The sequence below is a fragment of the Lissotriton vulgaris genome, chromosome 7, assembly GCF_964263255.1.
Source record: "Lissotriton vulgaris chromosome 7, aLisVul1.2, whole genome shotgun sequence".
Classification (NCBI taxonomy): domain Eukaryota; kingdom Metazoa; phylum Chordata; class Amphibia; order Caudata; family Salamandridae; genus Lissotriton; species Lissotriton vulgaris.
In genome coordinates, this window is record NC_141695.1 from 1,739,441,038 (window position 1) to 1,739,585,216 (window position 144,179).

Below are 144,179 nucleotides of genomic sequence, written 5' to 3' on the forward strand. Positions count from 1 at the left end.
AGGGAGTTCGCGACACGGACAGTAGTTGCCGCAATAGTTGAGACTTTCTTTCTTATTGTGTCGAGGCGCCTTCCCTCCCTACCCGGGGGAGCAGTGACCTGTGTAGACGGATTTTTGGCTCTCCTCTGAGCCGCCTGGGCAACCACAGAATCCGTTTTTGCCTGACCAACAAGGCATGCCGGTGACTTGTTAGGCGCCCTATACTTTTTATCTACCCGAGGTAGAACTGCAGGTAGAGACCTTCCTTCCAGATAAAATCAATAATAGGGATGGACCAACTTTGTTTTTGCGGTAAGTCTTTAAAATCATATAAAAAACACTCATCCTGCTTAGCTTCCATTGTGATGAGGAACCTCTTTGTTGCCCTGCCCATTATTTGGTGGAAGATTGCGATGTCCACCGGCGGAGAATCCGCCGTAGGTTGGCCAACTGGAGATGGAGTTTGTGCCTGATACTCATCCCACTCCGACGATACTGACTTGTCGTCTACTTCGCCTTCTTCTCATTCTTCTTCCGAAGAATTATCATTCTGCGTATGATGAGATGGCCCTAGCGAAGAAGCTATTGTAGGCCGTATCTCCGTAGCTGGCAGCGGAGAAGCTGATCTTGGAGGCCTCAGTTTTGCCGTAGATGTTTTCTTGGTACCGGCGTAGAGAAGTGAGAATCACCTGATTCTGATGGTGGAAAACAGCGATAATAATTGCTTAACATATATTGAAGATTATACAACAGGTCCAGCGGCATTTGTGTGGTAGGCGCAGACACAGGAGCCCGACCAGAAGCCTCAAGGAATTGTTCCTCCTCATCTTGTTCCTCATCCCGAAGTTTTATAAGCAGCTCAGATGGGCTTCTGGCTGCACGGAAAGTGTCATCTTCATAGGATTCCTCTTCCTCAGAATCTAGTAATTTTTCTGGCAATTTCAATGGAGACAGAGTTGTCAAAGATGAACCACGCTTTTCCAAGAGTGAAGCTGTGGTAGACGGTGAAAACAGAAGTATTGCGGATGGCTTGGATGACCAAACTTGCATTTCCGTACAAGTTGACAGTGGCGGCGTCGACGGTGCCACAGTCGACGGTAAAAAACCTGTATCTGACTGAGAAACAAGAATCTTGGTTGACGGTGTGTCCGTCGACGGTAACATTGTCGTCTACGATGACTTCGTTGACGAGGGTGTCTTCTTCGTCGACGATGACGTCGTCGACGGAAGCGCCTTGTTCGTCGACGAGGATGTCGTCGACGGGGGTATTTTCTTAGTCGACGAGGATGTCGTCGACGGTATCTTCGTCGACGAGGCAAGATGTTCGTCGACGTTCGAGTCGACGACGGAGTACCTGTCGACAGTACCTTCAAGATTCTCGTCGACAGTGGGATGTCGACGGTAGATTGCACTATCTTCGACGACGAGATAGGTCGAATTTGGACCTGAACCAGCGTCGACGGTGAGGAGGCTGTAGACATCACCATAGCTGGTTTTGGTGAGGAGAAAGTCACCGTAGATGTTGAAGAGGTGGCCACATGAAGAGATGGCGACTGTGAAGCTGTATTTGATGCAGAAGTGGTCAAAGGAGCAGCCTGAGGTAAAATTTTATGAGAAGCTGTCTTGGAAGATGTAGATTTTCCAGTTTTCTTTGAGGGCGTACTAGGACCAGATTTAATAGGTGGAAAAGCCTTTTTAGAAGTAGAAGGCACGCCAGAATCCTGAGAGGATTGGGCTTTTTTCAACACCTTCGCCCCATGAGAAGCTAACTCAACCTCAGGTTTCCTCTTCCTAGAGGATATTGAAGACCCCGAGGTGATGCTCCCTACCTCAGAAGCGGGGTTATCTTGGTCCTTTATCCTCTGGAGCCACAGGAGAAAATGACCCTCTCTGTCCCTGAGGGTTTTCTGAGGAAAAGTCCTGCAGATTTTACACTCCTTTGCCTCATGATGTGGATACAGACAATATATACATTTCTTGTGAGGATCCTCCTTGAACAGCCTTAGCTTTCCACAGGAATCACAAGCCCTAAAAAGAGATTTAGAAGTAGACATCTTTAGAAGGTAAAAAACCAACCAAAGTAAGAAGAAACTGAGCAGAGCTCAGGGAGACTCCCTTCACACGACGAGCGGTAGAAAATCTGAGAGGCTGAGCCTCTGGGGAGAACATTCTGGTGGGTGCTGTCACCCAATTGGCTGCAATTTGGTCTATACAAAATGACTAGGATAGTCATGAATGTGGGAACTTTTGCTCCTGTAGCTTAGGGCTACTTTATTCCTGGTTGGTTATTACCAAGGTTTTTTGGCTATTACAGGCACATCATTGCTTTTTTATATACTGTGGGAGTCCCACTCCGACGACGATTAGAGCGGCAGACCCTGATGCAGAGGTCTAGCCCGGGACCAGGGTTCAATTCCCCGCCTTGGCGGGTCTTGGGCTCAAAATTCCACGGACCTGATAATTCTCGCCTCGGTGCCTATTCCAATCATGGAGTCCCACTCTGCAACTCTGGGCAATAGCTTGCTTAATCTCCACAACGGCCCCCACAACGCTAAGGATGCCTGGCCTCCACCCTGGGGGTGCCCAGGAGTGGACGCCTCACAGGGAAAGCCAGAATGGGTTCCACAGCGGTATTCGTACAAGCGCCTTGAGACCCTTGCAGGTGAGTAGTGCGCTATACAAGTATTAATTTACAATTTTACATTCAGGCATGTGAATCTATGAAAGACACCCCAATACTGGAGAATCCTGAAAATCCCAGAATTATGGACAAAAGGCATCAATAAAAAGAATTATAACAGAATAGACATCGAAATAACGGACCGACCGTGAAATATACGAATGTGGTCACCCTACCTCCAACACATGCTGTCTCTCTTTTACCCCATCCTCTGAGTTCTTGGAAATAAGTCCTGCTGCTGGTGTAGTGACACTTCTCACTGTCCAATCACTGCGAACTTACTGAAATATTCAAGAAGGTCTCTCCATTGGCAATGACCCAAGAGAATGGTACAACATTGACTCCTAACCTGTTTTACAGTCTTGTGAATGTGGATATAAATACTCAGCCGCTGGGAGGTGGCTTCATTAATGAGACATACGTTTTGGTGCGTTTGTTTGAGCTGGTCCTCTTCATTGTAGACAGTGCTTAATTTGTAAAAAAAAAAAAAAAGGGCCCAAGCCACTGCAGCTTGCACCACCATTGCCCCTACCAGCCATGCCAGTGACAGTACCAACACACCTACTAACCATCACACTCCTACAAGAGGGATAATTCAGACTATTCTTGGCCCCCACAGCTGTGAGAAGGGTTTGGTCGGCAGGTGTAAGTACTTTTAAACGTTTATTTAATTAATAAACACCTGTTAGGTGTTCATCTTGAATTTAGACAAACATCGCCCTCATATGACAGACTGTCTTTAGTACCGGTATTGGCAATTAAGTGCTGGTGCAGAGTACCGGAAAACACTGGCTAAAATTAAGCACTGATTGTGGAGGACTTACTATCACTTGATGTGAAGCCCATGGGCAGGAAATGCAGAGATCTGATACTGTAACATTTCATGTGCTTAGTGCACCTTTCCAACTGGTGTTGTCTTGCAGCACAATGGCCTTGGCAATGAGCTGCTGAAGACAGCACGTCTTGTCACTTTGATTATAATGTGAGGTCTACGGTCTAGGAACACGCAAGAGGTGCAGTGAGACGAAGGTCCATGGACAGGAGGCACCAGATGATCAGATAAGGCCAAGACACAGAGGCTAATTTGTCCTCATGGAGTAAAGTCTCGGGGAGATGGTGTATACTTCGACAACAGTCATAACTCAACTTGCACATGTTTCAACCCGCCTTGTAAGAAAACAGAGCGATCACCAATTCAGACCTGCCATCTCACACAGTGCTGCCAAATGGCACATAGATACATGTCTGATCATATGGCCACACAATGAAGAGGTACACTCACACGGTGAGCTGGAAACCCTTGCACAGAGGTTTCCAGCACAAGCGTGAACGCTCGGCACACCTGAGTCCAGTTAAAAACATCCTCAGGACAAGGGAGGTGTTGCCAGATGAGTTGCTTATTGGTGCACAGGAGGGTAGCTGGAGCTCGTTTGGCACAGTAGGGGGGGGAAGACCCACTCGCCAAAGCCATGCCACCCACTCACACAGTGAAACATATTCTTAGGGTGGCAGGTCTGCCAGGTTTTGTAGAGGTCACAGACCAGCACCTGTCAGTAACTGGTAGGGTTCCACAGATGCACAGCCTTATACCACTGCTCCAGCAACACCAAAGTTAGTGAATAGTAGTTCCACAAGGCAAACCGAATCACTTATAACGCATGGTACTGTGTCACAAGCCTGGACGTCTAGACAACCACAAAAACATAGCAGGTTACTGCAATGAAAACATACATACATAGCTGTATCATTGATGAAATATTAATGTGGAACAGGCAGCAACAGGGAAATACAGGAAACCTCTGCGCCCTTCAGTCTGTTATGCTGTGAGGAAGCATTTAGAACAGTGTTTCCAAAACTGTGGGCTGTGACCCGCTGGAGGGTTGTGAGCCGATTTTTGGTAGGCCGTGAAAGTCCAAGCAATAAAGAAAGATGCCTGCAAATTCTGCATTTATCTTATCACATTTGCTGCGTCTCAATTCTGACAATTTGCTCATTGTTTTTTAGGTCGAGCCTAGCACAGCGGGCATGCGCTGCTCTAGGAAAACAACCTCTTGGAATCAATCTAGACTTTTTACACGCTCATGCGTGAGTTTTATTTGTGCTTTTTTTCTATTAGCCTTTGCGTGCGAAGACAGCACGCAATTGGGCAAAGGCGGACGCATGTCCCACCTTTCCCAGGAATTGTATCCGCCCACGGCCCACGGCTTGCGGTTACGAGCAATGAATGTCTGACAAAATATCGAGAGACAGAATATCGACATGCAAAAATATCGGAGCAAAAATATCGACAGCAAAAATATCGGAATCCTATCTTCATTAAGGTAAGTACAAAAATATCGAAAAAATAATATCGAAGTACAAAAATATCGGAATCAAAAATATCGTTTTTTTAAATGTATTAATAATAATGTAAAAATAATATTTAAATACATATAATTTTACAAGTATTAAATAAAAATATGAAAACAAAATTAAAACTAATACATATACATTTAAAATTAATAAAACACTTAAAAATTTTAAGTAATTTTAATTTTTTTCATCTAATTTATTTGATGTAATGTAATATTTTTTTGTTTTTACCCTGTACGCCTGTACCCCAAAAACCCAAAACTGACCCTGAACCCTAAAAATATCCCTGTACCCCAAAAACCCAAAACTGACCCTAAACCCTAAAAATACCCCTTTACCCAAAAACTGAAAACTGACCCTGAACCCTAAAAATACCCCTTTACCCAAAAACTGAAAACTGACCCTAAACCCTAAAAATACCCCTTTACCCAAAAACTGAAAACTGACCCTGAACCCTAAAAATACCCCTTTACCCAAAAACTGAAAACTGACCCTAAACCCTAAAAATACCCCTTTACCCAAAAACTGAAAACTGACCCTGAACCCTAAAAATACCCCTTTACCCATGAACTGAAAACTGACCCTGAACCCTAAAAATACCCCTTTACCCAAAAACTGAAAACTGACCCTGAACCCTAAAAATACCCCTTTACCCATGAACTGAAAAGTGACCCTGAACCCTAAAAATACCCCTGTACCCATGAACTGAAAACTGACCCTGAACCCTAAAAATACCCCTGTACCCAAAATAAATTAATATTATTTAATTACCAATTAATTATTAATTAACAATAACAATAAAGTAAATATATTAGCACATTTGCTGTAATTAATTTAATTTAATAATTAATATTATTTTTCCCAATTAATTAATTAAGAATAACAATAAATTATATATAAAAAAAATTACTATAATTAATGTAATAAAATAAATAAAAATAATTAATTACCAACGAATTAATAATTATAAATATGTAAAAAATTATAATAATTAATTAACTAATTAATAGAAATTAATTACCAATTAATTATTAATTAAAATATGTACACATATATCAATTAATTAATTATTATTAAATTACTTCCCACCCTATTCCCCTATAAACCCATAACCCGCTACAGAACATATTTATCAATTAATCAATTAATTAAAAATAATTAAAAATTAATTCTCAATTAATTAATAATTCCTACTAATTAATAATTAATTTAACATAATTAAATTACTTCCCACCCTATTCCCCTATAAACCCACAACCCGCTACAGTAGTAAAAGACAATATTTAATTAAATTACATTAAAAAGAAATAATAAAACATAATAAATACAATATAATATACACTAAATTTATTTAAAAATTGATATTAGTAACATCAAAGTTATTAATTTCGATATTGTTAACATCGATATTTACAACTTCGATATTACTGATATCATACCAATACAATATAATATACACTAAATTTATTTAAAAATTGATATTAGTAACATCAAAGTTATTAATTTCGATATTGTTAACATCGATATTTACAACTTCGATATTACTGATATCATACCAATATCGATATTTAGACTGTCGATATTACTTACCTTCGATATTTTTGTATATCGATATTTAAACTTCGATATTTTGGTATATCGATATTTAAAACTCGATATTTTGTCTGTGTACCACGAGCAATGGCGTGGAGTGTGCCATCTGTTATTCGCGTGCAGCGGTGGGCAAAAGCTTGTGTGCGCACCACTGCCGGGATTGTTTACCTCGCTAGAGTAACACTTATCCCACAATGTACTGCGCTTGTGCCTTTACTCGTGTGCTGGAGGCACACGGTCCATGTCCACCAAGGGCTCTCTCCGCCTTTCATCTCACATCTGTGGCCCAGCGATAACGTCAGCTCGGACCCGAGAGCCCCAGATGGAAAAATATGTTTCATCGTCAGATTGCGCTGCACTGCTCTGAGTCACACATATGGCTTGCTTTTTGAAAACAATGTTGATAAAGTCCTGGCGCCATGTGGAGGAACACAGGGATATTACTGGGAAAGTATATATCTGATATCAGCCTCTTAATACACTGATGGCACTCACGGTCCCAACTTTGTTTCAATTATCGTTTCACTGCCTTACTTGTCTCCTCTCATGTCTCCGCTGCCCCACCCTCATCCTTCACCCCTCCTAACCTCCTGTCATCTCGCTCCATTCTCGGAAATAATCATCAACGTCTCTCCATCCTGCCATCCCCTCCACCCTCCGAATGAGTCATCTCTGCCCCCCTCCCCCTCTCATTCCCTTTCCCAACTTCCTGCTCCGTTACCAATCCCTGGCTCCCCCTTCACTCGCATGGGTAACCAGGGTACGCCCTAAGCTACTTTCAGGTCTAGAGGAGGGAGTGGCCAACCAACAACAAGAATAAGGGGAGCGTCTATTATGACCTATATTTCTTTACACTTGAGCATTAAAGTCTCTTCAAAATTACATACAGGATGCTACAAGAAACATGAAATCATTCACTTAGACTTAGTATTTGTATCTTATTTCTTTCATTTATTTTCTATCATTTTTATAACAGTTTTATTTTTCTCATTTTTTAGTAATTATTTTATCAAAATAACCATACAGTGACATGGTAACATATGTACAAATGAGTTTAAAATGCAGGATTAAATCATGTCTTGACAGAAACCCCTCAACAATACATATAAGATTACTCTACACTCATACCATCATTCATACGTATTCAATCTTTCATACTGACTGTCCTGACATTACTAATACAACAAACAACAGTGAACAAAGTGAAAAACATATAAGGTGTCCTATTGTAGACTCCTCAAGGTATAAATGAACCCGTAGTTTTAAGTCTTCCTTTTTATTGTGAGGATTAATAGTCTTTTGTAATCCTTTCCTTTCTTTGTTCGGGGTTTGATTTTATTGTGTATGAGGGTCTCTGGTGCGTACTCGCCCCCTCATGACCGACCCGCTCTCTTCCTACAAAAAGGAAGCAATAAAAAGAATTCAGACTACACCCTTCACGGCCTAAGATTCCCACATCCCAGTCTCCAGAACCAGACAAACTAAGACTTCTCCTCGCTCACTCGCTTTGGTCTTTTGGTTCTCGATATCGCCACTGGATATACTAAAAAATATCTTCTTCGCTGTCCACAGGAAGTGGTTCGCCAGCAATTCCAGTGACTCCTATTGGGCGGATGATGTACTCGTTCAGGGTAAACCCCTTCTCCAGGGCATGAGTTCTCATGTTCTTATTAAAAATATTGCTGCCAGTGAAGTAAAGTACTCCGCAGTAGTACTGATCCTTAGGAATTAACCTGATGTCCAACCTGCAATATGGATTCTTCACTCCATTTTCTGCTTCTAGCTGGCACACCCCCATGAACTTAGTGTCTCCTTTAGACAAGGTGTCTGTGATGAAGCCACACTTCTTCAGCTGGTCAACATCTCTATGTAGAAGTTTTGGCTGTTTAATGGTTTCAGAAGTGAAACGTCTATATCCCCACTCGACTCTGCACCTATTCTGAAACTGCCGCACACAGTCGCTGCGTACTCAGAATCCAATTTTCTCACTTGTTCCAACACAATCTCCTGCATCTGTAACATCTCAATCCTTGGAATCCGCTTCTCAAAGTCTTCAAAATATTTTAGACCAATCCGCTGGTGATGGTTCAGCTTGTGCTCGTTCTTTTTCAAATCTTCCAAGGTTCGGATTCCCTCATCGAATAGCTTGCGGGCAGCTGCAGGGTCAATTCCAGTCACTCGAGTCAAGAAATTGATTGAAGAACTGGTATCATCATTTCGAATCTTTTCCAGCTTCCGCAATTAAATACTCATCAATCTTTTCAGCAATTTTGGCACCAACCCCTTCCAGTTTCTTTGCTTCACTTCCATTTTTAACCTTAGTTGGATATTTGGAAATAACAGATGCTGCTTTCCTGTAGGCGTTGTACTTGTGGATTGCTCAATTAACATTCCTCTCGTAGTTAGCAAGTTCAGTCAGAAAGTCGGTGATGCCCTCGTTGGGAATCTGCTCGGGTGTCTTCCTCTTGCTCATGGATACGTTCTGATACCGCAAAAACCACAGCTGAGCCGAAATGTGTCTACGGTAGGCTAAACAGGGGGTTAACTGTAAATAGGGTTAAAGCTGCAGTCAATTATCCTCCAAGCTTTGTAGATGAGTATTCGTTTATGTCATATACAGCTTAAGAGCACGTATTTCATCCAGGAGCAGTTCTATTGAGAGAGGAGGAAGAGAGACAGTAGGTGTGGCAGGATCCTTTTTGACTCTATTAATGGAGGATAGTGACAATGAAGTATTTGGTTTAGGTGCAGTTTTAACATTGACTTGAGAGGAAGGAGGTTCGGATGTTGGTATATGAGAGGGCATGGTAGACATAGCTTCAGTAAGGTGAGGTATATTTGTTTGCCTAGGGTCTTCCATGTCATCTTGAAGAACGGAAAAGGAATTAGAGGTAGGCAATATTGAGGGTTTTGAGCGGGAGGCAGATAAATTGGGTGAAATGTTACCTTGCCCCACTCTGGTTCTCCCCATAGACATGAGAGAAACAAGTAGGCAAGTATTTATAGAACAGGAAGTTGATAGCTCTTAATTGGAAAGCACTGATATTTAAGAATGACCACAACGTAAGCAATGATACTGCTGAGAATTAGTGATCAGATTATAGGATGACTTCCAGCAATGGAGAGATAGTTATTGTAGATCACAAGGTAGAAGGAATGACGCAGAGATGAGTTTGTTATTAAGTAGTCAGCAAATAGAAGGAAAGATCCTCTTCCAAGAAATTAAAAACAAAAACTTTGGTATTAATGTGAAAAGAGAATGTAGTAATAAGCGCCAGAGAGAACCACAAGATGACAGTCACTTTCTTTCAAGATATAGAAAAAAAATGTTCTCATGAAAAATGGTATTTGTGTTTAAAAGTAATTGCAGCAGCAGATAAATACTAGAAAGAACCACCAGATGGAAGTCTCTAATCAACTAGAAAACTTACTGCAAGCTAGAGCAATTTTCTAAAAAGTAAAAAGAATACTTGCTATAAAACAGAGTATGTGGTTCCATGTTGCACACATTCAACATAGTAGCACACTGTGAGGAGGAAAACTGTTCTGAGAGGAATGTGAAAAAATATCAGCTGCATTCCAGTTCACGGAGGGTGTCACACACAATAGGACAAGAAATACGATGAGAGTGGTTTCCTCGTTGTAAAGAAAGTGGTGACTTTTAAGAATTAACGCTTTTAAATAACTTGAAGGGTTGTGTAGAGAACGGCATTCTCACAGGAATGTTGACCGCTATGTGAGGTAAAGTCACGGCGAGCCCAAAATGGCGGTCGCAGGCTTTTCACTCAGGGCACCGCATATCCAGGACAGAGTTTAAGGGGAATTATGGCTTACCGTGGCACAACGAACGTATCTTGAGATGCCTTAGAGGTTCCGACGTTCAATTTCTCAAGCACAGTTTCCCGCAGAGCTCCTCCATAGGTGAATGTTTCCGTCTTCCTTGATATCGGCCTGGAGCTAAATCAGCTGGCCGCCATTATCGTTGGCACTCAAGCCACGCACCCCCAATTGAGAGCTCTCATCACTAAGGCGGAAGAATCTGAATAGAACATCAGCAATGGTGTGGTCCTACCCAGGACGGTGTTCCACTGTAAAGCCCATTCCTTGTAGGGAGATGGGTCACCTCACCAGCTTGGAATTTTCAAACCTCATTTACATGAGCTATATGAGGGGCCCATGGTCTGCTGAACCCGTAAATGAGAAACAAACATGTATGGTCTCTGCTTCTTCTGTGCCCACACCACAGCAAAGGCCTCCCTTTTAATCGCACCCCACCTCTATTACAGTGAAAGAAACCTACTGGTTGTTTTTGGCCTTCCTGATTCAAATGTGCTAAGACAGCCTCTATGCCATGCTCTGAAGCGTCTGTCAATACTATGACTCCTTAGAGAAGTCAGGAGCCTTGAGTGCGGGTGCTGTACACATGGCCTCCTTGAGGGTATCAAAGGCTTTCTGTAACTCTCCATCCATATTACCTGTCTGGGCTGCTTCTTTGAAGTCAGTTCTGTTAAGGGTGCAACAATGGTGCCATATCTCTTAACAAACCTCCTATAGTATTCTGTAAGGCCCAGAAATCCCAGCACCTTGGTCTGTGTTTAGGGGGTTGCCAGGACAGATTTGTCTCAATCTTGGCCTGGAGAAAAAGCTGCACCTTGCCCCCACCCACCATGTGGCCCAGATACACCATGGAACCCTCACTTATCTGGTACCTACAAGCCTTGATAGTCAGGCCCGCCTGCTGCATGGTCAGAAGCAACTCCTGGAGGTGGTGCAGGTATTCCTCTTAGCTGGAGTTGTAGAAAGCTATGTTGTCCAGGTAGGCGACACCGAATGCCTCCTTCCCAGCCAGGACCCTGCTCACCAACCTCTGAAAGGTGGCAGTGTCATTCTTTAAAGCAAAGGCCATCACCCTTAACTAAACGTGGCCCTCTGGGTTGGAGAATGCGGATCTCTCGTGCCTCCTCAGTCAGAGCAATCTGCGCCAATGTCAGATAAAAAAGTGCTGAGGAACTTGGCAGCACCCAGCCTGTCTATGAGCTCATCAAATCGGGGGAATGGGGTGTGCATCAGTCTTCATGACAGAATTGGGGCCCCTGTAGTCCACACAGAACTGAAGTTCTGGAGTAGCACCGGGTGGGGTAGCCTTGGGTACCAGCAGCGCAGGGCTGGACCAGGGACCTTTGGAGGGCTTGATCACCCGTAACACCAGTATCTTGGGGACCTCCTCCTGGATACTGGCCCTCACCTTGTCTGACAACCTGTAGATCTTATTTTTAAGAAGCTGACTGTCCCATATGTCTGTCATGGATGCACAGGTGTGTGAGTCCAGGGGTGAGGGAGAAGAGAGGGGTGAGGGAGAAGATTGAGGCAAAGTCCCTCAGCAACTAGTGACAGTCACTCTGCTGCTCTGGGGTCAGGGTAGAGGAAAGGTTGACACCCTCCACTGACCCATTGTGCTCTTGGGCATAGGGGGTCTGGGAGAGGCCCATTCTCCTCTACCACTACTTCATCCATCACCAGGAGCATGCTAACTGCGGACCTCTCAAAGTGTGATTTGAGGTGGTGCATGCGGAGCCCCCTTAAGGGATTTTGTAAGGGTCTTGAGATCCACTAAGCAGGTGGACTCCCCCTTCTGCTATGTCACCTTACATGGGCCTGTCCAGTAACCTGGAGATCTCTGGGCTCTACAGGTTCCATAACCCACACCTTCTGGCCAAGTTCAAACTCTACCAGAGGGGTCTTCTGCTCATACCAAGTGCTTCATAACTTCTTGACTGGCCTCAAAGTTGTTTTTTGCCTTCTTGCAGAAGCAGTGCATCTGTTGCGGACGGACAGCATGCAGCTCACTACATCCTGAGGGGATTTCCTGAGAGCTTACTCCCACCCCTCTCTCACAAGACTAAGAGATCCCCTAGCATGGTGACCATAGAGGAGTTCAAAGGGACTAACTCCAACTCCCTTCGCTGGCACCTCCTTGTAGGGAAAGTGGTGGCATGGCAGGAGAACGTCCCACTTACGCCTCATGGGCTCAGATAGGCCTATTAGCATGCCCTTCGTGGTCTGGTTTAACTTATCCACAAGAATGTTGGTTTGGGAGTGATGGGTGTAGAGAACTTATAGGTTACCCCACACTCATCCCACATGGACTTCAAGTATCCTTGCATGAAGTTAGTGCCCATGTCAGACATTAACTCTTTGGGGAACCCCACATGGGTAAAAAAAAAACAGCAGGACCCTGGCCACCGCAGGTGCCGTCACCAACCTTAGAGGAATGGCCTCTGGGTAGCGAGGGGCAAGGTCCACCAAGACCAGGATGAACCTGTTACCCAAGACTGTCTTGGGATCCAAGGTTCCAACTATGTTGAAGCCTACCCTCTCAAAGGGTGTGCCAATGGGGTCAGGGGAGCTCTGAGCTTTTCCCCTGACTTCCCACTGGCCTGTCAGGTTTTCCAGGACCTACAGAATACATCTGAGGTCATCTTCATCTGAGGCAAACAGAAGTGGGCAACACGCTTTGCAAATGTATTGTCTTGCCCCAGATGTCCTGTCAAACATTTTCAATGATCCTAACTTAGAAGGTAGGTCCTGTAATATTGGGGGACCACCAGCACAAAGGGCTGCCCCAGGAAAGTTATGCTTGCAATATAGGTCCAATAGATCAGGTGATCTCCAGAGGTGTCACCTGCTTTCTGGGCCTCAGCTTGTCGCCTCAAACACTTTAAAGTGGGGCACTCTTGCTGTGCCTTGCAGAAATGCTCCCTGGTGGACCCACCCTCAAGTTACCAACCAGCAAGCTCAGGCAAGTCATCCTCAGGTGCCATGTCAACCTGGACCAGGAGAACTTCAGGGGCTGGTTTCCAGTGCCCCTTGCTCCCATGCTTCTTGAGAGCTGCCTGGGCCATTGTTCCAGGCACCCAGGACTCCCTTCCCAGGCAGTCGTGACTGTGTGGTCATACAGACCCATTCAAGCAATCCCAACAACTCCAAGTGTGACTTGAGCTCCACCTCCCTCCACATAGTGTGCTACAGGTTGTTGCCTAACAGGCAATATACAGGCATGGCAGGGATCACAGCTACTTTAGAGAACCTAAGATCTATTGCTGCTCACTCAAGGAGAACCTGAGCCACCAATAGATAACTCTCAGGATTGTATGCGACTATGACTTAGTGGAGTGTGTTAGGGAGGGTCTGCTCTGAGGACACCAGCTGACGCCTTACAGTAGTCATCCTGGTTACTGTGTCTCTCAGAGCCTTCACCCATTACAGATTGGCTGTAGTTAGATGTGTTGGCAGGCATATGGGCTTTTGGAACCATCTCCTTATCCCCCAGAGAAATAAGGGTCACCTCTGTCTGTTCCCCAATGCTAAGTGGGACCACCTCCTCCCGGAGTGCTACACTCGCAAAACCAGAGTCTACCCGCCGATGGGGGGGGAGGGGGGAGCGGCGGGGGGGCAGGTGCGTCCTGTTGGAGCATTTGGAGTTTCATTGGAGTGCCCATACTTGTAGCACTCTATGCATTGTGGGACAAAACTCCATATCTGTTTATCAAAGAAGCAAACACAAGTAGATGATGGAGAGAACGCTGAAACTTTTCAGACATTCACCCCCAGTCACAGATCTGGATTGATCCATCATCGTTCTCTACCTCACTTCGGCACCCCAGTTCAGACCCAGCTGTGTGCAGATCAGTCTTGACCCTGTGTCTCATGGGAAGAGTCCAGCCAGAACTGCCAAGCAATGTCTTCCCTGGACAGGAAACAAGCATCCTGGGACCATTTTCGGGCGAACACCCCCTCATCAGCCAGCTAGCTTGAATCCAGTGGCAAAGTGAGCAAGGGACCCACGTCTGGGCATAGACTGACAACTTAGGGAGAATAAAGCAAACACAAGGAGATGATGGATGGAGCACTGAAACTTTTTAGACACTCACCCCATGTCACATATCTGGGTTGAATTCATCATCATTCTTTAGCTCACTTCGCCACCCTAGTTCAGGCCCACCCATATGTGTCAGGTACCCCACAAGACTTACCCCTGCTTGTGAAGCAATTCCGCAGAGACGACAAGAGCACCCGTCCCTGTACCCACCTGACCCTCGTGGAAGGTAAGACCCAGCAGGTATGAGATGGACGCAGGGAAGGGAGCCAGGGTGTAGAGGCTTAAGGAGAGTGTGGAGCTTGCGGGTTATCCGGTGCCAGCTGGAAACCAGAAAAGAACCAGATCAGAAACAGAGCTAGATCAGAAAGGAACCACCCCACATAACACACACAGAACTAGTGTCCTTCCGGGAACTCACCAGTGCTTCTGGAGACCGCGGTACCCAAACATCAGTTCAGCTCCTGATAAGGACAGCTAAAGTGAGGCGCTCCTGCGCGGGACACCCAAGCTTAAACCAAAGGAAAGCGCTCCTGCGCAGGTACAAATAAACAAATGTCAAACTAGAAGGCAAAGCGCTCCTGCGCGTGTAGCATGTATTGGAACTTAGTCACGAAACTTGTGGCATCCCTGGTACTCAAAACAAGCTACATACAATGCTCCTGCTTAGCGGAGCTATTCCCCCAAACAGCGCTCCTGCGCGATGGGGAAACCAACTGTCTATGAAAACAAACCCAAAGTAAAGCACTCCTGTGCAAAAGACCCTTAACCCAAGGGTTAAGGGAGGCAAAACAGGTACCGCCCTGAATAGCGCTTCAGCGCGGAGAACCACGAGGAAAACAAGCAAGCGCTCCTGCGCGAGTTCATGTGATGCAAAATATTAAGCGCTCCGGCGCGGCGTAGACCTGGCAACAAACAGCGCTCCAGTGCGGCTTGAACAAACAACAGACAGCGCTCCAGCATGGCGTAGGCCAGCAGGTAACTGACGCGTCTCAGCTCCGGCAATCACATCCGCGTCTCAGGAGCATCCAGTAAGGATTCGAAGCACTGATCCGGCGGGAAACGCGATGTTTAAGCGTTCCCCCCGAAAGTGCTTCAGTGCTCCCAGGTCAGCTGCCCAGGACTAGACCAGGACTCAACTTCCGCCCGGAAGTGAGTATCCCGGCAATTCTGTGTGTGCGTTAGCGAGGATGGCCGGGAGCGGCAATCGCCGTGAACCGTGACAGCATGCAAATCAGTCTTGATGCTGTTCCTCATGGGCACAGTCCTGCCCGAACTGCCAAGCCAGGTCTTCCCTTGAACAGAAACAAGTATCCTGAGACCGGTTTCGGGGTAACACCACTTATCAACCAGGCTAGCTTGAATCCAGTGGCAAAGTGAGCAAGGGATCCACGTCTGGGCATACCTTGATAACTTAGGGCAGACAAAGCAAACACAAGGAGCTGATGGACGGAGTGCTGAACCTTTTCAGACACTCACCCTCAGGCACAGATCTGGGTTGAATCCATCATCATTCTTTAGCTTACTTTGCCACCCAGTTCAGACCCATCCATATACAAATCAGTCTTGACCCTGTTCCTGATGGGAACCGTCCAGCCCAAACTGACAAGGCAGGTCTTCCCTGGACCAGAAACAAGCATCCTGACACAGATTTCAGTCCATAGACTGAGCCGCGAGGAGTGGAACCTGAGTTGTGACAGCGTCCCAGATCGTGTAAGTACGGCATAGCCGACACATAGATAACAAGCATTTACAATGCAATGGTTTCGCCTTTGGAAAAGTTAGAGCTATTGGCATTGTAAATGACAACATTTGTATTTATGTGTTGGTTTTTAAAACAGATAAATAAATGGCATTGTCATTTACATTGCCATTAGCTTAATCTCTCACAAATGTGAGACCTATTGTACCCTACGGACGAGCTCAGAAGACAGCAATTACTACCACACACACACACCCAGAGCCAGCCACACACACCCAGAGCGCCAGCCACACACACCCAGAGCCACACACACACACACACACCCCCAGAGCCACACACACACACCCCCAGAGCCACACACACACACCCTCAGAGCCACATCCAGAGCCACACACACACCCCCAGAGCCACACACACACACCCCCAGAGACACACACATACACACACACACACCCAGAGCCACACACACACACACACACACACCCAGAGCCACACACACACACACACACACCCCCAGAGCCACACACACACACACACAGAGCCGCACACACACACACACACACACACCCAGAGCCACACATACACACACAGCCACACAGAGCAACATACACACAGAGCCCCCCCCCACACACACAGAGCCACACACACACACACACAGAGCCACACATACATACACAGAGAGCCACACATACATACACAGAGAGCCACACACACACAGCCATACACACAGCCACAGAGAGCCACACACACACAGCCACACACACACACAGATCCACACACACACACAGAGCCACACACACACACAAACACACAGCCACAAAGAGCCACACACACACACACACACACACACACACAGAGCCTTGCAGCCCCCGCAGTACAGAGCTGGGGGCTCTTTGGATTTAGCTAGTAGTTTAGCCACCTACAGGAGCTACGCCAGGCCCCCGCTAAAACAGCAAACCCCAAAGACGAGTGTGTTTGGGGCATGTGGCGTCCCAGGTGCCCACCTGCAATCGGCGCCCAGGGCACCCGGGCCAAGGGGTCAAGCAAGGGCCGGAAAGCATAGCCATCACTGAATTGTATAGATTGTTTTTTTTGCAATACAACACCAGCCATTCAAGTGGAAAATGGTGATTATAAAAGGCTTCATGCTAATTATTTAATCCCACATGTGCAAGCCAGGTAGTGGTACAATGCAAATGAGTGCCGGCCCAATTGCTCTGTGTGTTGCTGGCGGAAGTAACACGCATTGAAATGTGAAGATCGAAGCCCAGGACACCTAGCCTGAGCGTGAACAATAGGGGGCGAGGTTCAAGAGTTGCAACCTTGACCCGCGCGCTGGCACCAAATGCCGCACTGAGTTTTAATGGTGAATACCGGTGCCACAAGAGGCCCCCCGCAGCTTGAGGACACATTGCGCATCACCAGTCAGTGTCGCTGCAGGGGGGAGAAGGAGAGCCACGTGCTCGCCACCCTCCCCCTCACATGCCCCACTCGTCCTCCAACCCAGCACAACTCCCAGGTGGTGGCTGCGTCCTGGAGGGGCCGAGCCATTGTAATGCTGCACCCCCCCTCCCGCTACATGCTGTGTATGAGCAGCGGCGTGGACAGGCACCGCTCATAGGGCCTCGCCGATCTGGTGCGTGTCACCTGTGCGATTGGAGGGGACATGTTGGGTTAATTTAAGATTGAATTACCATGGCCTGTCAAAATTCAACAAAATGTAACATTGGCCCGTACGGGGATCGAACCCAAGACGTGTGTGTAATCGGCACCAAGCTCCAACCAACGGAGCTAACCGGCCTCTAGTACAGGCCGGCACTGTCGGGAAACTTTTCCACCCCCTCCTTGAGCAGCTGCTCTGAACGGGCGCTCTAGAAACATAGTGCCTCAGTCTGCTTCTGTCACCAAAGCCCGCTGTTTCCCATCCGCCTTGAGCCAATAGAAGGCCCAGAGGTCACTCTACGGACTATGTTTGGGACCCCGCTGCCGCGACTCCGAGCTGCACTGTGTGTGTGCAGATTGACGAGCGCCTGGCCTCTGAAGAAACACCCAAACCACTTCATTATCGCTGGCAGGCGAGGTGTGGTTACTCCCTGTGCACGGCTAGAGAAATACATGCTGACACCTACTATTGAGACAGTCTTTCCCACATGTGATATGCTTTAGTCACCTTGCAAGCAAAGGATAACAGGGGAAGGGCCATTTGTAGCAAACTTGGACATCACATCAGTAGGGACACTATCCCGTCGCAGCATAGCTCGATAGCAGTGAAAACAAAGCAAATTCTTCGACAAAACCTGATGCAAGACAATCCTTCAGCTGCAGGGATCTAGCCTAGTGGCAACTTCAAATATATCAGGTAATGTGTAGGATATATGGAAATATATGTTCTTCCTGGATGATTTGGAGTCACCTCCCAAAAACAAGCAACGGAGAGTGAAAGGGTAGGGGGGGCGGGAACGGGCACACGGGGAGGGGGGCGGAACGGACACACGGACAGCGGGAGGGGGGGTCGGGAACGGGATAAATATTAAAAAATGCTGCTTACCTGATCAGCGGCCTCAGTGCACAGCCCACCCCTGCAAAAGACACAGTGGAAATGGAGAAAACATGACGAGACCAAAAAAAAAAAAATGCACAAACCCACCGCCGCAATGACGATCGGAAAGGGGTGGAGAGGGAAAAAATCGCGAGAACGCCCACGAATCTGGTCCGGCCTTGACTGACAGATCCGGCTTCCAATGGCTAGCCTCCATTTATGTAGCTAGCCAATGGGAGCCGGGGGACGTTCCTATATCCCATATAGTAAACATTAGATTTGGCCTGCGCGAACTGCTTGCGCAGTAAAACCAGGCGAAACCTAAAAAGGGCCTGGAACTCTTCCTTTTTTGCACCGACTAGATCCTGACCAAATCATTTTTATTCACAGAGTCCGATACTGGCACATGATCCCCCCTGGTTCCAAGGCTCGTGGGGCATTATTATATCCTCAAAGAAGTATGTGCTGTATTATCCCTTTATATCTTTTGACCTCCGCCTTTAAGATTTTGATAGCGTGTGTCATAATAGATCTAATGACCTCTATTACCTCACAGACTCATGATTTTTTCCCTATAGAGTGTATGATTTATGTTGTATGTGTTTTTTATGTCATGTATTGTCCATTTATTTTACAGGGCACAACACAAGTAGATAATCCTCACGTTTAGGACATAGTGGAATAATACCAACCACTGTTTACATAAGCCATCACGGCTGCATTTTGCATGCATCTCATACCTACGTTTTTTTACTGCTGTGTTTCTCTTACAGATGACCTACTCGGAAGTACCTTGGGTATTGTATATATAACGAAAGACGATTGGGTAGTAATATCTACTCATGCATTAATTTAATTTCTTCAACATCATTGTTGTGATCAGAAGGGATCAGAAACTTTTCCTGAAGAAGAAGCAGCACGCGTCGAAACAAGTTGACACACACAGGAGTCATTGCACATTAAAGCAACATACCTCTGACTCACCTTTTAAATAATACCGGCTCGACGGAATATTAAAATTTTCTAATTCTCAAGAGCTAGCTATTTTTTAAAACTCACTTTCCTATTCACTCCTGGCCCTTTTTTCACCCACTCCTACACCACACATAGTTGTAACGTCAGTGCTCCCACGTAGTCGTAGGTCGTAGCACGCGCCGTCCCGCAGCAGGACCGGAAGACCCCGATGATGAAGCATGACACCAAGGGCCCTTTTGGTGTGTGAGGGATATTTAAGAAATATTATGTGCTTCCCACCATTGTAGGCAATGCACATGACCCACTAATTGTGATCCTCCTTTTTCCTGTAAAGACTCCCCGAAGGTGAATCCCATTGTTTATTACACATTACCAGAGGAGGACGTATCCACCTCCAATGTCCATTTGTTGGCTCTTCACTCCCCATTTTGTTAAAAAGTGATATATGCTGTAACACTCTAGAAGGGACTTATAAGTAAATTAGATAAGCTAATCAGATATTAGCCAATTTTGCCATGTTTAAAGGAGAAAGCACATTCACTTTAGCACTGGTTAGCAGTAGCAAAGTGCACAGAGTCTAACAAAAATGAATTCAGCAAAAATAGGAGGTGTGAAGGCAAAAGGTTTGGGGGAAGATCACACTAAGGCTGACAGGGCTAACACAACCTAATAGGCAAAGCACAGTGGTCCTGGTCACATTTTGATCCAGTCTCAGATTCAGAGCTACTGAATACCATAACCAAGGTTAAACTATCAAACCCTCATGTTGAGGCTATACCTGGCTTCATCAGCAAAAATCTTACCAAACAACTTCTACTATACTGGTCCACCTTAGTAAACTCCTCTCTTGAGGAACACATTTTCCACAACTGTTTAAAAACTTGTCAAATCTGTCCACTCTTAAGAAACAATCCTTAGATGTCAATGACTTGAACAGCTTCACACATGCATCTACCTCTTCGATTCTTACTAAAGGTGATAAAAAACTGTGGAGCTACTCAACTTTTGATTGAGATCAATACAAGAAATATATTTGATATCTTCCGTATAGACTTACAGCACAGAGACCACCCTTCTTCAAATAGTTGAAGGCTCGCGGCTCATCCTCAACTCATTCAACTCCTGTCTACTTGTGCTCCTTAAACACTTGGCTGGTGTTTAAACAACACCTTGAAAGAACAGATGGACATTGAATGGTCGCCATTGACTGGTTCGCCTCCTATATCACAAACCATTCACAAGTAGTCATAATTAGAAGCTGTTATTTCTACAAAGTTAGCTTACAAGACAGGGTTTCACATGGCGCAATCCTCTCACCAAGCCCTGTTCAACATATATCTACGTGACATTCCCAGTTGTTCTAGGATTCTTTACCACCAGCATTCTGATGATATTCAGACCTCTCTGAAGATCTCATTCCCAGACATTCTCCTTCTCTCAAAGGTCATGGAAGGAATACAAAAGTGGATGTCTAAGCGCCACTTCAAACTTAACTCCGCTAAGATATAATTTTTGGCAATGTCTCCGAATGGAACCAACCTTCCACAACTGGATGGGATCCTGCTATTCCTGAACTGCAAATGAGCAACTGAAGTGAATGTGAGGTCTACGGCCTTCATCTTCCATAGCCGGCTTAACTTTTAGAGGCAAATCTCTGCTATGTCCAAGCGCGTTCAGTTCCAATTAAGGCTTCTCTGGGGCATCAGACAATTAATTCCAGAACAAGACTGAAATTTTAAAAGTCCAGGTGCTGGTTCCTTCTGGACTGTACTTTGGATACTTGCTTCTCGCCATACTTAAGTTCATTTGGCCGCACTCAGAATAGTTCTACGTGCAGTGGCTCGTTTTGTTAAAGGCCCCAAGACATTTGACCACATCACTCCACCTTGCGAATCCATCAATGGCTCCCCATTGAAGCAAGTGCTCAGTTCAAAATCGTTACCATCATGCACAAGGCCCTGCATAATTCTTCTCCCACCCACCTTACTGAAAATCTCTGGCGCTCAACAGTCTTTGAGAAAAACAGAATCCCTTTTCCTTAAGCCCCCCACTGCCAAGCAAAAATGGCACATGAATCAAGGTTTTTCAGCAGGTGCAACACGGATTTGGAACTCTCTTCCTTCTGCCCTTTGTATGACCACCTATCATGCCATATTTAAGCAGCAATGCTAGTGGCGTAACACAAATTGATGCAGCCCCCCGAAGAATGTGAAGAAGGGCCCCTCAGTCTCCCATATATCACAGATATTGATTGATTTTCGGCTATAAGGATCCCCCGATGGTTAAGGGGGTCCTGAAGGGTTGGTGGCCAGCAGTAGCAAAAGCAATATGCCGCGCCTATGTGAGAGCTTTTGGCTTTCACCAATGTCTTTTAGGTATACTGTTCTGCCTGGTGGGCAGCATGGCTAAAAGCAAAGACAGAAAAAAGCGCTGTGAAGTGGACAGCGTTGGCTCTGTCTCATCGCTTTTTTGGGGGGCAGGTAGGCAAGACAGACAATGGGAGGGTGAATGTGGGAGAAAGGGCAAGATAGATAACATGAGAGAGAACAGGATGGTAATACAAAAAGCGCTATGATGTGCCCAGCCCTGAAAGCAACACAACAGGTAGAGGTAAGATGGGAGGAAGCAAGGGGGTCAGAGGGGCAGAGGGGGAACAATAAATAAACAGTACCTGAAGTCCAGCCATTAATGGATGGACAGTAGAAGCGCACTAACAAAAGTAAATCAACCAGTACTTGGTCGCTGCTCCAAACTGTTGAACAGGAAGTTACATCAGCAAGTGCTGGCTGATTAGGAGCCTGAAAATAAGAGTGACAACGAAGCCAATGAATGGCAAGAAACGGAAGGGCTAATAGTAAAAACTACCCCTTGCAGTGACAGCGAATGAGCTATCTGCAGACAAGACCCAAAAAGGAATTGCAAAGTCTTCCTTTTGAAAGACACTTGGCTAAGATTAAGTTCGCTGTCATACTTAAAAGCCTCTTGGATTACTGCTGTCACGCTTTTTTTCAATGTAATTTGCTTTTGGTGATTGTTCGAACCTATTTCCTTGTAAAGTGCTCCAATGCCCCTATAACATGTTCGAGCTGTGAAAAACTGGAAATAAATACATAAGCGTCAAGATGAGGCTTTTCCACCGTTGCCCACAAGTTCCATACTTAAAGGTCAGTCCTTGCTCGCGTGCTGGCTGACAGTGAAAGGGGCCAAAGGTCGGTCGACTCGACTAGTTCCGCGGTAGTTTAAGGCTGGAAGGGGAGGAGAGGTTGTCGGCAGGCGGGCAGGTGCGATGGCGGGTCCCGGGGGTAGCAACAGAACCCTGGTGGAAGTCTTCTATGACGTGGTGTCGCCCTACGCCTGGCTGGGGTTCGAGGTAAGTCAGGGTGGACCCTCGAGGGGTTTATCTCAGGTAACCGGTCACGGCGCGGGTTCCTGTTAGTTTGTCAAATCAGATATTATTTCGCTAAATGTAAAATGCACTCTATCAGTTGCCTCGCGCCGTAAAAGTAGACACTCTCCCTGAAATGTAACTCATTGTATACGCGCTTCTGAATGTTTACATTATTAACAAAAGGTGCCACTGAGATAAAACATGAACGCACAGCTGGAGCGAGGCGCCTGCCTGCTGATGCTCTATCCGGCCACTGGGTGGCAGCAGATGCCGCCAGATAGCCCCTCCGGGGGCGGTGTTGAAGGTCGCTGGCCTACCAGCCCCTGAACTCTCTGCAGGCGGCATTTCCTGTTTCCAGCGAAGCCTGAACAGGGCGCAGAAGGACCAGGGCCCCCCGAACTGCCCTACAGCCATGTCCGGAGCCGGCAAGCGCGTGTTGGAGCTCTTCTACGACGTGGTGTCGCCCTACTCCTGGCTGGGGTTCGAGGTGAGGGGGCGGGGTTTCTACGACGTGGTGTCCCCTCTACTCCTGCCTCTGGGTGGAGGTGAGGGGAAGTCGTAATATGTGCATTGGCCTCCGTGTACCCCTTGGACACGGATGTAGAAAACAGTGCGGAATTGTTTACTTTTTGCAGTGTTTGAGGGGTGGCGGGGTGTTATCTCTTCTGCAGGAACGAATTCTCTGTGGTGAAGGCTACAACAAGTCTATCAACTCTCCTCACGTCAGGGCCTAGGATTTCGGGGCCTTGGGCAGAAAAGAATGTGCGAGGCCCCTGAAATTTACATGTGACACCCTCTGATGGGGGGGGGGGGGGAGGGGGGGAGGCGGGGGCTGCTTTGTGCACACTCCACCTGGGCCGCCTCTCCTCCTCTTAGCCACCTCAAGCACCTCTTGTACAGCCCATTTTGTACTTGAGGTGTGAGAATCAAAAATTTGCTAACATTCGTGCCAAGAATTTTCAATTCTATTAAGGACATGGAGGCGAGGATTATGCTTCTCATTCTTTTACTGAAAACTCACAGCAGCCAATGAAAATACGTATTTTTCATTCAATAACAGTAAATAAACTACATATCCCATCATGACATGTACTTAGGCACGCCCCCATAGTCCATAAGAACTCCTTGTGTGCAGCCATCTTCCTCTTTCTTTGAGGCGAACAAGTCCAAAATAACTTGAAACTTCATAACTCCTCCAACATGGAAGAAATAACCAGACATCTCAGGTTGAATATCCTGGCAATCTTCTACGTTCAGTCAGCTTTCTTGTCTGAACCTGAAATAAAGAAGATGAGACCGTAACCACCGAAACAACTGGGTGGGCAAGCAGGTATACAAAGTAACCATGCTGGGTGGGATAATCCTCGCCTCCGTGTCCTTAATAGAATTGAAAATTCTTGGCACGAATGTTAGCAAATTTTTGATTCTATTACAGGACCGGAGGCTTCAGATTATGCTAGTTTAACGCTTATTGAAAACAACAGAGGTAATATCCCCCACCGGCTTATAGTAATACGTCCTAAAAGTGGACTCTGCGGACCAATCTGCACTATGCATAATGTCCTGGATGCTGGAACCCAACATGAATGATTTTGAGGCCATAGCGCCTCTCACAAAATGAGCACCAAATATGGTAATGTCAATGCCAGCTTCTTTCATGATATAACGAAGCCATCTGGCAATGGTGGCCGCCGCCACAGCTTTAAAAGGTTTCTGCAAAGCAATTAACAATTGTGAACAGCCCTGAGGCCTAATGGCCCTTGTGCATTCCTCATACGTTTTTAAACATTGAACTACACACAACTTCTCATTATCAGGAAATGCATTGTAATTAATATGATGTGACATTGTCTTTGTGCGTCCTGTAATGGTAAAGGAAACTCCTTCCGGAGTGAATACTCTACCTGTTACGTTGAGAGCTCGCACGTCCGACGATCGCCTACACGCTGAAAGGCAAAGTAACATGGCTAACTTGGCCGATAGCTGTTTCCTATTTAATAGTGAATTGACAGGCCAATTGTTAAATAATGCTAAAACTAAAGAAACGTCCCACAAACCTGTGTATTTGGGTTTTGGTGGATTGGAGACCCGAATACCTTTGAGCAACTTGCAAACTACTGGGTGCATGCCTACAGGTTTCCCGTCTACCTGTACATGCCCCGCTGAGATGGCGGACTGGAAGTTATTCACCGATCTGTAAGCCAATCCGTCCGCTGCCTTATCCGATAAAAATCCGATAAAATTTAACACGTGGGGAAGTTCTTCCCACACGGGATCCAGGTGTCGTTCCATGCACCAATCCACCCAGCTTTTCCAGGCTGAGGAATATTGTTTCCTTGTGGATGGCGCCCAGGCCTGTCTGATAAAATCGGAAGTCCTGCTCGAAACGCCTGGCAACTGCCACTGTTCCCTGAAAACCTCCAAGCCATCAGCTGGAGTCTACCCTCCATTATCAATGGATGCCGCTCCTGATGAGGGCCCAGCAATAACAGTTTCGACTCCGGAAGTAGTCTGGGGAGATCGCAACTCCATTGTAATAACTTGGGGACCCACGACTGGGACGTCCACCACGGCGTCACCATGACTATCTCCGCCCGTTGTCTGATCACCTGTGACATTACTCTGGGGATCAACATGAAGGGGGGAAAGGCATATTGAATTTCCTTCGACCAGTCCTGGAGAATGGCATCGGTCGCCCTTGCTAATGGGTCCGGTCTCCAACTGAAAAACTGAGGTATTTGATATGTCAGTCGGGAGGCAAAGAGATCCTTCTGGAATGGACCCCAAATGGTCTGTAGCCATTGAAAGACCTCCGGGAGCAACTTCCAGTCGCTGTAGTCCCTGAGGTATCTCGAGTTCCAATCTGCCACTTGATTGGACTGGCCCGGCAGATACTCCGCTACTATGGATATTTGGTTCGCCAGGCAATAATGCCAAAAATCTTTGGCTATCTGTACAAGCAGTAATGACCTCGTGCCGCCCAACTTGTTGATGTACCTCACCGCTGACACGTTGTCCATGCGAAGGAGGATACAACAAGATATCTGCCGCGGTGATAACGTCCGCACGGCGAACGACCCTGCGAGCAGTTCCAAGCAATTTATATGTAGCGCAAGCTCCTGTGGAGACCATCTGCCGCCTGTAGAAATGTCTCTGCAGCGCGCCCCCCAGCCCCAGCGGCTGGCGTCGGACTCGATTATGACCTCCGGCTGGGAGCCGAATATTGCCCGGCCGTTCCAGGCGTCTACATGGCCTAGCCACCATTGCAGTTCGGTCCGTACCTCCTGCGAGAGAGGGACGACGTCCAAATAGGACAGTCCCTTCTGCAGGTGCCTGATCTTAAGCTGTTGCAGGGCCCTGTAGTGAAGAGGGCCCGGGAATATCGTTTAGACCGATGAGGCCAAAAATCCCACTACTCTGGCGATTGCTCTGAGGGTGACTGTCTGATTGCTCAGCAACTTCCGGATCTCCTTCTGTAGATCCCTCCGTTTCTCCTTTGGAAGACACAATCGTGCTGCCATTGAATCTATCGTGAATCCCAGGAAATCTATTACCTGAGTTGGAACCATCACAGATTTCTTTGAATTGATGACAAACCCCAAGTTTTGAAGCAGCGTCGTCGTAAGCGTGAGATGCTGCTGAAGGATTCTCTGATCCTGTGCCATGATCAGGATGTCGTCCAGATAGATTATGAGGCGTATCCCCCTCTCTCTGAGATAAGCCACAACCGGCTTCATTATCTTGGTGAAACACCAAGGACCTGAGGAGAGCCCGAAAGGCAGAGCCAAATATTCGTACCATTGGCCCTTCCACCTGAACTGGAGATACCTGCGATGTGGGGGGAAGATTGGGACGGAGAGGTAGGCGTCCTTGAGGTCCAATCGGACCATCCAATCCCCTTCCTGCAGCAAGTCTGTCAAGAGATGGGTGCCCTCCATCTTGAAGTGATTGTAAGTGATAAACTGATTGAAATCCTTGAGATTCAGAACCAACCTGTTTCCACCTCCTCCTCCTGAACAATGAATATATTGCTGCAAAAGCCGTGAGGCCCCTGGTCGGCCGGTGCGATCGCGCTCTTTTGCAGCAACCCCGCGACCTCCTCTTCTATAAAACTGAGATCTAGTTGGGAAAAATGGAAACTTGCAGGGATACCTGATTGAACAGGACGAGAATAAAACTCCAAGTGAAAGCCCTGTACTGTCTGTAACACCCAGGAGTCCTGTGTAAGCTCTTGCCACTGTCTGAGGCAGTGTCGCGTCTGACCCCCCAAAGGAAGAGAAAAATCTGCAACTCTCACCTGTGCTCTGCTGACTTTTGAAGTTTCCTCTATTGTTGTTCGACTGGAAACGATTCCTGTTGAACCTCCTGCGTGAGGGATAGAAGGTCCCTCCTCTGGTTAAATCGTAGTCGCTCCTGCCACGACCAAAGTCGCCTCTCTGGGAGCTTTGGGGACCTCCACGGCCCGACGAGTGACCCCGCCTCGTCCGGCCCTGTTAAAAACACCCTGGCTTAGCGCTCTTTTGATGCCTGACTGCGCCTTGTTCAGCGCCGTGAAAGTCCAAACGTACTTTGATACGTCCTTTACAAATTTATCCCTGAAGAGCTGACCTGCTGCTAGGGGTCCCGGTTCCGTGTCTGCCAACTCGGTCAGATTGCCGTCCATTTTAATCAAGAGAGATTTGCGCCGTTCCGAAGATATTTTACAGAACAGGGGACCCTAGTAATTTAGGGATCAACGGAATGATAGACATATACTAGATAGTATATATGACTACTGTCCAGCCGGACAGAGTTTTTTATTTTTCAATTCTTCAGTTTAAGAGTGTAAATATAATATTTATACAAAAGTGGGCACAGCCTGTGACCCACAAAGGACAAGACAAAACATATGACAAAACACTTATGTAAAAGCGCACAAAAGCGGTCTGTACTGTTAATCTGTTTTACAGACTAAGATTAAATCGTAGCAACCCATTGTTTTACACAGTTGGTGAATTCCAGCAAACATATGGTGCAATAAGGTCGACGGCGTTTCGATGCAATTACCAAATACATGCATCATCATCAGGACAAAAACTTTTGTGTCAAGTTTGTCTTGAGAGTTTTCAATATCATTACCCCTTAAGAAGGCATAATAGCCATCCTGGGGGGTACTGTAATAGCGGAGAGCCGGGGGCTGTCTGTCAGTTTATGCCGAGGTGTGAGAGATTATGGTAATGTCTGCTCACATCGACTTCGCCGGTAATGTTATTAAAAATTGGGGAATTGGAGCGGTGCTCGTATTCTCGGCGAGTCTTTAATCCATAATAGGATTTGGTTCAGGCTAAGCTTGATAGCAGGACAGATGTCTCATTCCTTTCAGCCCTGTCCTACCTAATACACAAAATCCTGTCTGGGGTGGTGTTAGCACCTCCCAAGGCAGGAAACCCTTTGTCCAGGCCTCCCTCGCTGGAAGGACTCCCAGCAGCAGGAGGTCAGACTTGTGTCTGTGGTGGCAGCATCCATTTTGTGATGCTGAGGCTCGAGTTAACTTTAACCGGGGTTCACAGTTACATACATGTAGTGTCCCTCTAGAAGGGTGGAATGCTACCCACGTTGCCAGAACTGGCGAGGGGGTAGTATTCCAATTCGTATGACACCTTACTCGACATGTTTTGATAATGCTATGCCAAAGTTAGCAATAACCGCAAGGTTATAATGCACATAAGAGTATATGGTACAGCGGTATCATGGAAACAGCTAAAGGACTTGGTTCCGAAAGCTGCAGACAGGCTCAGCTCATGCCAGAGCACTATCTCACATAATTCCAAGCACTCTGCCTCCAGGATTGTTAAGGCCTGCCATAGGAGTGACTTATAGGAGTATATGTGTCCATTTTAGGTTTAGATATAGGTATACTATATCTAAAGCAAAGGGTGATTACACCACCTTGCCCCAGCTGATTGATCAGCCAGTTGTGTCAGATTTGGAGGGCCAGCCTGGGGTGGCATAATATATGCTGCAGCCCATGGTATGCCTTGGGTTCACTCATGCCCTGGGTACCTATGGTACACTGTACAAGGAATTACAAGAGTGACCCCATACCAATTGGTAAATGCACCTAAAGTACATGGATGTCAATTTAGAGAGAGAACAGCTAGGCTGTGGGTCTGATTAGCAGGCCCACAGCTAGGGAAAGTCGTAAACCAGTGAAGCAAAAAAGCAAAAATCAGGGGTGACCATAGGATTGCAGACCCTACTCTCCTACACGCTCGGCACCGGGAATCAATGCCTAGGGGTACAGGCACCAAGACTGTGTTGCTGAGGTGGGGTGCTGACTAATACATGTCACAGTGAATGCTGGACCTGGAGGGGAGTGGGTCCTGAAGGCGGCGAGCCTGCTGTGATTCCGACTAATCAGCTTTATCACTCTCAAGGTACTACATTGTAAGGAGGAACACCTGATGCCCCTACACAGGCGGGTACATTGCGCAGCGCAGGAGTGCGACCAGCTGCTTGGGATGAAACCTAAAAATAAGAAAGAGGAGACCGTGGGACAAGATGACACACATGGTGCAAGTGGAGATGCTGAGGGGGCGATGTCAGAAATGGGGCTGCGACAACATCTGGATAAAATACTGGAAGCATAGCCTCAACAAAGTACGCCCTACAGCAAGATATTGCGCAGGTTGCGACTGGGTTAGGGCTCCTGCGATCAGACCACTCAAAACTAGCCGATAGGGTGAAAGAACACGAACTAGCCATCCAAGAACTGACGCCGGCACAGAAAGCTATGGAAGTTAAGATGGGAGACGCGCTGAGTCGCTTAGAGATGTTAGAAAAGAGGGCAGAAGATTCCGAAAGTAGGAACAGGCGCAACAACATACGGGTAGTAGGCTTGCCCGAAAATACAGAAGGGACGGACATGATTGCTTACCTGGAGGGCTGGCTCAAAACCATGGTTGCACCAGAGGGTCTTTCCCCCTTCACACTTGAGAGGGCACACAGGGTCCCGGCTCGACGCCCACTGCCTGGCCGGCCTCCGCGACCAGTAGTGGCCAAATTGCTTCACTACAAAGATAGGGATACACTGATCCAAAAAGCCAGCGCGGCGGGACCCTTCCAGGTCGGCAATAGCACGGTGACCATATTCCCGGATTACACCCAGGAGACACAAAGGCGCAGGGCCTCCTATCTTGCTGTTAAAAAAGAGCTGAGGGAAGAGGGGATTCAGTACTCCCTGATTTTCCCAGCAAAATTGAGATTGGTAGTGGATGGCACGACTCAGTTCTTCATGACGCCTGATGACGCATGGACATGGCTTGAGACATATAGAGCGTGCACAGATCATAAAGGCCGGGAAAGCTCTGACCCACCCAAATCGTCTCAGATGCGCAAATCCCAGCGACCCCGGAAACGAAATAAAAACCTGCAGAAACAACAGTTATCCCGAATGGCGGAGGATAAGCAAAAAGTGTTGGCAGCGCCGACGGAGATCACGGGGTCGCGGAGGGCTGAATCAGCAGTGGGTACGGAATCTGAGGAAGACAAGAGGAAGTCGGACACTGAAATCTCGGAAACGGATAGCACCAGGGGCCCTGTGGTTACACCTAGAACTGCGGATGGAATGATGGATGAATAACCGACATATGTGGCCCATGGCGGTTGGATAACTGACGAGGGATGATACGAACTGTTGACGCGCCTGGAGGCGCCAGTGAACTTATTAATTGAGACTTGTTGCCATTTGGGATCCAGGGCGGTGGGGCCTAGGCAACGGCTGTTGCCTGTTGGGGCCGAGTCACCCTTCCACTGCCATTAAGGCACCCTGTAGCGGCTGCTGCAGGATAGTCTTGTGTGTCTTGTTGTGACGTTTGGATGGGAGCTGATAGCTTGTTATTGCGTCCTGTTCTGGGGGAGGGTTAGGAATGTTAAGCTGGATGTTGTTGTTTGGGGACATACTGGTGGTGTGGGCAGACGCACTGTGAGCGAATGGAAGTATGCAATGGGGGAGTTACCTGATCTCAGATGTATCACATGGAAAGTAAGAGGTCTGAACTCGAGACTAGGCGCGACAAGGTTCATGCGTATCTGGTGCGAAGGGGAATCCACATAGCCCTGCTGCAGGAGACACATCTTACCAAAGCGGAGGGACATGCGCAGCAGCGAAGGTGGAGGGGGGCAGGTATACAGCACAGCATATTCGGCTTTTGCTAGGGGGGTGCTTATTTGGGTGAGGGCAGGTGTCCCTTTCCAGGCCACGAGACAGGTGTTGGATCCGGAGGGCAGATATGTAGCAGTGGAGGGGAGACTCTATGGTAAGGACGTTGTGCTGTGTAGTGTGTATGCTCCGAATGTGGGCCAAGCCTGCTTCTTGAACAGCCTATCAGGCGCGCTGGCGCTCTACCTAGTGGGTCCTGCGATAATTGGTGGGGACTTTAACGCCATCACAGACGTAGAACTGGACAGGTCCCATCCCCCCTTGGCAGCGGTGCCGGTTCGGAAACTGGCGGCCAAAGACCGATCTGATTGGCAAGAAAGGTGGGAGATGCTAGACATCTGGCGCGTGCAGCATCCTCAAGACGGAGATTACTCTTTCTTTTCCTCCATACACGAGCTTCATGTTAGAATAGATACGATCCTCTGCTCTAGTTCGATTGCCCATACAGTGGTGCATTCGGAATACCTTGCACGTACTATATCCGATCACAACCCGCTCCTGATGTCCATTAGGTGGCAAAGGGCACGGTCCGCGATCCAGACATGGCGTCTGCGCCCAGAGACGCTGGAAGATCAGGTCTTTCGGACGGAAATAAGAGAGGCCATTGAACATTATTTCCAGGAGAACCAAGGTATGGCTTCCACCAGAGCAGTTGAGTGGGACGCCTTCAAGGTCGTTGTCCGGGGGGTATGTATTTGTAAGTATTCAGGCGCCAGGAAGACAGTGCTAGGGGATGTGGCAAAAGCTGAGGAGAACCTGAGGGACTTAGAGCGGCGGCGACCAGGACAGCCGTCGCTACAAGCGCAGCTCCTGGAGGTGACGGAAACGCTAGCGGTGGAGGTCGACCGGCTGCGTAGCTTTGACTATAAGGCTTACCTGACGAAATTACACACAGAAGGGGACAAGGTTGGTACCCTGTTGGCAAGACTGGCAAAACCGGTACCGAGAAGTGGTCCGGTCATGCGAATAGAGTCGGAGGCAGGCCTACTGGTCCACTCACAGGCACAAGTGCTCTCGCGGTTTCGGACTTATTATGAGACTCTATATCAGAGCAAGCTAGAGGCCAAGGAAACAGACATAGAGAGATATCTAGCGGAGATCCCGCTTCCACAATTGAACGCAGACCAGGCGAAAATATTAGACCGGGACATCACCCTAGCTGAGATAAAGGGGGTTATTAAACATATGGCCAGGAACAAGACGCCGGGGCTAGATGGTCTACCCGTTGAATTCTATTCACACTATATTGACATACTGGCGCCTCGGTTACAGGAGGTATACAAGGAAGCGGGGGAGGTCGGCCACCTACCTCAGTCGTTGCGGGAGGCACTGATTATCCGACTATTGAAGCCTGGACGGCCGGATGCAGATGTGGCCTCTTATAGACCCCTCTCCATGCTGACGGTGGATTATAAGATTCTAAGCCGCATACTGGCGACCCGACTTTTGCCTCACATTACTGTGCTGGTGCACGCCGACCAGTCGGGCTTCATCCCAACTAGAAATACTGCCTCGAATATAAGACGGTTCCTACTGGTTCTTGCGGGAGACTTTGATGACTTGGACTCACCGGCAGTCCTCTCTGTCGATATAGAGAAGGCGTTTGACAGCCTGGAATGGGGTTTCCTCCACAAGGTGTTGGGACGGTTCGGACTGGGTGAATGATTTGGTACTTGGACAAGAGTGCTGTATTCCTCGGCTACTGCCAGGGTTCACCTGGGGTAGGTGAACTCCGACCAATATCCGGTGATGAGGGGGAGAAGACAGGGGTGCCTGTTGTCGCCCCTGTTATTTGCGCTGGCAATGGAACCCCTTGCGATCCAGGCTCGCTCGGGACGGGCATACCAGGGACTGCAGCTTCATGGGGTGACACATTATGTCTCCCTGTATGCAGATGACTTGCTCCTCTTTTTGAAGGATGCTGGAGAAGCGCTGCGGGGAGCAACTTCATTGCTATCGCAGTATGGGGCAGTATTGGGACTTCAGGCAAACTGGAGCAAAAGAAGTCTTTTTCCGGTCCAACAGGGTTTGCCGCCACCGATGTCAATTGGTGCGATTGCCTGGGAACCGTCATGCCTCACCTATTTGGGGGTTTGTGTCTATCATGACTCCATGGATTTGCTAGAAGGGAATGTGGGACGCTGTATTAAAGCTCTGAAGGGATGTATGGCGTTCTGGTCGACACTCCCTCTGTCGGTGGTAGGACGGATAGCTCTGCTCAAGATGGTAGCGCTCCCCAGATTGCTTTACTATTTTCGTACGTTGCCGATCTGGATCCCACCACGCATATTTAAAGACTTACGGTCGTTGACCACAGTCTTCCTATGGGGCAAAGGTAGGAGGACAGTAGCGCTGACGACCCTGATGAGGCCTAAGCCGGATGGCGGACTGGCTGTAACGGACTTCGAGCTCTATTATCTGGCGGCACAGCTGCAAGTACTGACACAATATATAGCGCTGGAATTCAGAGGACCTGAACACACACACGGGCAAGGAATACAGCGACATGTCCTCTCTTACATTATCCTGCAGCAGAAACTTGCTATGCGGGATTTGACAGGGGAGGAACGAACCTTGAGGCTCTGCTGGAATAGAACCCAGCGCATGGCAGGGGTAACTCGCCCGTATGCGCCGGAAATCTCTCTGGGTATGTAGACGGCGCTTCCACACGGAGGGGATTGGAACCCCCTGGAGGACTGGGAACAGTTGGGCATCCACATGGTAGGGGATCTGTACATGAATGGGGAACTGATGCCTTTTCGGGCGCTGCGGGATATGTATGGCCTCCCGGAGGGCGGCTTCCTGCTACATGCGGCAGTGGCTGCGGCGATTCGGGATCACTGGAAAGGTGGACAGACTGAACCACTCACCGCATTGGCTTGTCAATATGTAGTAATGGCAGCAGGGACTGTTAAGGCGGTCACATGCCTCCAATCTCGGATGTTGCAAGACGGTTTGCAGCCACTGGGGGTACTGAAGGCAAAATGGGAAGCGAGCATAGGGCACCAGATCCCGGACACGGCATGGGGACATATTCTAAAGAGGGCATGGAAGGGGAGCAGAAATGCCCGGTTCCAGCAAATACAGTTTTTCATTCTACATCGCGCTTACCTGACCCCGGGCAAGATGCGTGCCCCAGATGTTTGGAACAAGAGGTGGAAATAGAACATATGCTGTGGCTTTGTCCGTCTATTGGGGAATATTGGGCAGATCTGGGGGACCCTCTAGACGCCATAACTGATCGACACCTAGACTACGACATGGCTACCTGCTTGTTACACTGGTTTCCGCACACGGCCAAAATGAAAATAACCAGCAAATTTATTGGTTTAGGCTTATTGTTGGCCAAATCTGTCAGTTTATTCAAGTGCAGGACCTTCTCGCCGATCTCCTGTTGCAGTGGGTCGAGAGTCTGCATAGCATATCGGGTGTTCCGTTGATATCTGGCTCCCCAGATACTTAAAGTGTGCATTCATTTTTCAGGGATACAGGGAGCCTCTGTTTGACTTAGATTTTTTACTATGAACTCCAGTGGACCTTCCATAGGTATTAGATATTAACATCAACATTTCCAGTGATTTGTGTGATGTTCTATGTATAGTAATGTGTCATCCACAAAAAGAGTGAACGTTTTATTACAGACCCACTCCCAACTCATACTTAGCACATCCTTGAGCATCTATTTTGCAAAAGGGCCCAGCTTCCCTGTTTGACAGTAATGAGTGATCTTAAGCACTTACGTTATTTGACTGTGCCTCCTTTTCCCACCATCATCACATTTGAAAGCTGAGTGCATGACAACTGACTTGCCTATTGGTTCCAGCATTGCCATTAGGGTGATGAGGAGCACGAATAGTCTAGTAAATGTCACTAAACGAGAGGATAAAATCTAATGCAGTACGGTAAAACACCTTCACATACTTTATTTTTTTAATTATGAAGAGTTACCTCCTTAACCTATGTGTTCATTGTGTGCACAATTTAGATGCCACATGTGTTATGGCTTTTAGAGCAAGGTCAGCCTGTGGGTCCCAGGAAAACTGTATGTTAGATCTGACGGCCTTACAGTGGTCTTTCTCCAAACCTTTTCCAGCTTGCCTCCAATTTTGCTGAATTTGTTTTTGTTGGCCCTAGGACTCGTCACTTTATCACTGCCAACCAGTGCTAATATTCACCCCTAAACATGGTTTGATTGGCATATTTAATTTAATTGTAAGTCACTTGTAGAGTGATATACAATATACCCAGGGCTTGTAAATGAAATGCTAACAATGGGCGTGCATCACTTATTGTGCCACCCACCTAAGTAGCTCTCTAAATCATGTTGCAGGCCTGCTATTGCAGCCTGAATGCAGCTTTACACTCCCATGTAAACTTGGCATTTAATACCCCTTGCCAATCCTTAAACGCCCCTTTTTATTAAATACATTTATATATTTATTACTTTACACTTCCCTCTAATATCCCTCCAATATCCTTTTTCAATCCAACTAACAGACTCGCATATCCACAGCTTAAATTACCTCCTATTTCCTTATACTAATCCACGACTAATTATTTTTGGATTCCGGAGTAGCGTGCTATTAGCCATAAAGCACTTCAACATCTTGTTAGGGGTAGTGAGTGCTATATAAATACAATTACAATATAATTCACCCCTAAGGTAGGCCCTGGGTAGCTCACATGGCGTCTTTTTCTGCTCTTAGCTCTGTGTGCCTGGAGCCCGTCTCTGATCTTCGTCTTGGGAGGGTGACTGCTGGACTTTGTGTATTCCCACTAGACAGCCACACACAATGGGAGCTTAGTTTGAAGGGCCATCATGGGAGGGAGGAGGTTGGAACAGCCTCACCCTTACACCTGAATAGGCTGTGTCCTATCACTACACAAAGGGCTGCATACCCCCCTGTAATGTCTGAAGACAGGGCATAAAGAGAGGACCCTTCTTTGAAGTCTCCCCCACCTCAAAGGCACCACTGGGTATACGAAGTGGACCTCAGATTCGACAACCTCAACACACTTCTAGAAATGTGGATACTTTGCCAGGAAGAAGGATTGCTGTATTGCTGAGTGATTGCCACTTTGCTGTTCTGCTGCTCTGGAAGAACTGCTTTCTTTCTTTCTGTGATGACCCATAGTCTTCTCCCCTGAGAAGGACTTGATTTGTATCATTTGACTCCCAGAACCTAGAGTGGTTCCAAGGGCTAGTGGGCTAGCATCCTGATCTGAAGCCTCCGGGCAATAACAGACTTCCAGCTCTCCTGCTTCTGCACCTAGACTCTTCCCTCTGTGAGTCTACCCTGCCAAGTGATGCCAGCCTAGTCCTGGACCCTTGTAAGTGGGCCTAAGGTGGCTTGCTGGAAACTTCATCGCAGATGCAGATACGGAACCGGCGCATTGCCACTACTGCATGGTCAGCACCCATGCATCATCGCCACTAGGCAGACCGGAACCGGCTCATCTCCCCTACTGTGTGAACCATACCCGGCAAATCAGTGCCTTTGCTTGGCTCGGAGACACTGCTCTGCCTTCGGAAGCAACACTGTGCGACTGGAAACAGCCACTACAAGGCAGCTGTTTACATGCATTACAGCGCCTCATCCTTTACCATGCATGCCTTTACAACAAATTAGGAATAAGGAACTTAGATTGGAAAGCTATCCAGTTAAGTGCATGGGGCTGACTTAGAACCCACTCTTAAGTTTATGTTGACATGTTGGTTAACACTGCCTTCTGTAGCAAGACCTAAAACATTAGTACTCAATGCCAGAAAGAGGGAAGAGTAATGAAAACAAAGTTTTCATCAAAAAATGAAAAACCACAGAAGAAAAGAAGTGAAAGTAACCAGAGGTTGCAATGGGGTCAGGGGGGTTGAGGAGTGCAGAACATTTTTGAAAACTGTTAAAACTTTCGACAGCAAAGCCGATTAATTCTTGGCTGTGGAAGGTATTTACTCAGCCAATTCTTGTTATTATTCTAGATAGCCGATGTTAATGCTCGTACGTCTGTGGTGGCCATCTTGGCACAGCATTTTGTGAAAATGAAACAAAATCCATGAAACTTTCTCTTTTCAGTTTGTTATGCTTGTGGGAGCTCCAGTAAGAGTGAACCCAGCACTTGCAAAACAGAGGATTTCGAACCCAAAGGTGCTCAATCATAAACCAGTAGCAGCTGTTGCCTTCCCAACTCACCATAGCACAGCAACCCTCGGTCAGCACTCTGTCTTTTCCATCATTAGGGACAAATTGGAGAGCGACCACAGTCTGCAATTAATTGATCTTAGCCTTCAATATGTAAGGTCACCAGCAAGTAATGTCTTGACGGAAAACCCTAGCCCATATAACCTCAAACGATTCGCATAGAACTGAAAAAATGTCAAAGAAATTATGACCCACGTAGAAAAGGTACAGGAAAAGGGTGAAGAAAAAAGATCGATAGAGCATCGGGCCAATTGGGAAAAGATGATCATAAGTTTGTCAGACAAATTTGGTTCCAGCAGAATAGCCACAGAATAAAACCAATGAGAGCATCTTTGGAACATCTTGGCTCCATAGTGCGTAAAAAAATGATCCTAAACCAGGAAATCAGACAGTTACAACGAAAAGATCAGATCACGGGCGAAGACACAAAGCGACAAATCCACAAATTAAGGCAAAAATATAAAAAAGAGGTTTGGATAGCAAACAAAAATCAACAAACAGAAACTTGGCAAAAACTATTGGAAACAAGTAAATCAAACAATAGCAGGAAATTTTGGGCAGAAATTAACAAAATAGCAAACGGAGGATTCCTTGAACACAACACAAACATACTAGAGGCCGACTGGAGACGCCACCTAGAGCAAAATCAAGGGAACAACTGCAATCCCCAAGTAATGACATTAGACCACACTTCTTATCATCGCCAACATAAAAGGGAAGAAGCCGAACAAAACTTGGGTGAAAATTGGATTAGACCACATCAAGTATAAATGGTTATAAAAAATCTGAGGTCCACCGGTGCACCTGGCCCAAATGGCTTGCCAAATGGGCTCTTTAAACACGATCAAGCGTTCTGGGCAGAATACCTCACCCCAGTGTTCAATCATGCCTTCCAAACGGGAAATATACCACCTTCATAGAGAGGGAGCATTTTGCACCCAATTTTTAAAGCAGGTGCTAGATCAGACCCGGCAATCTACAGGCTGATCGCTCTCATTGACGTAGAGGCCAAAATCTACGCATCAAACCTTCTGATAGCACTGGAAGAATGGGTCGCCAAGAACCAGATCCTCCCAATCACACAGACCGGGTTCAAACACGTTGTGCAACTTGTTCGCCTTAAATCTTCTTGTCCAAAAAGCGAAGGACAAATCAACAAAATTGTACACCTGTTTAGTTGATTTAAAAGCAGCCTTCGACACAGTACCAATGGAGATAAGATGGCAAACTGGGGTATTCCACCAAGGTTCTGGTGTGGGAGCACACTGCTTCACCTCCTGGCAGAGTCGCCCCTAGGCATCATGGTAGATGCAGTTCAGTTCGTCAAGCGAGTACACTTGGAAAGTCTCTTGAGTGTTTCACCAGGTGGGTGCAGATTAGTGCTGGCCATCTCTGGACACGTGTTTCTAGATTATTATCCGTCATCAGCAGAGATTAGGCAAAATTATTTGGGGTTGCTAGGCAGGCTTCCGTATTTTTGGATCGCAGTATCTGTCCAGGCGAGCAGGTGCCTCTCCACGAGCTCGTCAGCTCAAAGCAGCTCGAGGGAGCCTTTAAACAAGAAACTGGTGTGGGAGCACACTGCTTCACCTCCCAGCAGAGTCGACCCTAGGCATCATGGTAGATGCAGTTCAGTTCCCCAAGCGAGTACACTTGGAAAGTCTCTTGAGTGTTTCACCAGGTGGGTGCAGATTAGTGCTGGCCATCTCTGGACACGTGTTTCTGGATTATTATCCGTCATCAGCAGAGATTAGGCAAAATTATTTGGGGTTGCTAGGCAGGCTTCCGTATTTTTGGATCGCAGTATCTGTCCAGGCGAGCAGGTGCCTCTCCACGAGCTCGTCAGCTCAAAGCAGCTCGAGGGAGCCTTTAAACAAGAAACTGGTGTGGGAGCACACTGCTTCACCTCCCAGCAGAGTCGCCAATAGGCATCATGGTAGATGCAGTTCAGTTCGCCAAGCGAGTACACTTGGAAAGTCTCTTGAGTGTTTCACCAGGTGGGTGCAGATTAGTGCTGGCCATCTCTGGACACGTGTTTCTGGATTATTATCCATCATCAGCAAAGATTAGGCAAAATGATTTGGGGTTGCTGAGTAGGCTGCCGTATTTTTGGATCGCAGTATCTGTCCAGGCGCGCAGGTGCCTCTCCACGAGCTCGTCAGCTCAAAGCAGCTCGAGGGAGCCTTTAAACAAGAAACTGGTGTGGCAGATATTGGCAGCCATCGGCAACCCCAGTACACGGCCTATCCCTGCTGACGAGGGGTGATACCCCGAAATACGTGTCCAGGGACGGCGAAGACAGCAGAAGATCGAAAGATGATGCATCACGAACACTTTACTACATTGACCAGAGTCCTTAGGGGCGACACAGCCGGTGTGTGAGTAATGTGCGACCCCACCCCCATTTATTCCGCCAAGGTTACTGCAGGATATCATCAACCTATACACATTCACCTGGGTCGAGATAAAATTAGGCTAATGGCGAAAGGACAACAGCAAAGATTCCAACCCACATTGGCCTAAAGCAGGGATGTGTACTGGCCCCACCCTTTTTAACATTTTCACTGCAGACCTGGACAAGAGCATATCGGAAATTCAAAGCGATTTCCCCCCCCCCCCCCCCCCCCCCCCCGAAGCTAGCCCACCGCAAAATAAGTAGCATGCAGTATGCAGATGACATCGCCCTATGCAGTAAGACTCCAATGGGCCTACAGCGTTCCATTACAAGGTAGCACAAATACACCATGGAGCATGGTTTGCTCATCAAACACAAAAAAACGAAAGTAATCTGTTTTTCATCACATACAGGGCGGCAACAATTCAAATGGCACGCAGCAGGAAAACCCATAGAGCAAAGTGTAACCTACAAGTATCTAGGAGTAGTGGTAGACTCAAGGTTGTCTCTAAAAGATCATTTACTCTATAGAAAATCCCAGGCTAACAAACTACGCTTCCCCCTAAATTTATTAAAAACAAAATTGAAGTGCCCATCCAATTCATACTTGCTAAAAGTAATCACAGCCAAATTTCTTCCAACCCTCACGTACGGCTCGGAACTATTCAGAGGGCTAGACACAAACTCCCTGAATCTTCAACAATCAAAGTTACTCAAATAAATTTTTCAGATCCCGAAGTTTGCTTCACAAGCTCAAGTACGCCTGGAATTGGGGTTATCAAACTAACACCCAGTAAGACAAGCAGCAATACTAAAAATGTGTTGGAGACTAAAAGCAGCACAAGAAGATTCTCTGATGGGGCATTGTTGGTGTGAAATAAAGAATCCAACAAAAGGAAAAAACACTTGGAATACAGTCCTGGAAGAAGCCTTAACAAACCTCAAAATGCAAGAAGCATGGAACACTAATTATACCTTTGCAGCTTTAAAAAAATAGCCAATAATGCGGCAAAACAAAAAGCCTCGATTACAGATAAGGCGGCATTAGCAAAGAAAAAACATGGTTGGACGGTATTAGCTACATACGAGAGATGCTCTCCTCAACCGTGACCCAACAACTGCTACTTCGAACCCGGATGGGGGCCTTTATCTCAAAAGATCAGGTTCCAGCTTGGAAACAAACATGGTCAACATCACTCTGCAAACTCTGTGGTCAAGCAGAAGAGACTCTGACCCACATACTGTGTATTTGCCCATCATTGAACAATTTTCGTTTTTATCTATTACATGCATTTTGTACATTTCAAATTAGAGCATGTCGCCCAGCAGTCATGTTAGTATTGAACAGCCAACTGTTACAGGTAGCATGCAGGGCCACTAGATTTTTGCAGAAAGTTAGCTTCTTAATATGGAAAAATGAAAAATAGTGTATAAGAGCCAATGTTTAAAAACAACAGTTAGAACCTAAGATGACTCCAATTTCTTTTTTAATATGACAATATAGATTGCCTGTGTATCTTTTTTTACCTTTTTAATGCCAATTGGAAGATTTTAGCACAAAAAAATTGCAACGGTTTTAATTAACTATATACAATAAAATTGACTTACTTACTTGTTAGGGTCGTGGATCTATTCATTGAAATTGTGACACCTCTTATTCTGAACTACAACCTGAATGACTGAAGTAGCCTATACCTATGACATTCTAGCAGTTTCCCATGAAGTGTATTTACAATAGGTACAGCTCCCTGCTGAGTTAGCAAGCATTTGACTATCCCTCTCTTTAACCTATTACCCAGATGTACATTAAGGAAATCTTGCTATATGGTATTAGAACCTTATGCAGCATCATATTCCATTGCAGCTAGTCTCTTTGCCCCATTCCTACATATTGCAAGGTCATTTCTACAACATGTCTCCATTTAAAGCGGCAGCCTTGACCAACCCAAATTTCCATCCACCTCACTTATTTGAACTGCGGGCTCTAATCTGCCCACTTCCCAAATGCATGATGTGTCTGCAACATTCAATAAATAACAGTTCTAGTTACTAAAAGTACAGACGGCTCATATTTCATCTTTTTGTTAGCTGCTGCATTGAAATGTGCATATCTCGGAGAAACCAGGTTATTCAGACTGTTTGATCTGTATCCTCCTCGTTTCCCCTCAAAAAGCTAATCTGGTGACTAATTATGAGTTTCATTTACAGTGAATGGGTTCTTGCTCAATCTAGATAGAGACTTCTGGGATTTGTAAGATGTCTGGGCTGTGGACCTAGTTAATTGGTTTTTCACCAGTCCACATTGCATGGGCACTCCCATGAGCCTTGTCCACTCCATGCTTCAGGATTTCATCATTGGGTCTTGCCCACTCCGTGTTGCATGGTTTTGTCGTTAGGCTGGTTTCGCTGCCTCCTTTGTGTGTTCTGGCTAGTCTTATCTGTGAGCCTCCTCTGACTGGGCAAATTTTCTTTTGCAGGTGATGTGCCGGTACCGCAGTGCATGGAATGTGGACATCCGCCTACGCCCCGGTTTCCTTGGCGGCATCATGAAAGAGTCAGGTATGCTCCACAGATAAGAGCCTGTGGTAGTTCCCCTGGGTATTAAGTGGGACCGGTGAGTGGGTGTACACTGGCAAGGTTGTGTTCTACCAGATTACATCAGTGATAATTTGTTTGAGATAAAGACCACCCCAACTTTGACTTCCTATTCTCTTCTTTTGCGAGCAGGAAACCAGCCCCCAGCCATGGTCCCTAAGAAAGGTGTCTACATGGGCAAGGACCTTAAGCGACTCGCCAAGTACTTCCAGGTCCCACTACAAAGTCCCAAGGACTTCTTTGGAACTATAATTCAGAAAGGTAATTTTGACTATTTGCCGGTTGGTTTCTTTGTTGCTGTGTGTTCCCTGTTTCATCTGAGAGCAGTAGTATGATGGTGTTCCTGCCATGTTGTCCCTTTAAATTCTCCACCATGCTGTTTCTCCTTTGTTTCTGTTCATTCTTTAACCCCTGTCCCACTGTAATCGTGAGTTCTTACTCACCCCTAAAGATGTGCAGCATCAGGAACTATGATTAAAGAATTATTTTCAGCAGAATCTACACTTTTTGCATTGCTCTTTCCAAATAGAAGTGCCTTGCATGCACACCTTCAACTGCTTGACTCCTTCCTGCTCCACAGGTAAGCACATGGCAATACAGATTCTAGGCAAGGCCTCAACCGAAATCTTAAGCGAAAGAATCCATAAGAATGAAGTAGAGGGTTGTACCAAGATAGATGTCTGCTGCTCTGGATGCCTAAAGGCCCTAGGCCGCGTCCCCCACACACTGCCAGCACCCTTCCTCAGTGGGGCCCCCATGCATGCTGACACCAGATCCAGTAGAGACAAACCTTTTGTGTGGCAAGTAGGTGGCCTCTGCCCATTGCTGTCCCATGGCTCTCTTGGACTTGGGATCGTATTCTACAATATCCATGCTCCGGCCATTGGTGTGGGCCTCTTTTTGACTTTGCAGCCTGCAGTGCATGCATGGGGCATCCTTTATTAGTGCTGGCCTGGGAAGCTGACAACTTGAATTACATCCTTTGCGGTAACACATGACCACACTGCCCTCGACAGCCCTGTTCAGAAGTTTTTCAGAGTGGGCTCAACACAGCTACTGTTTTGAAGCATTGCTTTATATTCCCTTTTAACATGTCTGCCAGAGATACAGCATCCTACCTCTTTCTCATTTTAAACCTGAATGAGGTACATTTCCCAAACCGCTATGCCCCGTATTTGACTGGAATTTACAGAGAAGCACATTTTTTCAGAAGGCTTTTCCCGCTAGGTCGAAGCCTTGACAGTAGACACTTACCCCAACAAAAATGTTAGAGGTAATCTGGGGCTTGTGATGCTGGATCTTACCTTTTATTAAATCAACTATCTCCTCTTTAAAAGACTGCACCTTGTGGCTTAATTGTACACTAAGATGCTCATGTTAGAGTCACAATTAGATCAGAGACTTGAAACTCTAGAAACCAACTAAGATATGTACCAGACATGGGCCAAGAGAAAAGATGGAAATGGTCGACATGTCCTTTACACCTGAACAACTACACAAGAATTCCTCCCTCATCTCGAGTTCCAAAGGCTGCACAAGATGCACTCCTGTGGAAGACGCCCCAACTGGTCAACACTTGCTTTCTTCACCACCATCTGGCTAGCTTTCTTCACCACCATCTGGCTATGCGGGTCATCATTTCATATAAAAAGGAAGCTCTGTTTCTTCTTTAACATTCACAAGATATACTTGTTGGTTAACTTCTCCCATGAAACCAGCATTGATCAGAAAAGGTTTTGTCACTTCGTCCATTGCTGTGTAAATGGAATATTCATGTTTAGGCTGCTGGCTTTTAGCTTCATTCTTGTCATGTTGAATGGAAAATCAAACCATTTCATGCCCCTGAGGACCTGGAAAGTTTCATGGAGACTGAAGTACCAAAAAAATAATATAAAGGGCCATACCTACCAATAGCCCCAATCCCATTACCAAATAATCAGTCAGTTGGCAGTGAAGAAAGTTCAATCATTTATTAAGCAAAAATACTCTATAGAGGAGCCTCTCCACCCCTCACCCATCAGGTGCGCGGAGAAGACTGTTGGCTGGTATTCAAACCGGAGGTTATATAGTTTTCAGTTCAACACATATAATCACAGTAAAGGAAAAACACCAGTTGGCCCTCTGGCTCCAGGGAAGGACCATATATGGCACACATGATTAGTTCAAAGCTTAACTATTTATTACTGGGAAGGTCAGGAGGGGTGACTCCCTTTCGTCTTGGTGCCCCGGAGTGTAGGCATGGCGCCTCCAGGAATGCGCTTATCGCACCCAAAGCAAGATGCGACCTTGAGTCTCAGGACAGTCGAGTAGACAGCCTACGTTCAGCTGCTCCCAGTAATTCAGATGAGCTGGGGCTTGACAACTGCCGGAGACTAACACGTGATCACAGCCCGTGTTCGAGCGTAGGTTTGGAAAATGGGGTCTGTATGGTTCTCAGCCTACTCTGTTAGCAATAGATACGCAAAGAGCGAATAAACGTTTCCCCCCTGCAAGCACATATAAAATATATACATGTCGTTTTAGCAAAAGAGGGTACGTATAGATGCATCATGCTAACATAATATAGGTCCGATACTCCTTATGCATGGGAAATCTATTTTTTATCCCTCAAGCCCTTACAATCATCAACAGTATGCATTGCCCCGTCTGTTGATGGACCTACAGATGGCAATACTTTGGTGAGTTCTACCTTTGAGAAGGACTAAGTTGAAAGGAAGTGGCTGGAGAGAGTCACTAGGCGATGGGTGGGGAGAGGAAAGCCAAAAAATTGGATGACAGTTTAGGGACATATAAAAGCCTGGACTTGGGCACATGATTGAGGGGATAGATTGGTGTATGGCCCCAAAGAAATCGGTGTACAAAGAATTGGGTGAAAAAAGGGAATGTATTTTGCCCATTGGAGAGCGGTTTGATTTAATGCATGGTATAATGGGTGTTAGTGTGGATTATTAATTGGATGTCTATATGGGTGAGGTGGCACATGGGACTTGGGAATTTACAATATCCCGAGAAGTGTTTTGTATACTCTCCTTTTCATATCCTAATCTTCATAACATAGAAGCAGCCAGAATACAACAGTATCTGAGGCCCAGGCTGACTGGCTTTGAGCTTTCCTGAGACATCTGCAACTTTTCTCTTCTGCAGGGCACTCTCTGAGAGTGCAGCTCTCGCCTTTCATGATAAACGCGACTGCTGGCTTTTGAGAACAACCTTCGCCCAGTCCCATTGAGGCTCAAGGACCATTATACGGGTTTCTTGAAAGTTCGCTCTTCTCTTTGATAATTTCACCTGTTCCACTGCAGTAATGGTTTTAGCACATTTGCCACAGAATCCACCACTGGCTGAGTAATCTGACAACAATGGAACTGGAAGACCCTTTGCAAAGACTAGCCGGTCTCCTTTCACATGATGGTTGCTGTAGTCAAGTGTTACACTGACATTAATGAGGTGAAACTTGAGCCCAGTTATAATGTGTCAAAAATTACAAACAATACTGAGGCAGAATGCACTGCAGAATTTCCCTTTTCTTTCCTAATGTTTTCAATCCTGTTCTATAATTTCTCCCTTCATTACCGCAAACTTCTGCTGGCTTGGGCTACAGTGCAGCAGTGATTTGTTTGAAAAACATTCATAATAGATATCAGCTGAAACCCAATCAAAGCCCCCGATCCTCCTTTTGAAGAACAAAATTACATACATAAATTTTTCTTTCATTCTTTCTTTCTCTTTCTTTATTTCTGCCGAATATGTTGCCTAGAAGCAGAAAGCGCTTGGTCAAATCTATTGGATCAGTCTGCCATTCAGTTAAAACAATGGCCGCAAGAAGGTGTCCTGCTCTTTCTGGTAGTAGGCCGAAGGCAGTCCTTTACAAAGATGATGCTCGTGCACCATTGAATAAGCAGTATAATTAAACACTGTAGATAAACACTTTATAGAGAGTTACATTTAAGAAGTGGAAAGTAAAAAAGAATACACCTGCGGCCCACTACAAAGCTGCCCATATGAATGGCGAGCATTGTGCCCTAGCATACTACAGCCGTAAAGCGGACTGTGCAATGAAGGGCAGCTATAAATGCCCCAATTACAAAAAGTCTGAATAATACCCAAGTAAGTGTTTCATGGAACCGGGGAAGTTTAATCCAGAGCAGACCGCACTGGGGTTACCTAGTACAGCAGCTTTCCTGTTGCAGATTTATCTTAACTAGCCATTGCAAAATAGCACCTTTTTTAAAACTAAACTATAATTGACACTTCTGTTGGTTACAACTCCTATTCATGTCCCTGGAAGACCTTGTAAGACATGCAGGGGCTGCAGTTTGCTCCTCATTCAAATGTGAAAGGGGAAAAAATGTGTTTTTATTTAGTTTGCTACTGTTCCGGCTTCTGCAGCCACAGCTCCTGAGAACAGCTGCCAAGGTCCTTTCTCTATAACACAAGGCTTTGCAAGTCTTCTGGAAAGAGTGAAAGATATGGAAAATGAGCGCACCAACCAGAACAAGTTCCTTGAGTGGGGAATAGATGAGTAATAATCACATTACTGTCTCCAGGACCCCTATACTATTACGTAGTCCAACACACTGTCTAAATACACTGATATACCAAAAAGTCATGGAGACAACATGGAGGTCTGTTGGATGGATCATATTTTCTTTTTCGCCCTTCCAGCTGCCTCTTTTTGTCCAATATGTTGTTGCATGATCTGCTTTCTCTCTTCCAGGCAGTCTCCCGGCGATGCGCTTTGTCACAGCGGTGGATATGGAGCAGCCACATTTCGTAGAGCCGGTGTCTCGAGAGCTTTGGATGAGGATCTGGTCCAGGGTCAGTGTGTTACAATCAATATAATCAATCCAATCAATATAATATACTATACAATACAGTCAATACCTTCACCTAAAAATGATCTTGCTTGTAGTCACTCTTCTCTCTGCATGCAGTCTATTCTATCTCAGTTGGCTTTTAATTAAAATAGTAAACATTTTCTCGATGCCCTAGAAATGCGCCAGGCGCCCCTATCTTCCCAATTCAGTGCCGATTCCTGCCCCATCATTCCCCACAATTTAGTCCTCGCACAGCAAGAACTGCGGCAATATCTGCTGGGCGAAGCCAAAGAGATCTGGGAGGCATCGGATATATCAGTGGGGGTGATAAGTCCAGTAAAAGGCTTCACAGATTGTGCCAAGCAGACGGCGCCCCGGCCGTCACTCCCACTATTCGTGGCTCAGACGGGTCCTTGCACATGTTGCCGGCGGGGGTAGCGGAAGAATTTGCGAAACACTTTACATCCCTATACGCTCGGAAGGAGCAGATCTCTTCCGAACTTATAGCAGAGTTCCTTGTGAACATTCCACCTCGCAGACTCCCTGACTCTGTGCGGGAGAGTCTGGAGACTCCAATAACACTAGAAGAATTGACTAGCGCCTTCAGTGCGATCCAGAAAGGTCGCGCCCCGGGTCCCAACGCGTTCCCCATGGAATTCCTCCGATCCCATATGCTTCTCTTGGGGTCTCATTTATTGGCAACCATTGTGGACGCATCTGAGCAGGCAAGGCTACCAAGTGACTGGCGTCAGGCGGAGATAGTGCTTTTTCGCAAACCTGGCCGACCCCCTGAGGACCCATTTACCTTATAAATTTTGAACCCAAATTAATAGGGAAAGTCCTGGCCGACCGTCTTCGGGGGTGCATTACCGATTTGATCCATCCTGATCAGTGGAGCTTCATGCCACAGAGGGCAACAAGACATAACATCAGGAGAGTCCATAACGCCGTCGCTGCGACCCCCGCTTTATTCCGTCCTGCTGCCCTTTTGTTAGCCGATATCGACAAAGCATTCGACTCACTAATCTGGGTCTACCTTTTTCAACTGCTCAAGGCAATCTACTTTGGATCCCGTTTCTTGGCATATATACGCCAGCTGCATACGGACTTGATGGCATCAGTTCGAATTGCGGGACACCGCTCTTGTGCCTTTCCGATCCAGAGGGGTACCCGCCAGGGTTGCCCACTGTCTCCATTGTTGTCCGCCCTGGCGAATGAGCCTCTGGCGGCCTGGGTCAGAAGTGACCTGGTGCTTAGGGGATTCGATTGGTCCCGCTCAAGATCGGATCGCATAGCATTATATGCTGATGACGTTCTCTTTTTTTATGACAGACCCGTGGTATTCCGGACCCCGTATATTAGAAATTCTTAGGGTATTTGGTGGCACTACCGGCCTCCACTCAAATCCAGCTAAATCCATCCTCTTTCCAGTGTGTGGACATCAAGGCTGTGAATCGTGAGCCACGCAGCTGTCCCGGGCCTCAGATGGTTTGAAATGTCTGGGGATCTTCATTTCCCTGTGCCCCAAGATTTCATGGACACATCACCCCACTGTTGATCCGCCCAAAAATATTCTGCAATTAGCATTGCTTTTCGTTCCAGTTTCACTCTAGCTCTGTAGCAGTGCAACAAGTTACATTTACACACTCATAAACATGCTCACTCTCTCTTTAAAATGTAATTTCCTCTCTCACAATTGATGACAAATGGGTGTCGAATAGATAATGAATATGGTTGTGCATGTATGTGTGTGCGTGTATATACAAATGTGTGTGTGCGTGTGTGTGTATATATATATATATATATATATATATATATATATATATATATATATATATATATATATATATATATATATATATATATATATATATATATATATATATATATATATATATATATATATTTTACTTACCGTTGGGAAATGTGTGGGTGGGGTGTTGAGGGACATAAGTCTCTGATGAGAGTAGAAAGATTTCTGAATTTAAGTTGCTGAAAATATTCCGCTACTGTGCAAGGTGTGATTGTTCCTGGTACGTCTCTGTCTAGAAATATGTGATAACATGAATACTCTTATAGAGAAGGTAACAAGATGTGATTTGTGGAAGAAGAGGGGGGTCTTAGAAGATAATCAAGACTGCACTGGTATATCTTTCTAGGCGGTACTTCTTTATTTCAGTAGTACAATAGCCAGTCAAAATATGATCATCCTCCTTATATAACAGAGCAGGTGGTAGTGTAGGTCTTGGTAAACTGGGGGTGGAAGTCCTTCCTGCTGCGTTCCTTGTCTTTATGGTCCTTTCCGTCAGGGGTCCGTAGGAGCACTCCCGTTAGGACAAAAAAAAGAAAAGAAAAAGACCCTGGGTTACTACTTTCACCTGAGTTCCGGGTCTGGAAGAAGGGGGGCGTGGAGTCAGGGGATCACCAGGGACTTTCACCAAAAACACAGCTCTGTGTGTGCTAGGGGAGGGGTAGCGACTTACGATACCAAACACAGCCCCGTCCTGTGATCTCCCTCAACCACCCCTACCCGCTCCCTCCCCGTGAAAAGACTAGTCCCCTTATTCGGGCACGTACTTTGTTTAGCCACACTTCTCCAGAAGTGCGGCGGGCGGCTCGTGTTCTCGGTGGCCTCCTGGCGTTCTGGTTTCCGTGGGTTGAGCGTCTTCTGACTCTTCGTTCTCCTTATTCCCGGGCACCTCAGTAGCAACGCTAGTCGACACCGTCTCTACTCCCGCTCCGGCTTCTACTCTCGCGCCATCTCCTTCCGGGTAGAACGCTATGAACTCCTCTTTGGTTCCGGGTTGAATGAAGGGCGATGACGTCGCCGCGGTAGTTCCCACCTCTGGGAAAGCCCAGGCAGCATTAAAGGGGCCGTGGCCGTCCTGCACTCTGGGCGGAAAGGAACAGGTATTAAAGTCTTCGCCCTGCCCCGGGCAGACAGGAACCCCCTGACACAAGACTACAAAGATGTAAATCTCTGCCAAACAAGGGTCCTTACTTCAAAGTATATAAAGTAAGTACTTCCTTTTTTGGCGGAGATGTCCTCATATTCCTCTGCTTCAAAAACTCCTCACCAAAATCAGCCGGTAATGCGCTGGGGAGGCCGCTTCTTAAGCTGTCCATCATCCTGGCAAAAGGCAGGAAGACCTTTTAAATACTACTAAGGTGGGCGGGGTCAAACGTAAACATCCCAGTGATGGCTACATTTGCATACTGTTACAAAGATGATCTGCGGCGGAAGAAGCACAAGATCCAGATGGGTCCAAGTATGTTTATTCACCGACTCCACTGCTCCACTCCTGTCACAGCCTCAAGGTGCCTCACAACTACATTCTAAGGTAGCCTTCAGAACCCCACATTGGGAACATTCTATTTAACAATGGAGAGGAGGGGGAAAGGAAGGTACCAAGTGGGAGGAGTGAAATTACAACACATACTCCTAGCAATTTAAAGGGAGAACCACAGACTCTGCTCTCAACAGGTGAGGACAAGAAAAAACCCACTCATCTCAGTCCCATACAGATTGCGCTCCAATAGATTAATGATGCAGTCAACTCCACAAAGGATTTCAGATCCTTTTTCAATCTGGCATTGCTGAGAAAACACTTGCTTTGCCTTCGCCAAGCCTAAGAGATAGGATAATACGTCTTTTACAGAAGTGGAGTGTCATGGGCATCACATTTCAACGGCGGCACCTGCTATGTTTATATTTGTAAGTGGTATCTATTGAGGTTTAATTACTGGGAAATGAGCATCAGGGCCAGAACGGCCACGGGGACCCCCATCCCTGGAGCTCGTCTGTTAAAGAGGGTAGGGGTGTCCTGGTCTGATTTCAGCCTTGGGACCCAATCCCCCAGAGCCCAGCCAAAATGCAGTCGGAAAGGGGACCCCATCCCCTGGGGCCTGGCCATAACTCAATGGGGGAGGGGAGCTGCGTGGCCTCCCTCCCCAACTGATTTCAGCCCGGGGTCCCCTATACCCTGGGGACCCTGAGATCATGTATTCCTGGAAGCCCTGGTCCCAGGGGCACCCAATGTTCATAATGGGGACCGTGAGCGGAGCCTTAAGGCCCCCGTAGTCCCAGCCGGCTCTCTGCCTCCTGTGGGATTTAGCATTCCTATTGCACGCAGGGATGGTGGAACGATTGCACACAGGGAGTCGCTTGGAAGTTAGCATGAGCCGGCCCTACATAGCAGGAGCCGGACCTAGGGAATGGTGGTCCCCTGGGCCATTAATGGCTCAAGGAGGCGGGTGGCACACTGCCCACCTCACTACGCGTAAGGACCGGATATGGGGGCTCCTCAGCCCCCCTCCTTGATATTTATTTTAGCCCTATGGACAAGGTAGTCCTCGTACCCGGGTTGTGGGGGTCTGCGCTGCCCCCAATATAATTTTTTTTATTTGTAGCCCTGGGAAGGTGGTGATCCCCGGTGCCTAGGGTGTCCACGAGGACCCCTCCCTATGCATCCTCTCCATTTTTCAGTAATACCTGCATGCCCTCGGAACCTGGCTAACCAGTGGGCTACAATTAAAAAGAGCGTGGGAGACCGAACTTGTGCTTTATTTTATTTTATTTTTTTAATGTATTTAACGGCGATACTTGTGAATAATTCACATAAATCACTGTGGATAAAACTAAAAAGGCTTTTTTTGCCCTGCCAGAGTATGCCTACCCTGCCCCTTTTTCCTTTTTTTTTCTTTCATGTTTTTTGAGGTGGGGGGGACTTGTCTGATGGAGAGACCCAAGATGGCTGCCCACACTTCCTTGTTGAAGTGTTGGTAGCCAATCGGAGCCCTGCAGATCTCTGCACAAGCTCATCATTATTCGCGATCGTAGATATACACATTTAGATTTCTTTTAATATCTTGCAAACTACTGAACGGATTTCCACCAATGGTCCCTGCTTTTTCCCGGCCCCCGCTGTACAGATCACCCCGAATCTCTCCATGCACAACAAGACTCAACATGACACTTTTTGTGGGGAAATTTAATGGTGCCAAAGATATAGGTAAGTCAAAAACACTTTCCTTATGGTAACCTGGTCCTAACTATAACTACCTACTGGAGACCGCCAGTAGGATATATATATATTCTCTTCCACTCCTGCTGCCCACAGGTACCAACACTGCTGAAGTCTTTTCTCAAGCGATTTATTGCTGCAATGTCCGACACGTTTCTTCTGCCTTCTTCACACATATATGTATGAGTAATTTTTTATCTTTGGGTCCGTTAAATATGACTTAAATTTAAGATTGAGGTAGCTTTGTTCGCCAGAAGCAGTGTATTGGTGTGGAGTTTATTTACTTGTGTAGATACGTATTGTTTTACAAAGTGCTGACAACTAAACATCCCATCTCTGTCCTCTCTTTCTCAGGATGAAGACATCACACAGCCGGATAGCATCCTGTCTGTAAGTTCTATGTTCTTCATGTCTTACCCCACCTGTGCTTTGAGCTAGTAGTTGTAGGTGGGGTCCACCTGCACTTAGTTTTGGGAGGCACATAAGGGGATAGAAAAAAAGAGAAAACGGTGACAAAGGGATAAAGTAGGGATGAAAAAGAACCTGTGTGAGGGAGATAAAGAAGCAAAGAGAATCTGGCAGTGGAGTAAAGAAGCATGAGGAGGAAATAATACAGCACAGCCTTGGCAATTGGCACCCAAACCTTCTATGGCACCTTCTGCAGACTTCTTAGCAAACCCTTGGACCCAACACTTATCTTACAAATTTAGCACTGTACTCCACCGCATTATGGTGGTTGCTCTGTTTCTTTGGTTTGGGATACTTTATCCACTTGTGCCATAACTGCTAAATTCACCCCAAAATAGAACCCCAGCAGCAGGTGTCAATATGTAATTTGCTACAAGATGACATCTTGGTTTCAGAACTAACTTCAGAAATCTGCCTCCCTCCTCCTGCAACTCAGACACTGTCATATGGTCTGTACACAACTGCAGCTCTTTATATTTCATTTGAATTTATTTGGAAGGAAAGCCCAGAAAGGGACCTGCTTAAAAGCCCCCTAAATTTAAAGCCCTTTTCAAGGTCTGCCAATGTAAACATATAAAAGCAAATTGAAAGATTAAGACTAATTCCTAAGTGAAACCTAAAAAAACCCTTGATTTTTTTAATTCATAAAATAACTAGAGAAATTAAATAAATCGCAAGCACATGTTTTTACGATGTATACAATAACTGAGTTCCTCCATCAGCAGTTAACAATTGAAAAAGAAAATTGTGATAAGTAATAACTGCTAAAAAGTAAAAGTTTAGAAACTCCTGGGTTCAATTATTTGATTGCTTCTATCAGTTAAAATAGTGGCTTCAAAGAATCCTACCACATCTTCCGTAATTCTGGTCTTCAAAGTGAAATTGATTTAGTTCACTGCAAGATAACCCCCAATACTGACATGAGAAGTGTTAGAACTGGCTATTTCTGGTAGGCTAAGGCTGACGCCAAAGCCAGGCAGAAACCACCATTCTAGTCAGGGCAAGGAAGTCACACGCCAAGATAACCTCTGCTCACCCACTTGGTAGCTTGGCTCAAGCAGTAAGGCTAAACTCGGAGGCAATGTGTAAAGCATTTGCGCCAGCGCACAACAGCAACAACATACTAGGCACACCACAAAAGAGACTCCACACAAGGGTATTATAAAAATAACTTTTGTATTGTAAAAACACCTCAGATAAAATCGCACATATACATTGTGCCAACTGGCACGGGCAATATTCACAGGGATTATGTACATCAGACAGGGCCACATGGGCGCCTGTCAGAATCAGATATAGTACTTCTAGATAAAATGTAGAATATAAAATCACTTCTATAATAAATGTAACATAAAATAATAATCAAAGATAACAACCAGTAACCACTGGTAACAGGAACCAGGACCTTACTAGGACCACCTGTACTAAGAAAGAAGAACCACCTAAGTATCACACAGCATTTAGGGGTCTAAGAAAGAATACATTACTCATGATGCAATAAACCTACATTCAGAGGAGTAGAAAAGGCAACCACCTAAGTATCACTCAGCATTTAGGGGTCTAAGCAAGAAGACATTACTCATGATGCAATAAACCTACATTCAGAGGAGTAATAAGGGAAGAACACATGATGCCATAAAATACATTCAGAGGTGTTAAGAATAGAGCACATGATGCAATAAAATACATTCAGGGGTGCAGCGCAAGAAGACACATGATGACTAAGCATTCAGAGGTGCAGCGCATGGAAAGAAAGACACATAATGCATAAACCTACACATTCAGAGGTGCATAATAAATCAATAGCGCAAAAACTCACATTAGCAATAACTATTAAAAAGCATAGAAATCACATTGCGCCAACACTACATAAGCCACTACCTGTGGCAGTCCCTTGGCCAACTGGCCTTGTGGGGCAAAGATGCCCTGAGTCCAAAGTCAGGGTGCGCTGCCATGCAGCGCCAGTTTCAAAAGTACAAAAAGCCTAAACGTGGCAGCTGCCCACAAAGTGCTGGGCAACTGGAGAACAACAAAACTGCGCCAGGGCCCTCACTGGCCCTTAGGCGCCAACTGCGCCACTGCTGGAGCCACACAGGCTCTGGGCATATCACACATGCCCCAGACGTTGGAGTTCTCAGGCTCTAAAAAAACAAGGGTGCCCCCATGAGCCTCACCGGACTCTAACCCTCACACTCTGAGGCAGGAGGGGGCGGGCACCGGCAATATGCCCCGACGCCCCCTCTATCTAATGTGGCCCTTTCTGGAGCCAAACGGGCTCTCAAACAAATTAGGGCCCCTCTGAGCCTTTCTGGGCTCATACATGTTGGGGCGACCCACTGCCAGCTGGGGCCGCCCTTGAAGCCTTCGTGGCTTCCCACGAACAAGGAGCGCGAGCTCGCGCTGCTGGAGGGGCGGACACCGACAACGTGTCCTGGCGCCCCTCCTCTCTTTTGCCCCACTCGCGGTGGAGTCCCCTACGGGAGACTCTAACTTCTTAAAAATGCCCCCAGATGCTGGAGCGGCCCGCTGCCAAGTGGGGCCGCTCTTCGCCGTCACTGTGCCTTCAGCAGGCACCCACAGTGGCCCACACGGAGCCCCCCAGCCCTTCAACTCACCGGGCTCTCCTGTGCGGGGCTTCTCCGGGCGGCGCTTCTGGCGAGCAGCGCGGAGGGGCAGGCACCGGCATTGTGCCTCCCGCCCCCTCCGCCAGACACAGGCTGCAAGGCTTCTCCTGCTTCACCCGGGCCCCCTCCTGGGACCCGGGGCTCTCAGCCACAACTCCGTTCCTCCTTCCCTCGCGCCGCCAGCATCTCCTTTCTTCCTCGGCCGGCAGCGGGCGGGACTTCCGGCCGGCTTAGGCAGGCAGGCGGGGGCTGAGTTTACCGAGGAGTGGGCTCCCTCGAGTAAAAATCAAGATTAGCGGCATGGCCGCGGGGCAAATGCCGGGTGGGCACCGGCCTAAGAACAATCACGCCATTGAGGTGGGCACTCGTAATTAATTAAATAAATACGGGCATAACGCAGGGTGGCACCTGCAACATCTCACGCAAAATGCGTGATAGCGACACGCTCGCTACGGGTGAAAAATAAAGCGCTCCCAAGCGCTAGGGGGCAGAAATAAAGAGCTTCCATCGCGCTGGGGGCACTGACAGCCTCACAAGCCCCCAGAGATGACCCCTACATCAAGAAGGGTACCAAAGGTCTTGAGGCATCCAGGAGGCAGCACAGCAGCTCCTATTAAGGGAAATCCTCCAGCAAAGTTCTTCAGGAGTCCAGGACCAGTCCATCAGGAATCCAGGGCAAAGCAGAGTCCCCCCCCCCTTAGCCCAGCAAGGCAGAGGGGTCCCCCAGAGTCCTCCAGGCATCCAGGGGCTGGGCAGCGCCCGCCCCTGGTAGATTCAAGTCAGAAACAAGAACATTTTGGAAGGGGACACAGCCCCTTCTTATACAGTGAAAAGTCTTTGAAGCCTTTGAAGTCTCAGTGTGAGAACCAGCTGGACTGGTTTAGAGGGAAGTCCCCTTCAGTATCAGGGCCAGAGGTGACAGTCGCCCAGCGGGAGGTGGAGCCAGCTTTGTAGTCAGGCAGGCACAGCCCTTCACTATCAGGTGCCATCTCCTCCCACTTCCCTGGCAGCAGATGCTGCCTTTCATCCATGGGCTGACTCAAGACAACCTCCTGGGCTCTCCAGCCCCTGTCATCCTCAAACCAGACAGTCAATCCACAAGCTGGCCCAGGCACTCTGGGCCAGGCTCACCAGCCAATCACACGCTAGCACCAACTTACACAAATATGCCAACTTTCAAAAGTAGTACTTCCAGACTAGATAAAGTCATGCCGCATACATCATTTTGCAGCATTCACTCTCACGAGTTCATACATACCAAACTCGCCCCTGCACTCCCCACACATCAGGAACTACCATGGGCATACATATTCCCCATTCATTCCTATGGGAGAGCAGGTCACTCACCACACATACAGAGAGCTCAAGCACTTTACACTGTACCACAGTGAAAAAGTGCGCAGAGGCCTAAAATCACCAACACCAGGTTCCATAAACAGGCTAGGAAAAAGCAAAAAAAAGTCTAGGGGTGAACCTGCCCAACGGGCCGGGTCCAGCAAGAAGCAGTTACTGAGCAGCAAACAACCACAACTGTTACTAAGTTGAAAAGGCAGGCCTAACCGCAGCATGTGTCATACCAAGCAACAGTAGAAAAAGCATAAGGGTCAGGGGTAGCTGGTAACCTTTGAAAGTGGTGGGACGACCCACTGCTTCCCAAAAAGCAACATTTAAAAAACCCTACTTGCAAAAGCCCAAAATAAAACAACCCCTCCCTCCAGAAGCCCAAAATAAAAACAAGCATCATGCAACATAAACACAAACAAAATCACTACACTGACATGCATTACACTAACGTTTGTAATAAATAAAAATTAAACGTATCCACGGTCTGAGCATCCTCCTTAGACTTCTTTTGCAATCCGTGGCATGAAGAGCTCCCTGAGCGAATGCAGATGCTGCTCTCATTCTATTGACCAGCAAGAGAGAAGTGCCAGGATTGGAGGTAGTGGGCTGGCTAGATGCTGTATGAAGGTGGCTCTTTTAACAGTGGACCATAACGAGGTACACATGTGTAAGGAGTCCAAGCAACCCTTATTGGTTTGCAGAGGCAAACATGATCACTCTGAATTTTCTCTTTTGTGGTTATGCAGGTGAGCAATTTAGCGTATCGGAGAATAGTGCTAAGCATTTGTTGTACTCAGAAAGTCAATAAATGACACAAACTTAAGAATAAATCTGAGATCAATTTAGAAAAAGTAGTCATATTTTTATGTAAATGTTGATATACAGCACTTCATTACAAGTGAGTACTTTTTTAGTTATGAATTTTTTAATTAAATAGTTAACTTTAATGTGTCTTTACGCAGCAATGCTTTCCTATGTGAGATAAGGCATATCAGATTTTTTTTTTTTTTTTTTTTATTTCTGTAATTTTTCATTGAAAAAAAAAGATATATTTACATGGAGCACAACATATACATGGGAGGAAGAAAAGAAAAAGAGGGGGGAAGAAAGGAGGAAAAAAAAAAGAAACGCCCCAGGGGGACCACCTCGCTTTCAGCTTTTCAGTCTTATTGGTGTTAGTCCGGCCGCCAGTCGTTCGAAATCGGCCTTGTCGTTTGGGTCCTCCTTCCCCATGTCTTGCATCGATTGTCACTCTTAAACCCTCGCCCCGGCAGTGGATAGGAAAGATAGGGAGAGAAAAGGAGTGGCGCAGGTTTTTGGTGTTAGCACTATCAAGTGGGCTGGGTATTTTGGCACATGTCGGCTTAGGTATCTGGCTGTACGGCCTACCTACGGGGGTTTATGCGATGATAGGTAGTTGTCTAGGGACTCCCACATATTTGACTGCCTGTGTGTTTTTGGTGAGTGTCCGCCCCTCTTAGGAATGTGACCCAGTTGAGCCATGCTTTAGACGTGGCTTTCCCTGTGTCTTTCCAGTTATTCAAAACTGTTTTGACTGCCGCTGTGAGCAGTAAGTCAATGAGGTCTCTGTCTTCTTTGGTTGTGATTGAGGGAGACATGAACCCCAGTGCTAGGCTGTGAAAGTCCAGTTGTATGGCGGCCCCTATGATGTCGTTTAGCAGTGTCTCGATTATGTTCCAGAACTTTCTAACCTTGGAGCAATGAAAAAGTAGGTGTGCGAGATCCCCCCCCTTTGTTTGTTGCAGTTCCAGCAGGAATCACTGTCGCGGATTCCCACAGAGGCTAAGCGGGCGGGGGTCCAGTATGCCTTGTGTATGAGCCAGAATTTAGTCGCCGTAACCTTTTTCCTAGATGTGGATCTCCATAACTCAGCCTTCTCCTCCTCACTTAGCACCCTTCCCACTAGTGTTCCCCAAAAGCTTGTGACTTTGTCGTTGAGTTTGGTGGATTTTGGGCATAGGGCCTTGTAGAGGTGCGCCACTTGGTGCCCTAGTTTATTAAGGTTAGTGGCGTATTGTAGGATTGATGGTGTTAGTCCGTTCAGGCCTGCTTTCCTTATTGCTACCTTAATCTTCAGGAAGTTGTACAATTCTATGCTATCTAGATTGTGTTCTTCTTTGAGTGTGTCGAAGGTTATGTTTGCGCCTTGCTTCTGTAGATTGCTTGCTGTGGAAATGCCGTGCTTGTACCATGAGTGCATGGTCAAAGTCTTGTCCCTGTATTTTATTCTAGGGTTGTGCCATATGGACTTAAACTGTGTTTTTCTTTATGCTTGTCCCCAGTAGCTTATCAACACTTAGGAGTGCCATCTTGGTGTTCCTTAGGATGGGGTTGTTTTTGATTGCTGGGTTTCGGGTGGCGGTAAGCAGGGCAATGGGGTTCATCCCTTTCAGTAGTCCTCTCTCTAGTATGAGCCATGCCGGGGTATAATCTTGCCCCGGTGTGAGCCAGTATAGTCCCTGTCTTGCTATGCATGCTTTTTGAAATGTTTAGAAGTTTGTTATGTTTAGGCCACCTAGGTCTTTCGTCAGTCTAAGCTTATGTAGGCTGATTCTAGGCTTCTTTCCCCTCCACAGAAAGGTGTTAGCATTTTATCTAATTTCTTATGGAAGTCTTCTGTGTTTATCAATGGCAGCATGTTAAGCATGTAATTCACCATTGGTGTGAGCATCATTTTAATCGCCTCCACTCTCCCCCACCACGTGGTGAATGTGGGAGACCATCCCTCCACTCTTTCCTTTATTTTGTGTAGTATGGCTTGTTCATTATGTTCTAGTGTGAATCTAAGGTCCCTCTTGAAAAGGAGGCCCAGGTATTTGATTGGTTTCTTTTGCCATGTCAGGCCAGATGAGCCTAGTACTGTCTTAGTGGTGGGGACGTTGAAGGGTTTGCACTCGGATTTTTCCAGGTTTAATTTGTATCCCGAGACCTGGGCATATTGTTCTATCGTTTCCATCAGGGCCTTGATTGATTTCTCTGGGTTTTCGGTGATTATTAGGACGTCGTCCGCATATGCCGCTAGCTTAAAGGTTTCCCCTTCTACCGGTATCCCTGCTATGTCTGTATTGGTTCTGATCATGTTTAGTAGCGGTTCTATCGCTAGCAGGAACAGGGCTGGGGAGAGCGGGCACCCTTGCCGGGTCCCACGTCCAAGGTGGAGTAGTTCTGATGTCCCCCCGTTTACTAAAACTCGTGCTTTGGGATCGTTGTAAAGGGCTAATACCATCTTCCTATAGTTGGGGCCAAGCCCGAATTTCTGCATGCACTGGTCTAGGAATGGCCAGGACACTCTGTCGAAAGCCTTCTCAGCGTCTAGGGCTTTCATGACAGCTGCATTGCTGCTCTTGGAGGAGTGGTTTATTATGTGACAGAGCAGCCTTGTGTTGTAGTGGGACATTCGGTTTTTAAGATAGCCTACTTGTGAACAGTGTATGAGCTTAGGTAGATGTGCGTTGAGTCGGGCTGCTAGCACTTTGGCATAAATTTTACAATCTACGTTTATAAGTGAGATTGGTCTGTAATTTTTTGCCTGGTGTGTGTCCTTGCCTTCCTTTGGTATTACTATTATGTTGGCCTCCGCCATTGACAGTGTCATGCGTCCATTCTGGACGCAGTTCGTGAAGACTTCCGTCATTGTGGGCCTTAGTATGTGGAGGTACTGCTTGTAGAAGCCGGCCGTAAAGCAGTCTTGCCCTGGTGCCTTGTTATCTTTGAGACTAGCTGTGGCTCTCCCAATCTCGTCCTCTGTTATGTTTAGGTCAAGCATGTCCCGCTCTTTGTCTGTTAGTGTCGGTGTGGATATGTGTTCTAGGAGTTCCTTGCCTCCATCTTCTCGTAAGGTTTCGTCCCTCGTGTAGAGTTTTTCGTAGAAATCCCTGAAGACCTCAAGTATCTCCTTGTTTGCAGTCTGGGATCTATTATTTCTGTCTTTGATGGCCTCTATTGAGTGTTATTTCTGTTTCCCCTTAAGGTAGGATGCCAGATTTTTCCCTGCTTTGTTTGCGGTGCACAGGTTGATGGCTTTGTACTTGTTTATCCAAGTTCCTGCCCTTTCACTCAGGATTTTGTTCAGTTCATATTTCCGTTTAGTTAGGGTGGTGAGGGTGTTTCTATCTTCTAAATTGGCTATGTGTCCTGTCTCTAGGTTTTTGATTTCCTTTTCTAGTTCACCAATCTTTTTGTTTCTTTCTTTGTTCAACCTTCCTTTGATGGCCAGTACTGTCCCTCTGATACTGGCTTTTAAGGCGTCCCAGAGCAAGTTCCTATCTGTCTCGGGGGTGTCATTAATTGCCAGGTATTCTTTTATTGCTGTCTCGATCTCTGCCTTCGCTGACGTGTTGGTAAGCAGGTTGTCATCGAAGCGCCATCTACGAGTTGGCTTCTCATTGTGTTTCCCTGACAGGACTAAGCTTATGTGTGAGTGGTCTGAGATGATCCATGGGCCAATTTCCGTGTGGTCTATGAGGTGGGCGTGTGTGTCTGATATGAGGATGTGGTCTATTCTGCTGTAGGAGTTATGTGGGTTTGAGTAAAATGTGTATTCTCTGGCGTCTGGGTTTTGGAGTCGCCACGGATCTTTTAGACTAAGTTTGGTGCACAGGTCTTTCAGGATATTGCCCTTTTGTGAGGTTTGGCTAGGTCTGTGCGGGTGTTTATCAATAGCTGGGTCTAGGACCTGGTTCATATCTCCTGCAACCACTAGAAGCTCGCCTAGTGGTAGTGTGTGTAGTTGTGCTCCTACCTTGTCCCAGAAAGACCTGTTGTCAGTATTAGGACCGTAAAAGTTGGCCACATGTATAGCTTTGTCGCCTCTCTTTAGGCTGGTCACTAGGATTCTACCCTCGGTGTCTGCCTGCGTGTCCACCAGTGTTAGCTTGGATTTCTTGCTAGTTAGTGTCACCACCCCGTTCTTTTTGTTCTGTGCTGGTGACCCCGTTACTTCTCCTATCCAGCTAGCCTTGAGGCGCCCTAGGTCTTCGGCTTCTAATCTGGTCTCTTGCAGTACATAGATGTCGCTTTTGAGCTTCCTCAGGTGTTCTAGGACTTTCCTTCTCTTCACCGGGCTATTGAGACCTTTGACGTTTAGGGATACTATCTTGATGTCAGTTGCGAGGTTGGTTTGATTGTTGTCTGTCATTTGTGGTGACGTGCATCTGGCGATCTATGTGGTCCCAATCTCTGTGATTCCCTGTGCTGGCCTCCCCCTTGTTCTTCGCTTACATGTGAGTGGCTGTGCTTATCCCTGCGCTGGCTGCTCATAGGAGAAAGTGTGGAAGAGTGAAAGATAGAGTGATAGAAGAAGAGAAAAAGAGGTACCCCATGTATGTGCTCCCCGCGCCCCCCTCCACCCTTACTTGCTGAGTGGGTGTGCGACGACAAAGTTCCTTTGCTCCCGCATCAACCCTGAGGTAGAGTTGGTGATTATCGATGGCTGAGTCCAAAAAAGAAAAACACAGTCCATCTTGCTTGCTTGGTGTATTTCGTTCGTGTAAGGTCTTTGTCAGCACTGAGGTAGATTGTTTAAAACGTGTAAACTAGTTCGCCCAAGTTCTCTTTGCGACAGTGGATCGTGACTGTTCGGGCGCCCTGGCGCTTGGCTCAGGCAGCTTGCTTGAGGTAGACGTGTAGTCCTGTGGTTGTGCGTGTTTTTCATTCTGAGTGCGCGGCGTCGTCTGGTGAGGCGCATCTTTTGGCTGCTCCAGGGCTTTTTGTTTCCATCTCCTCTGTCGGCAGTCCTTGCATGTAGCGTCTCAGGTCTTCCGGGTTTTCGAATACCATTATTCTCCATTTGTCTGTGATCTTGAAACGTGCCGGGCCGACGAAACTGAAGCTAATGCTCCTTTTGGTTAGCGTATCTCTTAGGGCTAGGAAGCCCTTCCTGGTTTCAACCGTTGGTTTGGAGTAGTCTTGTGTCAGCACAATCTTGCTGCTCGCCCATGTGAGGTTCTGATTCTTCCTGGCAAGGGCGAATATGGCGTCGGTATGGCTCGTTCGCAGCGGGTTGCATATTATTGGTCTGGGGCCTTTCCCCGTCGCTGGCTTCCCTGCCGGCACCCGATATGCTTTTTGTACTTCGAACTGCCTGTCAAAGTTAATGCCCGTGAGCTTTGGAATCATGTCCTCGAGCATGGCTGCACATGAGCCTGCTTTGTCCTCTGTTCCTTCCGGCACACCTAGGATCCTCACGTTGCCTCTTCTGGCCCTGTCATCCTGTTCCGCTAACTGTCTTTGTATGGCTTTAGTGGCTTTCTGACACTCTGCTATTGCCTTGGTGTTCTCTACAGTTGCATCCTCCACGGAGCTTATGCGGCCCTCTGCGGCTTCCTTTCAGGTGTTGGTGCTGTGCAGATCAGCTCTTATTGCCGCTAATTCTAACTGCATGTTGTCTATCTTAAGTTTTGTTTCCTTCGCTACTGCGTTACCTTCATTGATCTTCCTGAGGATGGTCTCTAGGGTGGCCGTTTCGCTTTTTGTCTTCAGCGGGGAGTCAGGGATGTCCTTCTTTACTTTTCTTAAGTCCCCCGCTACTTTGCCTTCGTTGTTTGCCATTGGCAGATGCCTCTTCTCGACAGGATGCTGCCAAGGCGCCCCTCTTTCTGCGCTGATGTTAGATTGCTGGTTGGGGTTACTTTTAAGGTCGGGGCAATTGTGTGGGTTCTGTACCGACTTGGTTCTCTAATGTGACTGGTTCTTGTCTTGGCTTTTGCCCCTGCCAGCGTGTGCTTTGTCTCGTTCGCAGCTTGGCCCGGCTGCTTTTTATGAGTGACTTTTGTTGGTTCGTTTGTTTCCGCCTCAGTTATTACAGCCTTGTGCTCGCCTTCTCTGGTTGAGGGTGGTAGTGGTTATGGCCTTGGCTCGCTTGGCCGTTGGCTTTGTTGGCTCCACTCGGCAGGTAAACTTAGAACAGGCGAGTTCGTGCCCTGGTGTCTGCCCCTTCAAGGCTCTTCCTTCGCCTCTCTTCTTTTTAGGGTATTAGTCGGGTCCCCCCCTTGCGGTGGGGGTCAGGGCTCTTCGAAACCCCCACACGTTCCCCAGCATTGGGTGTTGCTCTGCTCTCTGATTGCCTCCTTCAGAAGTTGGGCGGTAGTGGCTTTGATTGTGTCTCGTTTGGACTGTATGACCTCGCTGGCTCGCTGGCTGGCCCAGAGTATCTTTCCTGGCGTGCACGTGCAGCGGTGTCAGCCTCCTCTTAGTTCCACTTTCGCCTCTCGGAGATTCACTGCTCACGTTTCCCCTTTTCGCTAAGCGCCCGGCTGCCGAGAGTTACCCAGCGTTGAATGTTTACCTTTGCGCTCCCATTTCCGCTTGTTAGACTTCCGTTTCCTGTTGGTTGTTATTGTCTTATGTCGTGGTTTCCGGTGATGGCGGCGCCCATGCGCGGAGTTAGGTTTCGCTTTCGTTGGTCTTCCGAGCGGTGATCGGTACTCGCTTGGAAGCCCCCCCGCTGCTTTAAAAACCCCCTTCAAACCTTCGGGAGGTCCACTCTGAGCTTCCGCCCGCCTCAGATGCTCTTTTTGTTTGCTCGCCGCCTTCCCCACTATCGCGTTCGGCTGCCAGACGCGCTTGAGAGCCTCTGCTCGGCTGGGCATGTACCGGGGGGTGGGGGGGGGGGGGGGGGTAGCCGTAGGCGCTTAGCTCACCTCTTCTCCTTCTTCGTTGTGTTTGCTCGCTCTGGTGTCTGTAGGAAAATATCTCTTTCCTACCCTCTGGGCGCCATTTTGTCCGTTGTTTTTTTCTGGGTCCGTGGGGCTTGCGGGTGTAAAATCTCCGTTTTAGCGTAGCTTTCCTCAAACGCTTCTCGGCTCCTCATGTAGCCTCGCTCTTCCCATGCTTGTTTCTTGGTTCTGATGTGAGATCAGACTTGTTTGGCTGGTTGTTATCGCCATAGTTGGCCTCAGGGGTGCGGAGCGAGTGGACTTAGACGACCGTCCACATTGCCGTCCAAGCCACGCCCCGCAGGCATATCCGTTCTTTACGGTCGTTTTCTGAGGGTGTCCTTCGGGACTTAGTCGTAGTTGGCCAATGTCAAAAGTACCACCAGCAGTTACTTGTTACCTGCCATGGCGTTCCGGTTCAGTGGTGCTGATTAGGTTGGTAGGTGGGCGCGCTACACCAATAGGAAACAAGCATTGGAAATGCAATAGGTCTCGCATTAGGAAAGTTTGAGCTATTGGTATTGTAAATGACACTTTTTTTATTTGTGTTGTTTTTGAAAGTAGCAAAATTAATAGCTTTGTCAGATACAATGTCAATAGTTTTAACTTTTGCAAAGGATGTGGTGGTAGTGGATGTGGTGAAAGTGGTGGTGGATGTGGTGGTGGAAGTGATGGTGGTGGGTGTGGTGGATGCGGTGTTGGATGCGGTGGTGGATGTGGTGGTGGTGGATGCGGTGGTGGATGAGGTGGTGGATGAGGTGGTGGATGCGGTGATGGATGTGGTGGTGGTGGATGTGGTGGTGGTGGTGGATGCGGTGGTGGTGGTGGATGCGGTGGAAGTGGTGCATATGGTGGTGGATGTGGTGGTGGATGTCATGGTGGATGTGAAGGTGATGGATGTGATGGTGGATGTGGTGGATGTGGTGGTGGATGTGGTGGATGTGATGTTAAATGTGGTGGTGATGGTGGATGTGGTGGTGGTGATGGTGGATGTGGTGGTGTTGTGGTGGATGTGGTGGTGGTGGATGTGGTGGTTGTGGATATGGTGGTTGTGGTGGATGCGTTGGTGGATGAGGTGGTGGATGAGGTGGTGGATGAGGTGGTGGATGAGGTGGTGGATGTGGTGGTGGCTCCCTCAACATCCACTAGCTAAAAGTGTGCAACATTAATTAATCAGTTGCTTCTATATTCATTAGAAAAATCATTAAATAATCAAAAATCTGTCTGTCAAATTGCACATATAAAAAAAGCTTCCACAACTGATGGCAGGTAGCTAGCACAGATTCATCAGGGCTCCCAAACTGGCTGGGGTAATGCCCTTACCACATGGTGGTGGTAATACTTCAAGTGATTAAAAAAAAATGTACATTCAAGTTTAACTTCGGGGAATTGGTACTAACAATTGGAACAGATCTAACTGACCAGTATTACTGTGCAGTGTTTGTGAATAATTGTGGTCCGTGTGCTGCGTACAGGCAGGAACGCCACCCTTGTGGAAGTGCAATTTGCCAACTACTCCGAATTTTAATTCAGGTGGACACATCTCATGCACTCACTTCTTCCCCCCCTCCCCCCCCCCCCCCCCCCCCCACGTTGATCTCCTTTGAGAGCGGATTTATTCTCTTCCTGCCCATTCCCAGTTGCTTAACCAGCCACCAGTCTTATTTAGATTTTATTTTTTGGGAGCAGCAGGCAGCAAATTGCTGCTGGGCCATTGATCTTAAACCAAACAAAAACAACAACAATAAAAGCACATTCACACGTTTTTAATTTTTTTGATTACTGTTCAGAGTTGGCATGGTAAATAAAAAACCATGAAATATGACAGCTCTGAAGTTATTCTGTAGGCACTGGCTGGCATAGTGAAACATGCGTTTTCACAAACTTAACAAAGTCGCAGTGTCATGTTGCCTTTTTTTGGCCATGATGCATAGTATTTCCAAAAGGCATCATCAAATGCATAGGGCGCAAAGAAGCGACCTATTGGCTTTACCAAAGCTTGATTTTTTTTTGATTTTCAGTTTCATTCTCAAAAATGTTTCCCTGGAAGATGGCATTAAATTTGCCTAAATCTGGGAGGTGCAAGAGAATCAAGTTCGGCACATATGTGCATTAGGCCCTTGCATTGCTACACAAAAGGATTAGCAGGGTCGCCACTCCAGTGGCAGTGGATAGAATGGCGAACTCATTAGGGAAGCAAAATGACAGTTCACATTGAGGTGCGAAAGTAGATCGCACCAGCACATGCTCAGGAGATCGTTATTTCAACCGAGCTGAATGCACTATTCCTAAATGTGGAATCCAACAAATGTGACGGTATTCGAGAACTAATTTACCGCACAGGCAGGGTGTCATGTTGACACAAATCACGCCATTGATAACTACAATGAGTTAAGCACCCACAACACAGTACAAGATTTAAAATCAAGCAATGACCCTACTACACTCAAAGGAAAAAAATATTTGAGCAGGAAACTACATGCAACGTTTGCTGTAGAAAACTAAGCAGAGAAAAGAATACTGGTCAGACGAGAAGTGAGAACCATGGGACAAGTACAGTGTTTCAAGGCAAGCTCACCACAAACTCAACGTTTAACCGTGGTGATAATTATATCTGTGGAATTAAGTGAGTCAAAACCAGCAATACATTACATTCAGGGAGATAATACAAGCCACAACGATTAATAAGAGGGGGAAAAACGTTGACTTGCCCTACGCTATTTTAATCACTGACCACTAGTAACTAAAAGACTTCTGCTAAACAAGCTTTCTTCGGAAACAGCAGATGTAGTAACGAACAACAGAATGGACCTGATAAATGGTTCAGTGGAAAAAGATGGGTAATTTGCTCCAGCAGTTGGTGGGCAGGAAGGGTTAAAATGTAACCGTCCGAGCTGCGTTTCTAAAACAAAACCCCCATAAAACAACTCCGAAGGAATGCAAGCTGGAGATAAGAAGTTATTAGCAAACGGCTCGAAGCCACACTGCTATTCAGACCCACAACAATCAGCTGGAAGATTAAGTCAAGTGCCAGGATAGAAGGCAGCAAAGACACGCGGTGGCAAAGTTGAAGCCAAAGGGGAAAAAAACGCAAGCCGCTGAATACCGGGGTCTTTAAAATTGCTTATTGGAGTAATTGCAACGAAAAAAAGTAGCATCATTTGGCACGACCGTAACGGGGTTGAGTGGCGGTAGCAGAATATAACACAGCATCACAAATACAGGGTTTCACTTCATTAAACGTACGGGCTACGAAGAAAAATGAGACAAGGAGAGACAAGGAGAAACACGGCCGTCAAAGTGAAAGTACGGCCGGCTGAGGGCATTGCTGTGGGGAGGGGGGATGAGAAATGCGACACGGCGGGCAGGGGAGGGGGCGGAGCGGGGAGAGCGGCATGAGGGTGTGAAGCAGCAGGGGAGGAGTGCTGCTGGCGATTCTCTGGCGATTTGATGATGTGCACGAGCATTTTAGGTCAATGCGCTTGCGCATTGACCTATAAGCGCACGGGCACAGCATCAAATCGCCAGTCTAGGTAAAGCTTATTTAAGCCCCTCTAGAGCTTGCCAGCTATGCGCACAGCAGGCGAGCCCTAAAAAGGGGGTGGGCACCTAAAACAGGCTGCAGAGGGGGACTTAGGGACAAGTCCTGGTGCTCCCATCGAGGTAGGGGTGTCAGGTCACAAGGGTAGAAAGGTCAGCTGGGCTCTGTGCATCCTAGGGCCTTGCAGTTGTTGATCTCTCCGGTTGATGGTGCAAAAATGAGGACTGCTGTGCCACTTTGGAAGTGGGTCTCTGCTGTGCTGATGTCCCTCGATGCCTGCTCTGCCTCTGTGTAGTTGGAGTCCGGATTGGACTCTCACGGGATTTGTTTGTTGCAAGGGGTCCGGTACCACAGGTATTGGTCCTGTGTGGCTCTGGTTGGTCCTGGTATCCTCTCACTTGGTGGGAGGACAGATGTGACCTTCAGGAACAAGGGGTCCTCTTCCTGGGAGGCTGCTACGTCAGGCTGGCTGAGGAGTGGCGTCTCGGTAAATCGAACTGTGTTTAGGTGCCTGCGGACTGCAGGGGAGTAGCTCCTCTGCTCCAAGGGAGATTGCTGGCAATTTGTGAAGGGCTGGCGATCTGCCGGGGTTCTTTGAAGCAGGTCAGCTGCAGGACGATGTCACTGGTCACGATTATTGATACTGGTGCAGGCAGGCAGTGTTTGCCTCCAAAAGTCCAAAGCAAGTCTTCAGTTCTCGCTTTTCCTGCAGCTCTGTTTTGTCCTTTCATCTTGATCTGAATCGGAGTTCCTGGTATGAGGGGTGCCACCTAATTACTCGTTTTAGGGGTGTTGGGGTGTTTAAGGGGAGAGACAGGTAGGTGCTAATGGGCTACTTACCTCCAGGGTGTCTATTCCATGTATATGACCACTTTGTGTGGGAAGTTCGCATAGCCTAATTCTACTAAAACTAAGATGGTAAAATTCTAATAGAAATGTCCACATCAGGTAGCCCACCTTAGGGGTGGAACTAGCCTGAGAGGCGAACACTCCTTGCAAATGAGCCTAGGGCAGGGTTTAGTATTTTTCCTGTCTGGTGAAGCCTTGGGTTACTTATCAAAGTCGACAGAGGCCTTTGAAGCCGCCTATCTGGATATGTTGATCACTTAGTCATCCTGCTTGGAGCACATGACCACACCTCTGGCCAGAGCAGGCATTGTTTCTGCCCTCTGAGAGCGCGGGCTCTCACCTACAGGGGGCTAGAAACCGATCTGTGGTGGTACACTGGTTCACCAGTCAGGCAGTCTGGCAGTGCACTAAAAGTCAGTAGGTTTCAGTGAAGCAGTCGTTTAGAAGGAGATCTCATAAACATCAGCATCCAGCACCTGTCCAGCACATGTTCTCAAAATGTCTTCCCTGTCCAGTTGTAATATCTAAGAATCGACTTGGACATCACAGGGTCATATCTGCTCGTGCTCAAATGTCCACACGTAGTATAGTGCACCCTGACTTAGGGCCTGCTGAAGAGGTGACTTACCTATCCCTCACGCAATGTCTGCAGGCATGGCACACAGACGGTGTACTAAAACGTGTCTTCCTTTTTTTCTGCACCGTGGCACGCAGACTGCAATGGCAGTTTGCGTGTTGGTGCTGAAGGGTCCATTAGGGTGGCACAATGAATGCCATAGCCCTTAGGGACCCTCTTTAGCCTCCTTGCCCAGGATACCAGGAGGTGCTAAAGGTGTTGCCAGCTGTGGTAACCGTTGTACAGTTTAGGGAAAGAGATCTGGCACTGGGGACCTGGATAGCTGGAATCCAGTACAGCGCTGTAAAGATTGCCATAGAGGCCTGGAAAAAAATGGGGGTGACCATAGAAAAAAGGGCACTTTCCTACAGATGCCCCTTCAGGCCTATTGTTGCTCTCCACCCAGCTTTTGGAGAGCTTCAAAGTGTGCATGTCAGGCTGACAATTGTAAGACAGTCGGCCAAACTGACATGCCCACTTTGGAGTGTCTGACTAGCAACTGCTCCAGTCCTCCATGTTGCTAATCGGCCGCAGGGGACACGCCCTGAATTTTTCCGATATCGGTGGCCGACCTCATTCTGAGTCATAAGTTGGACCTAGCGATCTTGACTGAATCCTTGCTCAAGGATTCCTCATCGCCCTACCTTGACCTCTTAGTCCCGCCCAACTATAACATCGTAAGGTTGGGTAGGCACCCTAAGAAAAGAGGGGGTGGTGTTGCCTGTATCCACAGCTCCAACCTCATTGTTACAGAACTGCCAGTGGACCCCACAGACTCCTGCGAATATCACGCGCTCTCCATCTCCAACAAGTCTCAGCTGTGCAAACTTCACATCTTTTACCACCCCCAGGCAAGAACGACTCCTTTACGGACCTCCTCATGGAAATCATCACAGCCAAGGTTTCTCCAAACTCTAATGACATTTTCCTATGCAACTTTAACCTACATTGGAGCGATCCTAAGGACCCTCAGGTCAATGCCATCAAAGACTTCTTGGCCGATCAAGCCCTTTCCCAAGCCTGCTCCCTCCCTACTCATTCGAAAGGCGCCACTCTAGCCTGGATCATTGCTAAGGAATCAGCGGTCAAACTTCTCACTAGTGAACCCTCCGATTGGTCTGACCACCACGCCATCACCTTCCTCCTGCCGAGCACCCAGAAAACATTGATTCCCAAAAGATGGGTTAGAGACACTAAGAACATTGATCATGAGAAACTGACAGCACGCTGTGTGTCTGACCTCCCCCTACCCCCTCAGTGCATCTCGGTAGACAACCTAGCGACTCATTTCTCCTCAACCATATCCGACATTCTAGATGACCTGGCAGCACTAAAAGGATAAGTTACTTACCTGTAATCCTAGTTCTCTTCCAGGGGTATACTCATCAAAGTCATAAGCACTTAATAGTCACGCCTACGTGCGGGACCCCGGAGCAATAGCCAATAATATGCATATATCTATATATATATATATATATATATATATCTATATATATATATATATATATATATATATATATATATATATATATATATATAAATACACATAAAAAACCCATATATATGTATAAAGATAATATGCATATACACATACATATGCAGCCTGAAATACACCATACTAGGCTAAATAAAAAACACTGCCATTATTGCATGTAACACTTTTACATTTGCTAAATAAAGACATATATATTACATTATATGATAATGTAAAGAAGAAACACTGCCCTGGGTTTCTTTGAAACACACAACCTTTATTTTCAAAGGTTAAAACAGGCAGGATCATAGAGGTAGATTTAGCCTAGATAGGCTGCATAGTAACAACTGAAAAACTTGGCGCCGTGCCTTTAAGCCCCAACTAACTGTAACAACACCTTAACGTTGGCCAAAGGGTCTACAGGTCCCGGCAATAGTCGTCCTGCCCTAAGCAAGAGTTTTAATAACAGTAAGGGAGGCAATGGGGTTAAAACTGGTAATTCAATTACCCCTTCTAAATCACAGAGAGTGGAAGAGAGGGAAGCTACTATCATTCCCCATGTCAGCCTTTTGTAGCCGTACTTACTGGGGGCCCCTTGCTTCAGTTGGGTAAACACGAATCTTACAACAAACTGAAAAACAAAACCATGTTTTGGCTTAGGGAAAACAGACCTCTGCCCAGTACATTGGATGGCCGAATTCTCCATGTGAGACGGGTTAGCTGGGTTGGCACTAGGCCTAAGGACTTAAGGAGAGATTGTATTCTGGTTAACTTTAAAGATGCCAGGGTAGCTAGCTTTATTTGTAATCAATACTTCAGCGAAGGTAGCTCAGGTATTAGCATTTGCGACCTTAGCTACTTTAATCCCCATTTAGCAAACTCATGGCTTGCCAGCCCTCCAATTTGGGCGGAAGGGACAACGGGCATTTCCATCATGACTTCCCTCCCCAAAGATCGTTTACACGGAATATAGCCCCAAACCCCTAATGGCCAGGGTGGGGGTGTTGACTTGACACCTACCATCCTGCCAAGACGCTACCTGTTGTAGCCGTTACATCTGGGAGTTGTAATAGGATACCGCCTGGCGATACATTTGGGTCCTTCCTACCTCCTGAACTCTCTACCCTCCCTTCTCCTGGTGTTCCGCATGGGGTTACACTGGATTACTCCCTTCCTATTAAGCATTGCGCTCTGGCGGTGTCGGAGGGCCTTCTAATGGATCCCTGTTCTGGGCGAAGTATGCCCACACTTCGACCCTATGGAGGGCAAGTCATATTCAATAGTGACTTGAGGATTGTTAGTTGGAATATAGCGGGCATCTCCAGAAATTTAGAACTCCCAGACTGGAACATCTTTATTGAGTCTTTTGGGATATGTATTTTCCAAGAGACCTGCTGTATGAAGCCTTGCCATAAAGTTCCTCTCTCCTAGGAGAACGAGATCTTCTTGGACGTTCCTCTCTTCTTGGAGAACGAGATCTTTCTGGCCTCCTTTCAGGTGAACGTGCTGCCTGTTGTCTGGGGGGACTGACTCTGTCTACCTCAGCAACCAGCCTTTGCAGCAGAGATCTATGTTCCGGGCTGACATACTGCTGAAGGCGTTCCGTAGCCCCTGAGTCCTGCCAATTTTGCAGTGGCGCATTCCATCTAGGGGACAGCCTCACCTCAGGAGCAGAAACCTCTGACCGACGTGGAGGAGATTTCTGGACAGGACTTCTGGTGTTTGCAGATGATCTGGAGGAACATATAATATATTGTTTCCGGGGTCCCGCACATGGGCGGGAATATTCTAATGCTTTTGACTTTGATGAGGATCCCCTGGAAGAGAACCTCTAGAACCTTCTCCTCAGAAGCTCAGGCACTCAGATTTTCGTAGCACCAAAGAGAACCAGAGTGCATGAGGAGAAGAGAGCCTCTGAGGGGAGGAGGGTGGGTCGCATGTGAATCTATGAAAGATACCAATACTGGAGAACCACCTATTTACAGGTAAGTAACAATTGTTCTTCTCCAGTATTAGGGGTGTCTTTCATAGATTCACATGCTTGAATAGAATAGAGAGCACTAACCGTAGATATATATATATATATATATATATATATATATATATATATATTCACTGAAAAAACCATAGGTTATAGACCATATATAGTTAGGAATTCGCATTTACAAAACCTTATTTTACTCACACAAAACCATTGAAATTCCATATATAGTTAGTTGCACTAACTATATATCGCGCACCCGCAATCCACTGCTGATGATGTCACATATTACATCATTCATGACATGGTCAGTGACATCACTGATGACATCACTGATGACATCTCAAATGACATCACTGATGACATCTCAAATGACATCACTGATGACATCACTGATGACATCTCATTTGACATTACTGATCACATCACTGATGATATCATTCATGTGATAATACGATGAACCTCTTCAGACTCTAATATAACCTTAGATACAATCAGTGTAAACAGACACTCACAGACTGTCACTCATCCATGGAGTTACTCACACACCTAGTCAGTCAATCAAAGAATCAATCACACCTCCATTTCCTCAACTATACAGTTATACAAACTTTACTTATTCAAACATATACTAACACATATTAACTCTCTTATACAATCCCTGATACAAGTTCACAATGATCCATACAGCCACTCACACATTCACTGGCTCTTATGCACAGTTATTTATATATGTCAACTCTCACATGTACTGTGTTTTACATATGTACTTACTTTGACATGTAGCACTGAGATATCCATTCACTCACCAATACACTCATGCACACAGTCAACCGCCCATACAGCTGTTTCCACATGCACTTTTGAAACCATACATCTAGTGAATCAACTGCTCACACATCTATGCACAGAGTCATACACCTCCCAGCCACCCACACACACACTCAGTATCCCACACAAATACTTGGGCAACCAATCAATAACCCATATAGTTACTCATATAGCTACTTATCAACACATGCAACAGTTTACAGAACAACAGACATAATGATGCACAAATTAAGACAGTTTAGTCACTAACACATTTAATCACTCACTCATACAGTCAGTCATGCACCTACTAAATCCTTCATCCAGACACTTATACATCCACTCATTCTTCAATATGTAAGACATATTTTAACTTTACAGAAACATACAGTCACTGGATGTTGTCATCAGTGATGTCATCAGTGATGTCATTTGAGATGTCATCAGTGATGTCATCAGTGATGTCACTGACCATGTCATGAATGATGTAATATGTGACATCACCAGCAGTGGATTGCGGGTGCGCGATATATAGTTAGTGCAACTAACTATATATGGAATTTCAATGGTTTTGTGTGAGTAAAATAAGGTTTTGTAAATGCGAATTCCTAACTATATATGGTCTATAACCTATGGTTTTTTCAGTGAATTTTCAAGGTTTTGTAAATGCTAATTCCTAACTATATATGGTCTATAACCTACGGTTTTTTCAGTGAATTTTCAAGGTTTTGTAAATGCTAATTCCTAACTATATATGGTCTATAGCCTATGGTTTTTTCAGTGAATATATATATATACATACATATATAAACATATATCATCTGTATATCTACATATAAATACAAACATAAATGCATGCATACATATACTTATATGCATTTTAGGGTTGTTAGGGCGTTTTCGTGTGTATTATGTTGCTTTTTTAGGGCTTTTGGGTCAATTAAGTAGGGTTCCCGGAGCCTAGGGCTGAGGGGCCGGTTCAGTTTCGTGCGTATTGGTGTTGGCAAGGTTTTGAGGGATTTTGGCGGTTTTTGGTCGAGATTTGGCCGTTTTATGGCTTTTTTTTGTGTTTGCGGGGGGCGCGTATTCGGGTTGAAATTCGTCCCCGTTCCAGTGGATGGATTGGGCTGATTTTTGGTGAGATGTTAGGGAATCGCTGGAACTAGTGTCCAGCCAAGTTTGAAGCGGATCGGAGCAGTGGAAGTGCTTTAGAGAGCAATTTTTGTGCGGAGTAGCGAATTGTCATGTTATTCAATGGGAGTTTTTGGTGCGCATGGAGAAGGTGAATTTGGGGTGTTCCAGTTGCGCTAGAGGGACGGGGCTTGGGTGAGCTGTAGGGAGAGTGGATCGGCAGGTGTGCCGAATGTTTGGGATTTGTTGGCCGAAGGGAAGGGTGTGCTTGGGCAAAGTCGATTTGGTGAAAACGGTGCGTTATTTACATGAAAGTTGAAAAAACACTAATAAAAGCAAAGCTAAAAAGCCACCTCATTACAAACAGAATGGCTTTGACTTAAATGAGGGCGAGATCTATTGCATTTTCAATGCTTGTTTACTTTGGTTCCATCAAGAAGGCATTCAGATGTGTCACACATTTGCCATAAATTCTGAATGTTAGCACTCTAGTTGCACATTAGATCACTGTAGTAAAGCTACTGCTCACCAGGGACGTCTGCTGCTGGTATTCAAAGTGCATGTTTCAGTCTGCATGTCAGAATTTTTTTAATGAAATAGAAGAGGATTTGAGAAGTCACTCAAAATGATCCCTAATTTTTCTTTCTGAAGCACTAATCATACTTTCTATGGCAAAATTAACCCCCTCATGTTGTTCCTTTTTAAATTGAGTGTTTTCAGACTTACCACTTCATTCCAATCAAGATGGCTTCTGGTGTGCCATACTTTTGTCATAAGTAAGACTGTTAGCGCTCTAGTTGTTCTTTAGAACACTCTGGGACATTCTGTCATTGGGCTATACTTGGGGTACATCTGGGTGATATTTGGGCTACATTTAGGCTCTTTTGTCTCTGGTGGCCATCTTGCGAGACTATGTCAGAATTTTTTAATGAAATTGAAGAGGGTTTGAGAAGTCACTCAAAATGTGCCCTAATTTTTCTTTCTGCAGCACTAATCATAATTCATATGGCAAAATATACCCCCTCATTTTGTTCCTTTTTAAATTAAATGTTTTAAGAGTTACCACTTTATTCCCATCACGATGGCTCCAGGTGTGCTATACCTTTGTAATAAGTAGGACTGTTAGCGCTCTAGTTGTTCTTTAGAACACTCTGGGACATTCTGTCATTGGGCTATACTTGGGCTACATCTGGGTGATATTTGGGCTATATTTGGGCTCTTTTGTCTCTGGTGGCCATTTTGGGAGACTGCATGTCAGAATGTTTTAATGAAATAGAAAAGGATTTGAGAAGTCACTCAAAATGTGCCCTAATTTTTCATTCTGCAGCACTAATCATACTTTCTATGGCAAAATATACCCCCTCATGTTGTTTCTTTTTAAATTAAATGTTTTAAGAGTTACCACTTTATTCCAATCAAGATGGCTTCAGGTGTGCCATACCTTTGTAATAAGTAGGACTGTTAGCGCTCTAGTTGTTCTTTAGAACACTCTGGGACATTCTGTCATTGGGCTATACTTGGGCTACATCTGGGTGATATTTGGGCTACATTTGGGCTCTTTTGTCTCTGGTGGCCATTTTGGGAGACTGCATGTCAGAATGTTTTAATGAAATAGAAAGGGATTTGAGAAGTCACTCAAAATGTGCCCTAATTTTTCATTCTGCAGCACTAATCATACTTTCTATGGCAAAATATACCCCTTCATGTTGTTTCTTTTTAAATTAAATGTTTTAAGAGTTACCACTTTATTCCAATCAAGATGGCTTCAGGTGTGCCATACCTTTGTAATAAGTAGGACTGTTAGCGCTCTAGTTGTTCTTTAGAACACTCTAGGAGGCTGCAGTAGAACACAAAGGAATCAACTGACAGTCTCTGTCCTTGTTGGATGTACATGTTTTACTGAGAATGTCAGACTTCATTTTCACATGACTGAGAAAGATAATGTGAATTTACAGAAAATATGCTTTCAGTTTAGCTTATAGATCCCCTTCCAAACCACTGTGGGAAAATCATGAGATATTAGTTTTCTTTCAAACAATATTCATGATATCACAGCAGAAGGTTTTTTCACATGGTAAAATCACCTTAGAACCCACCACAATTCCTAAAACGAGTATGGTACCATCAACAAATGATTGATAATGTAACTAAAGTCCTAAAACCCTCTATTAACTACAATGCTTTTTAATGAGGTGCTATCATGTATATTGGTCCCAAGATGGCTGCCAACACTTCTTGGATGAAGTGCTGACAGCCAATCAGATCAGATGTGTGGTTAGGCTCCGCCCAGATATATATATTTTTTTGAACCTAAATTACTCAAAATCCACTGGAGCACATATATTGAGACCTAGCAAAGGCACATCAGGCTAACAGTCCCTACAATTTTGCCAAGTTTCGTGCAAATCCATTCAGCCGTTCGAGCTAAAAGTGAGGCCAACCGCCCTATGGAAATTAACATGGGAAAAATGCGTTTTGGGACCCCCCTTTTTTCTCGGCCCCCCCTTTATGAAACCCCCCCAAATTGTCAGGGGCTGCTCAGAAACAAAATGTTCCATTTTCCTGAAAATTTCAGCCAATTCCGTCCACAAACGCCAAAGTTATTAGACATAGAATTTTCAAAAATCCCATAGAGAAAAAATCCTAACTATATATACCTACTGGCGACCGCCAGTAGGTAATATATATATATATATATATATATATAACCGAGGCTCACCTTATTTGAAAAGATGACTAAGTACTGCCTGTCCCACTGCGGTATGGAGTGGCACATCAGCAAACAGGGCGGTGGATGAAGACATAGCCCTCGTAGAATGAGCCCTCACCGAAGACTGCAAAGGCTTGCCAGCCTGCTGATGGCAGAAAGCAATGGCCGAAGAGATCCAACGGGCAATCGTTGGTTTGGTAACTGGGTGCCCCTGACGCAGTCGTCCATAAGCAATGAATAGTTGGTCGGACCTGCGGAAGGAGGCAGTTCTGCTAATGTAAAATTTAAGGCATCGTTTGATGTCCAAGGAATATAATCGCTGCTCAGCCGGAGACTTCGGCTCAGCAAAGAAATTCTTCAAGAATACAGGTTCGTTTCAATGAAAGTCCGTAGGCACCTTGGGTAGGAAGGATGGGTTGGTGCGAAGTACCACGCCGTCAGGTTTGAATTGAAGATAAGGCGGTTTGATAGTAAAGGCGTGGAGGTCACTCACACGTTGAGATGAAGTCAGAGCAAGAAGAAGAGCAACCTTCCAGGTAAGGAACTTAATGTCCGCCCTATGGATGGGCTCAAATGGTGAGTTCATAAGTTGCGACAGAACAACATTGTGATGCCACGATGGAGGAGGGCGTCAAATAGGTGGGAACTTCCGGAAAAGCCCTTTGAAAAACTGGCGGATAATCCTGTGAGGTAATTGAAATTTTTAATGGTCAAATGTGTCCCCAACGTGTACCCCAACGGCTCCATGTACGAGTTTTAAGTACATGTAATTTCCCTCCACAACCGAATCTGAAGACGCAAATACATTTGCGTCCAACGTTAACATGTCCTCTATCAGATCCACCATGAATGGATCGATAATTCAGTTCCTAAGTATGCCGTGCCACCGTCTTTATGTGGTGCACTTTCACGTTTTCCTGGCTCTGTCGAGCTAGGCCCTGATTTCTGTCTTCAAGCCACATCTGTCTCTGCCTCTGAAAGCTGCAGCATGGAGATGCATCCCTGACCTCTGCCTTACTTCCTGCCAAGCGAGCGGTGCCCGGCTCGGCCTGGTCTGCCTGCCAAAAACAGTATTTTACCTTCAAGTTATCAGCGTAGCCAGCTCAGCTCCTCGAAAACACATTCCTGTCTAGTGAAATAAGTAAACATATCCCCGACTGCAGAGCAAGGGCCAAGCCTTCCTGTCTTCCTCATGAAATTCATTGCCCCCGTTACCATGGTAGGCCCTGGCTCCGCGCATTTGCACCTAGACACGCATACATTCAGTATAGAATAGCCTCTGCCCAAGAGACCTTTTACTCCAGATTAAACATCCTCCAAATACTAGATATCAGATAAGTTATAGGGACAGGTCGATCTGACATGCCAGACTTCTGTCTCCTCTACTAGTGCTAAAAGTCAGACCCTTAGCTTCCCCCAGATGCACGTCAATCACACGTCATATTAGCTGCGCGCGCATTCAGGCCACAGGTTTCAGCTGACTCTGCAAGAATTCTCTAAGCATCCACCCACTTGTGACACTTTTCTGTGACGTTTCTAGTACACGCCTCTGGCACACCCTTGTTCACGCCTTTTTGCTACGCACATGTGTTCTTATCATATACATTTCACTTGTCACGCCTACTGTATTCAATGCTATTGTGTCATTTTACTATATATGTCATGTACTGTTAATAAATCGTTGACATCTTTCCTGCCATCATTGCATACCCGAACCCTTGTATTGATGGAATAGATCTCCATTGACTCGAGTCATTTATGATTAAAGCCCTTATGACTCAGACACCACGGACTCTGCCTCTCATTTGATTGAGCTATCTTTTTATACCTGTCTGAAATTATATGGCAAACTCGTATACGGTAAAATATTTACCACACCTGGACGAGCAGAGGGAGGAGGAGCCATCCTGCCGGAAGCGAGAGATTGCAGCTAGGAAAACCCTCAAAGTAGCATGTGAGAGTCCCGATTGAGCGAGACTCAAAAAGAACGGAAGAAGCTGCTCCGGAGTAGAGTGGATTGAATGGATATTTGCTGTCAGGCACCAATGACAAAACTTTTTCCACTTGAGTTTGTAAGTTTTGGTGGTAGACGGAGCCTTAGCATGAGCAAGGATCTCTCTGCAGTTTTGCGAGATATTGAAGTTCGCGAACTCAAGGTGCTCAGGTTCCATGCCGACATTTGTAGAGTGGAAGGATCCGTATGGCAAACCTGGCCCTTGTCCATCGTCAGGAGGTCTGGAGGAGGACGAAGAGGGATGGGCTCGCACTGGGACAGAAGGTGCAACTCCGAGAACCAAGCCTGTCTGGGCCATCGAAGGCGATCAATAGAATGTGGCAGGGCTGCCTCCGCATCTTCCAGAGCACCCGTGGTACCAATGGGATCGGCGGAAAGGCGTAAGCGAATAGATTGCACCAGTCGATCAAAAGGGCATTCCCGCACGATCCGGGTTGGGGATGCCAACTTGTGTAAGACGGGCATTTCCGATTCTCTGGTGTCGCAAAGAGGTCTAGCGGTGGGCGACCCCATCAATGAAACACAAGATCCAGAGTCGGCTGATGCAGCTCCCATTCGTGTGTCGACGATGTGGACCTGCTGAGGGAGTCTGCCAGGATGTTTGAAACGCCCGGCAGGTGCACTGCCGTCAAGGTGATCTGATGACGTAGAGCCCAATCCCAAATCGACTGAGCCAGCCGAGACAAGCGTTGAGACTTGGTCCCTCCCTGCTTGTTCACGTAGTGCATGCTGGTTGTATTGTCCATTTGAATAAGCACTGACTCCCCTAGAATTACAGGAAGGAACGACTTGAGTCCCAGAAAGATCGCTTACAGGAAGGAACGACTTGAGTCCCAGAAAGATCGCCATCAGCTCTAGCCTGTTGATATGCCAAGAGCGTTGGGGTGGAGACCATTTGCCCTTGATGAAAGACCGTGAAGATGAGCACCCCAGCCTTCCAGAGAGGCGTCCGTTGTGAGCGTGAGATCTGGCACGTTGACGAGAAAAGATGTTCCAGTTGCCAGGTTGGTCGACTGTGCCCACCAGTACAGGCCCTTTCTCATGCGAGCTGTAACAACCACCTGGTCGTTGAAAGATCCGGAGACCTGACGCCACTGTACGTTCAGTTCCTCTTGAATGGGACGGGTCTGCAGTCTGCAATGTGGGATCAGTGCAATACAAGATGATGCCATCCCCAGAAATGACGTTGACGTCCGGACAGAAACTGACTGCTTTGATTGAATGAGAGACACTAGGCAGAGGATTTTCTGTTGTCGTTCGTGGGAAACGAACAACTTTGAAAGCATAGTGTCCAAGATCGCTCCCAAGAAAATCCTGGTTTGCGCTGGTGCAAACTGTGACTTGTCGACATTGATGGTCAAGCCGAGGGATTGAAACACTTCCTGACAAAGACGAGTGTCTTGGCTTAGTTGATGGCGTGATTGAGACTTGAGGAGGCAATCGTCCAAGTATGGAAAAAATGTGGACGCCTCGCAGGCGTATGTGAGCCACCACAGGAGCCAACACCTTCGTGAACACACGAGGGGCGGAGCGGAGTCTGAAAGGCAATACCTTGAACTGATAATGTGTCTGCCCCACCTTCAAGTGCAGGTACCTGCGATGCTGTTGGAGAATTGGGACATGAAAATATGCGTCTTGAAGATCTATGGTGGTCATAAAATCCCCGCTGGCCAGAAGACGCAGAATCTCCAGTAGTGTCCGCATGTGGAAAGATTGACTCTTTAGGTATCTGTTTAGAGCTCTCAAATCCAGAATTGGACGCCAATCTCCCGTCTTCTTGAGTATGAGGAAGAATCTAGAGTAAAAACCCTTCCCTCTCTGAGACACTGGAACCACTTCGACTGCACCCTTCTGAACAAGAAGACTGACTTGATGGTAAAGCTCCTCGAGATGGGGAGGAGGCAGGCCAGACGGTGGGGTATGAGGAAGAATCTTGACTAACTCTAAGGTATGACCTTTCATCACAATGTCCAAAGCCCAGCGGTCTGTGGTGATGGAGGACCACTGAGAGTAAAACAGAGCGATTCGCCCTCCAACACTTTGGGGATGGCAAAAGTCATTGGCGTTTGGGGGTTGATCCTTGATAGGATGACTTTCCCCTATAAGGCTTTGAGGACTGCTGTCGATTGGATGGCTGTTGATTGGAAGAGTAACGTTGGTTGCTCTGATTATAGGAGCGATATTGAGATTGTCCTCCTCGAAATGTTGAAGAAGTGCCGCGTCTGCGTGCACCGCGAAAGGACTGGTTTCGAAATTGTAAAGTGCCCAGTGATTTAGCCGTATCAGTGTCCTTTTTAATGCACTCCAAAGCGTCGTCATTGTGGGAACCAAAGAGCGATTCACCATCATAAGGCATATCCAGGATCTTGGAGTGGACTTCCTGCTGGAAAGAGGTGGGCTTCAACCAACCCTGGCGTCGTAAGGCAGCCGCACTAGCAAGCTGGTGGAAAGCATTGCCCGCAATATCGACTGCGCAAGCAATCATCTCTTCAGATGCTCTCTGTCCGTCCTGGATGATCTGCAGAGCGTCAGCCTTGAAAGCGTCCGGAATGAGGTTGACCAGGGCAGATATGTCCGACCACATCTGCCGGTCGTAGTGGCCCAAGATGGCTAAGGCATTCGCCGCCCGTACTGTAGTGGAAGCCATGGTTGAGAATTTCCGTCCAATGGCGTCTAGGCGCCGACCCTCTCTATCTGGAGTCGCAGTGATTGGAGACGCTGGATTACAGGCCCGGCGCTGTGCCGCTTGAGTCACAACCAAATCTGGCTTAGGATGAGAGACCAGGCATGCTGGTGAACCAGTTGGGGCCTTATATTTCTTTTCAAGGCACGGTACTTGGGCAGGTAACAAGTTCGGAGCCTGCATGAGCTTAACTCCCTCCTTCCATATGAAATCGATTATTGGAATCGTGTGGACTTGTTTGAAAGGCTGATTTTTGAAGTCGTAGAGGAAACATTGTGTCCCACTCTGCCATGCCGGTTGAGGCATCATCATAATCTGTGTCATCGTAGACCTCTCCGTCCTCCCGTTCTGGAACTGCCTCATCATCCGCATCCTGAGGATACACAGTAGTGTGAATCTTGACCGACTTTTGAACCTGAGGAGAAGGCGTTGGAGGCAAAGGCGGCGGAGCAGTTGGCGGAGCTGTCGCAGTCGCAGCAGGTAACGGTACCTTGAGGCGTTGGTGGAAAACGCCTGTTGTAGTCGTCCAGCATATGCTGGAGATTCGAAATCAAAGACAAAGGCAAAGTAGCCATTGGAACTTGAACAAACTGGTCTTCAGCGTGAGACTCCTGGTCGCCGCCTTCGTTATCACTGTCGGAATCTTGACATTTGATGATGAGATCAGACGGACTGTGAGCTGCCCCGAAAGTGTCATCCACATCATTACCAGAGTCAGAGTCAGGCTCAGAGGTAGTGGCAAACATAGGTGATGGAGGCTGCAGATCTGGAGCAGACAACTGGTGGCACGACAGTGGATGGCGATGATGTGACGAATCAGTGCCAACGGATGCAGAAACTGAAGTAGATCGAGGCACAAGGGGCAACGAGGCAAAAGAAGATGGTGCCACCGTCAACGGTGTCATCTACGTTATCGTTGACGGTGCTGAAATGGCCGTCGTCGAAGATGACTGATGAATCCATCATCGACAGTAGGCTCGTAGACTAAGCCATCGTCGACGGTGCTGTCGTCGATGGAACCGGTTTAGTTGACATAACCGCCAACGAAGTCGTCGACGCAGTAGTCACTCCTGTAGACGGAGTTCTCGTCGACGATGGTTTAGTCGACGGAGTCTTCGTCGACGGTGTCTTCGACGACTAAGACTTTTGGATGGATTTCGTCGACGATGATGGTTTCTTCGTCGACTAGGTGATAGGAATCGTCGACGAGTCAGTCTGAAAAGCCAAAGAAACTCTCGTCGATGTAGAGGCCGTTGACGAGCTAAAAGCTGACGTCGTCGTCAGTGTCGTTGTCGTCGACGATGTATAGACTGCTGATCTTGTCTTCGGAACGCTCGTAGACGCTCCCGTCGACGACGAAGCATGTTTAGGTGTGGAAACACGCTGTGAGGCAGCAGAAGACGCCGGAGAGCCAGGTCTCGTGGGCGCAGCCGTAGTAGATGCTGATGTGGACACCACAGAGGCCAAAGGTAGGGCCAGTTTCTTCTTTTTAAGAAAAGGAGAAGGCATATCCTGCCCACTACCACGCTTAGAGGCTGAAGATGAGGGTCTAGATTGAAAACTCTCAGCATCAGACAGAACAGAATCCTTGTCTTTAAGACGTTGGAGCCAAAGGAGGAGACGACCCTCTCTGTCCTTCAGTCTTGTTAGAAAAGGTTCTACAAAACTTGCAGCTGCCAACTTCATGCTCAGGATAGAGACAATAAATACATTTCTTGTGGGGGTCTTCTTTAAAAAGACGCAATATCCCACAAGAGCAAGGTCGGAATAAAGACTTCTTACTTGACATGATGAAAGTTCTGGAAACAAGAAGCAGTAGAGGAAAAAACTGAGCAGAGCTCAGGGAGACTCCCTTCACACGACATGCGGTAGAAAATCTGAGGGCTTGAGCTTCTGAGGAGAAGGTTCTAGAGGGTGCTGGTGCCTGATTGGCTGTAGTTTGGACTAACATAATGACAGTGATATGTTACTAGTGTTTTCTTTCTCTACCATGCATTCCTATGGAGGAATTGTTTTAGAGGTTCAGTTGTGTATTTACTTCTAGTTTTTCTTATGTTATGTTCTCACATTTATGTATATTTTAGCATTTATTGCTATTCTATGTACCGAGGGACTCCCACTTCGACGACGGGGAATATTCAAGCATGAGAATCTATGAAAGACACCCCTAAGACTGGAGAAGTCTTTTTACGATCCATTTGCTTGGGAAAAGGTCCTAGTGTGGAGGCCCCATCCTATGAGGACTGTAGATATTGAAGGCCGAAGGCTCCCCTTATTTAGACTTACCATGTTAGACCAGCTCCCACAATTGATAACCAAGATAATCGAGAGGTAGAGCATGTGAGAAGTTGGCCTGATATATGATGCTCACTAGTTCTAGTGATCACCTTGTATCAGTCCAAACAACTCTTATGGTGATTGGTTGTAAGTCAACCTTATAGACCAGCTATCCTAATGGTAGCATGGACAAAGCAGTCTTAGGCTAAACTCTTTTGGCATGTGAAGCCAGCTGTTTTACCACATATAACCCCTTGAATACCAAATGAAAGGACATCACACAGGTAGTTATGAAAATAAACTAGATATTTATTAACTAACATACACCTCTGAACTCTTTATGAGGTCAGAGGGCTAAGTACATGACAAGACTCTTAAGAAAAATACGTTAATTTGCACAAGTTACAATGTCGCCCTAGGGGCGCAACAAACCATATACTAAACAAGTGGTATAAGGAAATCGATGGAAGGAAAGGAGCTGTCCATAGGCTGTAGGATCGCTGGGACTACACTATCCTAACCTGAGGTAAGTGATAGGAGGCCCACGGAACGCGTGTGCAGAGTGTGAACTCGCACGCAAGATGCGTAACAAAGTCAATGGACAGTCCAAATTACGAAAAGGTAAGTATTAGACAGTTCCGACTAGCTAGGACTAAAAGGACTGGTAATCTGGACACTAGGAGAATTAATCTACCCTTGAGCACCGAAATGCTCTTGTTACCTCACCCACGGGCTGCGGGTGCATAGGTGTCAAAGTGTGTCGGGTTTCCGCGTTGAAGTCTATGGAGCCTGGAAGAAAATATGCTGCAGGCGGCCTGAAGGAAGATGTCCGGAGTGACCCAAGGGTGGATCGAGGAAGATGAAGACCTGAAAGCAGAGGGGACAATGTTCACAGTCATTAGCCAGTGAATGGAGTGGAACCAGGAAGGAACCAGATGCTGTCGTCAGGATCAGGTGAAGAGTGGACGCTTGACTCTGCAGCCACGTGGACCAGGTGGTGTCTTCGACGACCAGGATGGAGGTACGAGCTGTCCCACGCAGGCTCTCGCTGTCAGCGGTGTTGGATCCGGATTCGGCATCAACAGTCCTTGGCAAAGGCAACCCACGTGGTGAGTGGAAAAGGCGTCTGGTGCGGACCAGGAGGGTCCGGGGTGCTTCTTCTTTGCAGGGAAGCAGGGGCCAGTCTGGAGCAACCAGACCAGCGGTGTGAATTTCAAGGATCGTCATCTAGGAGGCCACTAGCCAGCCGGCAAGTGACCAGACAACGCGTCGAGCAGCACTCAAGCAAAAGGGCCCCACGCAGATCTCGTGGATGCTGGAGGGCTGATCTTCTGTGCAGGAGCTGCTCGGGGCTGGGGCTTCTCATTCACCAAAGCACTTCGTCGAGGATGCCTCTGAAGTCGTGCTGGAAGCGAAGGGCAGTTTCTCCAAGATGGCCGGTCCCACGTGTCTCGTCGCACCCACGGATCTCAGCTGTGCTGCAGATGTAGGTAGAGGTCAGAGAGGTCTGGGAGTCCGGGTCTCGTCGTGCTCTGAAGTCTGGATCCACCGGGGAAGACGACAAAGTGAACCGCTGGAACGCTTGATGGTGCCTGCTTGTGCAGGGTGGTCACTCCTTGGCCACAAGGGAGATTTCTTCAGTCTTCTGTGGAGCAGAATGACGAAGTCCAGAGTTTCTTCTTGTAGAGTTTCAAATCCGGATTAATATAATTTGGAATGGGACCAGCTCCTACCTTTATTCTCCTAAAGGGGGCTGTACTATGACTAGGTCCCGCTTATGGGTGGGACCAGGAAGGGGGCGGGTACACCCCCTATCCTTTGTCCGGTTTCGCGCCAGAGCTGGGGCTGGAGTGCCCCAGCAACTGGTTTGAACCGGTGTATGCACAGGGCACCTTGTGTGCCCCAGGCATGTCTCATTCCTTTCAGGCCTGTCCTACCCAATACACAAAATCCTGTCTGGGGTGGTGCTAGCACCTCCCAAGGCAGGACGCCCTTTGTCCAAGCCTCCCTCGCTGGAAGGACTCCCAACAGCAGGAGGTCAGACTTGTGTCTGTGGTGGCAGCATCCATTTTGTGATGCTGAGGCTCGAGTTAACTTTAACCGGGGTTCACAGTTACATACATGTCGTGTCCCTCTAAAAGGGTGGAATGCTACCCCCGTCGCCAGAACTGGCGAGGGGGTAGAATTCCAATTCGTATGACACCTTACTCGACATGTTTTGATAATGCTATGCCAAAGTTAGCAATAACCGCGAGGATCATAATGCACTTAAGAGTATATGGTATAGCGTTATCATGGAAACAGCTAAAGGACTTGGTTCCGAAAGCTGCAGACAGGCTCAGCTCATGCTAGAGCACCATCTCACATAATTCCAAGCACTCTGCCTCCAGGATTGTTAAGGCCTGCCATAGGAGTGACTTATAGGAGTATATGTGTCCATTTTAGGGTTAGATATAGGTATGCTATATCTAAATCAAAGGGTGATTACACCACCTTGCCCCAGCTGTGTTACCAGCCAGTTGTGTCAGTTTTGGATGGCCAGCCAGGGGTGGCATAATACATGCTGCAGCCCCTGGTAGGTCCTGGGTACCTAAGGTACACTGTACAGGGGCTGATAAGGTGACTCAGTATCTAATTAGATATGTACCTAAGGTACATGGAGTCCATTTTAACAGAGAGAGCAGGAAGCCTGGGGTCCTGGATATCAGGATCCCAGGCCAACTATGTTGAAAACCAGCAAAACACTAGGCAAAAAGTTGAGGGCAACCATAGTCAGATATCCACCTTCCTACAGAGCATTCCGTTTTTCCTCAGTTCAAAAGAAGGCAGTAGTCTTGGGTTCCCATAAACACGAGTCATTTTATCCTGGATAAATAAAAACATTCACAGAAATTATTATAAAATGAGAACATCTGGGTTGGTGCATGCAGTTTCTTTTGCAAATATAAGGTCTAACTTACCCAATGAAAAACACTATTCTTTGTTTCTAAGAGCAAAAGTAATTAGTAATAGAAACTCGTCAAGTGCTCAAAAAGAAAGCGAGGACAGTGCTACGTTGGATAGGGTCACTGTTTATGAAGGAGCCAAAAAAAGAACCGAGACTAGATTCTAGTAGTCGTACCATGTGCTTCTTTTACACAACCAGGTCCAAAAAGGCCACACTAATACATACTCCTAATTTGTTTTAGCCGACTTCTTTATCAAATTGTCTTACTACTCTACATCATGTAAAGAAAACCTATTTGTACTAGAGGGTGGAAAGTTGAGGAACGGTGGTCATAAAAATCTGTAAATATATAAAAATATAGATGGCTAACAGTAAATAACAGGATTTATTTTAACAAGAGTTACTGAGTGATAAAAAAAAAATTGAATCCCAATGTTGGTATGTCACAGCAGTGAATACCAGATTTCTAATCTGTAAATTGCACTGGTCACGTTTAGTGAGCGTCATGCAGAACGTGTAGCATTTTAGACTGGTAACAATGAGTAACATGGATGGTTTTTTTCCAAGGGGTACTGAGTGACATCAAACCGGCAATGACAAAAAAGCGAAGGCCACCCTAAAAATCTGCCCCTGCTTTCAACTGCTATGCAGGGGCAGAGGAAGTATGGGAGAGCCATACATAACATGGTCCCTCTTCCCTGTCCTAAAGGTAAAAAACAAGTACCTGACCGCTTGAAACACACCAGCCTTTGTTCCTTCTTTCCATCTCCCCTCCCGAAGCTGTGCTCTCTGCTCTCCACAGAGCAGAGAGGAAACGCTTCACTGGCAGGCTCTCGGAGTACCCTGTGAGAGTTACCTGGAATTCCTTTATGACGTAGCAACAATGGGAAACATTTGCAATGTATAACTAGATTTTAAATATGTTATTCACAATAGATGTTTATAATCCATACGCAACAAACTCTTATAGATGGAAAAAAGTGAATTGTGGGAAATTTTTTAATGACTGCTTCTGAGTGACATCAAAAAGACGAGCGCGAAGCTCGAGTTGTCTATGGCGTTACTCAGAACCCCTCAGTAAAAAACATCAGTGTAATTTACTTTTTACCAAGCTCTACGTTTGTGTGACCTCCCCCCCCAAAAAAAAAATCTTGCTCTCAGCTGCTGTACAGGGGCACAGGAGTAATCGGGCAATAATACAAAACAAGGGGCTCTCCTTCCTGGACCAAATTTAGAAAAACATACATTACCTTCCATCCTAACCAACCTCCATCAACTTTTTTGCTTGCCTTCTGTTGTAATGTACCTTTTACTTAATGCACCCTCCCTACAGAAGTTCTCCCCCTGCTGCTCAGCCAGTGATGAGGTCAGATGGAATGTTGACTGTGTTTGGATTGGAAGAGTGTGTCAGTTGGTGTGGATGGGCTGGGCAGTGGTGAGCCTGCTCCTGGTGGGGCACTTCAATGGATCTGACTAACATCTAATAAAGCTGTGATCCTATTCTACAAGACTTGTCATCGCTTCCTTCTTCATTGTAACACCTTCCTTACCCCTCCAGCAGCCATGTTTTCTGCTTTCAGTCAATGCAAACAAGCAGTGATTCGCTGACAGGCTCCAACACCGCCATGGTAGCCTGGCACCCTAGGCATTTATGATGTAGCAACTGTGGGTAATGAGTTTTGTTATCAGATGTTCCTATGTCATAGCAGTGAGACACTGGATTTAGAACCTGCTGTTAGCGATAGAGGCTTCTTAAGGAAGCCGTGCATAAGAAATAATAAATTCGCAGTGAAGTTGTGGTAAGTGCTAGTTATGAGACTGTTTCTGCTTTCCTTCCAGGCTGCACAGAAGGCTGGTCTCCCATCAGCAGAGGCACAAAGGCTGCTGGGACTGTGCACGACGCCAGAGGTCAAGAATCGGCTGAAACAGACGACGGAGGAGGCCCTAAATTACGGGGTATGAAAGTTGTGTGGTGAGCAGAGGGAGGATGGGAGAACAAGTGGTGATCTGGCTACATGAGACTGAGATGCAATCAAGAAATGTGGGGGGAGGGAGTAGATTGACAGGGATGAGGGGCGCAAAGCAAAAGAGTGATTAAATGACTTTAACAACGAATCCTGCCGACATATTTTCATCTATGTCTAGGATCTGCTTCTGCGCCGGGAAACCCTTTTTGGGTAACTGTTGCGCCTTATAAATTTAAAAAATAATAATAATAAAGGAAAATGTCCAGCACAGGCATAGAAATGTTAAAGGAAGAGGAAAAATGTAAAGGGATAGAAAGGTAGTGAAGGAGGGTGGGATGGAAAAGCAGATAATTAACAAATAGAGATGAAAAGGATGTCGGATATAAGTTAGTATTGAAGAGAATGAGTGTAGAGAATGAAACAGACTGGGTGAGGAAAGAGAGCAGAGGCAGCTGACAGGATGGCACAACAGTGGGTATCCAAAGGCACTGTCCGTTCGCTGCATGAATTTTTTCATTTCATATTGCTTACTATGCTCTGACCCCTCGCTTGACTCTTCCTTGTATCCCCAGGCATTTGGGATGCCCATTATGGTTGCCCATGTGGATGGCAAACCACACATGTTCTTCGGTTCCGATAGGTTTGAGCTGCTGGCTGACCTGCTGGGTGAGTGAAACCATGTCTCCTGTGATCCCATTAATAGACATAAGATAGTATGTCGGTAATAGTCCCCATAGGCCCATTCAGAAATGTTGAAAAGGGGCTCCTGTAGGCTCCATTGGAGCAAAGTTCATACTTGCATGGGCTCAGAAATGAATCCTAGTACTGAGACAAATCTAGTACTCACTTGGTTAAACTAGACGCCTACAGAATGTATATGAAGTGTACAGCACAGGAAAACGTAGAGCAGTAATCTTCAAACTTTTAATTCTGTGCCACTTCCAATCCCTCTCCATAAAATGCCCCCACCCCGCAAAAAAAAAAAATAGCCCCCCCTCCCGAATTATTTTTCCAGCCAGAATAGAAATGACAAAAGATGTTAGTGATGTGGTATGTAGTGATGGCCCATTACAGAGTGGCTTACTGCAGCTCGTTTTTATTAACTTAAAACAAAGCACTCTTGTCAGCATGATGCTTCTCTTGACCAGAGCCTGGTGCCCCCCCTTTGGAACAATTAAGGCCCCACCAGGGAGGCCTGCCCTCTAGTTTGAAGCTCTCTGATATAGAGTAAATACACAAATGCATGTGTGATTTATTTTTTTCTCTTGCTGGGAAACACATTTTTCTCTTGCAAGATCACCTTTCCTACTTTTTCATAAAATATGAGTGCGTCAGCTGCCCATTCCAACCCTGGAAAGGCAATCGCTTCTACATTTCGCATCACAAATGTGCGTACGTTTTCAGAGGGCCAAACTGCCTACAAATGTTTGTGAATACCATCAGACTTTTTAAGCATATCCATTTTTGCCTAAATTTGAGGGCTTTTGCCACATAGAAAAGCTCACAATCCTACATCCATGGCTTACTTTTGGTATTAGGGACCTTATGCACAAGCCATTGTGCGTACCTAGAGGAGAATTATGTCAACTGGAAAACAAAACGTACTGGAGTGAAATCCAGTTCCTAATTCAAAGGAATCGAGAATGGTTTGATTCTGCCCTCATGAATGGGATTAACTGCTATGAAATGAAATTAATTTATAAAGCGCTCTACTACCCTTGGGTGTCTAGGCGCTGAAAAATTCTGACATATGAAAAAAACAGAAAAATGTAACCGAGCCTGGGGAAGCATAAACCATGAAGAGACCGTGCAGGCATAGCAATTTAATAAACAGCCATGTTTTAAGGGTCATGCGGAAACGCATACCCCTGCTCGTTCGACCAGTCCTGGAGGAACGCATCCGTCTCCTCCGCCGCTGGATCGGGGCGCCAACTGAAGTATCTCGGGAGTTGATGATCCAGGCGGGACGCAAAAAGGTCCACTGAGAAGGGACCCCACCAGTCCGATAGCCTGGAGAACAGAAGAGGATCCAGCTTCCAAACGCTGGCATCTAGGATGTTCCGGGAGTGCCAGTCGGCCACCTAGTTCTGACGCCCCAGCAAATACTCCGCTGTGATCGACACCTGATGGTCCAGGTAAAAATGCCAAAAATCTCTGGCGAGGTCCGCCAGCATTTTGGATCTGGTGCCACCCAGATGGTTGATATAACGGACCGCCGACACATTGTCTATCCTGAGAAGGACGCAGGACTGCACTCTGTCTTTGGTCCAACACTGCACCGCGAAGGAGCCTGCTAGTAACTCCAAGCAGTTGATATGTAAAGATTGCTCGAAAGCGGACCAGGCGCCACCTGTGGAGAAATCCCCGCACCTGGCTCCCCAGCCTGAACGACTGGCGTCCGACTCTATCACGATGTCGGGAGCTGAGCCAAAAATCGCACGGCCATTCCAAGCCTTCATGTGCGTGAGCCACCATTTCATCTCGTCTCTCACGTCGTCTGACAAAGGAATTAGCTGAGAGTATGTCAGCCCTTTCCTGAGGTGGTACGCTTTCAAGCGTTGCATGGCCCGATAGTGGAGGGGACCTGGAAAGATCGCCTGAATCGAAGATGACAACAGGCCCACCAACCGCGCCAGGTGACGTAAAGATATCAATGGTTTCGCCAGAGTCTGGCGCAATTCGTGCCTGATCTTCGAGATCCTCCTGGCGGGTAGACTCAAGGTCGAAGACACCGAATCTATGTTGAAACCAAGAAAGGTCGCACACTGGACGGGAACCAGAAGGGACTTCTTCTCGTTGATTACAAAACCCAAACCTTGAAGAAGGTTGACCGCGGACTGCAACTGAGACCGCAGGCGTCTCGGGCACTGGTCCATGAACAGCATGTCGTCCAAATACACAATCATTCTGACACCTCGAGCCCGTAAGGCCTCCACCGCCGGTCGCAACACCTTTGTGAAGCACCACGGCGCTAAGGAAAGTCCGAAAGGTAGTGTGGTAAACTCGTAAACCTGATCGTCCCACTTGAACTGGAGGAAACGACGGTGTGGAGGGCAGATCGGGACCGCTAAGTAAGCGTCTTTTAAGTCGAGCCTGACCATCCAATCGGACGGGCGTAACACATCCCGTAAGAGGTGAATCCCCTCTGTCTTGAAATGGCGGTACACCAGCCATTCGTTGAAGTCCCTCAAATTGATTACCGGGCGCTGGCCCCCGTCAACCATGTCGACTAAGAACAGGTTGTTTAGGAAACCGGAGGGGTGTTCGCAAGCGCAACAAATCGCCCCTTTTTGGAGGAGGGCAGCGACCTCTTCGCTCACCAAAGCCGCATCGCGCTGGGAAAAGGTAATGGGGCGAGGACGCTGAAGCCGACACGGACGGCCATGGAACTCCAACTGGAAGCCCTGCACCGTCTGCAGCACCCAGGCATCACTGGTAAGGGAGGCCCACGCTGGGAAGAACTGCGCTAGTCGCCCCCCTACCCACAAGCTCGCAGAAGGTAGCACACTCACCTCGTCCACCGCCCTGTTGTTGGCCTCCCTGACCACCACGTCCTCTGAACTTCTGCCCTCTGGTGGGGTAGAAGTTGTTGAAATGGGCATTGTCTTGAAACTGCCCGCGTCCGGAGCCTTGTCCTCTGTCTGAGCTGGCGCCTCGACCGAACGAGCGGCCCCTACCTCGTCCGGCCTTATCAAAAACACAAGGGGCGAAAACCTTCTTTATGTTGGACTGAGCCCGGTCTAAGGAAGTGAAAGTCGCTACGAATTTCCCAAGCTCCTTGATAAATGGGTCACCAAACAACCCACCCTGCGCCACAGCACCAGCCTCGGACGAGGCGAGGTCACCCAACTTGGGGTCCACTTTTATTAAGAGAGACTGCCTCCTCTCCGTAGAGAGGGCACAGTTTGCATTGCCCAGAAATATGATGGCGCGCTGGGCCCAATTTGACAGAACCTCTGGGGAAATCATGTCCCCCGTTACCTTGGTTTCCTCCGCCATGTCCAGAATTTTAGTCATGGGGCCCACAGCATCAAGTAGCTTGTCCTGACACGTACGCCAGGACCTGTCTATCCCCTTCCGGGGATCCTTGACGAATTTCGCCAGGAAGGTAGCCATCTTCGGGTCGATGTCTGGAGTCCTGGCTACTTTACCCTCTAAGGAGGGCTGAGGGCACTCCGCCCGAAGGCGGCTAAGGGCATCCTTATCCACCGGCCTCCTGAGGCGATTCGCGACATACTGAGCCACTTTATCACATGGGACCCATTCGGACAATCTGGGGTGGACTACATCGTCCGGATCCAACATGTCCGACGGACCCGCGGAGGTGGACGGTTGAGATGGCAGCCATGACCTGGAGGAACATGCCTCCTCCTCCGAGTCCGGAGAGTCATCGTCCTGCTGCGGCTCTTGAGACATAGTACGGGGTCTAGGAGGCGGTACCTCCACTGGAAGAACTTGAGGGGACTGGGACCCCTCCAAAGCCAGAAAGGCACTCTTCACCCTCACGAAAGCCGTAGGGTCAACCCCCTCCGTACAAGGTTTCTTAGGGGGAGGGGGAGGTGGGGACGTATCCAGGCCAGAGGCTGGTGCAGGCGCAGGAATAAGAGGGGCGAGCTTAGCGTAAGCCTCATCCAACCACGCTGAGAGCCGTTGTTCAAGGGGTACCATTGCTTGGTCTACAGCCCTATAGATCGAGTCGTCGACCGCTTGGTAGAAGTCAGAGGGACGTAATTCAGAGGTTCCTCCTCTGTATACAGGCTCCAAAGGGCAGAGAGGTCTGGCAAGGTGAGTAGAATTGTCCCTAAGGGCACTCTATGGTCTGGTGGTTCCCAGGGATATGGGTGGCCAAAGGCACACAATTAAGGGGACTAGCCCCTGGGAACGCTGCAGCCCTCAAATTTCAGGGGCACCACCCGGTAAAGCGTTCCCACGCCGAACACCGGCGCAATTACGACCCCGTAGGGTGTTCAAATTCTCAATACAACCCAAACAAGGCGTCAATGAAACAAAGGGAAAACCTAAATTGCGACCCCTAAGGGTGTCAGAACCGGGTGGCCGGGTACAGGCTACACGCTGGTAAAAAACCGCGCCAGAACGCTCCAGAAAGCGTCTGACGGCGGTCCTGCAGCAGCCGAGACACTGACCCCTAGCGGCGAGATAACCGCACCGCGCACTACTGGGCACCAGAATCGCGTGAGGAGCGCAAAAGCGTCCCGCGATCGAAAGGGAATCTGTGAGAGGGAAAAACACAACAAGCGCCTGACCAAGGGACAAAGCGCTCAAGACACAGAACCCACAAACCCAGGAGAGAAGAAAAAACCGACTTAACTTGCTGCTGAGCAGCAAAGAAAGAGGAAGAGAAAACGACAGCAGAGCATGATAGGAGCTGCCGGTGCATGGACACTGTGATAGGACGCATGTTCGATTTTGTTTTTTTCCCAAATGTTCATGGGAAAAGTAGTTTGTTTATGTTTTTCTTACTGCTGTGGAAAATAAAGCGATAGAAAGAATGGCATAATCCGAAGCCTCCGGTCCTGCTATAGAATTGGAGATTCGTCCTCCAATTTTTACAGTCGGTGGAAAATTGGCGCTGGGACTGTCCCTGTTTCTTTGTATTTGAGCCACCTCTGTAGGTGGTTTGCCTTTGGTATGGTCTGGAGGAGGTCTGTCGATTTTGGGACTAGTAAGTATTTCTTTGCCGGTTGTCATTGTAGGAGCGATATTGGTTTGATCCACGAAAAGTGGAAGAATTGCTGCCTCTACCACGTGCTCCTCTAAATGGCCGTTTTTTATATTGGAGTGTTCCTAACGCCTTGGTCGTATCCGTATCCTTCTTTATTGATTCGAGGACATTATCGACATGTTTGCCGAAGAGCGTATCACCGTCATAAGGTAGATCGAGTACTTAAGCTTGGACCTCTGGGCGAAATGCTGTCGATTTTAACCAGCCTTGATGCCTCAAAACAGCAGCCCCCGCCAATTGCCTGAACCCCGTAGAGGAGATATCAATGGCGCAGTCAATAATCTCTGAGGAGATGTTTTCACCCTCCTGAATGATGGCTTGTGCTTCCGCACGGATGGCATCCGGTAATTGTGGAAGCAATGCTGCAATCTCGGACCATATTTGGCGGTCATACCGCCCAAGAATAGCTAAGGAATTAGCCGCCCTTACAGTCGTGGCTGCCAAGGTGGTAAACTTTTTCCCTATGGAATCCAGCTTTCTGCCTTCCTGATCTGGAGATGTGAGAGGTGTGGAAGGATTGCGAGACCTTTTTTGAGCTGCCTGAATAATGACGGAATCCGCCTTAGGCTGTGACACTAGGCATGTCGGAGAATCTGCTGGCGCTTTATACTTTTTTTTTTTTTTTTAAACAGATTTTATTGGTTGCATGGTAGGAACACATCAAGTAATCCTCTGACATCCAGAGGCAATCACTAGAACAAGTTATCAAGGGCTTTGACATGCAAACATTTTCATAGGCGAGTAAGAAGTTGAATTAATAAACAAAGAAATGCATTGTTGCACAACCCCCCACCCTCCCCCACCTACCCTCAACTCCCCCCTCCCTCCCGCGTGTGCCGCTGCCCACTCCGTCCGTGTCGTGCTAGGCGTGTTACAATGTCCGCCATATCATAGGCTATCTGGCTGTTAGATTAGCTGTAATACATCCTCCTCTAGAGCCGGGTCCAGGTCCAGGCCCCGATAGTCCGCCCACCGCTTCCATATTTTGTAATGCTTGAGCGGGCACCCCCTTGCTACATATACTGGCTGTTCCAGGCCCATGCAAAAGTCCATTCCGTTCTGCCAAGCTATGAATGAAGGGGCGTGGGGCGCCTTCCAAGATCTTGCAATGTCCCTTTTGGCCAAGGTCAGCCCCAACAGTAGCAAATGGTGCTTATACCGACGCTTTATACTTTTTATCAAGCCTTGGTAAGACAGTCGGGATCGAATTTGTTCGCTCCATCAATTTGAGACCTGCATTCCAAATGTGGTCGATTATCGGAATAGTGTGAGCTTGCCTTTGAGGTAAGTCTTTAAAATCGTAAAGAAAACAGTCAGTCTGTTGGACGTCTAAAGTGAGATGAAACCTCTTAGCAGCGCGGACCATCAAGTTGTGGAAGCTGCCAATGTCCACAGGAGGCGAAGCTAATGGCGACGTTGGTGGGGTTGAAGGTGTGGGAGCCCTGTAGTCGTCCCACTCTTGAAGGCCGTTATCATCATCATCATTCTGATCCGTGTTGTGAGGGTCTTGATCCTCATTATCAGTATCCTGCTGGGTACGCACTGGTGACCTTGGTGGAACTGGTGCAGAAATTTGTGGCTGTGGAGGAGGTTGCGGCACTGGAGAAACAGGCCTAGACGGTGGGAATCTGCAATTATAATCGTCCAGCATGTGCTGCAGATTCATTACCAAAGACAGTGGTATCTGTATCGTCATAGGTGCCTCTGACCGGTCTACAGGAAAAAGATCTGCCCCATCTTCGACGTTCTCTTACTCCTCCTCATCATAATCTTGGCACTTGATGTGTAGCTCGAATGGGCTAGTCGCTTGTCTAAAGACATTATCCAGTTCTGAACCATCATTGGAGTCCTCTTCCGCAGACTGAAATAATTGGTCAGGAAGAGTAGAACCACTCTTTATAGGACTCGACTGTATAAGAGGCACCCGTTTAAGAGTGGAAGCAGTGACCACTGTCAAGGTGGTAGCCGTGGCCAAAGAATGGTGCAACGTCGACGAGCCCGTCGCATGGTGGTGAAAGATCCAAAAGCCGGTTGAGGCGTCTGCGCCATGTCCACAGACAAAGAATCCGTAACTGTAGATGAATGTGATTTAGCCTTCGTCGGCGAAGATTTTTTTGTCGTCGACGAGGGTAGAGACTTGCTCGTCGACGAAGATGGTCCCGTCGACGAAGGTTGGGCCGTTGATGAGGTGGCAACCATCGACGAAGTCGTCATCGACGGTAAGGCAGTCATCGACAAAGTAGTCGTCAACGAGGAAGGTCCCGTCTACGGACAGCGGCCTGTCGACAATGCTGTAATCTTGGTCGACGACGAGGAGTGCGTCGACGAATGACGCGTTGACGGTGGTTTCTTGGTCGACTAAGTTGATTTGATAGCCGTCGAGGAGATCTTTAAGATAGAGGTAATGGGTCTCACCTCATGGGTTGTCGTCGACGAGGTGGACGTCGTCGACGTAGTCCTCGAAGACATTGAACATGTCGTCGTCGACGTGGAGACAGCATCTACGGATTTCGTTGTCGTCGATGTCGTCGACGGGCGCGTCGACGAGCCAGTGCCCGTTTTAGAGGATGATGGCATGGCTTTGGACAATGACGCCAGAGAGCCAGGTCTCGTAGGGGTAATTGGAGGTAAATGCTGTGGGGAGACATCTTCAGAGATTTCTACAAGTCTCCTTTTCTTGAGAAAAGGAGAAGGCATCTCTGTCTCCGACCCACGCTTCTGAGAGGTCTTTGACTGGAAAGAAGAGACACTCTCATCCTCCGAGACCACCGTGTCCGTTGTCTTCAACTTCTGAAGCCACAGAAGGAGACGGGCCTCTCTGTCCCTTAAAGTTTTAGGTGGAAAAGTACGGCAGTACTTACAGTTCTTCACTTCATGGTCCGGGTAGAGACAGTAAATACATTTACTGTGTGGATCTTCATGAAAGAGATGCAATTTTCCACATGATGGACATGGTCTGAACAACTATTTCCTTGAGGAAGACATTTGGGAAGAAAAAACAGCTATGAAAGAAGAAAAACTGAGCAGAGCTCAGGGAGACTCCCTTCACACGACGTGCAGTAGAAAATCTGAGGGCTTCTGAGGAGAAGGTTCTAGAGGGAACTACAGCCTGATTGGCTGGAATGTGGACCAATATATAATGACACTGATATGTTACTAAAGTGAGTTCTCCCTTAGGCTTTCTATGGGCCTATTCTGTTCTATGGTACTTTTAAATTTAGGATATTTTACTGTATTTTATGTATGTATATATATAATTATGGTAATTTTTATTTATATATGCATATATTACTACTATTTTATGTACCGTGGGACTCCCACTTCGACGACGGGGAATATTCAAGCATGTGAATCTATGAAAGACACCCCTAATACTGGAGAAGTCAGAGATCCTTTTTTTGGGAGCTTTCCTCCTCATTTCCGGGAATCACCCTGGACAGCGGAATATCTCAGGCCTACTTCCGTGGGCCTTCCCACCAAAAACCTAGGGATATGGTTTGACGAGAAGCTACTCTTCTCCACTCAGATAAAAAAAAGCTTGCTGGGCAGTGCTTCAGCACACTTAAATCCCTGAGGAAATTTTTATCACTTCTCCCTAGGTCAGCCAGGGCAATCGTTACCTGGGCATTCATTCTTTCACACATTGACTATGCCAATGCCCTGTATGTAGGCTTTTCGGGTTATATTTTGAATAGACTGCAGATAGTCCGTAATGCAGCAACTAGGACTCTTCTTATTATCCCTATAAGAACCAGCGTAAGGCAACACAAACGGGATCTCCATCTGTTATCTGTGATACAAAGAGTGAAGTTCAAAGCCCTAGTCCTTGCTCACTCAGCCTTGTACGGACATGGTCAGGTCTATATGAGAAAGGGCTTCAGGTTTTATGTTCCCGCAAGACAGCTGCGTTCAGCGACACAGCTTCTTGCTCATGTCCGCGTTTTCGCTTCAAAAGAATTGGAGGAAGATCTATTGCCTTTACAGCAGCCTCTGCTTGGAATCTGCTTCCCCTGGATCTCCGCAGTATTCAGGACCCCAAACTCTTCAGGAAAAGATTGAAGAAATTTCTTTTCATCCAGCTGTTCTTCTTCCACTCCCCACTGGTTCGCACCGGGAAACTCTTTGAGTAGCCGCGCTCGTTATAAATGGCATTAACATAAATTATTATATTTTGGTATCCTCAGAAGTAATTTTGCTGCCGAATTTTGAGCCATCTGCGAGCTTGTGCAGAGATTTTTGGTGAGCAGTTAGGAGCAACCCAGTGCAATACTCAATTTTAGAAAAGACGAGTGCAGCGCTCACTTCCTTAAGCAATTCCAAAGGAATAAAAGAGAAAAAATCCTACGTGATTTTAGAATTAGAATACATGTGGAGGTGATAGCATTTACATATCCAAATGTTTCTCATCAAAGTGAACCCCCATGTTTTTTGCTTTGGCAACAGGGGTCGATAGGACTTCCAATTCCTGGAGCCACCAATTGAGAAACCAGAACGACGGACGATTGCCAAAGAGAAGAACCTCGGTTTTATCAGAGTTCAGCTTCAGATAGTTATTCGATATGCATCTCCCTATATGTTGTGTGCAATCGTGGAAACAAACGGCAGTCCTCTCTAAATCTTCCGTGACCAACACCATAATCTGGGTGTCATCAGCATATGAGATGACTGAGAAGCCAATACTTCTAATCAGTGATGCTAAAAGTGTTGCATATAGATATGAAAGAGTCGGACTCAGTGCTGATCCTTGCGGTACACCACAAGGTAGTGTAAAAGAAGAAGAGCTTTGGCCATTTGATTCAACAAATTGTTCTCTTTCTGAAAGAAATGATTGCAGAGGCTTGAGGGCTTTGCCCCTTATGCCTAGAGAATGAAGGCGTTTGGTAAGTAATGTACTTGCCCCATGTGCTTTATTGAAGTCTTCAATTATAAGGCTTGGCCTTTCGTCCACGAGGTGTTAACCTTAGCTTGAAGAGCCCTGTGAGTTAGTGGGCTACTCATTAACCTGTGCTGGTGTAATTGCAGCAGTCACATTTCCCCTTCAAAGGGCACAGCTGATACATAAACAATGAGCCAAGTGGTCCTTTTCTTGAAAGGAAAATCCCATGAAGAACAACAATCAGAACTGCACGGAGCCATTGTCTGGATAGTCCAACTAGAAAGTCTTCCAGCTACTACTAATGAATGCCAACCGCTGCTTTGGTTACCATACAGTCTCAATCTGGTGCATTAGCTATAGACGTTTTAAAGAATATCGTGCAAATGTCCAGAAAATAGCATATTAGTAGTCTCAACATTATCATACCACCGAAACGCGTTTCTACCACAAACAAAACAGCCCGTCTCCAGGCTTTGACGTGTTTGCTGTACACCCAAGACTTTTTAAGAGGAGGCCCGATGGACTTCCCTCTATTTGCCTGCCTCAGTACAAACATAATTTCGTCTCTAATTAGGGGCTTTGCATTCCTTTACATTGTACAAAGGAACAAAACTGAGAGGACGATATGACTTGGAAGTTGGCCAAAAGTCCTGAATTTCTATTCACTGGTTCCATGCATTCAAAGTACAAAACACCAGCATACAGGCGACTTCAGTGGCTCTACCAGATATCAAATGTTACAAGCTTCTTGGACGCCACGTGTTTAGGTAGTACGAGCTCTGGCCAAAGTCTTGTCCTTCTATGGCCCATATACAATGGGTAGTGAAGCAAACCATCAGTTATTTCATTAGTACATTTTTGTGTAGCGCATTCTGTATCTCGCTGGATGTCGGAGCATGTTTGAGTTTCAGTATTGTTGGATGGCTTAACAGCAAGGCAGTTTCATATTCGGAATGAGTAGGTGCATGTTCTGTGTTTGGTTACAGTGTGTACTATTAAAAGGTGGTGATATCTGAGCAGCAAGCCTGTAACTCAATCTGCCATGCTGCCAGCTAACAATAATTATGCAAGATTCCTCCCTGTTCTTTGCTTTTAATAAAGTGCTCCTGCTTCACGATTTCATAAACTTGGAAATTTGGACTGGGTGAATTGGAGGAAACAATTGAACATTGTTTTAATTAGTTTTTCTTGAAAGAGTTAATCCTTAAGTATTATAAAAATGTATTCTGCTGCACAACACATACCTTTCGCCTACTCTCAGGCACCGCTAGCCTTGCACACTCACCCACCATTTACCTTGCACAGTCCAGCTGACATTGCGCAGACAGTCAGATACTGCTCACCTGCCCTCCACATAGTGCTGACTCTGCACTCACACACCACTGACATACCTCTCACCCGGCACTCACATTCCTCTCACCTTCCACCCACACCTCTCTCACCCTCCACCCACACCTTTCACCCTGAACTTTGCACTTATGTTATTGACATACTGCTTACCGTATACTTGCACACCTCTTACCTTGCGCAGGGTAACATCTCACCCTGTACACTCACACAATTCCCATTCTGCATTGAACCCACAACAATCACCATACATTGAGGCACTTTCACCCTGCACCCAGATACTTATCAATTTTCATTTATGCGCCACTCACCCTGCACAGAGAACACTCACCCCATTCTACCTGCACTTATACACTGCTCCCACACCTCTTAATATTAATACCATAGGCAAAACCTAATTTATTTACCAATGCTTGTTACATCTGCTCTTGATATGGTTGCTTGCTTAAACCTGCACACACCTCCCCTTAAAAAAACAGACATTGGTATATTTGAGTAAAAAGCGGATTGGCTTATTATATTTTGCAGTCTTGCTGTGAGCGACCCCGCTATTCAGTACAGCTCTCAAACAGATTATCCTGCAGGCACAGTGCAGTTGGGGGAGTTGAATACTGTCCTAGGGACGAGCTTAGCTTGGGAAGACATTTTATATCCCAAACCGAAAAGGCACAGCCGACAGCTGCCGTGTTTTCTGGGTCTGGGTGCTAGACTCAGGGCTCGAGTCGGGGTACCACGCGGGTGGACGGCGTCCCCCCACTTATTTTACCGGGAGCTCGAGAACTGGAGCAAATGGAGCTACACATTCACTCCTTGGCCTCCATGGGGCGAGATCGGAGCACATTCAGAACGCTGCTCACGTGCTGTCTTCTCTGATGCAATTACATCTAAAGGGTGAGCGAGGGGAGGCAATGAGTCTGATGGTGCAAGCCACCTTTTGTGACGTCACTTCCTGTTGTGACATCAAGATCCCCCACTTCTGTTTTTTTTATGACTTGTGCCCAGGTGTTAGTTGCAGAAGTCTTCTACTTTGGCTGCTTGTGATTTTACACAGTCTGGCCTTTGTCTATATTTTACCCATTTTCCAGCCTTTTTTCTGTCTGCAACGTGGTTAGTCCACAGGAACCGCACTGTTTGTTCTGATAATTATTGCACTATATAACAAATATGCATAAACGTTTGAAAAATAGAATCAACTTTTATTCAGTCGTGGAAGATTTGGGCAGCTCGAACAAGGGTTTCGAAAGGTTAAACAGGGAAAGTCTCGTTTGGAAGGGTGTATAAGAAATCCTTATGACAGCTGAAGAAAATGCCAATAAAAAGCACACATACATACACGGATGGAGTGGCCTTTAACTAAGTTCTGCGCACAATACGCAGTGATATTGGTGAACCAGGATCACAATGAGGTCATGGTGTGTAGGGGAGTGAAATATTAAAGGGAAAGATCCCCACATAACCGTTTGTTGGGAGGTGAATCGTCCACAGTACAAAATTCCAGAATCATCTAAGTCAATTATTTTTTTTCCATTGTAACTGCTATCACTTTTTAGGCATCATTTTCTCCTGGTGGCAGCAGGAGACTGAGACACCCTACGAGTGTAGCCACGTGCTCCAGTTATTACCAACTCTAGTATGAGGCGCCTGTTGCCAACTTAATGGTGCTGTTCAGTCGGACCCCTTGGGTACTATCTACAGATCTTCATATATCATGTGCACTGTGCTGATTTGTTGTGTGTTGACGTTACATAAAAAAGTATTTAACCAGATACAGACATTGATAGAAACATCCATTTACAGGCAATCACACTGAATAGGTTTTGTGACCATTATCAGAATTGTTTTCCTTCGGTGTATTTGTTTATTGTTTGAATTGAATAAAATTGTTACAAAAATAAACTGGTTGGTTTCAATCATAAATAAGCATGGTCATTTCATTTAACAAGACTGTTAAACATATCTAAAACATAATCATTTCTGAGCCATTCTCATGATTACAGCAGTAAAACATGGGTTAAAACTACTGTTTGTCTCTAGTCTTTGACTGAGTGATTGTGTAGTAGTTCTTTCACCTTGTGTGCAAATCTCGCTAGTCTTGCTAATTCCATTGGGATCTTCATCTTAAAGAGAAATGTCATAGCGTCTGTACAGTTGCGTATCCCATATTTTAAAAAGAGGGGTTTCATTAAAGTGCGACATGCATAATTTAAACAATGGCATAAGCAGATCATCTGGGTCATGGATTCCTTGAGCTGATGGCACAATATACAAATCTTAAAAGACTCGAGTGTTTTCCAACGTCTGTTAATGTCTTTTATCTGTAGTTCCATCAATCTCACAGACAGAATTTTCTTTATAATAGACTTGCTCAAGGCAGAGTCACGGTATGGCTGACTCAGTTTATCGTGGAAGGAACTGGTTAGTAGACTGATGTTACTACAAGAGGACTCTAGTTCCTTCATGTCCTCTTCCTTGGATAGTAGTCTAACTTTGGGTTGGTAAATAAAATTCTGCCAGTTGGACAAGTCAAGGTGCAATTCAGTGCAAGCAGATAAAAGGCCGTTGGCCCACGAGTTGTTACTTTTCATAAAAATTTCCTTCAAGATTGCCTTCATTGTGTTTGAGGGGGCAGCGCAGACCCCTCGATAATACCGAACAATCGGCCCAGTGTTCATAGCGTTGTTTGTTTAGCCCAAATTCAAGCCGTACCAAGGTGTTATGAGCATGAGCGGGTATAAGTAAGATATGTTTAAATGCCCGGCAGTTGGCACGTTCCATGATGTTGATTGATGCCGCGGGGAATGCTAGTTGGCCATATGTAATTGAAGGGAGTAACTTAGCTCTTATGACCTTTCTAATGGATCCAGTTGTCGGGCTACTTAATTTGGAGTTCAATTTGCAAAGTGTGTACGTCACTGCCTTAGCTTTTGATTCCATGGATGCAGTGTATGCTGCTGATTTCCCACTGCTCATAATCCAAACCCCTAAGTAGTTGTATTTGGTCGTTGTTGCTATTTTCAGGTTACCCATTCTCCATTGTTTTTTTAGTTTATTTGCATACTTCCCGAAAATTACTACCTTTGTTTTCCCTGCATTTGCTCTCAAGTCATTTTCGTTGTTATAGATGCTTAAGGCATTCAGTGTTAGGTGCATGCCCGTTTTGGTATGGTCCAAGAGCACCATGTCGTCTGCATACTGCAATGGGAACAGTCTAGTAGATACACGTACCCAAGTTCCGGTGTAGAGAGCAATAATTGCTTTCAGCAGGGTAGTTGGAATCCCCCAATCTTGTAATTTCCTCCACAGCAAATTCCTGTTGACTCCATCGAATTCCATAGAATAATCCACGGAGCATGTGAAGAGTGGAAGATGGTTTTCCTGAGTGGACTGTTCTACCAGTGGACTGTTCTACCAGCTAGGCAGGGGCTATGATGTTATCTAGTGTCGAAACTCCTGGCCTGAAACCGGACTGATATGCTAGAAGAATTTCATTCTCGTTAGCCCAATTTTGCTGGTCTTGCAGGAGGAGGCTTGCATATCCTTTTGCCTCAATATCCAAGAGGGCTATCAACCTATAATTAGTTGGGTCCGAGTGTCACCCTTTTTGTGTATTGGTTGAAGCAGGGAGCCTTTCCAGGCTTCAGGCACCATTGAGTTATTCAGGCAGAACTGATAAAGTGGAGTAAGTAAAGTTCCCCAGAAATCGCTGTCTTCTTTGAAGAGGCATCCAGGCAGACCATTGGGTGCCGGGGCCCCATCCTTTTTGATATTTTTTAATATTCGTGTCACCCGAGGTCCTGCGTCAAGAGTTCCAGGTGGTTCTTCCGTGGTCATTATACGAGGGTTAATTGAACTGGTGTTAGTAGAAGTTATTTGATGGTTTGCTGGTCTGTGGTCCGGAACACTACAGTACAGTGTAGTCACATAGGAGACCCATGTGTGGCTGGCAACCCCATTATGCCGGTCGTGGCCGTGGCCGGACAACCTATTGATATATGACCAAAATCCAGCCTGTCTGTTTGGCATCAACAGGCTAAAAATAGGCAACCATTGCAAGTCTTACAATTGCCTTTTGTTAACCCATAGGTTTTTCCTGTGGGCTTTTCTTGCTAACAACCGGTTTTAAAGTGTTTTATAGTTACCCTCTCGTATGTTCACGGTTGGCTTGTCTTAGGTCCCGCTTGCTTTGTGCAATTTTTTCACATCTTGGTGCTGGTGTGGTCCTTTACCTGACAAAAGGTGATACAGTTCTGGCACCAAGTTGGTCCAATTCTCACATATATTGCCAGCAGTAAAGTCTTTAGCGAGTGCGGGCAAATTGCTTTTCCACTTTGACAGGATATTTGTATCTATTTTATTCCATTTTAGCGTTCTCGGGAGAACAGGTATTTCCTCTCCTTTAGTGTGGCCTAAGAGGGGATATGCAAAAGACTGGCTGTTTGCAGCGAGATGGCTATGGCTAATGGAAAATGGTCACTGGTCTGTAGCACTGGATTTCGGAGTTCTGCAGCTTGATCATACAGGCAATTGCACATGAAGATGTAATCAACTGAGGGTTTGGTCTTCCCTGTGAAGAGTTATTCGTGGCATAGTTGGTAAGTTGTGGGTCGGGCGTTAACCTTAATCTGTACATGTTTAAAAATGTGTTTGGGGGTTGGTAGGGCAGGGGGTGGGGTGGGGGGTGCTTCAAAAATGTGGGCTCTTGGTCATTCTACTATTTGTCTATTACTGACAGTATCCTCCTGATTGTGGAGAACTGTATCTATGCTTGCCTGAACTTTCAATAAATACGGTTGTGAAAAAAAAAAAAATGTGTTTAATAAGGTCCCAGCCGGATCTATGTGAAGTGTTGCTTCTTTTACTTTTCCCAAGTTCTGGGTGTTGAAGTCCCCGGCCAATATGATCCAACTATTTGAGTGGTTACTAAGCAAGTCTTCAGGTGTGTCTACCATGGCCCTCACCTCGGAGTATCTTGGTTTATCTTTACAATTAATTAATTCAAGAGGACAATTGTAAATAGACGGCCTTCCAATTTTAATCCCTGCAGGTAAATAGCTTAAACATTGTCTGTGATTAACACGGTTTTAGCTTTTATATTACGGCCAATTTGTATGTATATGGATAAGCCCCCAGATGGCCTACCAAATACATTGTACTTTTTTGCTGGCTGTTGGAATTCTACAAAGCCTGGGATGACCACTGGAGCAAGTAACCAGGTTTCCTGAAGACACAACAGATCCCCAGACTGTAAAAATTTGAATGCAGCTGTTTTGCAACGTAGTTTTGAATCTGTACACGTTCTATGAGATGACTTTCGTAGTGGTGATCATTCGACTCCCAAGGCGATCGCTCCTAATTGTGCTATGAGTTTTATGCATGTACGGGTCATTACAGTTCCATTTTGGGGCTTTCTAGATTGATCAATTTGTCCTCTTTCTGTTAGGTTGAGGTTTGGTGAGAGATGTATTCTTAAGTTAAGAAACGCTGACGTGCGGGGAACTGGTTTTGTCCCTCTTAAGATGGTCTTTCTTGGGGTTATTGTCTTTTTGTCGTTTGAACCGCCTCCTAACATCTGTGGGTACTTTTCCTCTTTTGGTATGTATATACTGATCCCCCATTTCGTAAATTGATCTTTCTTGCATGATTTTGTAGGCTATTGTATTATTTTTCCATTTTGATATTGTTGACTCTCTTGTTGTATTACTCCCTGGAACCTTGAATTGGACTTGAATGAGGCCATCAGTCATGATAAAAGAGAGCTCTGGGATGTGTCGGAGGATTTGTAAAATATTAGATCTGTTTAATGTGTCCGAACTTCCACGAGATATATATTCAGGTGTGAAAATTATGATGTTATTCTCCGATTCCCTTTGTACTTGAGCCCTTTGGCCGCCAGCGGGGGGTTGTATTTCCAAACTTTGAACCGTTATTGTGGTTACTCTGTTGTCCTCTAGTCCGGCCTTATTGCCCAATGTCCCGAGGTTTTCAACTAAAGGGAAGGATGTCCTTTCTCTGCCCCTAGCCTGTGGTGATTCAACCAGTTCTTGATTTTCTAAGCGCTTTTCTATAGGGTGACACTCCCCGCTATCTATTTTTAGTGAAGGTTCGGGCTCATGTGGGGCTCTAATAGGCTGCTCATTGTTCTCGAAAGTATGACCAGCATCAAGATTTGTGCTTGTGGTTAATTTGATAGCTAATGATTTATTTAGCTGATTATCGTCACAATTTGAATTTGTAATTGATTTGAATGGCGATATTTTGTTTGGCTGATCTTTTCCTGGTCTAAACCTTTGAAATATAGGATAACATTTCTGAGACTCCGGAAGGCATTGTGTGTGGGCCTTCTTTGGGTTCGTTTTTTTACTCTGGATGCCATGTAATGTGGCCAGGCCCAGCTGTAGTCCCTTTGCACGCCCATGTGGTTTATTATTTTTTCCTTGCTTCTTCAAGCGTTTTTTTGCTCTCCTTGATAATGCTTTGGCAGGTTCCGTGGCTTCTTGCGAGTTAACTGAATGTTAGTGTTGCTATGGAGGGTCTTGCCCATCACTGGTTCCTCGTGGTTGGATGTATTTTGGCACGTTACTGACACCAACTGCGTCGATGCCGGAGGTGTGTCCGGCCCTAAAGTAGGTTTGCTATCTTGAATATTATTGTCCATGAAAGACTTGACTTCTGGTCTTGGTATGTGGTTCACGCTCTTCGTTGATGTTTAATGTAACAAAATGAGGGGGCTGTCGGCCCCTGTTGTGGCATTGAAACCATTATGTTTTGCGTGATTTTGTGCTCTTTCAGCTATTTTTTGATTTGGTTGGTCTGTAAACTTGAATTGGCTTTGCTTTAGCTCTGATATTATTGATGTTAAAACTTCTGGAAGAGAGCTAAACATCTCCACTATTGGCAGACAAGACCACCCAGCAGTTGTCTGCAGCTTCAACAACTACATATTTCCTGCTAATGCATCGATTTTACCTTCTATGTTGATCATAGCCGTTGCAATTGCCTGCAATGTGTCCATTTGAATTTCAAGTTTTTGTGTTTGCCAGGTGAGAGCCTTGATGGCCGTCGTCAATGTGGAGTTTATTGAGGATAACAAATTGTTTTGTTCTAAGAGCCGCTTTGGGTTGTGCTCTTTGTTTCTACAGTTAGTTGGTGGGGATTTTGTTCCCCCAGGTAGCTATTCTCTCTCAGCTCTGTTCCCTGTGAAATTAAGCTTGATTGAAGGTAAGGAGTTTGATCGCTGATAGATATGGTGACGGGGAAAGTTCGTAATGAGATCCTCTGCCAGCTGCCTGTGGGGTCACCAGGCTCTCCCCTTGGATCTGCAGTTTAACCTTATTTGGGGACCCCAAAGCTGATGATATTTCCAGGACTTCTGGGTTTCCCGGCCCTGGTACATCTTGCCTCCTTCAAATAGCTCAGATGCTGAAGATATTTCCAACATTTCCGGATTATCTTGCCCTAATATGTCTTGTCTCCTTTCCGGGGATGTACAGGGGTTTATTCCATTACTCCGGGAGGAAGAATAGTTACCATTGTCAAATATGTCAATGCTCTTTATTTTTGGTTCCTGTCGCATGGCGTCTTTAGCTTGTTGTTTCTCCTGTTTTGGTGTATTGCCGCTGGGCTCTCCATTTCCCAAGATTCTTTGTCCAGTCAGTTTTGGCATAAAGTATTGGCAGATTCCCTTGCTATTTAAGTTGGAATTTGAATTTGAGGTTAAATGCACAATAGGGGTAGACTCTAATTGCTCTCGGGCCTCCTTAACCGACTTTTTCTTGATGCTGGTGCCAGAACCGTCCCTGAGTTTTTTCGAGGCTGTGCTTGGCAGGAATCCGGTGGTCACCGCCTCCTGTGCCCTGCTCATTACTAACACAACTACGACTAGGGGTTAGGGTGAGCACAAAGCACAGACTGGACCGGCTAGTCAAGAGCAGTATCAGGAGCTGGAGCAGTGGCACTTTGTTTCAGTCAGAGCAAGCAGGGCGAGCGGGGTGGGGGCAGGAGCGAGCAGGTCACACTGGTGGGCCACAGGCTGCACCCAACCTAGTTGGGCCGCCTCCGTGGGTTCACTGAGCTCGCACTCTGCGGCCACAGCTGATTGCGGCCGCGCTCGCTCCTTGGTGCACACTCCTTTGTGCACGGGACTCATCGCACACTCTCTGTGCACCCGTACTGCCGTGGCCAGTCTGAGGTAAGCACAGAGGCCCCAGATCTCCCTGGCCGTGCCGCTGTTCCTGGCTCCTCTCTGCTCACTGCTGCTCGCTGGCCCTTGAGTGCGCGGCTTTGACCCCGCTCCTCCTCGGCCACTCCGCGCTCCTCCGAGGCCAAGGGAAAGAAGGGGCAGGGAAGCTGTGAGCCTGTAACGGCTGCCAGGGGCCGGGAGAAGAGAGCAACAGTCTCGGCGTCCTCGCTCGCCGTCCTCCTTGCTCAGGCTCAGTCAGACGGCTCAGTCGGGCGGCGTGAAAACATGGTGTGGAGTATAATCAATCTCATTCCAGGCACACTGTGTTTGAGTGTCAGTGAGGGGGTGAGCTGCACTGTCCAGTGGTAACAACCTGGATTTTGCACTTTAGTCCTAAATGCACGAATGCTCATCTTTAAGACTTTCTCTCAATAAGGTGCATTACACTTCATTGTACTTGAAGCCAAACAAAATGTCTGAAGGGAAGCTCTGGACTGCATCTCTAAAAAAAAGTGATCAGGGCTCCTGTCTACCCTCAGGGTTGATGGGTACCGGGAATCAATATCAAACATAGAGGCAGCTCTCGCCAAAACCCAGCTCGCCCAGGATTGGCTCTGCCGAAGCCTCTCCACACCTAGTGCTCTGACTGACACTCCTCTCATCGGCAGCCCCTGGTTTATCGGATCCTGGTAGAAGACGACCCTATGTTACTCTGAGTGAACTAAATACCTGCAGGTGAGCACTGACCACAGTTACCCTAAGCAAAAAAACACAAAGGGGTATCTTAAAGTGGAAAGAGTAGGCCTCTAACGCTGAGCACAAAGCAGAGTTCCTGTTTTACCATTCCTGATAGCTCAGTCTTTATTGCTTCAAATGGTACATGGAGAACTCAGCAGGCATACATTGATTCCATTCAAGGTGATGACAGAAGAGCAAAAGCCACACAAATGATGGACGGAATGCAGAACAAATCAAATATTCATTCACAGTCAATAGATCTGAGTTAAATCCATCGTTCTTTTGCTCACCATGCCACCCCAGTTTAGACCCAGCCATATGCAAATCAGTCTTGACCCTGTGCCTCACGGTAATAGGCAAGTGCATGGTGAAGCCTTGTAATATCCCACAATCTCGCCTCTATTTTAGTACGCCAAATGACGTCTGGCAAGAGCAGACACATGCTTGTGGTTGCACTCTTGGATGGTTATGAAGCATACACTGTTACGGTGAGGGCATCATAGAATGTGAAAAGTGAACCAAAAGGGCCTGCCAGGAAATGGGGCTAGTTATAGTTAGGATTGTTTTCCATAGGGAATCCGCAACATTCTATTGATAATAACTTTGGCGCCGGTTGAGGAATCTGCCTAAAAATTTCCTGAAATTTGCCTCGCTGCGCTCCGCTCATTCCCTGAAAGTTTGGGGGGGAATCGTCAAGCGGGGGCCGAGATTAAAGGGGGTGTCCCAAAAGGTGTTTTCCCCATGTTAATTTCCGTAGGGCGGTTGGACTCACTTTTAGCCCGAACGGCTGAATGGATTTCCAGCAAACTTGGCAAAATTGTAGGGACTGGTAGCCCGATGTGCCTTTGCTATGTCTCAAGATATGTGCTCCAGTGGATTTTGAGTAATTTAGGTTCAAAAATATATATATATATCTATAAGCGCGCCCCGGTACGCGCACCGGGCGCGTACCAGCGCGCTACGCGAGTTCGCGCGCGGAAAGCTGATTGGCTCTCGTGTCTGTCAACATTCCAAACAGTCCGGAGCGGCCGCCATCTTGTGTCTCGGTAGGATTGAGACACAAGAGGTGGCAAAAACAAAGGGTGAAATGACCAAAAGGGGGCAGGGTAGACCCCCTTGGTTTGATGTGGGGGCCATAAAAGGGCCCCGCGGGGCAAAATTTTTTTTTTTTTCCGATTTGCGCAGGGGGAGCGCCTGGTACGCGCTCCTGGGAGCGTACCGGGGAGCGTACCATGGGGAAAAAAGAATTACAGTTTTTAAAAAATGTAGCATTTTTTTATAAATTGGAGGTAGTTCTAAAAAGAACTGTTTTTTTTATTCTTTTTGTTGTTTTATATTTTTTTATTGGTTTTTTGAACATTTTGTACTTTTTTTGGCTTTTATGAACAATTTTATATTTTTTTTGGAATTTTTTTGGGGACAAACAAAAAACAGGGAATTGTAAACGGCTCAACTGGAGCAAAACAAATCAGGAAAAAATTAAGATTTCTTTGGGCACTTGTGGTTGTCACCAGCACGGGTGATGAGTTTAACACTTTGCTCACCATAGCAAATTGTACGCCCACAAAATATGCACACTATTTTGAAATTTCCAAACTGGGTTTGGATGTTTGGGACCATCTCCCTTGTCTCTGGTCCCGATGGAGTGGGTTGGGTACTTTGGGAGGTGCTGGGAGAAGATTGGGGAGGGTTTCTGGTCAGTTCTCTGACTTCTGCCGCACTATAGTTGTTAGAGTGCCGGCGTTGCACGTGGCGAATCATGGTTTTGTTGCCAAAAGAATATTTTTTGGCAGGGTTCCCCCTGGAAAGTACAGTGCCACAGATCAGACAAGTCACCTTTCGCGCATTTACTTTCTTTTGGCCCCTTGGGATTTAAAAAAATTCCCACACAATGTGCTCCTTTGACTTGTAGGGGGTAGTATCTTCTGGCAGGTAGTGCCGCCTCTCCTCCTCCTCCTCTTCTTCATCTCCACCACTGTGGTGTTGTGGTGGTCCTTGTGGTGGTGGTGGTGGCTGAGATACTCCTGCTGCTGCTGCTACTGTAGCCATTTCTCAGTACAAATAGGTACTAATAGCTCTGGAAACAGGTCTTCCTCACTCAAAGGAGAAAGTGAGAATGAGGAAAAAAGGTGGGGGCTTTATTTATTTATTTATTTATTTTTTGCATTTGTAATGCGCACAGATACCCACAAAGGGTTTCCCGGCGCCAGGGCTAAGAGGTCAAAACATAGAGGGCAGTAACTGTCAAGGACCACAATTATTTATTAAAAAGCCAAGTTTTAACGTTTTTCATAAAACTGGCAAAATTATCCTCCTTCCGTAAGGCTAAAGGGAGGGAGTTCCAAAGAACTGGTCCCAGATGGGAGAAAGATTTCCCCCCCACTCGGGCCAGTTTGAACCTGGGAACCACGAAATTTGCTCCATTTAAAGAACGGAGATTGCGTGCGGGAACATGGGGCCTAACCAATTTTTGCAGGTATTTTGGTGCGGTCCCTGCCCTGATCTTGAACATGTATGTCAAGGCTTTGAACCGAACTCGGTTCTCTACCCTCAGCCAATGCAGGTCCCTCAGATGCTTCGAGATCCTTGCTGTCCTAGGAATCTTGCACAGCAACCTGGCTGAGGAGTTCTGGACCAGCTGCAGTCTCCTGGTCACGGCTAGATTGGAACCCAGGTATAAGATGTTACCGTAGTCAAGCCTAGATGTAATTAATGCATTGACTACGGTCTTCTGGGTATCCACAGGCAGCATCCAGATAATCTTCCGCAGCCATTTAAGGATTGTGAAGCAGATACCAGCCACTTTGTTAGCCTGCTGTTTCATTGATAATGAATCATCGATGCACACCCCCAAATTTCTAGCCTGGGTAGCCGGGGTGGGGAAGGCACCCAAAGATGGCGGCCAATGGATGTCCTGCCACAGATCTCTATTTTTCCCCAGGAGAAGAATCTCCGTCTTCTCCCCGTTAAGCTTCAGCTGGTTCGTAGACATCCAGCTTTAATCATTAGGAAAACAAAACTGTCCTGAACCAATAAAAAGTGTTATTTATAGGTCACATGACCCGACGGGCTTACGCTACGTGCCCCGGGGCGCGCCCCGGGGCGCTTACGTAGCGCGATCTTATGAGCTCGGGTGCGCTTACGCCGTGCGTATCACGCGGACGCGGCTACGCGATAAGTCACGATGATGTTTTCGTTCGCGGCAATAGCGCTAACGGGACGCTCACTGGTACGCGCACCGGGACGCGCCGCAAGGCGGCGCTTACCGGTGCGCTCACCGGTACGCGCACCAGGAGCGCTCTAGGGCAAAAAAAAAAATATATATATATATATATATATACATATAAAAAATAGTATTCCATAAATATTCAATATAGGATTCATTATAAAAAATATTATATTTGATAGCAATAGAAATTTGCTATTAAAAAAACTTTGAAATTCACTGAAAAAAACATAGGTTTGAGGCCCTATATATAGTTAGGAATTAGCATTTAAAAAACCTATGAAATTCACTGAAAAAACCATAGGTTTCACACCAGTTATAGTTAGGAATTTGCATTTAAAAAACCTATTAAATTCACTGAAAAAAACATAGGTTTGACACCAGTTATAGTTAGCTGGAAATTTTACTGACATAAAACCATTGAAATTCCCACGTTATAGTTAGTTGGACTCACTATAACTTGCGCACGCGTCTGCAATGCACTGCTGATGACGTCACATATTACATCACTCATGACATGGTCAGTGACATCACTCATGACATCACTGATGACACCATCCTTATGACAGACTGACAGACCTCCTTTCAGTGTAATGTAACCCTTGAAACACATATTCAAAAATAGAAACTAACGTTTCCCAAAAAATGGAGATACCCATACCAGTTACAACAACCAATTCAGTAATTCCACCATCTATATACACATCCACTCATTCAGCAACACTTCTATATAGTCACTCATACATATATTCACTCATCATATGTAGTGATACACATATACATCCTGTTACACACTGAAAGTCATCCAAAAGTTACTCACACACATACATGCAAATAAACTATTGAACATCCATTTATTTGCATATACAGCTATACACACACTAGCACATTACGCTCCCCCTGCCTCCTCCTCTGCTGAGATCTGTATTGCAGCGCCTGTCTCCACTTGTGGCATTAGCATTGTAGCGCTTGACTGCAGACCGGTATTGTAGCGCCTGACTCTGTTTTATGATCTCTATTGTAGCGCCTACTGCAGATTACTCACCCCTAACGCAGCGCTTGACTGCACAGCGCTTAGCCATATCGTAGAGCTTGAATTAATATTTTTTAGCAGCGCTAGCGCGCACCTCGTTGCTGTGTATGATAACGTGATTTGCACATTATCAAGCGCCCACTGCTCCTGAGTTTGTTGTTGTTGCTGCCATTTTGTCCGGAACCTCTGGCCCTTCCTCCACCTCGCTCCCGCCTCCCAGCTGACCCGCCCACGCTCCGCCCCCTCCACTCTCCATTTAAGGCTGATGTCCCAACGCGCTACGGCCGCGCCGAAGGTGCGCCAAAGGTAAGCCCGTCTACGCCCGTCCGCGCCTGGACCGCGCCCAGCGCCAGACCCCCTTGCCCTCGTACCACCCACCCCTCCCGCATTACATACGACGCCTCCTCCCTCCTAGCCCTTAACCCTGTCCGACTCTCCAACTGCGCCCAAGCCGCTCCTGGACACACCCATGGACCCTTCACATGCTACTCCTGCAAGTTCGACGGCTCCAAGAAAAACTCCTCATCCACGAACACACAACAGATATCTGACTCCAATCACCTAAAATGCATCCTGCTCAACACCCGCTCAGTCCACAGACACGCCATCGACCTCTGGAACCTACTAGACACCATTTCTCCCGACGTCGCCTTCCTAACAGAAACATGGATGAACGCCTCATCAGCCCCAGACATCACCATTGCCATCCCGGAAGGATACAAGATCACCCGTAAGGACCACACCGACCAAACAGGAGGAGGCATCGCTATCGTCCATAAGAACTCCATCCGCATCTCAACCAGCTCAGACGTCAACCTTGCCAGCGCCGAACACCTTCACTTCCAGATCCACACCGACCCCAAGACCACACTCAGAGGCAACCTCCTCTACCGACCTCCAGGACCCCGTGCACAATTCAGCGACGTTATCACCGACTTTATCACCCCACACGCCCTCCCCTCCGAGGAATACATCCTATTGGGAGACCTCAACTTTCACCTCGAAAAGAGCAATGACAGCAACGCCACCTCCCTTCTGGACAATCTCGCCAACCTCGGACTCAAACAACTTGTCACTACGCCCACCCACATCGCAGGTCACACACTCGACCCTATCTTCACCTCCAGCAAACATGTCTCCTTCAGTCACACCACAACTCTCCATTGGACGGACCACAGCTGCATACACTTTATCTACAATAAGACCACAACTCACAACCATCCTCAACCTACTCTGCGAAGAAACTGGAACAAAATCACCATCGACCAGATCTCCTCATCGCTTCTTCAAAACCCCCCTGCCCACTCCCCAAACCCCGAGCAAGCAGCCATTAACCTCACCCAATGGCTATCCAACAGCGCCGACATCCTAGCACCGCTGAAAAAAAGTCAAATCAAACTAGGCAGCAAAAACGCCTCCTGGTTCAACGATGATCTTAAAAAAATCGAAGAAACTCTGTCGCTCCCTCGAGAAGGCCTGGAAAAAAGAACCAAACACCAGCACCAGGGACGCCTTCAAAAACGCCACCTGCATACACCACCAACTAATCCGATCTGCCAAGAAAGCCGCATTCAAAGACCGACTAGATAACAACGCCCACAACAGCAAGGAATTATTCAACATCGTCAAAGAATTTACCAACCCCTCAGCCAACTCCAACGACATCACCCCCTCTCAAGCCCTCTGCGACTCCCTAGCTTCGTTCTTCCACAACAAAATCGCAGACATCCACAACAGCTTCGACAACCGACCCGGAGACCAACCCTCCCAACCTTCGGCAGGACCTTCACCCCCCTTGAACATCCTTAATGACTGGAACCCAATCTCCACTGAGGACACCATCCACCTGATGAACTCCATCCACTCAGGATCCCCCACAGACCCTTGCCCTCACCACATCTTCAACAAAGCAGACTCCATCATAGCACCACACCTCCGAGACGTCATCAACTGCTCCCTCAACTCCGCCACCTTCCCGGAAAGCTGGAAACACGCAGAACTTAGCGCCCTTCTGAAAAAACCCACAGCGGACCCCACCAAACTCAAAAACCACCGCCCCATCTCGCTCCTTCCATTCCCGGCCAAAGTCATCGAGGAAGCCGTCAACAACCAGCTCGCCACCTTCCTCGAAACCAACAAATCCCTCGACTCCTCACAGTCCGGCTTCCGAGCCAAACACAGCACGGAGACCGCCCTCATCGCAGCAACAGACGACATTCGAACTCTACTGGACAATGGAGACACAGTCGCCCTCATCCTCCTCGACCTCTCCGCAGCCTTCGACACAGTCTGCCATAGCACCCTTCTACAGCGCCTCAGAAACATCGTAATCCAAGGAAAAGCACTGGAATGGATCACCTTGTTCCTCACCGGAAGAACCCAGAGAGTCCACCTCCCACCATTCAAGTCAGAGGCCACTGAAGTCATCTGCGGCGTACCACAAGGATCCTCACTCAGCCCCACCCTCTTCAACGTATACATGAGCCCCCTCGCGGTCATCGCACGCCAACACAACCTCAACATCATCTCCTACGCCGACGACACTCAACTGATCCACTCACTCACCAAAGACCCCAACACCGCCAAAACCAACCTACATGAAGGAATGAAAGAAGTAGCCGAGTGGATGAAGCACAGCCGTCTGAAATTGAACTCAGACAAAACAGAAGTCCTTATCTTAGTTACCTCCCCCTCTGCCTGGAATGACTCTTGGTGGCCAGAGGCCCTTGGAAAAGCACCCATCCCGACGGACCACGCACGGAACCTGGGCGTCATCCTGGACTCATCACTCTCTATGAACAGACAAGTCAACGCCGTTTCATCATCTTGCTTCAACATTCTTCGCATGCTCAAAAAAACATTTCGCTGGATTCCCACCGAAACCAGAAAAACGGTCACCCATGCACTGGTTACAAGCCGCCTGGACTACGGAAACACCCTATACGCCGGTATCACCGCAAAACTCCAGAAAAAACTCCAACGCATCCAGAACGCATCAGCCAGACTCATACTAGACATCCCGCGTAAAGACCACATCTCTAGTCACCTGAAAAACCTCCACTGGCTCCCCGTCAATAAGAGGATTACTTTCCGCCTCCTAACCCACGCTCACAAAGCACTTTACGAACTTGGACCCGAATGCCTCAACACACTACTTTCCTTCTACACCCCCTCCCGCCAGCTACGATCCTCCAACCAAGCCCTTGCTACCGTACCTCGCATCAACAAAACCACCATGGGAGGTAGATCCTTCTCCTACCTCGCAGCTAAAACCTGGAACTCACTCCCCACTCACCTTCGTCTCACTCAGAACCACCTAGCATTCAGAAAGCAACTTAAAACTTGGATATTCGACAAGTAATTCCCCACCCTTCTTCAAGCGCCTTGAGACCCTCCGGGTATGTAGCGCGCTATATAAATCTTTTGACTTGACTTATAGAAACACATACTTATTTAAACAGGAACTCTTACAATCTCTCACTCTCACATATACTCACTTATATACATCAATACTCACATATACTAGAATAAAGCATATGTAGTTACTGATAAAGACACTAGTGAGACAGTCATTCACTCACTAACACACACATATACACACGCATCCACCCATACAGTCCTGCACATATGCTGTCTTCAAAACACATACAAACAGTGAGTCAGTCATTGATGCATCTATGTGCTAAGTAATACCCCCACCAAACCATACAGACACTCATACTGATACTAAAAAAAATCTAATAACCCATACACACACACATGTAGCTACTCGCCAACCCATGCAGCCACTTATACACAAAGTGAAACACTGATACATATATTCAAATATTTAAACATTACTCGCTAATATATGTATTCACTAAGATACACTTAATAAGCCAGTTAACCAATCAATTGTTTTTGTTTTAAAAACATTCATTTAGGCACTTATTTAAAAATGTATTCTTCCATCGACCTTTACAAATACATATATAAAACATATTTATTTTACCGAAAGACACACATTCACTGGATGGTGCCATCAGTGATGTCATGAGTGACGTCACTGACCATGTCATGAGTGATGTAATATGTGACGTCATCAGCAGTGCATTGCAGGCGCGCAAGTTATAGTGAGTCCAACTAACTATAACGTGGGAATTTCAATTGTTTTATGTCAGTAAAATTTCCAGCTAACTATAACTGATGTCAAAACTATGGTTTTTTCAGTGAATGTAATAGGTTTTTTAAATGCAAATTCCTAACTATAACTGGTGTGAAACCTATGGTTTTTTCAGTGAATATATATATATATATATATATATATATATATATATATATATATATATATATATATATAGACAAATATATAGATAGTTCAAACTTTACAAAACTTAGAACGGGTAGAAAACCTGTCTGCATTTGTCCACCACTGAGCCTACCCATTGTTTCTTCTTTTGGGTATTGCTTGCCATTCCGAAGGTCACTTTTGGAATATCCCCGCTAACGGTGAATGCCGCCTATCTTAAAGAATACAGAAAGTTTAAAGACATTGCGGAAATTGTTAGACCAAAACCCTGACTAGTTTAACAGCATAAGTCTTATAATTTGAGACCTGGGAATCTAAATGTTTTCAGTGGAATGATGGGGATCCAGAGACACACAGCATACCACAACACTAACTTTGTACAGGATAAGACTCTACAGTTGTATTCATAATGCGTGCTCCTCATACCAGGGCGTAGGATATGAAACTAAACGTGAGTGCTCAGGAATAATATACTAAAAGACTTCTCTAAAGAAAGGGTCATGAATGGGTAGAACAACTCGCAGCCGTAGAGAACGTGTCGAAAAGCCTACATGAATTGAATGCATGAAAGAAGAAAGCTAGCATAATACCAAAAGCTAATGACTTCCATCACAAGTGTTGTATAAAGTAATCTTTGAATTTTAATACGTAACATGTATTGAGCAGAAAGACACACAGGTCCTATGTTTCAAACATTTTGTTATAAGTACAGAATGCGAATAGTTGGTCAGATCTAAAACTGTCATAAGTTTACAGAGGGTGCTCATACGTGTCGTATGATTGCTTTTGCCCCATTCCATCCCTTTTTCCCATCGCAGATACACTAATTGTCCAACATATGACTGACTAACCCCACTTTGTCCATGTTCTTGTAGCAATAGCCCATTCAACATGTTACAGACTCTGCCCATCCCTTCCACCTAGCACCATGAACTCAGAAAGACCACCACATTTCCCCTTTGACCAGCAGTCTCCTTTCCATTCTTAACTTTTTCTCAAGCCTCTGTACTTTGGAATATATTTGATGTGCTTGTTTTCTTATCTGTCAACAGGTGAGAAGTGGATGGGGCCTGTCCTACCAGGGCAGAAGGCTCTTCTGTAAAGGCCAGTTCCTGAAGAAGAAACCGTAATCAATATAAAATCAATCACTTGAAGATAGCTTGGCGAGTGTGATAGAGAGGTGGGAAATGGGCCTGGTCGTGTCAAGTGGTTGAGTGTCGGGTTTAGAAGAGGTATCGGTATTGACATGGCTTCAACGGTATGCAGAATATGAATTCATTCAGCGGTGCCTGCCATCAGCCCCCAACATTCTGCACTAAAGGAATGCAATAGGCTGTGTTTAGAGGAGAATTTAATTAAGCCAGCTGACTGGGACATGGAGGATTACAAGCTTGTATATAAGGAGGTGTACACTGTTATGATTGAGATCTATGAAAGCTGATGCAGAGCTCTCCAAACAGAAAACATTTTCTTAAGTGAACGTTGCAGCTCCTAAGCAAGAACTGAGAGGGCCATGCAGCTGCTGCCTTCACTGGGTCACCTGTGGCTTCCTGTCATTGCCCCCACTCCAATCCTGACTCAGCTCTCATTGCATCCATCAGGCTTACAGCAATAATCCTCCCTAGAATGAGCGGCTCTCGCATTGATACATGCTTCATTGACTGGTAGCTTCCCTCCTAACATTCTGTGTCCCACTCTTTCCGGGCTTGATATTGAATACAGGCTTGAATTGACTTGTGCACATTGTTAAAGTTGTAATTGTGCTTGGGTGATCAAAAAAGTTTAAATAAAAATAAATTGACTTTGGAGTCTTCTTTAGGTATGACCTTGATGTATACATGTAATCTTTTGAATGAGGTATGTGTGATGCGTCAGTGGCTGTGGAGTGGACGCAAGGCCTTGGAGCCCTTATTATCTTGCAACCATCGCTCCGTTCACCTCTGTTGCACCCAAGGCGGATAGAGCATCACTCCGGAGCATGAATCTAGACACTCTGTGGCCATGCGCTTGAGCCCGCTGGACAGCCAGCCATTTCATTGTGTTACCTTTTCACCAACCTTAGTTTCCAGTAGCCGTTTGTGAACTGGAATCACTAACTAGCGAGCTTTCGTTGAGATTTTTATTATCTTTCTGTGTAACGCCAATCTACCCTAGATAATTCAGAAAATTGATTATTATTTTTTTTTCCTAAACCGATTTTTCTCCCTTTTTACTGAATTGGACATAGCACTGTAGATCTTTCGCGCCATTAGTAGACATGTAATGCAGAGAAGAGGTCCACACCTTCAGTGTGTAGTTTTCTTTATACCTTTTCCTCATTATTTGCAATGTGTTGCAATACCATACATTCTGCACCTCACGAAGAGGAATATTTAACAAATACAGAATGAAAAAATAAAGCAGGTAAACTAATCATTTACAGTGGACCTGAAAACCTCCAATGCAAGCTTTCTTCCCTTGTCTCTAGCACAAATGGATCTGGTGTGCAGAATAATTTTGCCTTCAGTGAGGGTTTGTTGTGCCCTACTTGAGACCTTTGCCGAGCCTGTGTAGCATCCGCCTGCCAGGGCTGGAGAACTCTGCCGTAGCTGCAGACGGCTCCAATTATAAGGCGATTGTGTTTGCATGTATGGTAGCCAGCATTTCTGTGGTTCTCTGTGCCGTGTTTCATATATAGCATCTAGTCCAGCACATTGTGGGGGTATTGGAGTCCTCTTTGTTTGAAAAGTGATCTCAAAATTCATGTGACTCATTGAGTCTGTCTCTCTGGTGGTAAATGTGGATGTCATCTATGTAATATAAAACTTCAGGCTACATTTCTTTTTATTTGTTGCTGGATGATAGTTTCTGATTTGGGTAGCACTCTTCCCTTGGCTTTTGTACAATCTCTGTGGTCCGCTCGGAATTCTAAAATGTCTTGAAGATGGAGGGAACTAAGAACTACCTGGATAGGAATGGAGGACATTGCTCTCTAATCCAACGGAAGGTTCTTTTTGTGCGGACTTCCAACCAGCTCGCCAAACCTTACATCCGTGGTAGGCAGACTCAAGGTCTCATTCACTGGCAAACTTCCTATTGATGTTCGTGGAGTCTCGCCTTCCATCAAGCCAGGGCTGTGCCCTCTCGAGGGAAGAAGTTATCCAGGCCAACGCCAGAGTCATATCTGTCTATCCTCATTAGAATGCTCTCTAAATCTAGTGTTTTTTTTCAGAAAGTCCAAATAAATTTGGAGACCCTTTGGATGAACCTCTTTGCTTCTAAATATAACACTGTATGATCTGTGTGTTGTGTGCTTGATAGAATATCCCTAGGGCTCAGAGAGTATGTGCGCATATTTTATTTGTATTCTGCAAACCTAGCAAGAAAGCAGCTGAGCACTGCACATGGTTAAATGCAAGCTTAACGTCTGTGTGCAATAGGAGATGAAGCAGAGTTGTGGAAAGTTAATGCATTGTTATGTAGTGTTCTTTAAAGGGGTGAGTCTTCAACTCTTTCCTAAATTGTAGCAGCTGTGGGACAGTCTTGATGGATATGGATATGGGGGATGTTGTTCCAGATCCAGGGTGTATGAATGGCAAAGGCCCTGTTGTCATGTTTTTTTTCTTTTTTACACTTCTTTGTCTGCAATCTGATAGTGTCCTGGCTGCGGGTGTGCCGAGAACCACCAGAGCTGGTGAGCGCAGTAGAAGCGGGTGCTTTATGTGGTGGCTTTGTAAATGAGGCAGCTGGATTTGAGGATGATGCGGGATGGTGGGGGGAGCCAATAGAGTTCCATCGGGATGGGGGTGTTGTGATCATAATTTGTGGCCCTGATTGAGACGTGCTGCAGCATGTTGAATGAGCCAGAGGGGTGCCAATGTGAAGTCTGTCAGGCAATTCACTTTCTAGAAGAAAATGTTTATCTTTCTTCAGAGGAGGGGGCTGGTAACAGGCAGTCTTTGTGTTTTTGGCAATGTGTTCCTTGAGGGAGAGGTTGGTGTCCTGAGTGAATCGAAGGGATTTGGCATTCGATGAGAGCCGTCCAGGCTCATGTCACTGAGGGAGGTTTGTGCTTTATCATGATTGTTGTTCTTCAAAAATAAAATTAATTCTGTCGTGGTTGGGTTAAGCTGCAGGTGGGTGCTGGACGTCTAGGTGTGCATGATGTGAAAGCAGGGTTGGAGGCGATGGATGGCTGAAGCAGAGGAGACTTTCATTTAAAGTTGTATATCCTTGGCATGTTGATGAATCTTGATATTGTAATCAGTACTTTAAGTAGTGCACCAAGTGGGCCCATGTAAACATTGAAGATGTCTGGAGACCACATCTAACCATGGGAGGACTTCATATGTGAAAGACATCTTTGTGACCAGGCAGTTCCCAGAGTAGATACTCTCTTCTTTCAGTTGCATCAGTGGTTGTGGTTTGCCTTTTCCCCATTCCCCCTTCTACCCACGCTTGTACACAAGATCAGGAGGGAGGGGTCTTCATTCTTTCTGATGTCTTCCTTCTGGTCCTTCAAGACATGGTTCCCACTTCTTTAATGATGATAGTCAGGGAAAAGTGGCCTCCTTTATTGTCCCATTTACCACTGCAGTGGTCAGCTTATATATCAGCTAGCTGTCCCATTTACAGTTGTTATCTTGGGGCTGATGGCAAGGCATTTTGTAGTTGTCATTTCTAATGCACCCTGGAGTTGGGTAGGCATATTCTGAGTTTGCATTTGCAGCATTGGAAGTCCTTCTACTCCTACAGGTAGGCTCTCAATATTTAGCCTCCTAGTTGTAATTCTTTTAAATTGTGTATTTTTTGCATTGTGGTTTTGGATTGGGGCTGGCGGGTACTTTTCATGCTTAACTGGCAGCCGTCTGTTTATATACAATATTTAGAAACGCGTTCCTTAATTGAGTGCTATGCATCTCCTGTTTTGAGAGGGTTTGAGCTGGGTTGTGTTAGAGTTCTAACCCTGGTCCTTATGGACCATAAGGAATACTACTTTTGAACCTTTAGTTGAGGGGCCCTATAAATGTTTTGACCTTCAAGAGGCTTTTTCGGTTGGCATTCTGTTATGGGAGATTGTGGCCCTTTGGTGTGGGTAACACTATGTAAGATTCTTCACCGATGGACTGGTGTTGAAGTCTGCTCTTCTTATTACTGCAATTTTGTTCCATTTTCACCGATTTCAGGACATTGTTTTATCAGTTTGGCTTCCGAGGTTGCTGATCAAGCCGATCAGATTTATTTGGCCCCGAACAACGCATTTCATAGGCATTATGCTCTGTTGGTGTCTCTTCCACTCTACTGTTTGTGTGTCTGTATTCAAAGTTGTTATCTGAACTGTATTACATTTTGTGTGACGTGCACTGTCGGTGTCTGACTTTTGTGACCCTTTTCCGGACGTCCACTTTCTTAAATAATACATCTTCATTTGTAAGGACTCTGGGTGCATGAGGAGTATTGCCCGAATTACTCATTGGTAATCTTCATTTCACAATAATTTACCTTTCTTTGTTGCAGTCCCAGGCAGGAAGGGTGTCCAGTAGTCTGATGATTCTTTTGACTTCCTGTTTTTTAGGAAGTACATTGAATGGAGGTCCCTTGTAAGAGGTAGCTGCACCTGGGTGAAGTTTATTAAAATGTTTTATTCTAGCTATTTGTGCATGTAGAGTAACTTCTACTTGGAACAGGACTGCCCCCTGCATAGTTTCAAGATGTGCACCTCTGCCCTGAGTAATTGAACTGTAGTTCTAACTGGTATCCTGATATTTGTTGTGCTCCTTGCATGCAGGACAGTTGTGTGTGCACAGTGAGGCATAGACTGTATGAGAGCTTCCGAGACCCAGAATGTGGCTCTCTGGTCTTGAGCAGCACACAACAATGAGGTGAGGGTGTAGCAGGAAATATGTTAGAAACCTTTTCTATGTGATACTTTTAGGTTGAACCTCAAATGGGGACACTTGAGTAAGGCTTTTTTCACTTGAGCTATGCGATCTAGGGCAGTGATTATTGAACAGTAAAGGATGTATATGTTCATTGGCTACTTCAAGAGTTGGTCCATCGAGCAACTGTATTGTAAAAGCAATGAAAAACGTTTTCACCTGTGCTTGTCTTCACGGTTCCAGAGGGCACTTCATGTGAGCACTGTCTACTGAAGAGCGTTCTATCAAGGTGGCTAGTTTTATTCATTAGGTCAGGTAAAAAGGATAGGAGGCGACAATTAACGGTGCATGCACCAAACGTAGGGTCCAGAATGTTGGGGGAGGTTAGGCCTCTTACCTAAGAGTTACAAAGTGATGCCCATGAGCCAAATCCACCCTCAGGATCGAGCTGTCCTGTTCTGTCACACCAGGCCAAATATTTATACTAGCATGCATCGCTCCTCCGGCTCTGTCTTGCCACGGCCTCTATGTACTGCAGATCCACCCTGTGGAAAACGACCTTTACAACATGGTCAAAACACTGCAATACATTTACATTGCTGTTTTTACAACGCAAGTCATTATAACGACTTGCACTGGAAGGCACTCTAGACTAAGGAATAGTGTGATTTACTATTTCAACACCTTCCCTACTGTATGCAGACTGGAGTTGAAATAGTAAATCACACTATTCCTAAGTCCAGCGCAAGTTGTTTTAATGATTTGCGTTGTAAAAACAGCTATGTAATGTACCGCGCTCTAAATGATCGCGTTGTCTCGTCATACATCCCCACCCAGTACTATGCTGCCCGATCACAATGCTTTCCTCTGCCTATGATACTGGTTTAGGTGCCACACCACTAACGAGAGAGTGCAACCCCACGTGAAGAAGTAGAGGAGGCACCAATCCTATGTGGAAGTAGGCCAAATGAGCAGGTCTTCATGCCCTGAATGAGGATCTTTGTGAAACTTAAGAATGCAAAAATAGGGCAGTGCCTTTTACGAGGAAGCGTATTAAGAGAAATCATTTTGACACTATGAGCATATTGCATTGTATTGGCAATTATGAGGAAACAGATATAAACGACGTTAAAATGAATACATTCTCTGACCTTAATCCTAACTTAAACCCTCAACTCTTCTAATTGTATGCCTAACCACAACCCTAACCCTCACACCCACTAAGCCCTAACTCCAAAACAAACCTTAAGCCTAATCCTTACCAGAACTCTTCAACGCCCTAAACCTCAACGTAAACATGGCTCTAATCTGGCCTTCACCTGACCTCAATTCTAAACCTCACATAACCTTAACCAAACCCTTGAGACAGCAGGAGCCCCAGATCCTATCTTCAAGCCTGCAATGCTGAAATCACTGATAATGAAAAATGCATGAGTCCGAAGTTTGTCATTATTCCTCAAAATTAAGATTAAATTCAGCAAAATAGTTTTTATTCATTTCTATTCATAGTAGGTTTCTACGAAATGAATCCTCATTTTCACATAATGCACAGTGATGGTAATTGATTGACTTCATGACAAAGGAAGTCCTGGGAAGCAATCTTGGAGAATAAGCTGCAAGTGTGTGTTGTGTTGAGACCCTGTTCCCACATCCATGTGGTTCCTTTACTTACAGAAACCAGAGTCTCTTGCCGCTTAGTCTAGGAACATTTACTGCACTGATCAAAGTGCCTTCTGGGGTCCATAGTAGGACTATGTGGGAGAAAGAAAGGAAGGGGACTCTGTTCATCCTCTTGGGGTTGTTTTGTGTTTGATCCTGAATGCCGTACTTCGAACAAGACAAATCTAGAATCACTCCTGTGGAGAGTTACACGGATGGTGCAATATCTGCCCCAGTAACCACAAGAACAAGCATTTGCAATGCAATAGGTCTTGCATTTACGCTAGCCTAAGCTATTGGCATTGTAAATGACAATACGTTTTTATTTATGCTTTATAAACCAAAACCTAAATAAAAGGTATTGTCATTTACAATGTCAAGAGCTCTAGCTCGCGTAAATGCGAGACCTTGTAGCATTGCAAATGCTTGTTATACCTAGTAACACTGTCTGGGAAAAGATATCACCTTAATGGTACCAATTTAACACCCAAATGCAGCAATAAGCAACGGAAAGATTACCAGGTAACATTTGTGAAGGGCCTTCTGGTGCGCAGGAATATGTTGCCATGTTTTTTAGTAACTTTTGATCCGTTTAAGGTAGAAACAGTCTTTGTGTTAACACCTGCGTATTATGCAGCAGGTAATGAAGTATGCCGCAAATGTGGCAAACCCATAATTATGCATAAAAATCCACGGTCGCAGAATCGCATATTTCGATACTGCCCACTGTAAATTCGGCATCCTGCCATTAGCTCCAAAAATAATAGAGCACTGGAAACCGAGCCCTGAGACACGCACCTCGATTGAACCAGTGTGTGTCTGCATTGAAAGCACCGGCTCGTTTGTTTCTCTCATCCCACTTAAGATCATGCCAGACACAGGAGAAATGTTGTCATACATAAACCTATGTGCGTATACATCAAAAACTCCCCTTCAATTGAGCGAAGTTGTGCCGGCGATTGTTCCGTAAGTGCACTGCATTAGGTAGAAAAAAAATACAGCTGTGGAGGAATCATGCACTTGTCCTGACCCCCTGATAATAAACACTACCAACTAATGGAAGTTTGCTAGTAAAAGAGAAATTGATTTCCCTCTTGTGATAACAAAAACACTAAGTGAAAATGCAAGTCTTTTTCATCAGCGAGACCAACATAAAGTAATGACCGTATTCCAGGCCAATCAGAAACATAAATTAGGAGTATTTCTTTTAAAGGTCCTTGGCAAACCAGAAGCCCCGTTGTGTGGAGGGCAACACGGGCAATCACAATTCACCTCAAGAACTAGTTTACGTGTTTTTGTGACAGCCATCAACAACGGGTGGATTGGGGGCGGGGAGGAGACAGGAAGTTGCGTTAGTTCTGGCACTAGACACTAAGAACAGTTAAACAAGCATGCCCAACGCATCTGTACTTTGTGTGACAGGTTGTGGCCTCTCACTTGGAAGAGTTGCCTGCTTCAGGTCTGTCCCGAGGGCCCCTTATTCTGTTGTTAGTGTTTACTAAGACTCGCTTGAACTTGGACAGCAGTCCACAGGAGAAGTGACACAGCACCACACTTAGGGAGAAACCAGCGAGAGTCTCCTTGACAAGTGCACACCCTGTTTCGCTTTAGATGTCGGAGAAGTGGTAGCCGAAAGAAGAAACGTGGGCAACTTCACAAATAGAATGACGGGCGGGAGGTCGAGATGGGGGGGAGGGAGGCATCGCACAGGGAGAATAAATTGTGACAAGAACAGGAAACACAGTGGTGGGTGGGAGGGAGCACCGCGATTAGAGTCAACGGAAATAAAAAAACTGACCTTGGTCGTTGGTGTGCCCTTGTTTTGGTTGTTGCCCTGCCGCTTGGCCCACTCATGCATGTGGCCCTTCTCCTGGGCACCATTGAAGAGCATGCAGAGCTCAATGTTACCCGGGAAGTAGGAGCGGGCTTGCACTGCCAGGTAGCCCAACATGTGGTTCAACTGGCCACCTGCTCACCCAGTCGGTGTGGAAGCTGCAGTTGAGCCGGTGCAGGAAGTTGTCGGCATCGCTGCTTTCTCTCAAGGAAGCACGCGAAAGTGAATGTGCAGTGGGAGAGCGCGAGACGCAGTGAGCATGCACACCTGCTGTCCGGCCGCAAGCTGACATCGGCAGAGTTGTTGGCATCGCTGCTTCCTCTGCAGGCAACGTGCGAAAGTGCGGTGGGAGCGCGCAAGTCGCCGTGAGGGTGCACATCTGCTCTCCGGCCGCAAGCTGACCTTGGCAGAGAAGAGACGGCGTGAACGTGCACATCGGCTGTCTGGGCAAGTGCACATCTCATGTCCCCCTTCGCCCACCAAACCAGCAACAATAGATCTTGCCAAGGCGAGCAGCGCATGGGCTGCGTCTCTAGGCGAGACCTAAAAAATGATTGGTGACCGCTGAGACCAGCAGTGTCTCTTACCTGTGCTGCAGTTGAAGAGGCCACAGAAATTGATTTATTTTTTTACTTAACCCACCACCACTGCTAATGTAGGTTGATCTGTCAACCTGCAGCACTTTCTATCTGTTCTCTCCTCTTTTAGACTTCACAGGAGAGAGATTGATTGGCTTATTGCAGTGAAGCAATTTATAGGGTAAATCTTAGCATTCTGACAAAATAAAATGGCATACTGAGCTAATTCCAGAAGCTGCGAGAGACTGAAAATGCATATATTTTAGACCCAATCTAAATTTTGGGGAAATGGGAGGTGTGTTAATTTTGGGCGAGGCTATGCTAAATTTAGTGTTTACAAATTAAATTGAGATCATTAAATTATATTTGTGGATACTTACATGATGATGAATACAAGAGGTTTTGAAGCTACTTAAAGCAACAGAGAACTACTTCTTGAGGTTCTTATTTTTCCAATATTTTTGTATCTGATTTGTGACTGTATGAAATGACAGAAGCTGCATTTTTCAAACTAAAATACTGCTAATGTTTTGAAGTAGGTAAATCAACAGTATTTATGGTATTGCTTTTTTAGGCTTAGAGACTTTGGATAGCCATGAGTTGGCTTAATTCTTCTGCTCCAGTAAAACAGACAATATTTTTAAAGTCCCTTTGTTTTTACTTAAAATTTATTTATTTATGGACAGACCCAAACATATGACCAGCAGAGCACTTTACAATAGCAACAATGCAGAGGTGAATAATTTCAGTAAGGCAAGATAGCTTCTGCAGTTATTTTTGGAGCAAGCCCTACAAGGGTCATATCAGTAAATCACCAACCAGTTATAAACCAAATACATTTAGGCTTAATAAAATGTTCATGCTAACTGGTTTGTAAAGCGTGGACTTCAAAATGCAACTGGTTTTGTTCACTAACGAGACCGGGCACATTGCTCATTTTCTTTGTTATTCATGATTGAATGAGATACCAGATGCTAGAGTGACCATAGCTTCCCATGGGGAAAGAAATGGTCCTGATTATCGACAGGTGAGGCCTGGCTAGGTACATGAAATCTCTTAATGAAATGGTGTTGCACACATTACCATACTGTGGGAGGAACTTATGTTAGAAACGGGTGCCTTTGTCTTGGAAAAGGAATAAAAAGAGTGTTATGTTCAAGGCTCTGAAAAGAGTAGGGGCACTATGGATGTCTTTGGGTAGGGTGTTCAATAAGAATGGTGGGCCTGCAAAAAGCCTGTGTTACCTTTGTTTTTGTAAGCAGACTTTAGGATGATAAAATTAGTTTTGGATTAACAGAACGTTGAAAGGGAAGGCAGAATTTTAACTTGTGCTGTAGTTATTTAGGGGCAGAGTTGTACAGCAGGTAAAGCAGAATCTTTAAATGGAAATGTGACAACTCTTCTCAAATGCCTAACTACATTTGAGGCTTTTGTTCTCATTTTATTTGATAGGTAAAAACCAAGGATCGAGTACAAAGCAGTCCAGTAGTCAAGCTATTAATTCACTAGTGTATAAACTATCACGGAGTGGTTTAATAGAGAAGTGAATGGAAGGTTTTTCCCCCCAGTTGCCCATGGGGAACAGTTGGATAGGTAAGGTGAATTTACTATTGGTGATAGGCTTTAAAAATATGTTAAAATAAAGTAACATTTCTAAATAAAGGCCATGTCATGCAGAAACTGGGTTTCACTGTTGTGTTTTAATTGTCTTGTTAAGAAATGTATGTGATGTGTTGGTACCACACCAAATGTTTGCAAAGGTATTTTCAAAAATGTCAATAAAGATAGTCTTAAAAGACAGAAAACCAAGCGCTTTTTAATTGGTGCATCAAAAATGCTACTCCAACCCAACTGTCCACAGAAATATTTTAGACACAATGTTTTGATGGTCAGAACCATGTGCTTTTAGTGGGCCAGGTTCTGCCAGTCCTCAGCAACGACCGTAAAAATAAAATTGGATCTTGAAAGGAGGTTCCCGCAGGCCACTTATGTCTTCCACCATAGCAAAAAAATTAAATAAGGAAGGCTGGAGAGTAAAAGTTAGGATGTTACGTACCTTAATGTGTGTATGAAGAATGCATGGAGTACTTTCAGTAACTGCTGATCAATCAACACCCTTTCTAAATATTATTTGGGGTAGTTACGTTTTCTTACATTACTGCATAGTGATTGGTCAGTATACTACAAAAGAAGAAAGCAGAGGGCAGAGATCTCAACAGACATCCTTTGCATCACCCAGTCCCTCTGTCTAAAAATCTTAATCTTGGTGGAACCAGGTAAGTGTTGCACTCCATCAACTTCAGGGCAGGAAGAAAAATAACGTCTTCTGGATGCACAGTATAAGTAGTGTAATGTATATTCTTAAGCAGATATTTCTATTAATATGTTATGTTATACATTTATTTTTATAGCGCACGGCTACTCCAAAGGAGTGTCCCGGCGCTTTATTGAGGCAGCTCAGAATAAAAAACATAACACCATACAGCGAACAACTGAAAAAAGAACAACAGAAGTACTAAAGGTACTGACCTTGAGCAACAGAAACCATAATTTCTGGTGCTTACTGAGATGTATTAAAACCCACCTTAACGGCACTCATTTTGTCACTCTTGTAGAAAAAAAAGTATATGTTTGATCCAGAGTCTTAAACTTGTGCCGTTCACGTTACATGCTAGTCTTGGCATCCTGTGCATAACTAGCAGCTGTTTTGCCAGCATTACACCTAAATCTCCCCAGTAAGCCACTGAATAACGATACACTTGGGCAGCACGAGACTGAAGTTGGGCTGCAAACACTGACAGTAAATTAATTAACAGCCTGGATTAACATTCCTTCTGTGGAAGAAGGCAATATGAAGTTCAAAGATTTCAAAATTATTGAGGCTAAACAAAGCTTTTCAGTCTTCGTAGGTTGATAAAATGAACACCACTGTGGTGAGTAATAAGACCTATTATGTACAGTGCTAATTCTCAGCAAAATTGAAGCACCAAGTGCTATATTAAAAGCATTATATACATGTGTGTCATGGTTAGCCACTATGCATTGTGTGTGGAAATAAGAATATCATGTATTCAGATGTAGGTGACATTTAGGTCTTGCGTTTAAATGTAGTTAGTATCTGAATGGCAAACGTTTATGATTAAATGCCAGTCAGTACTTAGGTTTCACATGTACTGTATCCATGCATGCTGATATTTTGCCATAGGAATAGGGACGATTGTGGGTAAATATATTTGGGGGAATGTTTTCACTATTTGCATGCATTGAAACAGAAACGGAAAAAAAGGCAGAGGAAAGGTCAAAATATAGCCATTTTCAGCATTACAAAATGCGAGTCTCAGCCTAACTTATGTGCGCAGCATGCATGTCTGTCGAATGTTTGATTGCTAACATCTTGAGGGCGATACTTAGCCGCTAGATGATTCAGGTTTTTCTCGTTTCTAAAGGCTCTATGTCATATATATACATTTGTGAACTAATGGCTCTATCTAATCTATATTAAATGGCTTGCCGCTAGTTTAGTTAACGATGTCACATACCGTAAAACTTCGGCAACATCCCACACTTTCTTACAAGCACTGGTCAGTACAAAAGTAGTCATCTGACCGGTATTTTACCACCCTGGCTTGTAATTTTTTTAATTTTTTGTCATGCTAGTACGACAACTTGGCAACAACAAATTTGGAACCTTCTTTGAAATATAAATCTAAGAGACCAAACACACGAAGAAAACACTATTTGACATTTTTTTCGGATTATTGAAGCAAACGGCGACGGGGGATGGTTTGTCAAGGTAAAAATAATAGGGACTAATTAATACGCAAATGATGTTTTCGCTTACCAGCTCTTTACCATTCTGGAATGGCAATATGTAAACACGGGACTCTGACAGGAGTCAACTGTAAACAAGAGTGAAGTGACGCTTCCCGCCTGACGCGGCGTTGTTCGCGCGGGAACGTCTCTCCGATCCCTAATGGCGCTGAGGCGCGTAGAGATCGGGTGCGTGACGCCGCTTGCGCACGTGCGCACCCGCTGGCGTCTCTCCCATCCCTAACGGCGCCGAGGCGCGTAGAGATAGGGTGCGTGACGCCGCTTGCGCACGCGCACGCCCGGTACTGTCTCTCACATCTTTAAATAAAGAGTGAGGGTAAAATCACATGTGGCCACACGCCCAGGCTGTTGGGGAGGCGCATAGCTGCCAAGGTTTCAGATTGCTATGTGTGACATCTTCATAATTTCAGTCTAATTATGAGTGACATTTCAACGACTATGAGTGACACTTTCTAGCTAGCAAAATCAAGCAATGAGGATGAGCGAGACATATAAATAGCAGAAATCCAACCCCTCCCCCTCCTTTAGAATTCCTATGGGATTATTTTAAAACAGTGAAAAGTGTGGTGTCATTACACATTCAATTAGGTATCTTATTAATGTTTAATACAGGCTGAGCAATTTATTTGAATTGCTCTGCTAAGAGTATGTTTTTTTTTGTATGATCAGAGCTGGAGTTAGAGATTTAAAAATACTTCAGTTGCTAAAGCTTGCTTTTATTTCCTCTGCAACTGTTATCAGAGGGTTAGGCTTTCAAAGATCCTCTCAATCACTAACGCCGTTCAGCAATAGGTGGTATCATCCATTTGTACCTATTACTGTTAACGCTGCAAATTAACATCATGTCAGAAGTCATAAATTATCAGTCCAGAGCGTTTAACAAGTGGTATCTCCTTTCAGCATAGCACTAGAGGCAATCAGATCTTTTGAGATCCTGCCTCAGCAGAGAGGACTGTAAGAGCTGGTCTGCTCTCCCAATGGTCGCCATGAGGACAGGCAGCAAACTGCCCACACACGGGAAGCAGCATTTCACTGCTGTCTGGCCGAGGGGGTGAAGTATTATGGTGAAAACTAAGGTGTACTCGCGGAGGAGTCACTGCCAGTCAACACTGTGTACACAGTACTCGCGGAGGCGGGATCACTGTCTGCACTTACAATCTACACTCATACACCTGAAACGCACTGACTTTACATTCTCAAATGTATATGTACACACAGATAATCTGTGCATTGACCACTTCACACCTGAGATTATAAGGCAAACGTGCACTCACCCTCTTCCCATCGCCGCACATGTGAGATTACAAAGAAACATGCAGTGAACCCACTCTGTGGCTTGTGAATGTGCACCCGCAAGTCTGGCAAAATGTGTACCATAAAACACACACAGGATTATCTCTAAATGTGAGCCAGCACTTTCACAAGTCGTCACCACAGCAGACACTAGCACGCACCCCCTGGGCATTTCATTTGGGCAAGGTAGCATCAGGCTGAGGTGCAGCCTCGAAGAAGGGCAGAACTTCAGCCAGAAGTAACTGACCAGCACAGCAGGCAGCTGATAGGGCGCTGCTGCTAAAAAGCAAATTTATAGAGGATTCAGCCCACTCTCAGGCGTTTTTTTAGGTCAAGTTCCACAAGTAATACAAATATATCTTTGTATGAGAAATACCTCACAGGTATCCGAACTCCCCAAATACAGTTTGCCGAATATGCAGCTCACGTTTCGACTTTACAGCAGAGATGAACCCTTTGTTCTACTAAATCATGGCGAGTCAATTGTAGGTTGACAAAAACTCCATCAGTAACAGGATTTATAATCAGCGCAGGAGGGTTTAATTTTTGACACTTACCAAGGCTGGGTGGTGCAGCTGGTTAAATAAAGCCAAACTGATGCCAATGCCTGGGTCGCTGAAGTGTCTGTCACCTCCTTGGCTGCCGACAGGTGCAGGAAATGTTCATAAAGGGGTGCGTGAAAGCTAGAAGCTTATGCAGTGCAGTGTGTAGTACGTGCCTGTGCCTTTTAACACCTTGGCTGCTGTGACTTTTCCCCTCCTGTGCTGACCTTCTTTGAATACTATTGTTCATGACGAGCTCAGCTCGTCATAAGCACAGCTCCACTGTGCCTCATGACGAGCTGAGCTCGTCATGAGCATGGAAGGGGTTAAAGGCACGCAGCACAGAGCACATGCTCTCCCAATTTGGGGATTAACCCCGGGGACGGCCATATTGTCTTGTCTTATAATTAAACTCTCCGACGGCAGGAGCAACTCCTGGGGGCCCGGCAGGCAGGAAAGTGAAATGAATCATCCTGCGTGGCCTGCGCTGACCCGGACCTGACCTCAGCCACAACCTGGTAGTGCTGTAGTGACAGAGCAACTACTAGTTACTTACGTGAAGTCACTGCCAGCGCCTCTACCCATGCAGTGGCGGAAACTAAGGAAAAACTCACAACAGTAAGGAAAAACTTACTTGAACAACGTTGGTGATGGTCGGTGTTCTTCAGTCAAGCCTCCTTCACTGTGCGTCCTCTCACACTAACAGACACCGGTCTTGCCCATCGGCCGCGGCAGTAAGCCACACGGTCGGGGTCATGACCCTGTGGTGAGTCAGAGTGATTGGGTCACGGGCAGCAGGCGCAATGGCACAGTCAGCACATCATCGGCTGCACTGCAGTCAGACTCTGACTCCTCGCAGCGCCCGCGATCATGCCAGTCTTGATTATGCAGTGCCGCGGGCCATAATTAATCTTCATCATGAGCAGCACTGCTGCAAACTTGACTCTACTCTGACGATCTCCCCCGCCGTGGTGGCGCTTCTCTGGCGACCTCACTCACTTCCTGCAGTCGACGTCAGAGCAGGTCCTCACGTGAGGTCACAACCCGGATTTAATGAACATGCCCTGGCACCCTAGTGTAATCGGGAGAGTGTGGGCTGTGTCACTCAGTAACTGACAGCCTGCCACGTCGCGCGGCGCAGGGAGGCCGCAAATTGTTACATTGTAGCACGGCACTGCAGCAGACCTACAATGCAGAGCTAATCCTTAACTGTTATGAGCCAGCGCTGCCTGCTGGCGGCAAATCTGCTGAGAGCAGCACAGCAGAACCTACCGCTAGCACCCAATTCAGTGGCATTAAAATGCGTGGCAAAGCATTTCAGTGCGGTGATGCGGATCACCACACTGAAATGAGTGAGTGTCACACGTGATGCGTGATACTTGACAGGACTGGAGGTGCTGGCTAGCGGGCGAGCGCCTAGGCACGCGGCGTGGCATTCAGTGTTGTCAGATTGGGCGACATTTTTAGGTCTCGCTGAACTAACGCGCATGCGTTGCTCTACGAGAGAGTATACTAAGGGGCTTTCAAAAATGCTCCCAAAGTCTGAAGGCGGATCTGGGCACCGTGCATGTGCGCTGGGCGCGAGCATCATTTGTCCGCATGCTACCTTTGGGAACCCCTTTGCAGCCGCTTTGATGTTTCAGTGAGCCGCGTGTCCACTGTGAACATCAAAGCGGACAAGTGATCGCATCTCCTCCTCAGGCACGACATGCTTTGGCGCCTTCTTTACCATTCCCTCCCTCCCGGTGTCGTGCCTTCTCTCCCTCCGCCCTCCCTCCTGTTGTCCGTGCCTCCTCGCCCTCACATGTCCATCCCCCCCATTGCAAATACTTGTTAAAGAGTGTTTCTGCTTTTGAGCATCTTTTTGCTTCTCTCACTTTCATTTTGTTGTTATTTGTTTAACCCCTTCCCTGCTGGGCCGTTTCCGCCGCTGTGCGGTAAACAAAAGAACAGGGCGGGGCCGTGACGAACCCCAGCCGTCATCAGCACACGAGCGCCGCAGAGCGTGACGGCTGGGGTTCGTCACCAGCATGGAAGGGGTTAAAAGGTATTGTGATCTGCAAAATCACTGCGTCCCTTCTCACTCCAGATTGTGTTTTGGCTTTATGTAGCGTGTGCCCAATCAATTTCCTGCTTCTGAGCGGTAACTTGGACTTAATGTCTGCGCCCAAATTTCACCGCTTGCTGCAACATTGGTGCAATAAAATTCAAGTGGCAGTCAGGCCCCCAGTCTGCTCCTCACCTGGCAAGTCTCCGATCAGGCAGTGTCCTCCGGCTCCGGATACTCAGTGCTCCCACTCCGGGTTCGGAAAAACAGCTGTGCCTCACTTTTGCTTGTCTGCGTGGCCTCTTAGTGCTTTCAGTTGCGATTTCTCGTTCGAATCAGGCAACCCAGAACAAATACTTTGTAGAATTTTCTCCAAGCCTGGATAGCAATGTTTGCTGTGTGCCCTCCTCAATGTTACCGCTTCAATTCTCCACCGGGTACCACAGTGCTTAATGTTGGGTACCGCCATTTCAAATGAAATAATTTTACTAAACAGTCCTTAAACGGCGCGCTCTTTTCACAGTAGATGCCAGATGTGGAGGTTGGACAATACCTCACAAACCATGTTCAATCAAAAGAAGCACCGCACTCCAGAAGCTATTGTGTAACTGCTTTACTTTACTTAGTTACAGAAATTTCTTTTCCCCCTATTTGCTTCCATTTTCTTTCAAAGGCAATGGTTCTGTTCACTTTTAGCAGCACACACAACCACAAACACAACCACACGCACAACCACAACTACACACACAACCACACACACAACCAAAACCACACACAACCACACACACAACCACACACACAACCACATCCACACATCCACAAACAAATGAATGAAATTGGGTTTTATAGAGCGCTCTTCTACCCTGAGGCCTCGTAGCGCTTAGGACGGATGGGCTAAGATGACAGTCAGGCTGTGCAAGTTAGTGAAAAAGAAATGTTTTCAAAAGTTTGCAAAACTTTTATAGATCAGGTCCGCTGCGCATGGTGGGGGGGCAGGGAGTTCCAAAAGGAGGCAGCATTCCAGGAGAAGGAGCGACCTACCCATCTAGCTTGTTGCACTTTCCGTGAGACTGCGAGAAAAGATGTGCTAGAACGCAGATTCCTGGAAGGGTGGTAGGGGTTCACTAAAGAACAGATCATAGCAGGGCCAGCGTCCCACATAGCTTTGTGGGCTATACACATCGCTTTGAATCGAATCCTGGCCTGGATAGGCAGCCAGTGGAGGTTTTTCAAAGCAGCTGATCCTGAGTGTCTCCGAGGCAGCTTCAAAAGTAAGCGTCCAGCGCAATTCTGGGTCACCTGAAGTTTTTTGATGGTGGACATCGGGGCACCCAGATACAGGGCGTTCCCGTAGTCTAGACGGGACAGGATCAGAGTCTGCACCATAATCCTACGGGCCTGGAAAGGGAGGAGGGGCAGAATTTTTCTCAATAACGTCTGTCAGTGCATGCTTTCACCAGGCACACACACCACCAGCAATCAGTGCAGGCTTTCACCAGGCACACACACATACCACCAGCCATCAGTGAACGCTTTCACCAGACACACACACACCACCAGCCGCCAGTGCACGCTTTCACCAGGCACACACCACCAGCCGTCAGTGCACGCTTTCACCAGGCACACACACCACCAGCCATCAGTGCAAACTTCCACCAGGCACACACACCACCAGCCATCGGTGCACAATTTCTACAGGCACACACACCACCAACATTCGGTGCATAAAGCAATTGTTAACGCATCCACAATTAACTATTGTAGCAATCGCAGTATGGCGCACTTTACTTTTAAACATATTCATTTAAAGTGCAGCATGCCACCATTGCTACAAAAATAAATACACATTTTTTTGGCCTACAAATTATAGACTTTTATTGCAATTAGTGTTGCAATATTTAGCAATGCCAATAGCTCAAACTTAATTAGTGCGAGACCTATTGCATTGCAAATGCTTGTTTCCAATTGTGCAGGAAAAACCCATACCAGGCGGGGGGCTACTTTTTGGGCGGTATTTAGTGCAGTGTGCGCAATTTACTGGCTATGGGAACGCCAACCATGACGAGTCCATGGCGTGAAGGTCCATTGGCAAATGAGCGTGCTGCGCATGCTAACACATCAAGTGCTCATTGGAGGAGTACCGATGAGGGGCTGTCTGTGAGCACATGATGACCCCGCCCACATAGTCTAAGCAAAGTAGCTGCAGCCTGCAGCATCATACATGGATGCATCATGAGCGACACGTGATTGTGTAACATTGTAAGTGTAAATGCAAGCGCACTGTGCACCACAGATCACCACCTAGCTTGTTAGTATAATGTGTGCAGGCCAATGAGGGGTCACCAGGGCCTTCAATCTTGTAGAGCGTGAAAGCGCTCCCAATGACAGCCCATGGCATAATTTTTTGGCAAGCCCCCGTGCGGTTCCATATATGCTGGGGGTGGGAGGTGACGGGACACACTCCTTTCGGCGGGGCGGTGGTCGGATTAGTGCTGCATGTGTCTGAAGACAACTGTTTGTGGTCCTCATCTCGTCGATCTCATCATCTCTGCTGCCCTCGTCGACACTCCAGTCACTGCTGGCCCACTGGCTGCCCGGTGCGTCATGGTCACATAGGCCACCACCAAGGAGGACGTGTTGCAGCTCCCACTGGTCACCCACTGTCTGTGACTCAGTCAGCACGCAGTGACAGTCGCAGGGTGCTCTGCGCAGCCAGCCGGCACCTCTCAGTGCAGGCCGCCCAGCAGACTTGCTCCGGAGTACGGACGGTACCGCCTCGACCTCAGGTGTGCCTCTCTCTTCATTAAAGTAACGTTTAAGCTTAGCCACAGCCTCCTCCCTCAGCTGCCAGCCTGACCTGCCTGTCGGGAGTCGACTAGGGACCGACCATCAGTGTCAGTGAGTGACAGTACAGTCACTCACTCGTCGCCAGTCACTCCTAGTCATACTCAGGCCTACGCTGCGCTGGCCCGCGCCTACCCAGCTATTCTTTACTGGCTATACTTTATTTGAGACTCAAAAGTTTGGGCTATGGGATGTAATGTAAAACTCTGTGACTGCGCCCCTGATACAATTACGAGTACCGACGTCGGTCGGTGGGCGCCTTTTGTTAATGGGAAGCAACTGCCTCCCTCTCCCTGCACGTCTCCTCGTCTACCTACTACTTCACTCACAAGTTGCATCCCCCTGCAATTACCAGGGGGTGCGAAATGTGTGTGTTGCAGGACGGTACGCCATTAACAGAAATGTACTTTGCTAACCCCACAGGAGAAAAGGCTTTTGGTTTCCTGTGGCTTTGGGGCAACCGTGTTTATATCCCGTGCTGGCTTCCCTGGGGAGGCACTCATTTCACACATGCAACTTGTACAGTCGCTCAAACTGTGTCTCACAGTCCCTGTAAGAGCCCCGCCCCGGGTTTCCAAGGCACGTTTCTTATAGGTTTTAACGCGCACTTGTTTAAATTAAGGAATTACTTTGAATGAATCCAACAATTGAGGACGACGTTGCCGAACATGTGTGAGTATGAATGCTTACGGGATCCAAAAATTTTTTCCCATTATTTGTGTTTTTCGTTTCCTTTTGTGCGTTTTAAATTAAAATGTAAGGAAAGCACGCACAGAAAGTAGTGTGTGTCATGAAAACATAGCAGCCAAGGGAGCTCAACATTGTGGTGTCCACCTGAAGCAGACACCCAAGTAGGGCATGAGTGACGCAAATCACTGACAGGCACACCCAGTTATACTGCTGCTAACTGATGTTTCCTCGAGCGGTCACCCTGGGCCATTATTTAACCCCTTGGTCCACGACAGCTCTCAGGTGGAAGTGTGCTACAATTATAGTAGTCACCCTAGGCCATTATTTATCTGCCACACAATTTTTCCTGCCATAAAGAAATTGGCAACAAGGAGAAGCATGGTACTACATCTGTTATGCTTAATTGGTTGCAAAGTCTGCGTTTTGTAATATTTTATGGGGCTAAGACATCTGCAGGGGTTCCCAGTGAACAATAATTGGTGAAAACTCTGGAGGTTAAAGTATTTGCCGGAGAGATCTCTGCTTTGTGTAGTCTTAGATCTGAATCAAAGTAGTGTAGAAGTTTAATGTGTCTCCTGCAAAGCACTACACATCATGTAATATGCAGATGACAGATTTTTTTTAATGTAGCTAGGTTAGTGGGCTTCTGCTTTGAACACAGATCCTTTTATTCCTTGCAGTTCATAATTGGTAATCCTTTTACTGTTGCACAGTTAACCTTCACCGAGTCATGCAACACATCTTGTACGTCGATTTACACAATTGCATGATTTATTGTCAATGCGTGTGTTATGTAAAGCACCCTGATACCCTGCAGTGCTCTATATAAGAAATTAAATAATGTAATGAATAATAAAGACACTGAGTTCTACAGACTTTATTAAAATACAATTTAGAGGTAGAATTAAATTGCACATAACACTATTTCTGCCTTTCTTAATCTTTGTTTCCTGCTATTGTAATCTGAGCAGTGCCTGTTTCACATGACAAAGTCACAGTGAGGACTGGTCTTAAAAATTAGAACCATTAAGGCAGGTGCCCATTTAACTCCCTCCCACTATCTGTATATTGAATCAAATGTACATTTGCCCTTAAAATTTTTCTGATGACTATTTGTGCATAATTTGAGACTTGCTACATTGGGCTGGAACTGGTCTGCGTTGGGCGTGATTTGGGCTTACATTTGAGGGACTTTGGCCTTGGGATGGGTCTCAAAATCTGGCAACACTGACGGCATTTTACACCAGAAAGGAACGACACCAGAGAGGCTTAACCGAAGGCTACGCCGTGAGCGTGGACATTTTTTAAAATGTATTTTTTATTTAATGTGATTTTAGTATAGCGCAATTACCCGAAGATGTCAGGGCGCTGTACAAAAGAACCAGCTGCTTTCAGTGGTCGAAGTGGGCAGGATCCGAAGGGCACGGCGTGCCCCTACTTCTTTTAATAAAAAGATTCTGTTCCCCCTACTTTTTCGTTTCAAAACTGTGTCCCAGGATGGCAGAAATAGCCAAGGCATTCATATAAGGCTCAGCTTGCTTTTTTGGACAACTGGGGACGGGCAGAGAAGGAAAAGGACTCTCTCTTTCTTACTGCCCAGAGAAGACACAGGCAATATCCTCTTTCTTTTCTGTGCTGACAGATGCCCCCCTTCCTATTATTCCCCCTCTTTCTGTCTTGCTCCTCACTTACTGAAAACCGTGACTTGAAGAAACGGTTCACAACCTCTCTTGTGTGGCGCTATTGTGGTAGCGTGTGTGCGGTGGCAGCTCCTCTGCTTTTAACTTCCCGTTTTTTCTATTTAATTTAAAAATTGTTTTAGGCACTTTTACCTTGTTCTTAAAGCCTGGCCCACATACCCCCACCTCTGTCACCCTTTACTTGCACTCTAATAGGCAAACTCACCGCGCTTTGCGGGTCCTTCGCCCTGTCTCGAGGCGGCCATCTTTGGTGAGGGAGAGCAGTGGGGTAGTAGTCCTTTGTTGATCTTGCTCGCTGTCTACTTAGACAGCCATGCTGACGCGCATCGGCCACGCGCAGCGGGGACGCCGTAATGACGCCGGAGTTACGCCAGAGTTCAGCCCGTCTGTGCCTGTCCGGGCCCAGACGGGCCTAGGGCCTGTCACTATGCCCATCTCCTCGGCGCCACCTACCAATAGGTATCATTATGAGAGGGAGGCTCTCCTGTCCTTTCGTCCGTCCCACCCTTCCACCTGCTGTTTCGCACTAGAGGTAATTACTCCATTTCTACCGTGCAGAGCCTGTAGCACCGGTCATAATTCTGTGGCTGTGAAGTCTGCTCTTTCCATCGCGCTATTGAATTGCCGGTCATTGCCGAGTCACGCCATTGAGATTAACTCTCTCATTCTGGACCACGAGCTCGATGTGCTGTTTCTCACCGAGACCTGGCTTTCCCCCAGCTCGGGCCCTGATATGGTCAGAGCACTCCCTCCAGGCTATCTTATATCCCACCTAGACAGACCTGTGGGGAGGGGAGGAGGAGTTGCTATCCTCTTTAGAGACACGCTTGCTTGTAAGGTTCAGAACGGAGGGGTGGCTGATTGTGAGAGCTGTCAGTTCACCCTCCGTTTGTCATCTACGGTGTCTCTGACGGGCCTGTTGATTTATCGCCCGCCTGGCTCTCTGGGAAATTTCCCCAATTCCTTCCTAGAAACAACGACTCTTCTTGCTTCCTCAGCCACCAACTTTGTGGCTCTTGGGGATTTTAATATCCATCTTGACGACCCCTCTAACGCCCCGGGAGTAGATCTGTTGGATGATCTCAAAGCGTTCGGAATCACTCTGGCCAACCCGGGGACGACCCATGAGAAGGGTCACCTGCTTGACCCCATATTCTCTAACCTGGGCCACTTTATTCCATCTCCGGCGCTGCCCCTGCCCTGGACAGACCATTTCTTGGTGTCCGCAGTGTGGCAATTTGATAATCTAGCTGCAATGGTCCCAAGGGTCCACACTTTGGAAAGAGCCTGGTCGAGGCTCTCGATTGACACCTGGTCGGCACATTTGGAGGCAACGCGGCCCCCTCCTGGTTCTAACCCGTTAGTCGCGGAAGCGAATGTACACACTTGGCTTACGGACTCGTTAGATATCCTTCTTCCCAAAAAGAAACAACTTATGAAGGGGAAGAGAGTGGGTTCGGCGCCGTGGTATACGCCCGAATTGAGATCCCTAAGGAAGGGATGCAAGAGGCTAGAGCGGTCCTGGAGGAAGGACTGGTGTGAAACGAAGCGGAAGGATTATCGGGAGGCCCTGAGTATATACAAATCCGCCATTCGTGCGGCAAAATCTGGATTCTTTGAAGAGAGAATAGGCTCCGCGGCCAACTCTTCTAAAGAATCATTCGGAGTTATCAAGGAATTACTCAACATCCCTGAACCCCAGATCATCCATGAGGACCCGCGCAAAAAATGCACAGAACTGGCGTCCTTTTTTAAAACAAAAATTGATAATATACTGGCTTCCCTTCCCCACCCAGGTGAGGTATCTCCCCCGGGTGATATCCCTGGTCCGCAGGGTAGGATGCGATCAGTGGAGCTGACCTCCTTTGGTACTGTTACCATGGAGGAGGTTCTCTTGATTTTGAGGACCATGAAGAGTGGCTCCCCGAAAGATCCGGTACCTGTTAAATATCTTAAACAGGTGGCATCTACCATTGGTGGCCCAGTGACGGACCTTATAAACTTGTCCCTCACTCAAGGGGTAGTACCCCCCAGTTGGAAAGGGGCGGTCGTGAAGGCCCTTTTAAAAAAGCCTAATCTGGACCCCGCCGACCTTGCCAACTTCAGGCCTATCTCGCTGTTGCCGGGCCTTAGTAAGATCGCTGAGAAGCTGGTCAACTGCCGCTTGTCGGACTTCTTGGAGGCCAATTCCCTCTTAGGTGACTCCCAAACCGGTTTCCGTCCCGGTCAGGGGACTGACACCGCCCTGCTGGCGGTTGTGGAGAACGCTAGGAGCATTTTGGATTCAGGGGGATCAGTGGCAGTGATCCTCCTGGACCTCAGTGCTGCTTTTGACACCGTGGACCATCAGGTGCTTCTCCAACGGCTGGCAGGGGTGGGGATCACCGGTCTGGCCCTCAAGTGGTTTGCTTCCTTCTTGGAAGGTCGCACATTCGAGGTATGGGAAGGC

The 144,179-nt window shown here is 46.5% G+C and overlaps 1 protein-coding gene and 1 pseudogene across 2 annotated transcripts; one reads left to right on the forward strand and one right to left on the reverse strand.

The window, feature by feature from the left end:
* Nucleotides 1-8,044: 8,044 nt before the first annotated feature.
* Nucleotides 8,045-9,170, reverse strand: LOC147706532 (DNA polymerase beta pseudogene; annotated as a pseudogene).
* A 13,715-nt stretch (nucleotides 9,171-22,885) lies between these two features.
* Nucleotides 22,886-120,678, forward strand: LOC147706533 (glutathione S-transferase kappa 1-like). Of its 2 annotated transcripts, none has more exons than XM_086932999.1 (8): nucleotides 22,886-23,066; nucleotides 42,354-42,435; nucleotides 42,604-42,732; nucleotides 47,189-47,289; nucleotides 52,667-52,702; nucleotides 89,297-89,413; nucleotides 89,997-90,090; nucleotides 119,907-120,678. In XM_086932999.1, exons 1-8 carry the CDS (start codon nucleotides 22,983-22,985, stop codon nucleotides 119,954-119,956), a joined length of 693 nt encoding a protein of 230 aa, XP_086789125.1. In that variant the 5' UTR covers nucleotides 22,886-22,982; the 3' UTR covers nucleotides 119,957-120,678. The 2 variants fall into 2 exon arrangements, with proteins under 2 accessions (XP_086789125.1, XP_086789126.1); XM_086933000.1 differs by lacking the exon at nucleotides 22,886-23,066 and adding an exon at nucleotides 23,378-23,571.
* Nucleotides 120,679-144,179: the final 23,501 nt, after the last annotated feature.

Bases quoted from the DNA above. Each gene is read 5' to 3' on its own strand.
- LOC147706533 (XM_086932999.1), top strand. From the start codon at position 22,983: ATGGCGGGTCCCGGGGGTAGCAACAGAACCCTGGTGGAAGTCTTCTAT. The intron at 47,290-52,666 runs GTCAGTGTGTTA...TCTCTTTCTCAG, and splicing joins GGATGAGGATCTGGTCCAGG to GATGAAGACATCACACAGCC. The intron at 90,091-119,906 runs GTGAGTGAAACC...ATCTGTCAACAG, and splicing joins GCTGCTGGCTGACCTGCTGG to GTGAGAAGTGGATGGGGCCT.